Source organism: Chroicocephalus ridibundus, chromosome 2 (genome assembly GCF_963924245.1).
Source record: "Chroicocephalus ridibundus chromosome 2, bChrRid1.1, whole genome shotgun sequence".
NCBI lineage: Eukaryota > Metazoa > Chordata > Aves > Charadriiformes > Laridae > Chroicocephalus > Chroicocephalus ridibundus.
In genome coordinates, this window is record NC_086285.1 from 165,160,592 (window position 1) to 165,304,770 (window position 144,179).

At 46.0% G+C, this 144,179-nt stretch overlaps 1 protein-coding gene across 3 annotated transcripts; it reads right to left on the reverse strand.

Annotated features, from left to right (window-relative positions):
- Window positions 1-4,980: 4,980 nt before the first annotated feature.
- SLC45A4 (solute carrier family 45 member 4) lies at window positions 4,981-92,112 on the reverse strand. Of its 3 annotated transcripts, none has more exons than XM_063327615.1 (8): window positions 91,509-92,112; window positions 41,767-42,396; window positions 16,010-16,198; window positions 12,787-12,966; window positions 11,590-12,665; window positions 11,393-11,492; window positions 10,207-10,418; window positions 4,981-8,743 (listed from the first exon to the last, which is right to left on the reverse strand). In XM_063327615.1, exons 2-8 carry the CDS (start codon window positions 42,008-42,010, stop codon window positions 8,381-8,383), a joined length of 2,364 nt encoding a protein of 787 aa, XP_063183685.1. In that variant the 5' UTR covers window positions 42,011-42,396; window positions 91,509-92,112; the 3' UTR covers window positions 4,981-8,380. The 3 variants fall into 3 exon arrangements, with proteins under 3 accessions (XP_063183685.1, XP_063183687.1, XP_063183686.1); XM_063327617.1 differs by lacking the exon at window positions 91,509-92,112 and adding an exon at window positions 90,924-91,485; XM_063327616.1 differs by lacking the exon at window positions 91,509-92,112 and adding an exon at window positions 69,193-69,349.
- Window positions 92,113-144,179: the final 52,067 nt, after the last annotated feature.

Consider the following 144,179-nt stretch of genomic DNA (forward strand, 5'->3'; position numbering starts at 1 on the left):
GGACCATGGTAGGTAGGAGACAGCCCCTTCCTCTGCCTCCCCGCCTGCGTTCGTGGGCTGCTGCGGGTCTGTTCGTAGGGCTCGACCCCTTTCTCCATCAGTACCCACTGAATCCTGCCTTTCGCTGTCAGCTTTTTAGAGTGAATGAAGCAAAAAAGCCACCCTCGCCCCACTGCCATGAATTACTTACCTCTTTCTGTACCCATTTCGGCTGCCCCACTCCCAGCCCTCTCCCCGGGACTGCCCAGGGACCCAGCACACCCCGTGGGTGGCACTGAGGTGGGTCCCGGCTGCCATGGGGTCAGCTGCTCTTTGGGGGCCCAGGTAGGATGGGAGCTGCAGAATTCCTCCCCCCTTGCCCGCGGCGTCTGGCTTCCCCTCCATCGTGTTTTACCCCACTCCTTGGCACGGGTCCCCTGCTCGCGGCAGCGGGTGCGTGGCCTTTGCGCCACCCCAGGTGTCAGGACACAGAGGGATCTCCACTGGCGCCAGTGCAGCTCTCCAGGCCCGGAAAGGGAGGCAAACGCTGCCCGTTTGGGGCTGGGAGCTGGAGCGGCAGCTGCCCACAACCCCCAGCACTAGGATTTGAGGCCCCCTCTACTCTGCCCTGGTGAGGCCACAGCTGGAGTAACTGGGTCCAGTTCTGGGCTCCACAGTTCAAGAGGGACAGGGAACTGCTGGAGAGGGGACAGTGGAGGGCTAGAGATGACCAAGGGACTGGAGCACCTCCCTGATGAGGAAAGGCTGAGAGACCTGGGGCTGTTCAGCCTGGAGAAGAGGAGACAGAGGGGATCTCATCAATGCTGAGCAATATCTAAAGGGCGGGTGTCAAGAGGATGGGGCCAGACTCTTCTCAGTGGTGCCCAGTGACAGGACAAGGGGCAACGGGCACAAACTGGAACACAGGAAATTCCATCTCAACACGAGGAGGAACTTCTTTCCTTTGAGGGTGGCAGAGCCCTGGCACAGGCTGCCCAGAGAGGTGGTGGAGTCTCCTTCTCTGGAGACATTCCAAACCCACCCGGACGCGTTCCTGTGCAACCTGCTCTGGGTGACCCTGCTCCGGCAGGGGGCTGGACTGGGTGATCTCCAGAGGTCCCTTCCAACCCCGACCATTCTGGGATTCTGTGATCACAGCAGCTGGTTCCTTTGCAGGTGTCTCCCCCCTGCCCAGCGCATGGGCCTCAGCTGGGAGATGGTGACACCCCCCGGGCCCATCCCAGGTCCCCTGTGAGCTCCGTGCTCACGAGTGTGTCACGCTGCGAGGCCGGGGCTGCTGGGGAGGGGGCGGCGGTGGGGGCCTGGGCGTGCGGGAGGTCTCAGCTCTGCCTCGGTGCCCGCGTGGGGGCAGCCCCACAGGGCGCACGGTGGGGCTTGATCCTGCCGGGCCCAGAAGAGCCCGCGTCCAGCAGCAGCAGTGGCGACACGCAGCCCTCGGGCTTCCTCTGTCAGTACCACGCGACAGCCCGTGGCAGCAGGCGGCATCACCTCCCCTTCCAGCGCTGAGGGCTGGCCACGGACACGGGGACCGCAGTGCCACCAGGATGGGAGAGGAGCCACCCCGGCTGCTGCAACGCCGGAGGGATGATGGGACCGACCCCACTGGGGCAGACGGGGGCTGGGGGGGCAGATACTGGTTTGCCGGTTGTTCCATCCTCGGTCCAGGCTGGGAAGCGGGGGTGGCGCTGGGACAGGCTCCTCTCCGGGCTGTTCCCAGCCACTCCAAGGCCACCGCGAGCTATTTCCTAAGGGCTGCGTCTAACGGGAACAACAGCCTCACCCCTTCCTCGGCACGCTCCAGCCAGCCCCGATCCCACCCCGCTGCTCCCGGCCGGGGATGGCAGCGTCCCGCTCCCGGGGGATGAGTCGCGTCTCCCGTATCCCGAGCCCAGCGAAGCACCTTCTCCCTGGGGATCAGGATCCCCAGCACCAGGGAGGTTTCTGCCTCCCAAGGCTCTCCCAAATCCGTATCCTGCCGCAGCACCGGGACGCATGAAGGGCTGCTCCATCCTCCTCCTCTCCTGGAAGGGGATTAGGGCTGATGGATGGATCCCGCAAGTGTCCCACAGAAATGACTTCGTGTCTCTCAACTCTTACTGAAATGTTTATTAAGATCGAACTTCAGAACAACGGATCAGAACACAATGTCTCGTGGAGTAGAATATTTCTAAATTGATTTTTCTTTCCATTTCTATGCATAAATGAAAAACAAATCAAGATTATACAAAAAGAACAGAAAGTGCAGAACACAATAAAACAGTTCTCATGCAACAAATCTTTTGTTTTGTTTTGTTTTTTTTTGTTTAACCTTAAAACAGAAAATAAGCTCAACAGTGTAGAAATAAAAAACCATACATACATTTTGCCGTCTACGCACTCAAACATTCATCTGTGACATTACTTTTCTTTATCCCTTTTTCCTCATAAAACTTAACATTATGTGTTTAACACATGCTTATAAACATTGCTAAACTCAGCAAGAGCTATTATAGTGCCCCAACTTAATAAGTTGATAAAAAAGTAGTTGTCATACGGCCAGTTCACAAAGGAACTAAATATTCTCTTTTTTTTTTTCTTTTTTTCCTTTTTTTTTTTTTCCACTATGAGATGCCTATATGCAGCTTTCTATTAATACGAGGCGTTGTAAAATAAGCTGGTCATTTGGCTACCAAAAGGGCTTAGTGTTCATGTTACATCAGAAAAAATGTCAGGAACTGCCAATTTGGTGAGAGAAAAGTCTTTCTGTTGTGGTTTTTTGGTTTTTTTTTTTTTGGGGGGGGCTATTTACTGCAATTCGGCTGCCGCCGAGGACTGAGCCGGTGCAGACTACGGGAGGTGACGCCTCGTTTGGCGAAACGCTCCTCCAGCTTCACCCCCGACTTCACAATTTAAGGAAGAAAACATGCCAGAGCCCGTCAAATTGAACCATGTCCCGGGTTTTCCCTAAAACTTTATTCATCAGGTCACAAGGGCGTCGAAAGCCTTTTAATTCCACCAGGTGCTCTGTCTTTTCTGGGCGGGGGGGGGGGGGGGGGGGAAGGTATTTATCCCCCCTGGGCACCCCTGGGGCGAGGGGAGGCGAGGCGGAAAGGCAGGTGAGCCGCGCTCCCGTGGGTCAAGGAACCACACGAAATCGGTTTTCCAGGAGCCGATCTTAATTTAAATGCCAGGAAAAACTGGAGGGTCGTAAGGAGCGCAGCTCGCTGCCCCGGCACACGCCAGCGCGGCGTTGGGAAAAGGCGATCGAGCCTTTTTGTTATTATCTAAGTCAATTTTTTGAACTGTCTGGGACTGCTCGGCCTCGAAAACCAGCCTGCTATTCGAGCTTCGGCAGCTCGCCTCTGCCCACGGCGCGTTCCGGATGCAACATGAGAAACAGAAAACTTTGGGTAGCTCCAACTTTTTCAAAAAATGACCATTTTTCGATGCACTTTACAAACGTTCAGCTTTGTCGTTTAAGGAAGGATTAACAGCTAGAGGACTCTCTGTAACCATAAAGTTTCCGCAAAGAAAAATAAAATTTGGTATTTCTTCTACACAGTCACCAATAACGTTTCTGTGCAACATTTGGTGTTCGTTACATTTATTTGGCCTACGGAAAGGAAAACGAGGACAAAACAGCTGCAAATAAAACCAACTTCTCTTTCACAATAGATACTTCAGATGCCGAAGCTGCTACATGTGCTTGGAATATCATGCAGGAGTTTACTTATCCATTTAAATAAGATACATATTTATAGCTGAGCTCGTCTCGCAGCGGACTCGCCTGAGGGAAACGCGGAAGAACTCAGTTGAAGTATTGTTGAGTACAGTGACGACGAGCACACAACCACCGGAGATATTTTGGCCCGAGCAGCGTGTATATAAACGTCTATTATATACACACAGCCACACACACGCGCACCCCAAAAATACCCCCAGCTCGCAGCGGCCGACCTACAGTTGGTCGCAGGGACCGACCGACGGAGCGTGGCACAACCCGGCGAGGTGGCTACGCAAAATTATTGAAGAGCGACCACCGAAAACGAACGCTGACCCTGCCATATGCCTCTGGGAAGGGAGATCCCACCCCAAAACTCCCCTTCCGCCCAGACATGGAGGGAGATCTCCCAGGAAAAAACTGTGACTTTATTCGTAAATGTCGCCTCGACGCACACGGCCACGAGACCTCACTGGTAGCCATGAACATCCTGCCGTTAACGGTGGACATTGGAGGAAGGCCATCTCACCGCAGACCAAGGGCAGGCGGACGCGTTTTAACGATGGAACTGAGGTTTTTTAATGAGGTACTCGTTACTGTCGCTGTCATTCCAAGTGCTGGGGGCGGGGGGGAGACGGACGGGACATGGGATGGGATTCAGACCAGACGGGAGAGGAACGAGAAAGGCTCAGCCCTCGCTTCCACGCCTCCGTGGAAAACCTCACGCAAGGCTGTTTCATCGCGGGCGAGAAAAGCGGGAGGCTCCGTGCGCAGCTGCCGCGCCGGGAATATTTCATAGTGTAGAAAAAGGCTCCAAGTGAAAGGGGAAAAGGACATTGTGTGTTTCAAGGAGCACTAACCTCCGCTGGATTTACTGGCTTCCTCTCTTCTGATGATGAACAGCCCTCATCTTTCCATAACTGCTCACTGCCAGCGCTAGCAAACGACCAGATTTGTGTTATTAAAAGGCTATTTAGGTAATAAATCTCTATGAAAGTCATCTAACCAGCAGGAAGAAAAACATTCCTAAGAAATTATTGCTTCTGGAGTCTGAAATTGCCATTCAAGAACCGCGCAGATCCGACCGGACACTTGCAATAACCCAAGGGTGCCAAATCCACGCTACGCCTTTCCGAGCGGGTAAAGCTGGAGCTTCTCTGCTCTGATGTGAAATATTTCTAGACGTGCAGCTTCCCGACTGCAGCACTCGAGAGTCCGAGCACTAACGGGGGGTCTCGTGTCTGAGGTTTACACGGCACCAGAACTGCAGCGCAAGATGGTAAAATTGATTACAGTCTAGAGCAACCAGAACGAAACCACTCGACCTCAGGCCAACTGCAGGGAAGGTCCAAAGGGATGGAGAACGCGGGATGAATTTGACCATACAGCGATACCGACCGACAAAAAATGATGCTTATTGTCTCCGGGAATAAAATAAAGCCCCTTCAAACTCTCTCTTCCCACAACTTCTGCAACAAACACATCAAATCTTACTGCTTTTACCTTTCAATCGTGACCAAAAAAAAAAAAACCAAACCCATTTCTGCATCAAAAAATAAGGTAAGGGACACGTGCAGAAATAAATCAGTGCCCACTCCACCCTGAGAAGTGCTAGGGCCAGAAATAAAACTCTCTCAAATTCAAGAACAAGCTCTCGGGAGCCCTCACGGCGAGCGGAGTGGATGCCAGCGGTGGTTTCCCGGGCTGGCCGAGGTACAGGAGGAGACACGTTGGCAGGGGCTCCCCCAAGTTAATTCTTCTGGCAATACTACAAACACTTCGGCGCGTTTACAATGGATAATTATTTCCTTCGGCTTTACAGGGGAGTGAAATAGAGCTTCCTGCTACAAGGCAGCGCGCATATTCGTGCGTTACGAACGGTAAGGAAACAGCTCCACAAACAAATTCCAAATAGGGATTTTAACATCCAATTCTTAGAAATGAGGCTATGCCGAATGCTGGCTGGGACAAAATCGGACCTGCCCTGCTTTTGATTGAAACCCTCCGGGTTCCAAACATCCTGCCTCCCTTCCTCACCCTTCCCCTGACTGAGAAAGCTGAATAAACGTGCGGGAGCTCACCCCGAAACGGCTTCGCGTTCCCGCCGCTGGGTGTGGAGCGAGAGGGAGCTTCAGCTTCTCTTTGCGGCCTGACCTCGCTCAGCTCGCTGCTGCTGCTGCGAAAGAAACCTCGGCTTTCGAAGGTGCCACGGGGAGTAACGGCGATTCGAAACCACCCGCATCCAGGAAGCTCGCGGGGAAAAGGCACCGGCCAGAAGATGGAGTTTTTTAAACTTGCAGAAGAACCTTTCCAGAAATAGAGATTAAAATAAGGAGTTACTCGACAGCGTCCGTTTAACCAACAGCGGGGTCTTCAAGGAGCTTTACAAATAAAATATTAAAGCCACTTTAAAATGTCTAACTCAGTGTGTGTTTTATACGAATGCCAGTTATCAGGTGAAATACAACACTCATCTCTGTTATACACGAACATCACCAGAATATATTAAATGTAACTGAGATGATAAGATTCACGGCAGAAGTTCAGTTAAAGTATTTCTGACAACTGATTTCTTCCATAAGGTCTCATATTCTTCAGTAGTATTATTCCCCTGCCTGAACACAGTTCACAGTATGTGTCCTAAATAAAAAAAAAAAAAGAAGATTCACTTTAAAGAAAGAAAGAAAAAGGCTTTCTTGAGACACTTGGAAAAAAAACAAACCAACAAACCCAACTAAGTCCTGTGCGATTACACGTACTTTAGTGCGTGGCGATTTCAGCAGCCTGAAAAAACAACATTGTCACCCGCGACGGCCCAGGACGTGGGCACCCACCGAAAGCCGGCAGCTCAAACCCGCGTGCGCCGCCAGGACTTCGTCGATGACGCTGGCCGAGACTCACGCGTTAGCTTCAGACATACCCACACACACGTTCCTTAAATACATCGACAATTCAAGTAATTTGTTAAGAACTGCTTTTCACTTTGAAATATATACTCTTCTTTTGAATGACTGTATTGCAGCATGGTTTTCCGCATGCGTTTTTAAAGTACTGTAGTACGAGAAGTTGGAGGCAGCAGAAATCTGACAACGAGCTGTGATTTGTCTGGTTTAGCGCACGGATGGACCGCAGCCCGGAGGTCCACGCGAAAAGAGCAAAAAGCATCACAAAGACTTCTTAGGAGACGACAAACGGAAGCTGTGTTTCCAAAGTTTCTTTAAACGGCTGCTGGATCTCTGAGCTTTGGCTGCCCGCGGACTGGGGCGCACCCCTAGCCATCCAAAACAGGATTTTAAATCGGGTTAACGCGACTCTTCCAAGCTCTTCACGGAAAAACGTCTTAGCGCTGCAGCTATGTCCTGAATCGAGGCAGGGGGCACGGAGGTTGCGCCGATGACATTGGGACAGCAGCTCGGAAGAGCTCCAGCCTGCGATTCCTCCAACGTGGGGACCGGAACAGCAACACACGCTAGTGGATTGCATTTTAAGGCCTAAAAACTGTTTCTGACACAGATTTTTATACACCCAGACTATGCCATAAAGTGACGGAGGTAGGCCTTCGGTTTACCTTGTTGTACTGACACCCTGCCTTTACCTTGGCTGCTGCGTTGCCAGCCAGGAGGTTAAAGGATCATTAAAAGTGCAATTAATCAACGACTTCCTTTCCCTAACGAAAGAGAATCCGCATGCCCACCCCCCTCCCCCCCCACGAAGCTGACCCCAGAGACGCCTTTTCTCCACGGCAGCTTCATCCAGAGATGATCAGGTTTAAATGCCAAGAAACCACCCCCCCACCCCGAAGTTCACCAGCACACAAAACTCCCAGCTAAAAATTGTCACAGCGTATTCCAACGACATTCATAAAAATTCAGCACTTGTGATAAAAAAAAAAACCCCAACCTGTCAGTGCTGGTCACCTCTCCCAGTTGCTGCTCCTTCCACCTACAGTTCCCATCAGGCACCCGGCGTCACCCTCTCCCGACACGCAGCAGACTTGGGAGGAGCTGTTGAACAGTATGACTCTCAAAGGATTCACGCCAGTTTCTCAGAAACCGCGGTAATTGCTTTTGCTTTTGGTTTTTTTTTTTTTTCTCCTCGAAAGTAATTGCAAATAAAACTATTCCCTAGTAATTGCACTAGCAAAATCATAAAGTCTAAAATTAACGTTAAAGAACTGTAGCTGTCAGACCAAGAATGTCATGCCGCTGAAAAAAAAAAAGTTGATCAAGATGTCTACGGATTTGATTACACCAGTGGAATCTGAAATGTTCAGACAAAAAATAGCAAGAGACTGTAAGTCGAGATAGCTTCCATTTTCAGTTAGTTTAAAAACAGCCGAAAACTTAATTTTTCTAACTGCTAATTGTATACACGGTGAGTCTCATGCAGATTAATAAAACTTATTCGAAACCTAAATGTATTCTTAATAAAAAAGTGTTCAGAAATGACATTTCTAAGTTGTAGAGAAAGCAATTAGCATCGTAGCTACCTGTTCAAGCCTATATTAAGGACTACAGAATTTCATTTACACTTTTGCAGGAAACTTTTCTTCTGTAATTTTAGCTACAAGTAGTGAAGATCCTAATTTTTTTTTTCCCTGGGGGCGGGGGGGGGGGAGAAAAAAGTCCTTGATCCTGCACCTGCCCTCCCTGGAATGTGGGTGAACAAGCAGCGACGGCCTCACACGGCTGACTCGCTCTCCGGCTCCGCCGCGGCAGCTCCTTTACGCGTGAGCTTCAGCACCGTCGGCTTCTCGGCGCTCGTGCCGTTGCCCTCGGTTGTTTCCGGAGGACCTAGTCCTTTCTGTTCTTCCTTTGGCTCTTCATTGACTTCGGGGTAAATCACCAAGAAGGTAGCTGTCAAAAAACCCAGGAAGGATCCCACTGAAGCCACCATGGGAATGACTCTGACTGTGCCAACCGCATCCACCACACCACCGAGCGCAGAGGCCACCAGGATCTGGGAGATGTAAACCTGACATGACAGAATAGCGCAGTCTATGCCAAATCCTCGCTTTGAATTCCCAGGGCTATGGTGAATGTACTGGAAAAAGACAAGAAACATGCGTTAGGAGGTGAAACAACAGATGAAATCAAATATTCAAACACTAGTATCTTCCTCTGGTTTCTCAGCCATGTGGTCAACTTCACGCCATCCTTGTGCATCATGAAGACTATACAAGTCCAGAGCAACAGCCTCCTTATCACAGAATCCCAGAATGGCAGGGGTTGGAAGGGACCCTCAGAGATTGAGTCCAACCCCCTGCCAGAGCAGGGTCACCCAGAGAAGGCTGCACAGGAACGCGTCCAGGTGGGTTTGGAAGATCTCCAGAGAAGGAGACTCCCCCACCTCTCTGGGCAGCCTGTGCCAGGGCTCTGCCACCCTCAAAGGAAAGAAGATTCTCCTCATGCTGAGATGGAATTTCCTCTGTTCCAGTTTGTGCCCATTGCCCCTTGTCCTGTCACTGGGCACCACTGAGAAGAGTCTGGCCCCATCCTCTGGACACCCGCCCTTTAGATATTGCTCAGCATTGATGAGATCCCCTCTGTCTTCTCTTCTCCAGGCTGAACAGCCCCAGGTCTCTCAGCCTTTCCTCATCAGGGAGGTGCTCCAGTCCCTTGGTCATCTCTGTAGCCCTCCACTGGACTCTCTCCAGTAGTTCCCTGTCCCTCTTGAACTGGGGAGCCCAGAACTGGACCCAGTACTCCAGACAACTACTTATCTACTTATCAAGTGCCTCCTCGTCTTACACCAAGAGGCAGATGTTTACTGGGGCACTCTCAAACACGAACTGGCTCCAAGATTAGGTTTTGTAAAACAAATTTACATGAAACAGTTGGTGGAAATTATTTTTATGATTATAAAAAGGAATCTCCCTCCCAATCCCAATGCAGAAACATGCTAAAATAAATGATCCTCCTCTAATCTGTAATCCAAATGGAACAGTGCTAAAAAGGGGAGAGTAAATCTGTCCTTGTTTCCAGCAGAATCAGTTTGCCTTTCGTCTCCCCGAATTTATAGCCGCATTTCCAGACTCACCTCAACATCTAAGACTGTGAAGAACCTGAGTAATGCTAACATAACATGTCACAAACAGTAGCAATAACTATAAATACTCCAATAATTATTTCATCTCTCTCCATCTACCATATGCACCCAAATCCTTTCACACCTCAGCACAGGGTAAAGCAGCCGTGACCCCACTGAGCCAACTCGATGCTAATACCATCTGACTTAAGCGGCAGCTCTTGCTATTTACTATCAAGGACGAACCTGTGCTTTGGCACACATCCCAGCAAAGCAAGTATCTCAATTAATGGGATTTAATAAATACATTTTGCCACTGTGATCTTCAGAGAAATCACAGGATCGTAGAACCGTTTGGGTTGGAAGGGACCTTAAACACCATCTTGTTCCAATGCCATGGGCAGGGACACCTCCCGCTAGACCAGGTGACAAATGTGAATGCTCTCCCTTGATTAAAATATTCAAAACATTCCACGTACCTGTTTAATATCATGGTATTGTCCCAAAAGCGCGTAGGGGCAGTAGGAGATACTCATAGAGACTATTCCCATAGTGCTGATCATTATCATGGTGACGTAGACGTTGGGGAACATAGCCATCACTGCAGTGCCAAGGGAAAAACCCAGCGTGCCCAGGATGTAGATCACTTTTATACTAAGGTCATAGTTGTCCAAATATTTCTGCAACAAGGCTGCAGAGATGAAGAACAAAACATAAATATCAGTTTACTTGGTGAAGTTTTGGAGGTGGCCATGACGGCTTGATACACTATTGAGGGCGTTCACTGCACATTTGGCTTGTCTTAGCGGCGCAGCTCATTGGGAAAAAGATGTATTTCTACTGCAGAAACCGGGGAACAAATGAGCTCAGAGACTTGCCTAAACCATGCTCCAGGCTTGAGGCAGAACTTTGAGCTTTGAGACTCAAACGCATCATGGTCCACTCATTCCATTCATTAATTTTATCTGTTTATTAACTTTATCAATGCAGGTACACTCTGAGCAGAGAGGAGATTCTGTTTCTAACGCGAGCCCATTTGCTAAACAAAGTGATCAGATAATTGATGTTTATGGCCACATTGCAGTTTGTGTTCAGAAACAAGCTGCCCACCTGAACTTCAACTGGACGTGTCTCAGCAAAGAGGCAGTTCCCACCACACTGATGGGTGCAGACGTGCCTGCACACGCGCTGCAAAAGGCAGAATTTAAGCTTGGCAAAAGCTCTCAATTTCAGAGCCTATATTCCAAACCTAAAATGTCTGCAGTCGGTTTATTTTTTATTAGAAAGCACGCAAGAGACTTTCAGAAATACGTATTTATAATTTTGATTTTAAAAATAGTCTTTGCAAAAGCCCTCTTACATATGCTTGAAACTTCTAACAAGCTTAATTTAATTTCCTGATGACTAGCTAAATGCTGTTCAATATCCTTTGGTATCATTTTGTGCTTTATGCCACTTAACCGATCTGTTCATATTTCCGCCTCTACGTTTGGAGGAATTTTTTAATATTTATTCTTAAAGAAGCCTCTCTCCTTACGACCACGTGAAATGCTTTTCCAAAATATCCTTCGCCCCAAACAAGGCGGTGGATGCTCACAGAAGCAAAACTATTTTTTTCCCTTGCAAATACGTATACGAGGTGTCTGGTTGTGCAGAGTCTCTTACCCGAACAAACGGCAGCAGTAGCAGCATAAATTACCAGTCCCCAGCATCCCATCTGAACTCCAGCATTATAGGCATGTAACTCAGTCGAGTTAGAAGGGGCCTGCAACAAACACAAACGCAAAGCCGTTTTCTTGTAACGAGCACATCTCAGAAACGAGTAACTGGATGCAGGTCTGGCAATGAAACCGTTCTCTCACCTTTGGATCGCCCTGAAAGATGACCTGTCCCATGAAATCCGTGTAGAACACAGCTTCAGCAATGATCGAAAACCAAGTTAAGAGGTGACAGACGCACAGTCTCAGCAGCTCCTTTGGCATCTTTAGCATCGACAACCACAAGAGTCTGACAGTGGTTTCAGTTTCCCCCTCTTCGCTCTCTGTGTCTCCGCTTGAATTTGTCGTCCCACTCTGATTCCTGTGTCTGTACCTCTGTCGCTGCCGCTTCTGCATGTCGTAGATATCGTTCATGCTGCGTGAGGACTTTATCAAGACGATGGCATTGGCCCGGCGAAAGCGATAGCGGTGAGAGCCTATTTTGCCATAGTACGAGAAGGTGTAAGATGGCTGACGGTAGAACATGTGCCTCCGCCTTCGCATGGAGTTTGAAGTACTAGATTGCTTCATGCCTATTCTAGCGTGTCCATTGAGGAACTCTTTTGGTAGAGAGCCATTCACGTTTGGGACTTTATCTTCATTTAAGCGATTATCGAGCAACATTTCTTCCTCTTTCTCATTGTCCCTGAGGAAAGCAGACAGGTGGTTGAGTTTGGACTTCATGATCTCTTGGCTTGTGTTGTGGGGAGTGTTTGGATACGAAGCATCCTGAAAAATGGAGGGTTCGATGTCATGCAGAAAAAGCAGCTCCGATTCAATTTCCAACGTAGCATCGGGCATGTGCAGAACCGAGTCACTCTTGCTTCTTACAATGTTCACCTCAAGGAACTCCATATTGAGATCATGCTCTGACTGAACCTCGTCGTGGAACATAGAGGCTCCATACGGCTCTTCCTCACTAATTACATTCAGTCGATTCAGAGGGGGGAGACTACCGCTTAATTTGACACTGGAAAGTGTGTCTCCTTCGTCATCAATCCTGTCCTGCTGAGGGTTATATTGCTCTTCTTCAATGCTAAAAAGGTGGAGAGCAACGGAGACAGAGAAAATAATGGCTGCAAAGAAGAAAAGGACTTGCTCTTGAGATTTAAAAATACTACCCAAGAAGGTCTGTGTCCAGTCCAGCCCTCCTAACATATAACCGATTGCTCCTCCTAGACCTGCGAAAGAGAAAGACCAAGAGAAAAAACGAGAAGTGAGTTCAGGAAAAATCAATTCAGTCACAACTTGGTCATCAGGAAGACTTGACAGCTGTCAAAAACATAACAACTAACTCCGTACCAGCTGAAAACGCATGGATGTTAAGGGCCATGTCTTGTTCTTCACTGTCCACCACATCCAACAAGTAGGCCCGAATCGGCCCTTCTGTTGCATCAGCGCAAAAGTCCAACACCACAACACCAAGCACCGTGAGAACTATACCAATGGGCTGCTTGTTTGGGACATCGCCAATAGCCAGACCTGAGGAATAAGGGAAGAGGAATCTGAGCATGTCATTCAAAAAGGGAGAACTACTAAGAGCACGCTTAACTCCTTAAGAGAAAGGTGGGCAATGCGCTCACTGGAAACATTCCTTTACAGAGTAAAATGGCAATTTTAACTCATTCACACAGATTCATGGAAGGTCTGGGATGAAAAGTACGTTTTTACATTTGTAAGACTGAAATTTATTTTTCAAAATGTTATTTTTTAAAGTATCTCTTAAACCTTTGAGAGCATTGGGTATTATCTCGTGTTCCTCGCATGCATTTTCCTTCAAATGCTGAAGGCTGTTTTTATAAGACAGCCATGGTGAGAGAGGAGAGCATCCAAAACCGAACTGCCGTACCTCATCTATCAGTCACAAACACAGGTAAGTGCACTGCTGACAGCATTCCTGAACATGTAATGCCTAACACACAATGGTCGCAGCACAACAGGATAACGTGAAATTTAACCCTCTCACCTCTCTCTCTGCTTTTTTCTTAAACATTGATATTTTCTGGATCGCTTTTATAAGCAGAACTTTTAAGGATGAAGCAACATGAAGGTATTTTGCACTGCAAAAACCATCAGTCAGCTCCTGGTGGTAGCATGGCATGAAATGCTTTTTGCCTACAGAGCTGAAAGGCAGCGTTAGTATATAGCTGAGAATTTGTCATGAAATGAACCATTGATAAAAGCATGAATTACTTGAATCAGAGAGATTTTAACATTACACATGCAAGAGACTCATAAAACCATTAGCGTCACTGATGAAAATGAACTGGGGAAAGAGACGAACTGCCTAAGCCAGCAAAATCATCTAAATCTCAAGGTCTATGATTCTTGCACATTCAATCCTCATTTATACCAAGTCCTCTGAATGCTGAAGACGTTTATGTGTGTTCTACGCTCGGCTGAACCTTACAGTGTAAAACACCAACAGTGTCAGCGCTTTCGATTTGTTGGAAACCTGAAGAGTGCATACAGTGGAGAGAACAAGGGAACAAGATCCCCCGGGACACGGCTGTACGACTGTTAAGATTAAAACCCCTCGTTTTTAGTATGCTCTGTGCTCCTTGTTCCCCTCCCGATGACTCCTATTACCAGAGGCCAGGTTATGAAAAAGGCTATGATACAATGACCACCTCAGGTTTTTTGCAGTATCTCCCGTAGCCCCAAATTGAAATTAGGATTGCAAGTAACTGGAGACTAAGGATAGGAAAGCGTGAACAGAAAACGGGAAGAAGACAGACCATGAGAGCATACAGGGTCCATCTAGAAGGAAATCTGGTTACAAACGAGGCCTTTTCCTGCAAACTGCTAGACACCTCCTTTTGCGAGAGACTGGTAAGCAATACCTTTTCTCCATTTCTCCAAGCCGTTGGAGAAGTTTCAAAAAAGTTCAATTAACGAGAGACTAATATTGCTTTATCATATTGTGCATCTCCTCTAAATAGATCAAGTGCTGTCTGATGCTGATGTAAATTGAATGTTAGTGGCAAATCTCTATCTTCTAATATGGAATGGATCTACAGAAGACCACGGAATGGCTCTCACTTCAGTTGAGTTTGCTCCAGGCTCCCTTGGAAGAGGCACAGACGTGTTTATAGCCCTTTTCAAAAGAGGGTATTCATTCAAAATCTACCACATCCCCGTCCCAGGAACGGATGCATAACGAATACAGCTCACTTTCACAGTACATTGCAGTAACTTCTGTGTTTTAAAGAAGTTGCATTGCACTGGAATATCTGGAAAGTAGCACTGGGGTATCTGGAAAGCGCAGGTTTTCTAGAAAGCTACGCAACAGACTGTATTGCCGTGTAACAAAGAATTAGAGAAAAATCAAAGATAATATTTTCTGCCGATTTATTAGAAGGTGAGATACTTCAAAATAAACCTATACACCGCGTATGAGCTTTGCTTGCCAGTATCAATGGCTACTGACCTAAACCACCGTGTGGAAGTAAGAGCTTCCTATCAATTAAAATCTTGTAATAGGGCTGCAGTCTAACATCCTGCGTGCATCTGGACAAGAAGAAGTAAGTCTTGGAGACGCAACTACAAAATACAATTGATACCATACGATAGCAATTCAAATAATTAATATTTACTGCTTTAAATTAAAAAAAACCCAAACAAACCCTAAGTTAACCATCATTCATCTGAACAGTTTATCCACTGCAGCTTCAAGAAAATTGAAAACCATCATATGGCACCCCGATCAGGCTTTAAAAAGCTCACATGCCGAGCCAAGGTAATGTTCCGCTCGTTTCCCTCAATTAGTAAAACTTTTTCACAATAGAGCTGCATCTAACCCCCCAAAAAAAAAGAGAGCCAAGAGGATATTATTAGGTGCTAAGTTCCTTTCATTTGCATCAGTCCAACCATGATGTAAACATTTCCCCAAATGTACTTGCTGTCACCTCTCCTACACTAAATTTACAAAGAGATTGGAGATTGTAGATTAAGTTCGGTAGTAAACTATGTTCAAGGGAGACTATTTTTACCAGCTTTGATGGGGGCTCAGGAAAAATTATTTTCCCACATAGCTTTTGATAAACAAATATTAACTGTGTTCTGGACTTTTTCAATACCAGGTCTAAGAAAAGCACCAGAAAAAGTGAAAAGATAATTTTTGAAATAATGCTGGAAACAGGATGTGTTGCCAGATATGCATTAAAGGGAAAATGGATCACAACAGGAAACATTTCCCTGTGAACAGGTTGCTACAATTTTCCCATGTCAAGGATCGACCAAATTGGTCTCAGCGACTGCAAACATTATGCTGGCAACCACTGTATTAATAAGACTGTATTACCAGTTACAGCTATGATTGCACAACACAGCACAGTGCCGTAACTTTCAAATAAAAACATGCAAGATGGATAGCTCAAATGCAGCGTTGCAGACATTTCTACTGATTTTTAACACTAAACATAAGGTAAAGCAACTGCATATCATTATCTTTACTTCCTAGATAAAAGCCTTACAGCAGTTATGTTAGCAGGAGATACGCGCGGGTGATTTCCCCTTTATTTACCTATAACAGAGCCATTAAGGAAAAGTGCAACTCCAAAGAGGGCACCGATGCAGAGAGCAAGAATAAAAGGCCGCCGGCGGCCCCAGCTGAGCGTGCAGCGGTCACTAGCCGAACCTATAAGCGGAGTGAAGATCAAGCCCAGGATAGGGCTAAGGAACCAAGTGAGGCTGTAGTACTGTTCAGGAAGACCTAAAACAAAGACAAAAAAGATTGAAAGGTTATGCGGTACACACATACAATTTCGCTTTATACATGAAATTTTGTTATACCTTTGAAAACTGTAAACCGATCAGTAATTTACCTACAGCAAATTCCCTACCAAATGGAACATTTCAGTTAAGATTTCTTATCAATGGTTAAAAAAACAGCCAAGGAAAGCACAGATCGTTTAAGTTTCAAATACCTGGCTAATAACAAGCTAACAATAGGTATATTTAAGCTACCGAAATAAAAATAATAAAAAAATAAAAATTATCTAACAGTGGAATCACTAGTCTAGATGAGTTACTACTGTCGAAAAAAATCACACTTTTGCTGAATTTTGCGGAGTCTGCCGAATTTTTTTTTGATGGGGTCTGTTGGTGGGGACGACCCCTGTGAAGAAGTAGCAGCCAAGGTCTGCTGTGTAGAAGCCTGATATCTTTGTTGCATCCTCTATCCATCTGTGGACTATACATCCAAAGACCTTTGGGACGCTTGGAAAGCTGCCTGGTTGTCGGATACACATATCCCCTTCCCAGCAAAACTTTTAACATTCAACAGGAGTTGAACATTACAGCAGTACTGTTCTTCTAATACCACCACCGGATCTAAAGATTTAATGGACAGGGAACGATGGACACAATTTGACTGTCATATGAAACGTCCCATTTCTAAGCACAAAAATGTTTACTTCTAAAATTGAACAACCGACAACAAAAGAAAAAGCAATTATTCATTAAGCTTCAGCGAGCAGCTAAAAAGGCTTGGTTATCTCTAAGCATCTTTGCTTTTTTTTCAGAACTGAGGTGACTATTCACAGGATCAAATGAAAGAAAAATCGGATTTATTATGTACGATTTAACTAGGAGAAAAAACTTGTTACAAAGGATGATTTCTGGAGAAGGAAAGCAAGCCCCAAAGCCCTGCTCTCCACCTCTCCAGCACGGAGAGCAATGGCCTGCAGATGGCAGACTGGCCCAGAAGAGCAGCTCCGCTGGAGCCCTTTGAGGTCCGTCTCCCTCCCAGTTTATCAGCACAGGTCAGGTAACCACTTTTGACACGTTTCTTAGCAAAGCATTAAAAACAAAACAATCAATTTCTTGCAGTCCAACTGATGCCAAGACTGCAAAACTCAATGCCTTCACCCTAGGAAGGAAAACCATTTATTATTCAAAATCCCATTCTGTGAGTGTGAGTAGTATGTGACCTTTGCTGCTGAGATCAACCTGTACCTTGTGCTCCCAGGGCAGCCCGCTGAGGCATCCATTTTGAAGCAGGATTATACCAATCCCTGCCCAAAATAGCCTACGCTGCAAATTTGGAAGTCTAATCTCCTGTTTGAAGTGCCATCAAATCTTAGCTAACGATGCTGACTTCTTCCACGAGATAAACCACATTTTCCCGAGACTGGTGCCCTCCGCAGTGATGCAGAAATATTCTAGGAAAAGAAGACATTTTTTGCCCACAACTCACTATAAATAACCAAATTCACCATTAGGATTCCAAATCCAGGTCTGAAGCAGATCTATGTGATTTGACTCAACTTCGGCTAATGAACAAGTTAACGGTGACAAGTTAACAGTGACAATGGCCTTGACGAGTACAGAGTTATTGGAAGAGGCTTGCCTCTTCTGAGACTGCCCAACCTGTGTTTTGGGACCACACATGCCCATGAGCACCCTGCCCACAAGGGAAAGCATCGTGTTTTAGCCATCCTTCCTTGCTACGAACCTGTACCTGAGGCCAACACTCCGCATGGGCACTTACCCTACAACTACTGACTCCTTTCGCGGCAGGTTTTAGATGTCTAGGAAAGGGTTGCGTTTGTACGGATCACGGTTCAAACCCCTACCTCTTACGTAGCTTTTCCAACTGTTTGGCGATGTCTTGGCTGACACTAAAGTTTTAGCCGGGGAGCACATTAAGTTTAAAGCTCTTGTTCAAGAAGCTGTGGTTGTTAGCACCATTCCTCCACACCTCAACATTCATTTGCACCACTCAGCTTCTCTTAATGAGTGCTACCCTAAGCAAAGGTGCAAGTCAGCAAGCCAGTAATCCAAATAAAAGTGCTGAGAAAACCTCCACCTCCCTGTGGTTTAACCATCCTTTTTAACTTTACCGAGTTCAACAGCCTTCCCAAGCGAGGAGGTTCAGGCACCTGTGTTTAACTGGCACCTCACCCGCTCCAGGATGGTTACGCGTATCACTGCCGGAGCTGGCATACAGATGGGGGGGGGTCTGCTTCAAAAGAAATTAATGACGGGAAAGAGGAAAACATTTAGTTCAGGGCAAGCAAATCTAAATGGTAGGCAGGTTGTGATTCATTTAGGGTGAACGATTTTTCTGCAGGACACGGAAGAAACAGCGATGTGTAAAACAGTCATGCCATTTTGCCTCCGCAGAGCCATCCCGTTGAGCCGCAGAGGTTGCTATTGTGTGATGCCAACTCACTGCAGTGAGACTGGTTTACACAAAGTTAGAAGCTGTAGCTTAACTAGCGCCACTGATCTTTGTTGTAGCGATCACCAACAGCTGATATAATTTGATGTCATACCGCTGCAAGAGGGCCGTATGTTGAGAACAGACGTTTGTTTTCTGAATTATGTTGTGACTTGTGAATGATGAGCTGGGACATCTCCATCGAGCTCCTCCATCAGTCAACACTTGAGACATGGGGAAGGTTTTGCAATAAATCATACAGTTGCTTTAAATAAACACAGGGGATGAAGGCTAGCAAGAGCTTCATTACTAGCGTTACAAGAATCATCCTATCTCATATGAATAAACAACCTTAAATAGATAGATATAAGTAAACTGGATACAATTAAGAGACTCTCTTTTAATATTCCAACATCCATTGAGACAACCAACTCATTTTAATGGAGACCAAGAGCAGAAAACAAGGAAAGGCTAACACAGCAGGGATAAGCAATGGGAGTGTATATCCAGGGACACCGGGGGCTTGCACAGCTCACCGTCCCTCTGTCCTTGTGGCCACCACTTTGTCTCTAATCTACAACGGCACTTCTCAGTGGCGTATAAAAATTTTAACAAAAAAAGTTCTGGAAGCACTTAATCCATTCAAAATGATGACTTCTGCAGAGAATTAAAACCTGTTTACAAATATTTTTCCTTCAACTGTAAAAACTGCACATTTCTAAATCGGAAAGATAGGTATTTTTTTATGCTTTATAGCCACACTTAACCAACTGTCATAAAAATATCCTAAGGTTATTAAAAAACAAAGTGATTTTTACTGCCAGCACGACTTTGACTTCAGTACACTCAAGGTCAACTCTGGATGTAATAACTCGCAATCAGATTAAGGTCTGCATTCTGGTTTGATTTTACAAGCCAGTAAAAGGAAGGATAAAAAGGGTTTTTTACCCAACCTCTGTTACATGCCTACAATCAGGGAGCCTTATCTTTCCATGTCTGAGTCAGAGGAGAGAGACTCAAATGCTTTCTTGAGAAGGCTTTATATTCACGGATTGAAAAGGGTGATCTTCCTAACATCGAAGTATTATAAATAAAAGCCTAAATCCAAATATTTACATTGAAAATGGCTTACTTTGAAAAAGACACGAATCTCAATGGTTTCAGAGCGGAGCTCGGGATGGAGCTTTTATGGAAGGGTAAAAAGGACACTTGAAAACCCATGAACATTATGTTTGGAGATCCTGCTTTAGACAAACCACTTTGACTTTTTTTTATTGAACTACTCTTTAGAGGTCAAAATATCTATCTTTAGAAAAAGAGGCCACGATAAAAATCTATACAAGAATTAATAGCCCCATGCCAAGAAAAATGGAAGAATTTCTAAAAAGCTTTCAGTGCTCCTCCAAGTAAACAGGAAAGGGATAACTTTCAAGCGAAACACGAGCAATTCCCACAGATTGTATAATGGTAGGAACCATCAACACCAGCACAACCTGCTGCTTCTCTTGCTGGAGAAGTCATGCTATAGGACTACTTCCGTAACCTAAGTGCCAGGGCTCTTATAAATTGCATTCCCAGTGTAAGCTAGCAGTTTATAAAATCATCATACGTGTTTTATATACAGTTACGCAGAATTCAAAATAGTTATAATTTATTAAGTGAAGTGTATGACTTTTCTTTATCATAAGTATGTAAACAGTGATATCGTCACATTAGAATTTAGTTGGTTACTCAAGTGGAAAACTACTGAGTGGGGTTAGAGAGGATTCCCGGTGGGAAGCTGGTACACGTGCAAGTCAAAATAAAACAGCACAGGAAAAATTCGTTTGCTGGTGGGAGAATTCCCTCCTGAACCTGTCTGACAGACAGCAGACTCCTCACCTGAACAGTGTATGGGCAGGCAAACTGAGCAATTGTTTCAGCAATGGGTAGTAAAGTTAGTTACCCAAAGCCTCCTTTTGCATTTGCTTGCTATATCTTAAAGTTGAGATGTGTTATTGATAAGCCGTAGTCTACCAAGTGAACCAAAACGCTGCGAGACAACAGCTCTGGTGCCTAGAAGAGCCTTCTCTCCCTGTAGAGATTCAGTTGTCACCTCTGATGACTGCGCTGTTGGTGTAAAGTCAGGCTTTGGTAAAGCTCACAGCCATGGTCTACCATGGGTCTTCCAGGAGAGAGCTTTCCAAGGCACTGAGCACTACCTCCACTGTCCCAGGAAGCAAGACTTCAGAACATGTTCTTCACAAAATTCATGCCTCATATTGCAGAATCTACAGGTGCTTTATCATTGCAACAGTAGGTTTGCTTTAGCGCTAGACATATTGATATAAATGATAAAGTTTCAGACAGACAAGGACAACTCCAACCCCAAAATACTTTTTTCCCTTAAAAGAGGCTATTCTGGTTTTAGTATCTTGAATGTCTGCATACGTGATATGCATATTTAGGTTGGCGTGCAGGATTTGGCAGTAGAAGCAAAATAAATAGAAGACTGAAAATGGAAATAGTGTGTATATGTGTGTGTATATATATATAAAAAACTTCCAAAAGTTTGATGCCTCGCAACAAGAATGAGCTCCAATAATAAAACTTCATAGAAATTATGTCTGCGAAGGGCACCATGCAGTCAGGGAAGATAATTACATAGCCTAATGGCTCCTTTCTCCGTATATATATGCTGCTATACCTACACAACTTGACCATGTTTTAAAATGGGAAGACAGTTAAGAAGGCATCCCAGCCAGGACAGGATGAAAATGAGCAGAAACGATGAGATAAAGGGAGTATTTTGACACCAAGAAGTTCCTTTTGATACCCCCATCTAGTGGCAAGGACTCAGACACAGCACGTATTTTAAATCATCTTGGCTACGGCGATGTGCCCGGCCAGCAGCCCTGCAGCATCCAGTCTCTGATGTGCAGAACAGACGTACGGATGCCGGCTTTGACTAGATTTCAAGGCAGTACCGCACAGCAAGCTTGTCATCCACATGACTGCCTCGCCACAACCTCTTACTGCCAAACGTAAAATGTCCCAACCACCGAGAGCTGCCATACCCACCTGGAACAGGCTACAACTAGGCTGGGACCGATTTCGTATGGCCAAGAGAAGTATTGCGCAGCAAACGCTTTACCAGAAGCTGCTCGGACTCGCATGCGGACTTGAAGGCCAAAGCAGCTGCGTCCTATTACCAGTTTAATTCTGTTCTTTTATTTTGTCTGTAATTTTCCACCGCCGTGCTTGCCTTGCCAGGTAGCAGCTCTAACAGCGAACCGCCATCCGCCAACTTGGAGAAGTAACCTGGTGGCCTCTTGGGGGAGGAATAATAACTGGAGGATTATTATTTAGCCTTTTACTGACAGCTAATCTGAGGAAACACCGAGGAGGGAAAAAACATATCGGATAAACAAGGTTAGTATTTGTGCCGTGAACTGAATGTGGAGCAGGTCACAAGGCAGACTCAGAAGTCTCATACAAATCAGTGAGAAAAAGAGCAAAACACAACAACAGCTTCTGTTAGCGGCGACGACTGCCACTGAGACCCTTGTAATATGGCATTTCCCAGCCAGCTACAAACAAACAGGACACTGGCTTCTAGTAAATAAGGGTTTGTTTTTTCCCAGACAAAAAAAGTGCCCAACAATAGTGGGACCAGCGCTGCTCACGGTTCACAGGAAATGCTCACTGTGTCACCATCAGCCGAAGGGCTGCGTGAGGTCACGAGTTACATGGAAGAAAGATTAAGCCACATGCAGCAGTTTCTATTCAAAACCTCTTTTTGATAAGTTCTATTGGGGGAAAAATAGTTCTTTATAAGCTTAACAATAAGATCTGATATGGGAATAGGATGCTAAGCTCCTATTTTCGTTTGTCAGAAATCATCACCTAGAGACTTGTTTATACTCTTAAAGTAAACACCATACAAATTTCTGAACTAACAGAAGAAGCTGTCATGCCCTGCAAATACTTTGTATGCTGCAATTTCATCCCTGTATAAAACACTGCGTGCTGCTAAAAATGTTTTGCATCGATCTGTTTAAAATGCACTGCTTATACAAGCTGCTTTGTTTAGACTATGCTTTTAAAGACTGTAGCAAGCAAAACCAATGCTTGTCAAAAAGCCGTGAAAAAGTTAGGACCCCGGTATCTGCTCTTCATCTTGGTACAACAGAATCACAGAAACCACCGCAAACTCAAGCATTTTCGCTTTGCTGTGTCTATATGAGGAATCGGGATTTCAGAATGCAGCTGCACGCGTTTCATAAATGCACCCCGATATCCACTCCCTTATATTTAAAATAAAAATACAGAGTTGCCCCACATTTGGGTCCCCAAGAGAAACTGCAAACAAGGCTGCTTGCCTATTTTGACAGCTGTATCACCATGAAACTTCAACCACAAATCCTTTTGCTTCTTGCTATCTCCCCTCAGATTTTAGGACTTCCAACGGCTTAGAGCTCCTGCGGGACTCCCAGCTGCCAAAAAACCCAAACCTGAGCCAATATATGTTGAACCAATGCGCTGGAATAGACTTGACTGGTGATCTGAGTACTCTTGGAGTACAGTCAGCACTTGTACATTGAGTTTATTCCACCCGTGAGAAACCACCTTCCTAACTTCTGGATTGAAATAGGAACTCTGACTAAGAGGGAAGGGATATGAAAAAGCACAGGAATTTCTCCTGGTGCCCATTACCATGATTTGAGTAGCTTCCAAATGTGGGAGCGCGAGCTTTTAAGAAGGAAATCATTTTAAGTACTACTTGACATCAGGGTGTGATACCATCTGAGACGAGAGAGCCTCTAATTTGCATCCCTAATGCTACAGTATCTTACGGCTGCTGGTGCGAGAAGAAATGCCGCCCTATACTGCACTTCATTTTTATGTGAAAATTTGGCTCTTCATTAAATTAAGCCTTCCCAGGCTGTATGATAAGACAACACTTGCTCAAGCCGTGTGCTTGTTCAGAAGCCGCTCTTAACAAGCTGCAAACTGCACAACAATACTGGAGGAAAATTATACTGACCAGTTTATACTGACCAGTATGTGCGATCATGTTGATTGCAGGCACGCAGGTGGAAGAGCTCAGAAGAAAATCGGTACCATGAGGTTTTTAATTGCTGCTAGGCTTTCTACATAAAAATGATCGCCTATCAAGTTGTCAGGCATCTTTATTCCCTCAGTGTCTCAGGAATGACCTATTGCAATAAACACCACATAAAATAGGAGCGATATCAAAACTGCGGCTTAAATCTTCCCAGTGGTAAAATTCACATCCTGAAATTCTTCTTGTGCCTGTCAAATAAGAGCTCTTCTGCTTAGCCTGCAACATTCACAAGCTGTCAGCACGTTATATACATCTCATAGGCAGGAGGACGTGCACTCTGCAATGTGAACATACTTTTCTGGAATACAAACTATTACCCAGTTGCAAAAGGTCTATCCTTTTCTTCCCCCCCCCCATTTAGCTCTCGTCAGCAGTGATGTCTGCACAACGGCTGGGAGCGCTGGACTCTCACTCAGCCATTGCTCTGGATGATACGGAGTGAGGATAAAGCTGTCCCTTCAAATCAGTTGCGGGACACGAGAATGGAAGGAAAAAAGCACGATTCCCCCATTTCGATGGGGTAATTAGCAATGAGGGGAGCGATAATCAGTAGAACAAATAATTAATAGGAATATTACAAGGGCGTAAAAAGCACGGTACTTCAAAGGACTGACATCCAAGGGCAAAATGTAGAAAATTCTTTCCAAAGCTACCTGCAGAAGTCAGCTGCAGCCCACAATGAATGCATCGGGAAAGATCCACAGGAGCAAGGAGACACTTTGCACGGCAGAGGGCTGGAGCGCTGTCTGTCTGCCTCTTCCAGGACGGGGATCCGCTGCCTGCACTGCTGTGACATCCAAAACTTTCACAGCTGATTCCTGCCTTTAAAAGGCACCTACATTTCTGCTCTAGTCACTCCCTGTCTTAAGGACAAGATTACAGATGAAAGCTGGATCTAGATTTGTGATATATGAACAAATAATTAATAGGAATGTTAAAAGGATGAAATTAGGTTAGAGATGCTGCAAAACCTGTCCAACGTTTCCTTAAAACTTGGATTTCAGATTTTAAATTTCCTTAGCAGTTGGCTGCAAACAAGCCACACTTTTACAGCAGAAACACATTCCAAAAATTTGGAAACTATTACAACTACTACAGGCCATGCCTACAACTAGACTAGAGCCACCCATTTTGAAAGAACAACTACTAAAGTGGTAGTAAAACAATGCTCTTGCCCTCCAACAGCTTCAGTACAGAAATATCAGCACAGCGTTTCGTGTACAGAGTGCTGGAGGTGTTTCTAAGCTGCAGCAGAGTAATATCTCTTTCTGGCAAAGCTATTCTGCCTTTTGGTACGGCGATAGCTTTTGAAATTATCCATGCAATAGCATGCCAGCAGCAACCATGTTGGGTTAAAGAACACTTCTGAAAAAGGGAATTAAGGAAATATGCGACAGGCCTCTTAAAGGATTTCATCATCCAGTTTTCCCATTTTCTGTCTCGGCTCAATTATTGCTTCTCAACCTCCTACAACTGTCCTCCCCTTCTCATATTTGGCAACCGTGGGAGTCATCAGTGTTTCATTAAGCTCTGCTGCTATACTGCCATTCTGCCAAAGTTGTAGAAAGGTTTATGTGGCTTCCCTGACAATTTCTAGTTTATAACCCAGTTTTACGGTGCTGTGTCAGGAAAGAGAAGCATATGTTAAGAGAAGTGAGCCAAAGGTACGCGCAGAAGGGGGAGAGGGGAAGCAAAAGCCTTAGAGCAGCTGAGGCATCGGGGGAAGAACACAAGCGCCGATCTACAGGCAGGCAAATATGGTTTTCCTTCTAGCGCGATCACAAATGCTGTCAAGTCAAGCTTTTAAAGCTTTAATTATTTAAAGTTTCTAACCCTCCTACTAACCTACTTCCACAGGAGTAACTTGGAGTAATTCAGGTAGAACATTATTTCTAGTTTACTGCCCTTCTAGCAATTCAGCTTTCTACTTCTGTATCCGATATATCAAGCAATTGCTAATAGACAAATATGTCAATATTGGCCACTCCTGCTGGAATCAAAGGCGACGCATATGACATGCTCTGCTTAAGGAGAGACCAAAGAATCAGTTCCTGTTGCAGATTTTTTTACTATAGTAAAAATGCTTAGCAATTCCTATAGGTTGCACAAAACTGTATCCTCACCCAAACTACAGTATTTATTTTTGCCGGGGTACATTCAGACCAGGGAGAAGCGCCAGGTTTACTTAAGCCAGAAGCCAAACCTTTTACACTCAACACTGAGAGTGCCAAACAAGCTTTCTCCATGCTGCAGCAGGTAATGAAGATCCAGAGAGGGCAAGGAAAGGCAACATTGCCAAGAGCTCCCATCGACTGCTGAAACTGAGTCACTCGAGTTTTCTAGATCATCTGTGCCGTCCTTTTTGGCTCTTGGGACACTTGTTTTCAACTTTTCTTCCTCTCTCACTTATTAAGCAAAATTTAGAAATACATCACTTTGACACTAATAATAAATTTGGATCATGGTGCTTAGCGAGCTGAAATTGAATATAGATTAAATCTGACGCAAATTCCAGTGTGCCGAACCAGCAGTAATAAAAAAAAAAAATCCTTTTAACCTCCACTAAAGAGCAGTTTTAGGGACGTAACAAAGGTGTTTACATCAAATAAAAAGCTGTTCTTTTTATTTGATGTACGTGAACGTTCTTCACGGTCCCAGAAAAACGTAGGTAGTGTTCAGCTAGACATATATATTGGTATAACTACCCGAGGCTAACTTCACAATGTCAGTGTATTTATTCCCAGGCTGTGAACGCTGTCTCCTGTTGCTGGCCAGTTTAGCAAGCTGCAGATACAGAAAGGCTCAAAGGTCACACGCAGCTACGCTCGCATCCATTTCCCATCACTCACGGGCGTCTAAATGTACGCCAGACACGTATCTGAACGCAGCAATCAATAAATTGTTTTGCCACACTAATCCTTCCCTCGCCTTGACGGGATGTAATTAAAATGCATCAGCTGTACATGATGCCCCACTTCGACTCCCTGCATTACGCAATGCTGCAGCACTTCGCTCCGTCTCCCCGCGAGATTAGACATCAATTACACTGACATGTGTTGCCTGAAGATACGCAGCATCCCAGTTTATCCAAAGCTCAATAGGGTTTTTCGTCACCACTTCCAGAATATTGGCAAATTTATAAACAAAGGCAGTTTGGCTCAAATGCACTTTAAAATTCCCAAACTCAAGAGGCTCTCACATATACAATAGAAAGTCTTTCAGCACCAACTCGCAAGCCTGTTCTGTTAATCAACAGTGGAGCTTTTGTTGCAGCGATTAACACATTAATACTCCGGAATATGGCCATCTACTTACACAGCTGAAGCAAATCCTAACCAAAACCTGGCGTTAACACCTATTTTTTCCTCCAAGTAGAGCTAAACCTGAACTGTCAACTCTGAACTCCATGTTCAACCCTGACTGAACTGACCCCCTCCCACCCCCTAAAAAAATCTGGGAAGCGAACAACTTTCCTGTTCTGCTTAAGAATAAGTTTTCAATTAAAATCATACTTGCTTAATGGGGACCTATTCAATATGGGGGTGCACAGCAGCATCACGAGGCAGCAGTAGGTGCAGCCTGAGCCCTTGCTTGGGTGCTCTGGTCCTGTGCTGCTCTGCGGGACGAGGATTTTGTGCCTAAGGGAAGCTTTGACAACCCTTCTGCACTGCTCTAACTGGACCTCAAGGGGAGGCAGAAGCATGATTAACATAATTAAGCAAAGGCAAGATGAAGAGCATGGCCAACACATCCCAAGTTTAATGAGACTCACTCAAGGTTAAGACTTAAAATACCATCGTAGCCAACACTGGGCTAGAAGGCATCACCCAGGTATTAAATTCCCATTCACTGCAGCAAAAGTTTACTCCCGATGTGCCTGTTCTACCCCACCAAGCCCTAGGAAACCATAAAGGATGTGGTTGATGCTGCCAAACAAATGACTGGCAGATAACTTAGCCCAGCATGGCATCTGGTCAGCGTACCCAGGAACAGAACTTGAAAAAGGAAAGCAAACAGACTCGAAGGTAGCCAAAAAATATCTGTTGTCGAGCAGGCAGCCAGGCAGAGTATGGTCAGCATAACATTTCCGCCCTTGAATTGCAAGCAGCAAAAAACCCAGTTCATTTCCAGCCTCAAATTGTGTGTATTAGCAAGTGCACAGCTCAGTACAACGCAAGGAGCTTGTCTTTGCACATTGATAAAACTCATCCTCCTCTTCCTCAATTTTTAGTCTTGACTACACGCTTGGAAGCCACGTGAAAACAGTGACTCGAGAAGGTGTTTTTTGGTCTATTGCCCCTGCAGATACCGTCTGAGAACCTTCATCTTCCCAGGGATTACTGACCAGACAGTTGGTCTTGACAGCCGGGCTCACATTTGCATAGTCTTTTATAGGGTTAGTAACTGGTGCAGGCAGCTCCTTCTGTAATTACCCTAGCTGACCTAAAGTAAAATAAATATAATAACTAATAAACATTATAGGTACCTCATATAAACTTCATATTCCAAAAGCCATTCTCCCAGCTAGAAATGCCCAAACTATTCGGGGAGGTGGGGGAAGAGCTGAATCGATCCTACCAATGCTCCTTAGGCCATTCATGTCATGCACTCTCAAAGTGCTTTACTCCCCTTCTTTTCCATAGGGAAAGCCTCCCAAAAAGCCAGCATTCCCACAACAGGCTTACAAAAAGTGTATTGTTAATTGTTACTACACTGCAAAAGCAATTCTGGCCTTCCTAAACTTGTTAGGACTATAGGTTTGTTTATGATAGGAATAAACAACTCGGCCTGTGATCATTTCTGTCACAACTGTGCCATTAGGAAGCCACACCAGCTAAAAGTCAGCAAAGAACAGTAACACCGCATTCACTTTTAAATTATTTGCTATTTTAAAAGTGTTGCTGAATTACACATAAATAAACGCGCCGATTCTTCTAACTTATTATTCATTGTCTACTTAAAAAAAAACCACCGAGGAATTTTGAAAATAACTCATACTAAGCTCCTCAAGAGAAGCTGCATTCCTCTACGCAGTTGCCTTTATTAAGGTTAATTCCTCATGTGGCTATATCAAGTGAAACATAAATCCTATTAGTGCTTTTCCTATTCGCTTCGACAAATGAAGTGCGGGTTGTAGTTTGCAGGCATGGTTTTCCACGTAGACCATTGCTCCAGGAAAAACACTGCAGTTCTCCGGTTGTTTTAACAATCTCTAGATGCACAAGTATCAGTGACGGGACTATCAAACAGAGAATTTTAATCCTCCCCCTCCCCCCAAAAAAGTGGTTTTCCTCTATAGCTATTCATGCCACCACCTGCCTGCCTTGTGGGTAAAGCATTACAGAAAACCATCCTCCCGGATGAAATCATGGGGGCTGATTAAAAAGACGGTGTTGGTGTTTATGTAGCCTGCCTCAAACTTTCCAACTTTCCTCCACGCCGTCTTCTATAAACTTGTGTGTTTTGGCTTCAACTTTAACTTACATGAAACACGTTCTACACGTGTACCAGAGAGATTTAAAAGCAGAGCTGCTTTCATATTGCAGCCTTCTAAACTCCAGCTATATTAAAAACTGGTTCTTAAGTATTTTCGGCTTGCAGGGTTTTAAGACAAAGTTGCACACACAGGAAATTTTGGTAACTAGAGGAGAACTTAACCCCCGAGTCTCAGCCACGCTCCAGCTAACTTACTGCGTCCCGGAGGAGTGGCATATAAATAAAACTTATACTACTTGCATTTCTGCATGAAGGATAAGGAGATCCATGGAGTCGCTTTGCACCAAATAACCAGAGTTGATAGTTTGGAATGAAATGAAATCACACAAGATGAAAAAGACTTCTTACCCCAGACTCTTTTAGATGCAATCCTTACTTGCACGTGTTACGTTTCACAATCAGTGAGGCTGTGCGTGGAAGGATAAATTTACCAATAAAATCTAAAGTTAAACAAGTGGAGCACACCAGCAACTAAATCAGTAAACACTTCCTTCCCAAATGTGCAAATTGTGAGAATTAGGCCCTAATGGGGACAAAGTAGAACAGAACTCTCTTCCAAACAACCAGACAAATGTTTTTATCATATTGTGAAAAGCAGTTTTACTTTACATCACTCTGCTTGTACCCTTTTTCTTGCCATTTGAACTTATAATGGAATGGAACGAGTTACATATATATATATATATATATATGAGTTACAAGTGTAGTCAGCAATGCAGCATTATTCAGTCATCCAACAAAGGAAACCTAAAGAATTTTTAAGATTGAAACCTAAATAATTTTCAAGGTGGAATTTGGCAATCCTTTCATATCTGACAGACAGAAAGTTGTACCAAACCTGCCTCCTGAAGGTTACAGCTTCAAACCATTTGAAAACTTATTTTAAACACGTTTGCCATGTCAACAGGGTAGGAATCCTTAGCGCAGAAAAATAACCTTCCCTGTCATTTATCTCCGTAACCTCTCGCACCCGCTGACTGCTATCCAAACCGACGGAGCCCCTGGCACAAGACTGATGAGCCATGACTTTGACCACCTCAGAGGAGGAGGGAGCACTTGTTAAGATTACTCCCTAATTAAATTACAGAGAAAGAGTCCCCCTCAGCTTTTTAACTGGTTACGTCATCTTATTTTCCCACTCCGTCCTCGAATATCCTGAAAGCTTCCCCCCCACTGTTTTACTGCGTGTCGGAATCTGGGGGGACCCAGCAAATCGCTAGGGAAGGGGCGTCAATGCTGCTGCTCACCACAGGTCGCTAGCGGTGACCTCTGGGATGCTGGCCTGTTTGGGTTTGTAAACTCTGTTTCTTGCATACTTCTATTTGTTGAACGAAAAATGTGACAAGAAAATGTTAATTTTAATTTCAGACAAAGATTCCTTCTGCTCTCGTTTAAAGTCACTATAAAGTAACTTACGTTGCAAAGGCACTAATATTTAGTGAAAAAAACAAACCCTTCGAATAAACAGTTTTTCTAAAGAGGCAGATATAGTGCAGAACCACTACTGAGGTGACAAACTGACACCAAAGCCAAGCAACCAGAAACCTATTTTTGTAAAGTTTTACGGAATAACAACTCGAGGGGAAAAAGAAGGAGCAGAGCACAGTGTATGTGGTCTTTATTTCTGTTGTAGCTTGCAACAGAACGCCAGACCAGACGTTTCCGAGGCTGCAGCAGCATCCCATCGCTACATAAATTGTCTAATTCGCACCCGAGTATGATAAACAATCATTCTGAAGTCACCTGATGTGGTGCGTGTCAGACAGCAGGTATGCCTGAAATGACTCTTCCTTGCCAGAAAATGCCTGGCTTGGTAAGACACTGCTCGACTTTCCAAATCAGGCAAGGAAAACACAGCGAATGCTGCAACAGTATCCGCTACAACTAACCTACCCCGGTAAACAATCCTTTCTCTCAGTACGCAAGGCATTTCGTTGGGTTTAGATCCGTGAAGATTTCTCCTAGAGTGTCAAAGTTGAACGCTAATTTTAGCATATGTAATTTAATACGAATTTTCCTGCCACCTACGTGAACTCTGAAGTCTGTGAACTTGATCTCCAGCTTCCAAAGAAATGCTTTAATTTCCAGAAGTGTCCAGATATGACATTTGTAAGAGGTATTAAACATCTACAGACCAAGAGCTCATTTAAAGCCAGAAGGATATTTTTGGAATTTGCAAATTATCCTGGGAGGCCTCAATTCTGATAGACTGAATTATTGAGAGACCATTGTTTACAGAGCAGCACAACTGATAAAAGGAGGAAATTCTTGTTTTTAAACAGTCTATACACGAGAACACATAGAAAACGATACAGTTCAGTTTACCTCTCGAGCCAGAGAACATAAATTGTGATCCAGAGGATAGAAATTCAAGGTTAGGATGATCTGAACAGCAGCTATACAAAATTTATCGGTGTATTAAAAGAGACTGCACCGCCTCGTGGCGGGACGCTTGCCAAAGACAAAACTGACATTGAGGACAGAATCAGGCCAATGTAGGGACTGATCCTTTCTCCTCACCGTTCTCTGTGTCAGCATTTCTGCTCTGGAAGTGCATTAAGGCTTCTTGAGCCGAGTGTGGAAGCTGTTTCTGAAGACTTACCGCTCTCTACAGCTACCTGAAAGGAGGGTGTTGAGAGGTGGGGGGCAGTCTCTTCTCCCAAGTGATGGTTTTTGTCAGAGTTAGGCTGATGGTTGGACTCGATGATCTGAAAGGTCCCTTCCAACCTAGGCAACTCTAAGATACTATGACTGCCTGTTACAGGAACGTCTGTGTCTTGACATTACATGTCCCCAGTTCCAGCTTCCAGGTAATTCATTTATTTGCAGAAAGTTTGCTTCACTAAAATTTTACGTACTGAAGTAATCAGGAGGCAGACGATGAGCTTGTGATTTTGGCATTCAACTGCCAATCTCCAGCTCTGCCTCTGAAGTTTAACCTCATCTGACTTCCTCCGAAGTCTCCCCCCAGCTCCTGTGTAAGACGCTGGTGGGGTGACATGCAGGAGTGTCCGAGTGCCTGCCCAGGACCTGTGTTGTGTCTATGCAAAACACCATCTCTGTCCTCACATGGAGCACTCCTCACAGCCTGGTAAGATGCCATCTAACTTTGCTGTAGAGCAGCGTAATGCAGCAGTCACCGTTCCCTACATACAATAGAAACTCAGACTCAAATCCTTCTGCTTACCCGATCCCAGGAAGGTGTCTGCACCCAAGTCTTTACTTTTCAGAATGCCACATGGACATGGGGAAATTTCAAGGCTGAAACAACTTCATAAAGCACCCACTTTACACGGGGACTCAACGTAAATAGGAACAGCTGAGAGATGCTACAGTGACAGCCCAGTTATTTAGAAGACCCGCTTTCATGAACTTTAATGCTATTTTATACACAGCGCAACAGCTTCCAAAGACTGCGACTGGGAGGGGGAGACCTCGTTTGCTAGACGTCATCCCCAGCAGTGGGAATATGTATTACACACTTTTCTCCAAATCAGGAACAACACGAAATCAAGGACTTGAATCTCTTCCGAGTTTCAAAGCACAAGTAGAACCGCCTACCAGGTCTAGCACTGCTTGCTAAATATTTCAGTGCTCTTGCCAGCCACTGCCTGTCCATCGCTGCCCCCAGCTAAATGTCTCCCTCCTCTTTGCTACCTACTCATCCTGTTCTTCTTTGCAGAGTTTAAGGCTTTCAAGTCATTCTGATTGTGGGCAAGTTATGCTTGCTTGTCCGATGAAACCCTTTAAATCCAATTTATTTCTGTAGACAAACAGGTCATACCCAGTTTATGTGCTCTGCATCTACTACACTGCAAAAAATCCATCACGAGGCTCCAACTGAAGATCACCAAATGTTAATACAAGTATATTAGTGGGTTTATCTATTTATGGAAAAATCTGCATCTGTGCTGCTTTGTACCCACTCTTACTCAAGACTTCAGAGAGAGGAATATGTTTATGGAGCGACATGAGCTATTGGGGATTTATCCAAACCAACGTAAATAAAATCTATGACCTGGTTTTTCCCTGTTTAGTTAAATGGGCTTGTATTAAATTTTATCATTGAACTGAACCAGCAGCTCAAAACTTTTCCAATAATTTCTTGCAAAATAGCCTGCAGGAAGCATATCTGAAACCTTCTCAACTGTTGTTTGGTTGAAAGAGGATGATTAAAATGGAGTCCCAGAGGGTGCATCACAGCAGAAATACTGTTGCAACAAGCACACAGGAGACTCGGAGGAGAATAGAGCTTAAGGGGCTGCAGCTTTGACAATCCTCTTGAAGCAAGCTTTATTAAAGCATTATGTGATTTGGCAACAGCCTGTTGACATTCTTTTAATTTCAAAAGTGGCCTTAATTTTTGATTTCCTTGAAAAGTAAGACTCCTGTTCAGCAAGGAGTTCTCAGCCGTTCCCTTTTCGTAACCTGCTCCACAATCCACGTTCAATAGAAAAGCACTGATTTGAGCCTCGGTGTTGCCAGTTTCAAAAGCTGGGTGCCCGAATCTCGGTTCTGCATCTGCAAGTCTCTGCCACCAGAACCCCATCCAAAGAGCTGAAAGGTTTCTTTTTACAGTAAAGAACAGGCAATTGCCTGCTGGAAAATTTCCCTGGTGGCAATTACTTCGTAATAAAGAGCATGGAAGCGCTATCCCATTTCATCTATTATCGCTGTGGCAAAATTACCTCTCGGTCAGAGGTGAGGGTCAAACTCAAATTCTGAACAGAAAACCGAAACTCAGACAGCAATTGTGCATTCACAGGTTCACCTGATGACTTGCTCTCCTAAAGGGCGTTTAGACAGAAGTATAAAAAGATGTAGGCTTTGTAAATTTGGCTGAGAGCGTACATGGGTGGAAAGCAGATTAAGAGGAAGGGTTTAGGCTAGGAAAGAGGTTGCGTAAAGGTGCGTGTTTAAAACCACTCAATTTTAGCACCCTTTCAGGAGGCCAATGCCTGCCCCTTCTTCTCCCATCCCTTCCCCACTACCCACAGGAAATATTAGTGAGGGAGCACTAAAAATACAGGGATCCTGCAGTTCCTTGAGTCCTATACTTGTCCCTTTACTCCAGAACTGCCCTTGAAGAAAACCTATAGCTCGTCTCAGCTATAGCAACAAGCCGGGTCCAATATGTGTGGAAGAACTGCAAGACAATTCAGTCACTCAACATAAAAGAGAAGTAAAAAGCACATTTACAATAGACTGAAAGAATTTTTTAAAGCCATTGGCTGATATGCAAATTAAAAACAACATAAAAAAAATCTGCTTATAATTTAGTACAGTCCCATAACCAGTTCAGCACCATTGGCCTGTAGCAGCGTTATTAACTGGTCCTTATTTCTGCTGCTTTACTAGATCTCCTTGGAGCGGGAGAGAACAAGAGATTCAGGAAAGAAGGGGGACAGGGATGTCAAAGTACTCCTAAGTCATTCCAAAAAGCTCATTCTCTCTTAAACCTTGGCTACTCAAGATAAAAAGGAGGCAGTATGCTGGACAGGAAAGATTTACTGGTAAAAAGAAGCACCCACCAAAAGGGCAGAGATGTCCATTTCCTTCTTAGGGAGTGATTATTTTTGGAGGCCTCAAGCTTTTTCCACAAATCACAGACAAAAATGTCTATCATTGCAGATTAAAAAAAAAAAAAAGAAAAAAAGATTTGAAGAGCAGAGATGATGACGAAATTAAAAATTGCTTTTAAACTTCCATCCTTATAAAAATGCAGACTGTCAGCTCTTATATACAGTTTGCTTTGTCTTGCAGCATGTTTTTTTTCTATCGGTCCACAGTTCTCAGGCTTGTTGGTGTTTCTTGCATGTCATATATGGTCACTCACACTAACCTCAGATCACACAAGCTCTCAAAAGGAAAACTTGCAAAGATTCAAAGAAGTGTTTTCACATGGAATTTTACTGCCAACACTCTTTATGCTAGGGGAAAAAAAAAAAAAAAAAAGTACTAACATTCCCACAGTACACAATTAAAATATCAAGGACTTCTGCTAAAGATTTGGAATTGGAGAAAACAGCACCAGAGCAAGTATGAGACTTATTTCAGAAGCAGCTTCTTCGGCAGACCTTATTCAGCTAAAAAAAAAAAAAAAAATAAAAGGGAACAAAAAGTTACCTACTGCTAAATAATAGGAAACATGTTTCACGTCTATTGGAGAAGCCTCTGAATTCCTTCGCACTCAACTTCCCTTCCCTAGTAAGGCTATTCATCCGAAGTCACATATTCTGTACAGTCCTAAAGCCAGCGCGAATCCTCATGTTACCCCAGCTGAAAATCTGCCACGCGTTATCAGTTGCGCCTCTGAAGGCCACATTCAGTGTTACTTAAAGAAAAACAGAACATTGATATAAAAAAAGCTCTCTAAGTAACAGTTATTGCACAACTGCCAGACCGCGTGGCATTTGCCTTGATATGAAAATAAAGCATGTGCCCCCACTGCCCCCAGGATTAAAAATCTTAATAGTTGCATAGCATCTTTCTCTTAAAGGTGCCTTAAACGTATCCGTAACTAAACCTCCCACTAAGCACTACATGTGTTCAAAAACTGTGCTGCTCAATTAATATTTGAGCTCAAAAGATACTTTACGTAAGAGAAGGGTGATACATGATACGAAAGCCTTACTGACTTGCTTGTTGGTTAAAAAAAAAGTACAGTAAAAATTAGTCTTATACAACCCCTTAGTGGGCATAAAATTAGTCAATAAGTAAAAAATGATGGGTGGGGAGGTTTTATAGGGCAATTAACATGTGCCTCAGGCACCATATTTGCAGTTTTATACATTCCACCACTTGAGCTCTGAATACAAACTCTACATGATCTTAGAGACTAACTTCAAAGCTAACAAGGCTGAAAATGTATTTAATTAAGTGTTTATTATTCTAGGTTTTCTGGATCCATTGCAAATTCAGTTCTTGTCCTTAGATTAGCTGTGTTACGGTCCCCTCTTGGGACAGGTCAGCTCTCAAGCCGTTAATTCTTCCAAGGAGGAATTCAGATCCTGCAATTCACTCTCAGCATCAAATGGAGCTGTGCCTGGGAGCCCAGATGCAGCTGCATTGTACAAGAATTTAACTTTGAGAGTCAAAGAGCAGGTTACAGCAACTCAAACAGTTTCTCCCTGGTAAGACAAGGTCAGGTAAGGCATACGTCAAGAGGTAAGATGCAGCTTTGCAGAAAGACAGTTATAAATACATAAAACCTTAACATAAATGCAACCTTTGGCAGAGATGAGGAATAAACCCGATTACTCGAGCTGAGCTGAAATAGTCAGTGCTGCTTTATGTTGAAGAGTTTCCTCCATCTGTGAGAGTTTTTCCAGCTAGTCAGCCTTTTTTTTTTTTTTTCCACTTGAATTATAGGCAGCCTCTAAAAGCTCATCCAATCCCTTTGTTCCCTTCTCCCCCACCAGATCTTTAAGGTTTTTAGACTTCCTTTGATCTCGGGTTTAGCCTTAGGAAGACCATCCCCTTCCACACTGAACTGAGTCAGCAATTTTGATACCTTAATTCCTTTGAAGAAACGTACCTAAAAGCTAACTTATCTGTAACATTTCACGCTTGGTTTCCAAATACATCTCCATAATCTCCTCTTTACCTACGTGCATTCTTCTCAGGCAGGTATCAACACTAAATTTCAATGGGGAGATTCACTACCACTTCATACTGAAAGTTCACTCTGTAATATTAAATCGCTTCAGCATAATGACTTCTCAGCTACCATTCTGAGATTTCTCAGAATCAGCACTTTGAGTTATTGCTTAACACACTTTTTCCATACTGGCAATTTCACATGAACTAGATTTCAAGACCCTTTAAGCACGGTCTGCTAAGCTTCAGGCTGGAAGAATTTTGAATGGTAGATAATTTTTTTTTTTTTTCTGAAATATTATGTCTAAATGCTTTAACTGAGCCCAGACCCCCGAAGAGCTTTTCTACATGTATGAGACACGAAGGAAACACGTCTCATGTCTCATACGAGACATAAGCGACTACAGTATTTTGCTGATTCAAAAGCATATAATGAGTGAAATAATTTCTTTTCCAAACAAAAATAACCTATGGTATTCTGCTCTGCTTAGCTCAGCCTTTCTCTTTATTAAAATCTATTAATTAGCACTGAAATATGCAGTTTCCAGAAATGCTATTCCTTTGTGTTATTGCCTAAAAAGAACACCATGTTCAGGGTTAAGCTTAATACAACCGGCTTCAATATTTAATGTCAGACTAGCTGATGTTTACTACAGGAGCCCATTAACTCTCACAGCAAAACAAAGTGATGCCATCACAGATAGGCACTCAGATATGAAACTCATAACAATCAAGGCTATTCCTGTACCGTACCAGAGAAACATCCCTAAATTTAAGTGACATTATAAAGGCAAGCAGCACATGTAAACTGTTCATGTTTTTCCTTACATAAATGTGCATCATTTCTTTTTAAAAGCACTAGTGTAATATATTTAATTTATGCAGGGGAATGAGGAGCAGTTTGGTGCTGACAGTCGCTTCTGTGCCTATTAACTATTCATAAAACACTCAATAGCATGGGAAAGATCCTTTGAAGCAACAGTAAAGGCTTGGCAAAGCTTTTATCATATTAAATATAAACCGTGAAACTTCATGTTTACAGCTACCACTACTCATTAGTCAGACAGCAAGTTTTTCATGCTGAAAGCAGCAGCCACCCCAAGTCATACAATACAGATTTATTTTTTTTTTCTTCCGCAGTCCTAATGAAGCAGGCACGTGGACCCTACTTTTCAGAAGAAACGGCTTTACTGCTTGCATTACCACCCAAATTGTGCTTGAATTACAACTGAAATAATCTGAAATTACCAAATCATGTTATTTATTACTGGTTTTAAGCATTGTTAACAGAAGCCATGCATTGTGATTTTACTGAACAAGTTTCTTAAAAAAGCTGACAGTTTCTTTAAGTTTTCACCATACCAGTCGTTAGTTTCTCCCCACTTTTATTCACTTAAAATCCCTTGCAAAAAAAATTTTTTTAAATGTATCCAAATCTTCCACGAAATGTTATGAACTGGAAGTAGTTTGAGAGATTTAATCCTCTAGAAGCCAAGTTTAATGATGGAAGAAAATACACTGTCATTTATGAACAATAGCAGGGATTTTAATTCCCTCTCACAGATAAGCAGCATTAAGTACCAGATGTTTCAGAAGACAAAGGCCTCATCCTGCTCCTGTGGAGTTTATAATACATGGCTGAAATGCGAGAGGGGAAGCAAACACTAGTGTCAATGCACAGAACAGACTCAGGAGTAATATGAAATCAGGTTGTCAAAAACCTTGGACCGATGAACAAGTAAACCCAGAGCTCTGGCAGTTTATTTTCTAGTAAAGTTTTAATGCTGGCTGGGAGGAACTGCCAGTTGAACGGGTCTCAAAAAAAGGTTAATGAAGATTTCTAGCGATAAAAACTTGCGAAAGCGACAACTAATATAATTTCATCTGCAGTCAGCCTGCCACTTTTCATATTTGGCATATTTTTATATCCTCCAAATCCTTCTAAACACGTTAGCTGCTTCACTTTGAATTCTTAAGCTGCAGATAGCAAGAAATCAAAGAGCAAGTTAGAATTAAAAAAAAAAAAGGTGTAACATATTTGTCTTGTTCTTGTTGCTAAGCTACTAAAGCCCAGTTATGACTACATGGCTATTACAAATTTGTAGCTGCATTTCTGACAAGGCAATGTAACATCAATCTAAGCATAGCAATAAAGACAAAGATTAAAGTCGCAACTCAGAATTTCTTTCCGTAGGGGTACAGCAACTCGGGCACTTCCAGACCTTTCCAGTTCACAGGATCCATCGATCCAAGGAGCTCTCACTGCTGCCTTCGGTTCTTTTGTTAAGAATTCAAAACTGTAGGCAATTTAAACACATCGAGAGTTTTAACCACTGTTGGATTGGAGAAGGACTATCCAAAGTTACTCCCTTCAGTTACTGCAATCCGGTGGCTTACAGAACAAGTAGGACAGGTCGTTGATCTGCCAAATCAGAACTACACCTCTGAGCCAGGGCACACGAACAGCCAGGAAAGTCAAATACCTGCGAGCAGAAAGTATGTAACACCATACTAACTTGCCTAAGGTTTTAATGGTGGTATCAGATAAGAATCTCAGATTATTGCAGCGACCAAAGTTTTCTCTGAGAACACAAGCACACACCGTAAAGCTTAATTGTTAATACTCAGCATATAACTGTAAGGAAGAGTCTTTTTCGCATACCCAAAAGGCTTCTGGTTCTTCAGTTTGTTATTAGCAAAGTTAGTTGGTTGAGTCACCACACTTCCCCAGGTGTTGCTTCTCGAAAAGAGTTTCTCCAGCCAATTTAATCTCACAGAAAAAAAATAATGAATGTTGCTTTTACCAAAACAAGAAGCAAAGGCAATATTACAGCAGTTCGACAGCTACACACAACCCCCTCCAGTGAGGAATAAATATAGTTCATGTTGAGGCAGACAGATGCTGAGGTTGATAAAGGTAAACAGAACCATGTAAGAGGTAATTACCAACCAGGCCAGATAAGTCACCCGTGAATAACTTAACTCTTCAGTGAATCCAACACTGGTTATTCCTCTGCTGAGGGAACATGAGCCAGAGCAGGAAAGATTACAATTAGTTCCCAGAGTGCTAACATTTGGAACCAGCTCCCTCCATTTCTTATCTCTGTGGCATGGAACATCATCACCCCCAGCCTTTGGCATCGCTTTGTCGATTTGCTAGCTTTTCTGCAAGTGAGAGCTCTTTTGTTCCCTTCCCCCAAATCCCAATGTTATTTTGATCACTGGGGTTAGGGAAGGAAGGGAAGAGATATTTCTCAATTATCTGGAGGAAACAGATCTGCTAGAAGAGCTCACAAAAGAAATGTAAGCTAGTAGACTGGTCAGTAATTAAGAGGATGGTTTATTTATACTGTCTGACCTTACTCTACGGCAAGGTAAAGTCAGCTTAGCCAGCTCTACATTTTAAACATCCAAGTGCTAGCACGAAACAAGAACACGAACAAAAAAGTATAGGGACAGTTACAAAACTGGGGGTCTTCCCTGTGCAAAGCAGGCCGCAAGTTTTTGCGTTCGTGGCAGGCAGTAATTGAACCAAAGCTGCTAGTACAAATTAATTAAGTCTCTAAAACTCAACTTACCCAAAAGACAACATCTCAAAACAAGTTATGGACATTATAAACATTCCCAGATGAAGTTGTACCTGTTTTATTCAGCTAGGCAGGTTGATCAGAAAGCTCCTATTTGAGGAACAAATAATCTATTTTAACTATGACAGCAACAGATCCAAAAAGGACGTCTGATGAGCTCTGAAAATTAATATTTTCAGGAAAACTTAGAGGCATAACCCATCAGCATCTCTTATGGCACTAACTGCACTGATTATTGACCCCTCTGTTGATTTAAAATAAACTGACTCTTAATTTCATACGAAAACACATTTTTAACTGCAAGAAGACTGCATGAAAGAATATCTGAATTGCATGCTCACAAGTTCACATCAAATAGAAAAATGCAGATGTTTCATTTGAGATGTTAACCTTGAAATTTTTAAACAGTGTTGTAAACAGTATTCAATGAACATTATTTTAGAGAGTTGTCCGAGAGCTTCTGTTTGGCCGCAGCTGAGCATGCTGTAAGGTACAACTGCATGTATAAGCCAAAGCAAACATTAGCAAACATATAATATGCATATATTATATATACACTTATGCTGTGCACACACATCGTTGATTTATTCACTCGTGGAAGCACGCTCAGTCTGGTACTTCTATTCGGTTTCATGTAATATTTTCTGATATCTGACAGAGAACACGATTTTCTGGATTTGATAAAGGTAATACCAGATGCTGTTAACATTGTAAGCAGTTTATTTGAGACCTAATTACAGTACTCACCACAAAATTTAACACTGTCTACTCCTATTCTAAACCCCATTATCCCTCCATTATTATCTAAAGCTATTGGTATTACGCTTTATTCATAGGTATTCATGTGTTACAAACTAGACGGATTAATCACATAAGACTCACTAGTGGTTTGAAGTAAATGCAATATTTCACTAGTAGTTGGAAAAGCCAATTCATCTAACTGTTTATTCTAAATTCTCCATAAATGAAAAAAAAAAAAGCTTCACTGCAATCCTTTATAGTCTAATGTTGTTTCTAGTTTCTCGGACATTTACCTTTTAGTAAAGAATTTTAGACTTAAATCAGGTTAAAATTTTTCCAGAGGGAAGCAATATTAGACAGAAGATGAATGCATATAGAAGTCCTTCCCACTTAAACACGGTCACACAGAAGCTGTGGCACAGCCAACAGCGCAAAAAAAAAAAAAAAAGAAAAAAAAGAGAACAAACCCTAATCCATTTTACCTTGCACATTTTCAGTTGGCAGACCCCACTTCCCTCTTCCTCTGACTTCAATCAATGCAAAAGGATATATAAAGTTTCAATTAACAGGAATGAGAATTTACTTACCAATTTGTAACAATACGGGTGTTACCAAAGCTGTTTCCATGGCATAACAAAATTCCCTGCCAAACATTACTGCACCATGCATCACCCACAGGCGTATTGGTATCCGGTCTATGGATCCTTCACTAATGGTCTCCTCCCTACTTTCATTCTCCTTGTTTTCTGGTTTCTGAAGCTGTGCTACAGGTAGATCTTGAACTTGCATAGATTCCGAGTCAGCATTCTGGGGAGCCATTTTCATTACCATAAAAATATATATATATATATATATTTGTTATATATCTATATAAATAATACTACCATAACTCCACAAACAAGTTAGGGTGTCTTCTCTTTCAGCTTCTGTTCCTCTGGCAAGTAATGCTTATATTCCTCTTGTACAAACAGATATCTTGAAACTTCTTGTATAGATATGAGACATTAAGAACAAAAAGCTATTTGGTAGGAATTTCAACATATGGCTTGCTGATTTACTGTGAGTTAGAGTTAAAAATCCATAATTGCCATTCAGTTAATACCAGTTTCATAATTATTATTGAAGAAGTGCTGAAGTTGTTATTCTTGCTACAGAGAGGTGGAAAGGCGACACAAAGAGGTGCTCCACTGTTAATCCCCATCGAGTGGCTGATTAATCTGCAACAAAAAGCAAGCATTTAAAAATTTCAATAGCATTTTTCAGGATATTGTGCCCCCCCGCCCCCTTAACCATATACCCTATTTCCTGCTTAATGCTTTCCATTGTCCTTGCCTAGTGTAGGATCTTTTATTCCACGGTCCCTCCTACCCCTGGACTTTCCACTGAAATGCAGTTACTCCTCATATTTAAATGATGCTTAACTGTACACTCCTAAGATCCTCCAGTTTGTGGTCTTACATGAAGCCACAGAAGAATATATCAATGTATTTGTCCGAGATCCTCAGAACATCAGCACAAGACTAACAAATTCTGGGAAACTTAATGCAGGTTCCATTTCAGAAACAGTGTGGGATATTCCAGTACTATGCCAGGAAGATGATTCATCGGTTGCCATTTACTCACTGGCCACACAGACGTCTCCATTTAGGCTTTTGGAAGTTGCCAGTTACTTTGCAGTAATCATCACACCATCTTATAACAAAGATATTCCTCAAGCAAACGTGAGCAAAAATAAGCCATTAGGAATATAACTTTGAGGATTGGTGTTTAAATATTTAAGCTTCTAATAAGGATATAGACAGCACATGCATCCATCTTCACTTTCTGCACACAAGATCAGAGCACCTTACTCCCAACATCCTTTTGAAGTCCGTGAAGGTAGAATGGCACAATATCTTCCACCATAGATTAAAATTATTACGATATATTCCAACCAGGTAAGACAAGCTTCTCCTGTATTTCCCTGTCCTTTATGCCACAAAGTCTAAGCAGATGTACATACCGTACCATGTCAATCAAAATGTGTTTAGGCACTTAGGAGAAAAAAGAAAGCATTTTATAAAAAGTCAGATTGCGTCATGTTTGCACCACAAGGGTGCACGGTAACTTCTATGCACACAGTGTGACCGAACTCGGATCCCAGTACAAAACCCCTCGGGGGTATGGTTCCATGATTTGCTGGCTTTGGCAGCAAAGCTGGCCTAAGAAGTCCCCACGCTGCAGTTCACTGCCCCTTCAGTTGTGGCAACAAAAACTCTTTGTGGGCTAGAGCATAAACCAGATCATTAAGCGGTGAACCTAAAAATGAGCCTTAAGAAAAAGATGACATGTTTGGGGTTTAAAGCACATCACAACAGCGAGTCTGTTTCAGTGTGACCCGACACACTGTTCTACTAAAAGTGCAGCACGGGAACATCATCTTGAGCGCTCCCTCCTGCTGATACCCTCCTTCGAGCTGTACCCCCAGTGGGTTTATTGCATGATTTTGTTCTTCTAGTCAAAAGCAACTTTTTTTGCTCTGGGCTTTTTCTCTTCCCAGGCTCCCCAAGATTCCTGGAGTTCTCAGATCTGATCACCTCAGTAACAACTTAATACTAGAATTTGCTTTAGAGGTAGTCAAACCTTTAAATCACATGAGAGAAGTTAAAATAACTTACTGCATACGAGTGCTATAAGGAGAGTTTGAAGTTCCCAGTTTTAATCTACAAGCATTAAATAGCTCAGAACAAAAAGGACTCAAGACAACATTTCTCCACCCACTCAATTAACAGGAGGAGTTGAGATGCAGTGCCTAATGTTACTGAATTATGTTACAGACAGGTACTTATTATTCAAGTTCTTCATAAGCACCTTGTTTCTGTAACGCTTTTTCTTTCCACTAATTGGGGTTTGGATTCATTTCCCTCCTTCCCGTAGTTAACGCAGTGTTGGAACTTGCATCAGAAGGGAAATGGATGATTCTCTTCCCTTACTTACTTGTCCGAGGTTTCAGCTCAATCCTTGAAGGGCTATTAGTTTATCATAAATATGAAGTTAAGTACCGTGTGTTTTAAAAAGACACACATTCACATTTCATAACACAAGTTCTGGGTGAGTAAAACCTACAAAATACGGGTTCCAGAGTAGGAGCAATTATTTTAATTACAGACTAGTAACAAAATGTTTAATTGCTGGCAGACTCGGGCAAAACTGCATTCAGTAGAATCTAAAAGTTTACATATCAGATCTTACTATTCAAAATCATTCTGAACACGTGTTGTATTACAGACTAAGGGTCACGGCTAACCCCCCTGTACAAGATGGCTTTAAAGTCTCTAGTGTTTTCTTATGCTGAATTTCCCCTCCTGTCACTGTCTCTGAAGGATTTAACTCAATTTCCCTAAACACCTCGCTCGATACACAGTTACGGGGTAGGAGAATGAGGCACGGAGAGGAAGGCAGTTCATCACACCAGAATGTTTTATGCTGCACAGGGGCAGCCTGCATGCGCAAGCAGGGTGACACCAGCCAGGGAGCATTTGTCACTGGAAAGGATAAAGAGGCAGGACAAAAGAGGGTATCTGAGATTTAGCCCATTTGAGCGAGACTCTTAAGGGATGACTAAAAAAGTTATTCTTGAAGTGGGAGATGATGGGGAGTGATCAGATAATTTAAGAGACAGGAATAATGGATGATAGATGGAAGTAGACTTTGAAGTTGTAATTGACACAGATAAGAACAGTATATTTTAACCATGCCAGAAAAAGCAGTTACAGTATTCAAGTGCAATAGCAAGAGGCACAATGGACAGGTTTTATCTAAAGGAACAGAGAATTACTGTTCCATTATGCCAATTTTGTGGTAAGCATAACGCTAGTCTTCCTGCTGCACTTTCATCTGACTCCAAATGCATGTCTAATACAAGAGCCAGAGAACAACAAGTGCCTCTCAGAAAGGTCTTCCAGTTCTTTCGTAATTCCTGCTAGGTTGTGTTCCTACCCATTTTAGTCCGGTCCAGATTCTGCTGCTGCTTTTTCCAAGTTCATTTTGAATTTGGCAAGTTTGAATAGTGGCTTTCTTCCTTATCGAAAAGGGAGACAAATTCATTTACCTGCTGGAAGTAAATACTACAGAAGCTTTTATGCAGCAAAGAACTCCAAAGTAAATGGTGTCTAAAGAGGAGGTGGGTTAAAATATCAAAGTGGGCATGCTCCCATGTCTGCATCTCTAAAACCGAACCTTAATTGCCAATAATTTCTTAAAATTGTAGTACTGAATATCCACGGTGATTTCCAATACAGTCCTTTTACTCATGCAGTTCAAAAGCTTTACTGCGTGGAGTCCACCTAAGAAACAGGCCAGCATTATTATTGCAATTTTTTAACAAGTGATGAATTAAGCTTACATTTTACTTGTCATTCAAGCAGACTAGGTATTAAGAGGGACTCTTTATCAAGGAGTGTAATGACGGGACGAGGGGTAATGGTTTCAAACTGGAAGAGGGTAAATTCAGATTGGATATTAGGAGGAAATTCTTTACTCTGATGGTGGAACTGGAACAGGTTGCCCAGGGATGTTGTAGATGCCCCATCCCTGGAGGTGTTCAAGGCCAGACTGGATGGGGCTTGGAGCAGCCTGGTCTGGTGGGAGGTGTCCCTGCCCATGGCAGGGGGTTGAAACTAGATGATCTTTAAGGTCCCTTCCAACCTGAACCAGTCTGTGATTCTATGATTCTAAGAGAGCAGGCATCCCTTCCTCAAACAGATGTCGAGAGGCACAGTGGCAAAAGATTTCAGAAAGATATCTGTACCTTTCCATGTAGCAGCTAAACAAAATAGTTTTAAAAAGTAAACTGGCACACAAGACAGCATTTATCTCAGGAAGGTGCCTCCATTCTGCCGTGCACCGTCACTATACCATCCATAAAGTTTTAAAAGGTATTTTCATGCTTAACAAAGAATGAGGAAGTAGAATGAAGAATTTCAGTCACGGAAAAAGGGTTCATGTTGGGTACAGAGAGAAGTTTAGATACAAAAATATTCCTGATCTTGCAAAGTGTATGTGGGAGGAGGGGAGTGATTACACTTGCTCTTCTTCAACCTAATTGCACACATTTTACTTCGACCTTTGGCCACATCGTGACAAGGACAAAACCTATAAAGTGGCAGTAATATAGCCACTTTAGGCAGTAATATATTCTGACAAGTAACCTGTAAGCAAAATTTTATAAAAGCTGCTCAAATTGCTAGTAATTTTATATGTTATACTTCTACTATCTATCTTCTATCTAGGCATAAGTCTTAACATGACTATGTGGAGCACAAAACACGTTCCAGGCTCGACAAGGCTATATCACAATGATCCTATACCTCAAACGGGTAGCGTTCACAGACGAAAGCACATGAATCATCGAAGAACCAGAGGAAAATTACTTTCTCTAGGGTTTTCCAAAGAAGAGGAAGAGTTAGATAGGTCATATTTGTGGCCCACAAAATTCAGTGGTTTTCTTTTCCCTAGTGAGCACTGAGATGCTAGAGGTGCACAAAAAGCTCACGCTAGACAATTATGCAAGAGAATGCCTTGGGCAAATGACTTTTATCACACTTCTCAAGAGTGTTTTGTAAGTTTACGACTTAGAGGTTGGCAAGCAGTGTTTTTGCATTTGTGATACCATCATCTGGAGGTCAGAAGATTGGTAGTACACCCATTAACCCCAAAATAAACGGGATCAACAGTGATCCTGCCCAAATCTTTTAAGACTGAGCTATTTTTAATGCGTGTTTCCACATATCCCTTGCTAACAAGGAATAGGAATGTACTGTTTGACAAGCAACTAGATTTCCTGAACCAGTGCCAAAGCACATGACTTTAAGCTCTGGACTATTCAGCAAATTTCAGGTAATCACACACATACTTTATTAAGCAGTAATAAAGCCTGGCAAGTAGATAGTTAAACAGACCCAACTGGATACCATGAGAAAATCTCATCTCTTGAGGAGGGCTTTCTTCCTCTGAAACCATTAAGCAATCCTTAAGACATTTATTGGTGTAAGAAACAATCCATTTCAACAGGGTAGGTGTGCACTAGTTACAAAATCCTAAGTCCCCAAGGGAAAAATAAGCATGGCCTAAGAAAAACTGTAATGAACAAACCGAAAAGGATGCAAACAGTTCTGTCCAAACACTATTGAATATCTAAGGGAACAAGGGGGCGATTGAGCAGAGGCAAACTACCCCCCTTCTCTCATCCTGCTCTAATTTGAAGTTTATTGCATTAACTTAGAGTCACTTAATTGAGCCATCTCTTGTCTTCAAGATCTGCCTCCTCCAATATCATTACTTTTTTTTTTGTTTTACATGCAAGGGCACAGATTGATCGAAGTCTCCCCAAATCATAGCGAAGAGCTGCATTCAGTTTTTCTCTACAGGAATTGTTTTCTAGCAATGGAGGAAATACTGTAGCTCAAACAAAGATTCCACAGTTTAAAAGAACTCTTCATCCTTCCTTTCAGCGTCAAGAAGGTAGAGACACCTTGAGCCATCATGGCACGTGAACGTCTTCTCACTGTTTACCACTAACTTCATACGGGAAAATAGCTAAGAATCAATTCTTACAGAATTTAATTAGGCTTTAATGAGTCTGATCACAGTTATTTTAAGAGTCCAGAAGCTGCCAGTCTAACAGGACATGACTTTGTTCCTCCCAAAGTCTTAGACCTCACCCTCCTTCAGTTCTTCAATGAGTACACCTCAGACATACACACTAGTAACGACATTATTTCACCTGTGAATCATGTTAGGCTGGCAAGCCTATAATGGCCCAGTCATTCCATTTATTTGTCAAATACTTAACTTTTCTGCCAAGTTGGTTTATATTAAGGTTTTCAAGAGATCACCAGATTACTTGAAAAGTTACCTAGACTGATTTAAATACAGCTTTAATATTAGCATTGGATAGAAAGGTATTCTGAGCTTGCCTGTCTTTTCCTTAGACTAAATAAGTGTTTGGCTGGACACTTGTACCTCTATGTTGCTGGCAAACATTGTTTATTATTCCTTCTATGATTAAATGCAAAATGGACACTGGGTTCTGTTTCAGCATCTGACCGACCGGCTTGCAAAACGGTATGTCGTTGGGACTCAGGCCTTTTCAAGAGTAAGATGGCATTTGTCCAAGCATAATTACTAATGTTTTGAGTTCAAATCCTCTGGTGCTTCACCATGCCAATAGAGCAACGTTGCTGTGAGCAGCTCTTAAAGGCAAGGCTGTCCTTCATCCCTCTGCCAGCGTGGCTACAGCACCTCACCAAAAGGTCAATTCTCAAAATATGTTAAAAATGATTCCCTAAGATGGTGATCCAACCGATTTTGTACAGATGACTCCCCGAGGATTAATTTTGTTCGACAGATCTGCCATAGGGGCGGTACCTTCTACTACAGAGGTAGCAACAGATGAAACCAGCTAAAACTCCCTGCAGCACAAAGCTGATCGCAGCTTCAAATTATAACAGCAAATTATACTTTTGCTAGGACAGCCTGTTTTGCGAGCAAGGCCAGTTTTGTTTTACAGTCAGCTGCTTGCATCGGAATATCGCGTAAAATATGTTACTACCTTATTGTACTGCTTACACTATAGCTTTCTCAATCACTTTAAGCTGGCATAAACAAGTACTTCCTCTAAACGCAGCAGTCTGTTCTTCCTTTTCTTTGCCTTGGGTTCCTTACTCCCACCCCTTCCTGCACAGCCACATAAGCGTCTATGTCACGAGCCAGACAGTGTAACTGATCTAGGTGGAAAACTAAACTGACAAAAAACCACAAAAAAAATCCTTTATAAAGTCAGGTTGGTTTTAGCTGCTTGCGTGGCTGCGTGGATCCGTAACCAACAGAATGGGGCAGCTCTTAGGGGTAGCAATACACAAAGGCAACGTGAAGTTGCAGCTCATATGAAAGAAGTTGTTGGTGGATCCCTGTGGCTACAAGGTGAAAAAGCAGCCTCACCTGCCCAGCTCAAGACACCTCCTCGTCAGAAAGTAGAAGGAGGATCTTCAGTCATGCTGTGAGAGCTATCATGTATTCTGCCTCCTAGGACTTGCCAGATGCAAGGCAGAATACCACTCGCTTAGCCAACAGGCAGCTATTTTCTCCCCGGTTGTTTTGCGGCTCTGTTAGTAATTATTAGCAGCTGTTTATAGTAACAGAACTGGCCAGAGGGGAAGTTTCTTTGGCCCATGTCAAGACTCAAATGTTCAGTCACTGCAGTAGGAAGAAAAGCATCTAGAAAACATACCTGGAGGTTCTGGCCCAGCTGGACAAATGCATGCAACTACTTTACTTGAAGTTCAGCAAAGGGGCTGTATCCTTCCATGATCTGATCAAGTTGTTCCTTCATAAAAGTTTAGACTCAAAAAAATCCTGTGACTTTCTAGAAGCACCATCTTATAAGCAAGTCATGAGGCCTTTGGTTCAAAAAGGCAGCAATTATAGGCAGGTGGTTGTTTAAATTCCCATTAAGACTTTTCACAGAGTTAAATGCAAACACAGATTTTTAGCTACTGCTTTCTAAAAACAGAACTGTATTAACCCTACCAGAGGGGGAAGACGACACTTGTTCAGTAATACTTTATTTTAAAAAAATGCAATTATGCCACATATTACTTAACAACAATCCCATATGTGAGCAATGTTACTCCAGATCCTGAAAGTTAACCTCTAATTTTAAAATGGTCTTACGTTAAACTGGACTAACCTGTTTTGAATCACTAAAAGCCTGCCAAAGGAAAAACGTTAAGGCTAACTGGGTGCAATAAAGAACCACATTTGACATGTCCTAACATTTAATTCATCATTCAGGTAATCAAAGGCATTGAAACACAACAGCATAAACCACCTTGTTCTACAAGGATGCAACGCCTAAGCAACCCTACAACTGACACCGAATGAAGGCTTAGATGAGATTTTTAACAGGTTCATTTTGAAATCTGAGATTTAAAAACATTTAAAAAAAAAGAAAAAGAAAAAGCCACTGGAACAAGCACAGCGCTTTTGCATCATGACCTACTTTTGAGGCTACCACACAATTTAGGCCACTGAAGCAAGGTCTGGGAGGGGGGAAATCATTCTGCAGCACGTTGTGAATGAAGACGATGTGGAGCAATCCACCTCACGTGGAGAAGCGGCATTTTTTTCCACTTCTTGCAAGGCAAACTTTTGCCTGCCCTCAGGACTCTTCACACACTGTAATCCAGTTGATGTCTTTTACAACCTCTGCCTTGCTGTTGTTTAAGCTGAGACATAACTTTTCAAAAATATACTCATCTAAGAGAAGAAAGTGATTCTGGCAGCTCTCTGAACTACTAAGGCTGAACATCTGAGATGCTCGACTCCCCCAACAATTCCATAAAAATATGCAAACAATCATCTCCCACAAAATGTAAGAGCAAGGGTGTGCGCTGCTTCATTTTGAAAGGGTTAATGAGGAGTTGTTGCACCCTTTCCTTGGTATGTATACAAAATTCCAGAAATTATTAAAACCTGACATAAACAGGCTTCCAACTCCAGCCTTGCTAGCATTAAATCTTCCATTGGGTGTCCTGCCTACTTCTTTCTGTAACGCGTGGCCTTGACTAGAAGCCCCCTTGCTTTCTTCGGACCCTCTTTCCACCCTCTTCCAGCTTACTCGGAAAATGACCAAGGTAAGATTTTGACTCACGCTTGAAGACGTGGAGATGCAGTGACAGATGGCAATCTGTGCATGACAAACTCCCCTGGTGGGCTTTTTCCTGCCCCGACATGCAAGGAGGAATAGAAAGCTTAAGACAAAAGGTGGAGAGGATGAAGGTCCTCATGACATCAGGGAGAACACCTTTGTAAGACAGCACTCTTTCCTCATTCTTTATATTTGGGGGGGGGCAATGTAATTTCTCCAGCCTGATTATATTACTGGGAAAAAGACGTAGGAAACCATGGGTCTTTATGAAATTACAGAAACAATTCTGGGAAGCCATCTTTTTAAAAGGGATTCATAATTTAACGCGAGACAGACTTTATTCAGTGGATTGGATATTATACTGCTCCCTAAAGGCACAGGCTGTTACTAATATTAGATCAGATTACATTGTTAAATCACTGCTGCTCCTGTTTTTAGTAGGAAATACTTAATTTACTTAAACTGGAGAGGTAGCATTATCTGATTAAACTTATTTTTTGTTTTACTGATAGGTAAAAAACATCATATATGTTCCTGTTACCCTCATGGTTATTAATACAGATACATTAAACAAGTAAACAGCTAGGGTGGTATGGGTATAAATAGCCATAGAGAAGCCTTCCCAGCTAGCAGAAAACATTACAGCCGGGACCGGCGATGCTGGTAAGACAGGCCCTAACAAGCAGTTCCTCACTACAGCACAGACACAGACATGCCTTATTCATGACAGCTGGATGTCCAAGTAGCAGGTTCTACTCCCAAAATTAAACAAACGTTAAGGGCAAGACAGCTAAAAGCTAAGCACTTTCAAAAACAAAAAATTACATCCTAGTCACCACATAAGCACAAAGAACTCAAAACCTCATGGGGATAGAGATCACTCAGGCCAGTGTGCAAATACGCTGTTATGGTCTGACACTGCTGCAAATAACGACTTGTCACTAAGAAAATGCACTAATTTGGGCAGATAAGCACAGTCAAACTTCAGTCTGGCACAAGCTAAGTCTGGCCCAGCTTAGGCATGCCCTACTAAAAGATCCTCAAGTTTTTAAACCATGTTGAACATGAGAGTTATCTCCCATCAGAATTAAATTGATTCATTCCCTCTGTCTCAGTGAAGTAGGACAACAGAGGAAAACAAAATTAAGGCTATCATCAGGGAACATCTTAATACATTACCAAGTGGATTAACTGGAACAATCTTACCTTCCTGCAGAAGGAAGGACAATGTTTAACCCAGTGGTGGTGCAAGAATAATCCTATCGGTGCATCGTTGCCACTAGCATTTTTTTTTGCAAGTTCTTTTACCAAGGCTGTCCTCCCAGTTGCAGTGTGGGAAATGAAGTATACCAGTGCAACCTTTTGCAAATTACTCTTCAGAATGAGCAATGCTTTCTCCAATAGGTTGAGACTCGTGTGTGTCTTGCATGAATATTCATCCATAAAAAATAGTCAAGCCAGGACCGATTACTTAGTCTGTATATGCAAAGTTAGATATTCCTTGCAGATGTTACTGTACCTACGATGAAGAGCGCAATACTTTACTGAAGTAATTATATTTGAACTAATTATATTCACTGCTCTGAAAATTTGCAGGCTGGTTTCTTCAGGCTGTAAATGCTTAAGAAACCCAAATACTGCCAGAATATGTATTAGACAATTACAGAAGCTATTCAATAGATCAAGACAAAAAAGAGCACAGCATAGATCTTCATAAGCTGCCTTCCTCTAGCATATCATTAACGTCTGCAAAGTCTAATTCATTGGCATTATCTCCAATTACCAGTCCCTAAACGCATTACCATCGTTCTATCTCAGAAAACTCTGTTAAAGTAAGCTTTTGAAAGCATCCACAGAATTTTGTTCACCCTCCAACAAAGATGAAAAAGTTAGGTTTTGGCCGGATTTTACTAACTCTGAGGAAATAATTACTCCCTCAGAGAAAAAGCAAAACAAGGCAGAAGAGGGTTTCTCACATTTCAGATTCTCCGAAGGGTTTGTAAACAACTATATATAACTGATTATATCATCTTGCACAAAATATTCTCATTTTGCCTTCTCTGAGTGGACTCGCAGATCAACTGGCCCATCATCACTGTGATAGCCTGGCAATAAGCAGCCGTTTCCAGCCTAACCTGCAGTTTGAGCCTGCACTGATTCAGCACGATTGCGGGAAACTGTCTCTTGTCGGCGTAAAGGAGAGAGATCCCTTCTCTTCTGCCTCTTCCCCACCCCAGCTTCGCGTAGCTTCCCTCCATCTGGGCCAAGAAAAATATTTTAACATCCCCCGATAAGGCGTTAAATGGAGCTGACTACTATTGTATTGAGGGAAAAAAAAGAAGAAGAATAGAAGCATTTAGAGATAAATTTGTATTTCTTACTTACTTCCTCCCTGGCATCCAAGGAGGCCTGCCTGTTTCTCTAATGCAACTGTGCTGCAAAGGGTGCGGTAAAATAGCTGCTTTTCAGCCCCTTGACCTCAAGCCTTCCCTGTGTTAGGTGGTGCTAATGGAGGAAACAGCTATAGGTTAAAATAGCAGCTTTATGGTGCAGCACCTTTGGTAAACATTTTCAGTCCCGCCCTTGTGAAGCCCAAGCGATTACAAACAGGCGTTGAGTAAGCACACTTCATAAAAAGTACAGCTAGAGCACTTGACCAGATCCCTGCTGTCCCAAATATCAGCATGACCGACATGTTTATGTTCATTGCCATGAAGTATAGCTACTTGATTTAGTTTCTGAATTATTTAAATAAACATTTGAAGAGGTCTAACAGTGATGCATAGCCCATACATTAAGTAAGGTGCAAGATAAAAAACCAAAATGAAGAATCCCCTTGTAACACAAATCACTAATAAAGTTTATAAATTTCAAGAATACCAGAGGAATACTGTTCAGCAAACAATACGGATGAATCAGTGCTTAGAAGGGTTGCATCACCACACTGATTTCAGACCTTATCTACAACGTTTACGAAAACTATACAGTAAGAACCTCCACAAAAAGCACTTTAAGCAAAGTAGGCGAAACCTAACGTTTAAGAGTTACACCTTCTAGGAGAAAGAAATACAGGTAATGAACAGACAGCACTTTGGCAAATACAATGTATTTACAAACAATCCGTTTTAGAAATTTTTAGTGCAAGTAATATGATTGAGGCAGCTGGTTTAAGAGCAGCCCTGTAGAAAGCCAGTGGCCACATTTAAGACCAGCTTGATCAGGGCATATTTTGATTTTGGACTATGAACGAATGCTATTTTAGTAATGCATTTTGCCAAGCTGTAACCCTGTTAGAACTGGCAGGGTAAGATATTTACTGACACACACACTAAAATAATAAGAGGTGGTTGGACTCGATACATAAAGACCTGCTAGCAGGGAAATATTTAGAGGACACAGACCTCTTCCATTTGTGACTTTGTAGAACTATGAAACAGCTTGGCAAAGTCTTGTCAGATTTTGGCGTTTTTACCTAATTTGGGAATGACTGTCAGCCACTCTCCTCTTACAGGATGCACAAGCTCCAGCATCCATGCCATTTTAACAGCATACATCTGGATCGCTATGGGATAAGACCCATAGCAGTTCTGTACCAAAGCTGAAGTGGTTTAATAGTCTGCTGTTGTATCTGCAATCACTACAGCAGTTCTTACAGCTGTCTGGTGAAAATCAGACATCTCACAGCCTAGCTTTAGTCCTGCCACATTCAGTCAATTTGAACATGCTCTGTCAGTCCCTCAGCTTTTTCCTGTATGTTTGCTGCAAAATATACCACTGCCATCCTTCCAGGGAAGTTTTACATGCGACCTAAGGAATCCTTTAGGCACAAAGCTGCACTAGGGTATGGGGACAGATCTCATCCACGCAACTGTAAGCATTATCGTATGATCGTATCGTATGGATCTTGTGCCCCTCTAAATCCCCACAGAGACATTTTCCAGGGGTGGGGTGGTTCAGAGGAATCACCACAAGGATTTCATCAGCTGTACTATAACTATTTGTTATAAGCCAACCAGGGCTACCACTGTAGGCCACACAGGCAGTAGGGACACTAATCTATATTTAATGAGCTTGAATGTTAGTTGGCCTTATGAACTATTATTTCCCCCCTCCCAAAGACCAGCAAATGCTTTTTGAAGAGTGTCTAGTATCTCACAAGCATTTTCTGTTGCAGGTTATTGTCAGATATGCAGCCTTAAATTACCTAAAACACCCTCAGTGAATCAATGCTAAAGGACCTTTTCTTGAATGTTCATAAGGAAAAAATATTGTAGCAATAGTTTCCACTGGACTAGACTGGCATCTTCCAATATGAGGAGAGTTTATTTGCTTAAAAAGGGTATTTAAAGTGAACATTTATTTAGCTGAATGATTCAAAGTGATTGCACTTAAGTCATTTCTAGGTGCAGGGCTGCTGGCATAGAGAACATGGTAGTGGAAGTTCAGCCTATGCAAGCATGATTGATTGTTTAGAAAACAAAGCTAATCTAGTGGTTGTTTCTTTATGCACAGCTAATTGCATACCAGCTAGAGTACCTTTCCAGATCATTCTCAGAGGCAGAATGAATTTGTGGTCAGATAGTATCACAGGTATTTCTGTAGGTAGGTAGAGCTGCATTAATACTTACAGGCACTAAAAGCAGAGAGGAGAAGAGCAGGACAATGAGGGAAACGCCAGAATTCCAGTACACAGACTAGCACAATACTGAAGTGCAACAGCTGAGATGGCAGGTTATCCTACTAGGCATCTAGTATCCTCAGAAAGGCATCATCAGATCCTCTACTCAGAAATGCATTCACTGGAGTCAGAGAAGAAGCAATATTTTTTTCTTCATTCTATTAACCTAGATAGATCCTGAAGTCTGAAGCCAAGTGGGAAATTCAGTTGGGAGACAGCGACAGAAGTAGCAACGTGAACACCTGACAAAATAGGTTTGGTTTTGTGCCTTTATTGTTTAAAGAGACACCAAAATACACATGCAGTTGGTGTAAGCCATCTTCAGAGCGTATATAAGAGTATACTTTAAATATAAGAGTAAACTTTCAATGTAAGTCACAGCTACAACTTAAAATTCAGGACCCCAGCACTGGTCAAGTGAATATAGATGAAGACATTGAGCATCACCTTTACATTTTTTTAAAATGCACACCAACTATAGGTTGAAGATTAGCAAGTGAAATATGTTGTGTTGATCCAAACAATAAACAGGAACAGCAACGTCTGCTTGGGATTGTCTTTATGATTAGTCTAACATGCGCCCAACGTTATTAAGGGACCTCCTATCTCAGAGGCTGTATGGCTATTCACAGAACATATCAGAGTAAGAACTGACCAAGTTGAGAGCTGATCTATGAATATTTGAACAGTTTGACAGAAGCCTTCTCTAAACTATTAGACCATTCTCGAATAATAACACAGAGGAATAGTGTGGGCTTCATGAAGATAGTTAAATAGCTCTCCATTTATCTTCTGTCATCCACACACCTTTATTATGCTCCATAAAGATTGCAGTTGCACCACTGGCTTTTCCTCACATTGCTCCACTCACATTCAGTCTGGCTTCACCTCTGCTGCTCTCTTGTATGGTAGAAGACATATTGGTACAAGATCTTTAGCCTCTACTCTTTGGCACTCAGCTCTTTGCTTTAAGCTTTCATTGCTTTCTGTGCTCTGATCCTAAAAGTATAACGGATACAGAGTCTTCACGCTGCTCCTCTGGAAAGCTGAGCCTGACCTTACAGTATTCAAGATGTTACCTTTCCAGCTCCCCGATCTGTCACTCCTGATCAACTCTCAGTGGCTTCTGCTTGCTATAATATACTAATTTCTCCGTTTTCAAAACTGACTTGATGTTTGTCTTCCAAGAGATGATGACAACTGCCCACAGCAGCAAGCCAAGCAATAAGCATCACTCATCACATGCAGAGGTCAGATGAAGTACGATGTGAGCACACATGCACCTAGTTGAAACTGCTAGGTGTTTTTGACTGGATAACTTTCTGAAGAGATGCTTTACATTTGTAGTACGGAGGAAATCATGGGCTCACATTTGTGGGGGGGAACAGGAGGACAGCCATAATACCCAAAACAAAAAGGGATGAGTTGAAGTTGCAAAACCAAAATCAAGTACTTGAATGAATACTGCATAATATTACCTTATCTTTTCAAAGGAGTTTCAGGTCTTCAGCCTATTTCTTTAAAGAACTGCTCTACTTCTAACCAAATACTTTCTCTTATCAGTTTATTCTGGTACAAGATAACGGCTTGGCTTGCAACCCAGTTCCCATGAAGATTGTTAATACTTAGAGGTTTCCTTTCCCTAACATCAGAGCTAGCTAAATCCATTTATCACACATGGAGTTGATAAGGGATGGCATATTTGCCCCGAATTATTTTGCTGCTTTGGGCTGGTTCCCTTACTGTTTGCAAGGTGTTTACAGGCAACACTTTATCAGAATTAACAAACTTGTCATTCAGGTTAAGGAAGAACTTTACCATGTACTTGGCTAAATCCTCAAAGAGCAGACAAAAAAATTACCTTGATATACTGATGTACATATTAGTCCGAAGTATTTGAAGTGCTATACCTGTTTAAAGTCTATGGCTGTAAAGAGCAGGCAAACCAAAAATGTTAAGTGAATGAGGCTTTGAGCAACTGGCAGAGTAATCCAGGTCAGACTGGCGAACAGAGGTTTGCAAAGACTGCAAAGGACAGTGAAATAAAAAAAATATAATAATAAACTGGAAATACTTATTCAAACACTGTTCCTGCTAGCATGGTTAACTGGAGAAGGGATTACACATTTTTCAGGAAAAAACTATGGATTACAGCAGAGAAGGAAAACCCAAGTCAGCATCCTGTTGAAAGTAAATATTCTTACTTTTGTCCTAGTGTTATAGTAGAGGTGAGGATCACCTCACATGACTAATGATTCCTCATCAAGCACAACAACATTCAACTTGAACGTTTCAGTGAGCAAAGCATGCTGTACGTGAACAGACTGAGCCAACTAGAAAAAGCTGGGAGAGGAAATAGAAAGGACAAGAGCCAGAAAGCATGACTAAAAGTCTGAAGGGCATGAGATTATTCTACTTATTTAAACAAAGTAAGGCTTGTCAGTAGGTTTCAAACATGATCTCTCCATCAGAGAAGTAATGTTTGGGCCAAGCTGTAACCAGGAGGATTACAGCATATTCTCTATGTGTCCTCAGTAACAGAATTATTATTACCCATGGTGAGACAGACAACAAGCAGGTTTCACTTCTTCCTTGCGATATTCATTGATGACTTTCTCATGGCTCTAGAAGCTTGAGGTTGCTCAATTATTGCATCTTCAATTCTGAGCTCATGCACAGTTGCCTTGCTGCAGAGTTGCACAAGGGCACAGACATTTACATGTGCCGCACGTGTAGTTTTGCGCCTGCAGTGATAACACAGGAAGCTGAGGAAGAAAACTATTCGGTTCTCATAGCATGTGAACAAGAAAGTACATTTACTATTTGACTAACAAAGATCTTGAAGTGGATGCAAGTTACTGATCAACGCATGGAGGTATTTGACATTTTACATTAGAGCGAGGAAGCCCTTAGGGTGAAGAATTTCATGGTTGTTGAAGCCTATTTTAATGAAAAGTGTAGCTTGTCCTTCTGGGCTGTATTTCATTTTGGCAGCTTTACTGAGAATGCTGTGCTTAGTCATTTTACTTTTCCAATTACAGTACCAGCTTATGCAATAAACTAATGTGTTTACTGTTTGAACAATCCCCTGCCAGATCCAGATTTTTGGGAGGAATAAGATTTGATTAAAGCAATGAGCAGTTAAGCATAACATACTTAAATGTTTTAGGTTTTAAGAGCCTAAATAGACTTGAAATACCTTAATGTTGCTTTGTGTAGCAGTCAAGGTTTAATAGACAAAACGGGGGCAACACATCCCTGTTATCTCATTTAAGTGAAATGCATTTATTATCCTGTAAGAGCTTTAAGTTTTTGTTCTTCCAGTAGCAAGTTTTTAAGTGTGACGTATTTATTCTATAATTATATTTCCGCAAAATAAATAGGCAGGGTTTTGATCCAAGAACTTCTGTGGAGAAGTACAGATCACCATATAGTAAACCAGCCATAGTTCAAAAGGTCACTTCCATTTTGTTTTAAGCCTTTATTTTTAAGCCAAAAGATACTTAAACTTTTAAGTTGCAATTCCACATTAAAAAAGCCATGATGTGACACACTCCTATCCATAGCTTCCATTCTGGTTTTCAGTCAAGGTGCAGTGAGCTTCAGTTTACTTAACTGGGATAGACAGTTAGGGGACAACAAAGTATTGATGTACTGGGAAAAAAATCCTGCAGGAAGAGAATTCACATGGTGTCTATAAAGTTCTTCCTATTTACACACCCTGCAGTTTGCACCGACTGCAGATAACCCAAAAAGGTTTTGGCTAGGAAAACCTTCTCAGCTCACCTCCGAGGACTTAGTATGCCCTTGTCACCGCTCATCGTACATGAAGTCTGGAGAAACAGGATGAATATAAAATGTGCAACTATATCCTGTATTTTCCCCAATGGAAGATCACTCGTCCTCTAACAATAAGCTTCAACCAGGCTTAAATCTCCACTGGAACAGAGTGCAAACCTCTGTAAATAAAGTGTGATCAGCCTTCAAAACATGGAACTGAAATTAGCATAGACACAAGTTGCCCACATTCAGTATGAAATGTTAATTCCCCCAGAAGAAAATAGTGCAATCAAACCAGACTCCTTTACTTTAGGACACACATGGCGTGACGTACCCACATCTGGGTAGGATCTTGAGTGGCCTGATCCCAAATTTCTTTGCTGGACAGCAAATAAACTGAACACATGTACGTGCCTTCTTACATGCTTTCTATTAAAGACTTCCTACCACGAGGAGCAGGCGTGACTACCATTTGCTGTGATTAAGCTGGTTTCAGGAGCATTGGCAGTTATACACTAAAGCCATACTCCAAATCCCACTAGATCACAAACAAACAGTGACGCTTGGCTGTCACTTCGGATACATCCCCCCCACACATGCCATGCAAAGTGAAACTCCGCACTTAACTAATGAGAAAAGCTACCCAGGCTTTCAGGGTTTTTTTTTTTTTGTTTAAGTCTATGCCCAACCTTCCACTTAGAAGTCTGGGGAATGCAGATCTAACACTAGGCTACAAGCCCAGATATAAATAATTTGAGATGTATTCAACAGTCATGTAAGCCTTCTATACTTTCACTCTTTCCTGCAAGGTTGGAAGGGTGGCAGCATTATTACAAGCCTAAACCCTTTCAGAGGCAAAAAGACAGACTTGTGTAGCTTTTAGTCTTAGCTGCTCACACCAAACAACTTACAGGGCTACAGTTTTTCCTGAGAGACTAACAAATTAATGAAGGAAAATTGTGGGCTTTTGCCTGCTTTATCAGATACGATGGAGCCGGGAAGTTTCCATCCTTGGCTTCCTCCTTTGCTCTCAGCCTAGTCCAACATTTAAAAAATTTCTTCAGTGAATGCCAAGAATTGGCCAGTATTATTTTTATTTGAAAAGATATCACTATTACCCAGACAATTAAAAAGGAAGTTATTTAATCCCTACATCAACAGGGACCAAGAAAATGAAGCATTATTAATGGCACTAGCATAACCACACAAGGTAAGAACTAGACAGGATGGTGGACAGTCACTGAAGTAAAAAAATAAAGGACCTATTTTTATTTAATATTTGTCACTGGCAGGCTTCCACTCGTTTTCCAAGTTACAGGTAGATGCAATATTAATGAACTGAATGCTGCTACTGGAGATAAACAAAGTGTTGCTTTCATTTGCACCGTACTTGCACCCTGACCATGCTAATTTAGATGCAAGATGGACACTATATTGCATGGTGGAGATGCTATAAATACAGAGCTGAAGTATTTAAACACATTAACACTAGACTCCGCCCTTACTAGACCATATACCCTTAGTATTAAAGCTTGGGGAACTACTACCAACACCTCTCCTAGAACACCTCTAGCTCAGACTTCTTTTTCCAAATACAAACCAATTTTACCAAGAACACTTGAAGCACAGAACTGCAGCAGCCTTCTTATCCCATTTTCTAGAGGCAAGAACTCCAAATGATTTGGACTGCAGTAATTTCTGCATATAATGCTGAAGCCTTATTCCCTGCTCACTTAAAGAACTTGTCTTTTGTAAGCTATGGTGTATATATTCAGTCTTAATACAGTAATTGCTATTTAGGGAATTAAAGCTTGCTCTAGTAGAGATGTTTGACCACCAGCCACTTACCAGCCTATGGCTTTTTCAGTGAGAAAGGCCCTAAAACTTCAAAGATCAGTGAAAGCCATCACGGACACATCAATTAGTAAATTCCCCGTAGGCAGAATGAGGTTGTGATCCACAATCAAGGCAACTTGTTGTCAAGTTCACTGAAGGATCCTGAAAGTGACATATTTAGAAATATCTACACAGACTCCTTACAAAGCCACACAGACAGTGAGTCTGTTGACCAAAAGCTTCTGAAAGAGGCTGAAGTTAAGGGAACAGCGTAGCTTTTATTGTACCAATGATAAATTTAGGCATTCTTTACAACCAGTTATTCAGTAACCAGCCCTAACGTAGAACTGGAACTGATCTCTCGGAAAAAGTGTTAATTTGGGAGCATAGTTAGTGAGGAAGAGAGAGCTAAGTGCAGCTCAGGGAAATACTGTGCAGTGTTGGGCTGCTGGAACAAGCTGAAAGTTTGTAGTCTGATGAACGTGTATGTTTAGTAGCTTGCAGTTATTGAGCACTGGGGTTTGGTGTTGCAGTTTGTTGGTTTTGGGTTTTGTTCCCCCCCCCCCCCAGTGTAAGTGTAGCTTTCCATGAAGTGACTTGTGCAGAGGCAGGAAGATGCAAAGAAATCTGTTCAAGGAGTACAGAGTCAAGTTTATACTGAACATCACCGAAAGCCTGATGTTTCAGGGGACAAAGTGATATTAATTAAATCTAGCCACGAACAGGCTAAGAACACCCTGAGACAGAGTAGTAAGGCTCTATCTTAAGTCATCACACCAAAGACTATTACTTGCCCACAATATCTTCCATCTTCCCAACTAGTAAAAGAATTACTAACAATTTAATATCAAGCCCACTAGATGAACAGGCATCTATGGAAGATTCTAATACAAGCCTCACTGGATGGGAACCCAAACACTTTCATATACAGCTTAACTGGGGACTACTACACACTTGAGAGGCCATGGTAGATATACTTCTATCTAGCACTCCAGTCCAGCTCATATGCATACAGAGAAGATTAGAGATCCCACTAGTAATATAGGGTCAAAAGGCTTATTTTCAAATGGCATCCTGAATTGTCGCACAAACGATCCCAGAGTCACCATCTGGAAGAGGACACATGTTATCTGGTTCAATGCCATTTCTCCAGTAGACTCCAGCTGCTGTGCAGCTGCATAGTGAGTTTTGAACAGGCCATACCTGAGAGATGACGAATTGGAGAGGTGATTTGAAAGCAAAGCAGCAGGAAAAAAGCTCCAACTGTAAGACCAGCAATAATTGTAGGAGCACAAAGGGTAAAAGTAAGTGTCAGATCACTCCCCTTTTCATCCCATTGAAGGAGCTAAGTGTTTAGACTTTAAGGATGTGACAACAAATATGAATGGCTGACAGAGCCACAGAAGCACTATGGTGTTGGAAACAATCAGGATAACTCCTCCTCTGAAAAGCGTAAGCCTTCTCCCTCTCTACACCCAAGTTAGAAGCAGAACAAGAGCCAAGAAAAGAACAAGCCTACATCATGAGCCGATTCCCCCAGATACATTTCAGACAGCAAACAGGACATGTGCACTAGATGTGTTAGTGTTAAAGCAAGTTGTTCATTTGCTTTGGGTTATTTTTTTTGAACTCTTGGGAGTTAGCTGGCCAGCCACACTACTCTAAGGAGCAATAGTTCAGACTGTCAAATCACTCCTCTGGGAGTACCCAGAGCCAGACTGCACAGGCCAGTGTACTTGCTCAGATATTCCCCTTGTAAAAGGGGAGGAGCATTTTTTACCCTGCAGGCATGCCTTCTCCCTCCCCACCAAAAAAAAACCAAAGCCACCAAAAACCCACCAAACACAACCCCAAACCTCTTTTTACCTGGAAGCAAGAGATCCAGCATTGGGACTATTTTAAACAGTTGATTCCTGTTCCTCCTATTTGTACTCCCATATGATTGATAAGCAAGCTGTAGGTTAAACAGCACTCAGACTAAGTGTATTCTGGAAGACCACTTGCTGTGTATAAGTGATGATAGGAAATTAAGTGGCATAAAAATCTGACTGTTCTGTAGTCATCGCTTGTTGGGTTAAGCCACTGGTTTCTGGATGTGGTCCAGGAAGACTGATCATATATTCAAGGACAGAATGAAGTTGATAAACGTGACATGCAGTTGTGTTTTCATAAAAACAGTGCTTTGGGTTCAGCCCCCAGTTAGATCATTTATTTGTCTGGCACCAAAGGGTGATAATGGCTTGTTTTCAAGTCTCCAAAATAAATGAACTATACTGCATGCAGAAGTACTCCAGGCGAGCCAGCAGAGGATAGAAAATATGCAGGGTCAGCATAACACTGGTTTAAATTTCAGTTACAAAAACATTAGAGCTCTCATTTAAAATGAGATGAGGAAACTAGGTTCTCTCTCCACTCTGCTAAGAGCACCAGTCTTGATCTCCCAAGAACACTGATAAAATCCACCTCATATAATTTAGCAAAACAGTTCAGAGGTAATGCTTTCCTGCTGCTGTTTAAACACTGCTAAGATTTTTTAAAAGCATCTTCAGCCTATTCCTGAGGGCTAAGTTTTACCTTCTACCCTTTTATGCCTTGCTACATGAAGAGCAGCTATTGACTGACAATTTCAGTCTTGCAAGGAATGTAGGTCTCTGTCCACTTCCACTTCCTCAAGCCCCCAGATTAGCCTGTCTTCACATAACACTACAAGAGAGACTTGCAAGTCTAAAGTGTCAAGCCAGCCAGGTGTCCTAAAGCTAAAGAAACTATAGTTTAATAGCCTATACCCTTCACAGATGAGAGTCCTAGAAAGGAAGTCTTCCTCAGCTCTAACTGGGTATTAAGAGTTTTATTAGTTGTCCATATTGTGGAGACTAACTTCTCATCACCTATATATTGAGATTCATGTTCAAACCGACTAAGAGCCAAGCCAAGGTCAGAAGCAGCTCCTAAGCTAAACCAAACTATTACCTAGGGAAAGCCTTGTGTCCTGATGCTTGCCAGAGCCACTGGCCAAGAGCAAGTTTGATGAGAAAACCTGGCTGCTTCTCCCAAGTTGTTACAATGCAGTATGCCAGTTGCAGTCTAAATGACTTTACAGCACTTGTTGGAAATACCAGTGCTAAGGGGCTTTAGTTAAGCTACTGTGTGCCAGTTTCCCTAAGATGGCAGTTCACAGCACACAAACCACTCAGTGACTCAGACGCTGCAGTGCTCCGAATCCATTGCTGAGATGCCTCAAGTTCAGCTTTTAACTTGAGGCAAATTCAGTCTCCAGCAACTCTATTGGAGGTCTAGATTTAATAGCATGAACTCAGCTCTTTTTCATGCAGAGTATCTCATTCCACTCTGAGCGGAGTGAACTATCATACAGAAGCATAACAGAATAACCAGTTTATTAAAGATAGCAATAACTACTCAGCGCTAGGATTCAAGAAACCCTCACAGTCCCAGCTGGGGGACATAATATCCTTTACCAGTGGAAGTTTTTGGGTGGTTACTCGGAGTAGGGCTGTGACTCAAATGTAAGATGTGTGGGTAACTGATAAGCTGCTGACCACAAAAACAGTCACCTGACCAGCAGCAGCTTACCAAAAGCACATAGAGTCTTTAGTTCACAGCACAGAGCTCCACAGCTTAACACTGTCTGCTTCTAGGCTTGGTTTCTGGGGTGTCCAGGATCTACTGTCTGGAGGGCGACTCGAACTGAAACACCAGTTACTTGTCAAGCCACACACATGGTGTCACTCATCCCAACAGCAGGTATTCTGCTTCAACTTTCTGGCAACTGGATTTGCCAGAATCATTTGTATTTTCTGCTTCTGTATGGCAAGTTAAACTTTCTAGCAGAGCTGTGCATTTATTAGACTCATTAAAGCAGTCATTAGGCAGAAGTAATGTTCTGCTTAGGAAAATTACTGTTTCAAACACTCGTATCAGTTTAACACTGGTATATTAAGCCAAGTGACAACCAGTGCACTCTGTATTCCCTGAGTTAACCACACTGTTGAATAGAAGCTGGTTAATAAGGCTGACAATGTGCTGCAAGTTGAAGGACAGAATAGTTACCGAGTCAGTTAAGCCTTCTCTAACTGAAACAACTGCACACAAGGCATTGTCAACATAGTTTTAGTGAATCTTATGCCTATAGCTAGAATAGGTTACAGCCTGGGATCTTGCAAGTATTACTGGTAAAGGTTATGGGGATGACCCTTGCAAAACTAAAATGCAGCACAAACAGTTCTTCATGTCACCAGTAACTGTGCAAGCTGCTAAAGCTTCCCCCTCCATCACTCGACAGCCTCAACACTTCCACAGCATCTCTCCTGTCAGATCAGCTGGAAAGCCCCATTTCAACTGGAGTAGCTTTGCCTCTGTTCAGCATGCTTTTACACTAACCATCACTTTATAGTCAGTCTTAAGTGTAAGTGAAGCTTGTTTTTATCTTAAGTGTGACACCACTGCATGTGCACTGTTGCTTACACACTGCTTGATCATTTGATGCAAGTATTTTAGGGTGGCTTTTACTATTAGGAGCAACAGCAGAGGTACAGACTGCTAGTTAAGCTCAAAAAACCCCTGGCAGCTGCAGCTTCTTGTGATGGGCAATATGAAAGGATTTCACTGTTTTTGCCTAACACGACAAGCAGAGATGCCCACATAGTGTGGGCAAAACTGGCTGCCTACTCTAGGAATTGAAGCTTGAAGTCATGAGATGTTCAACTGAGAACAACTGCAGTACATCACAGGCAGAGTTTAGAGATTAAGCTAGACATGATCAAATGCTATGTGTAAATGAACTGTTTATTGCTTAAATTAGTGTCTGGTGAAAATACAGAAGTGTTACATGCAACTGTATTCACAACTGCAGGCATTACCTAGCAGCTAGTAGGTCATTTCAGCCATCAGCTTCCCACCTAGCCTTTTATAGGATGCCTCTCAAAGCTTAAGCATCTTTTGTAAGCTGCTCAGTTGGCAACACATTTTGACTTAAGAAGGTTTTTCAAACATTAGATGCAGTTTCACTGGTGTCATACCCCACAGGTACCACCCAATGTTAGTATTCTCATAGCTTTTAGGAATGATCCATTTAAAACAAGTTTATACAGGGGCAGAGTCCACACATTCCAGCCTTAGCACACAAGCAGAGCAATATTAAATTACCAAGATCTAACTTTCTAACTCTCAGTGAATCCAGGACTGGAGTGAGTTTAAACATAATTAACCTTTGAGGTCACAGCCTTGTGAGATGGGTCCAAATTCAGCCTGTGTTCTCTAAGCTCCTCAGAGCCTGTATTTCCACATGGCAGAATAAAGGCAGTTGCTTTAGAAAGCTCCTCAAATAGGTTACATATTTGCTTCAGCTTGAAAAATTTAGGTCACATGTACTTGGACATACAGGTATGTGTATTGTTTTAGTAGAATTACACCATGCTTCATTGGAAGCCACGTAAATATTCCACTTGTGCTGCCCCACTGAAAAGGCACATGAATGAAGTTGCACTTCACTAATTTTGTTGTAACATGACACAGAAGGAGCAGCAAGTTCACCAGCTAAGTCAGTCTTCTAACCACCTTCTCACCACTAATGAAGGACACCCCCAGCAGAAGACATCCTCCCTCAACAGCTTAAAGCAGCACAATACAAGTGTATTTAAAACAGACTGAACTGCTAAGACATTTCAGCTTTGAGGGAGAGGCTTGCTTTCAATTACAAGCAGTCCTCACAGCATTCAAACAAGATCCCATCAGCAGATATTGCTCATTCCTTTCTCAATGACAAACTCCCAGAGAGCAGCAGGTTCCCGCAGGAGTTTACCCTCTTGCGTAATGCATGTTATCTATAGAACCATACGTTTTCAATTTTACTGAAGATGCCTCTGTCATACATAACTGAGTGTAAGAACTGCAATTATTTCCTTGCTCAGAGAGACATGAGCCAACCCATGTAAACTGGCCTCTGATATTACAAATAGCTAACTAAAATAGAAGTTGTTCCACTGATCCCATCCATTACATCATGTAAATTATTTTGTCATGAAAACTCCCTTAAATACTCAATTTAATCTCAATTAATATAGGAATGAAGGTCTCACTTCCAAGACAGCAGCTGCTACTACCTTTGACAGACAGGGGAACTCAAAGATGTTTTTGGATGCCCCAGAGACTACTGGATGCAGTTTTAGGAGCTTAAGGTAGTGTCAGCTTTTCAAGCTTACAGTAAAAAGTACTTTAGAAGCATCTATAGCCAAAGTGTCAACTAAATACCTGAATCTGTTATCTGAAGCCCTTTTCCTTATTTAGGAAGGGAAAAATTAGGCCTGTTGAACATTTCATCAATCCAGTATAATCATTAAACAAACCAAGCAAGAGAGACCTTATCTTTTGCAATACGGGTGTGGAGGAAGAAGGCATATACAAGCTAGGTCAGTGCAATCACATCAGCAACCACTTCTGCCAGATATTTACAAAAAAAGCCTGACTTCTGGAAGGAAACAAAGTATTCACCAGCTCTTTCTTGCTTTCTTTGGGCTCAAGTGCCTGCTCAAGCCGTATTTCATTAAATATTTTAGTAGCAGTGTCTGATCAAGGCAGTGGAACATGACGCAGATCATAGCGGAGCAGTTTTTACAGAGCAGTAAGGATACATGCTGCAACAGTGCAATTTCTTCTCATAAATCCTCATAATGTTGCAGTTATCTCTCTGTGCTCTGTACTTTGTGCTGTCTACCCCCTGTAGGTCCACTTCTTTTAACGCGTCTCCTTTCCTGAAGGAGAAATCACCTCCTCTGTCCAACACTCAACATCCTGCAATAGCTTTCCTACCCTTTACCATTTGTAATTCACTGTATTAGCCAAGCTCTGGCAACATTGATTCACTGACTACACCCACTGCTGGAGCCTTGGCTACATCTTTTCCTCCCCTCCTTTTTTTCCTCTATACTGGAGGCCAGTCACTACAGAGAACTGCCCCATAGGGACAGTATTTTTCAAGGTCAAACACAGTTTCTGCACCTGCTAAAGGTGATAAATTAGGGCATCCTAGAGCTGCAAATCACCAATAAGATGATCTCAAGGAAAACTGCAGCTTTCATGGGAGATGTGAGAGTTAAGCACTAAGTAATTTCTTCCCCAGTACTCTCCCACCATCAGATCAGACTAGGTGAGGTGAGACTGAACCGTTTTATGGTAAAGCATTGAGATCAGGTTACAGATTAAGTGTGGAATTATTCAAATGGCAGACTAGCAAACTTTAATAGTTTGAAAAGCTATATTAATTCCCATCTTTAGACCTTTTGTCAAGTCCTCTTCCAGCATAGTCACCGCTCAACATAGTCCCAAAGGGACACCTCTTTCTCATCCCATCTTCACTTCATTATGACTCACTATCCCAGACACATCAGTCAAGCCTCTCCAACCCCACTTTACTCACCCTACCATTCATTCCTCATCCCTTCCCAGCCACTGCAGCCCAACATCTCCTTTGGCCCAAGCCCTCACCACAGAGCTCAACACTTCCCAATTTCCACCTCTGTAGCCCCATGTCTCCCTCACCTCACTCTCATCATTTCTCATCCCCTTCTCCCCCTGCAGCCTCACATCTCCCCCCACATCTCCTTCCCATCTTGACAGCCTCACCTTCACGAGCCCCTCCTCTCCCTCAGCCCAAACCCTTCCTCACCTTCACGAGCCCCTCCTCTCCCTCAGCCCAAACCCTTCCTCACCTTCACGAGCCCCTCCTCTCCCTCAGCCCAAACCCTTCCTCACCTTCACGAGCCCCTCCTCTCCCTCAGCCCAAACCCTTCCTCACCTTCACGAGCCCCTCCTCTCCCTCAGCAAAACTCTTCCTCACCTTCACCAGCCCACCTCCCTCAGCAAAACTCTTCCTCACCTTCACCAGCCCACCTCCCTCAGCAAAACTCTTCCTCACCTTCACCAGCCCACATCCCTCACCCCACAACTCCCCAACCGCTTCTTACCGACAACCCCCCCGAGGCCCAACCACCCCCGATCCCTCCCCCTCGCCCTTACCTGCCCCCGGGTCTCCCCCTGCACCCGGGACCTGCTCCGTGCGGCGGGCGGGGGAGGCGGCGGCAGTGCCGGGAGGTGGCCGCGGCGGCCAGGGGAGGGGGGGAGGGAGGGGTGACGTCCCTCAGGGCGGCACGAGAACGGCGGGCGACACCGGGCACCAGCGGCCGCTTTATACCGGGCTCCTCGGAAACCGTCTCCCGCTTCCGCTTCCGCCCCCTCCCCGCGCGCCGGGGGTCATGAATATGCATGAAGAGGGCGTGGTCATGCGGGGGCGGGGGGCGAGGGGCGTTGCTAGGGTGACGGGCGGGCGGGCTACGGGGGCGAACGGGGCATCGCCCCAGGGGTGGGGGGCGCGGGCGGCGGCGCCACCTGAGGAGAGGCGGCCGGCGGCGGGCAGGTGTTGGGGCTGTTCCCGCTGCCCCCGGAGGCGGGGGGGAAGGACGAGCCCGCCGGCACCTCTCCCGGGGCCGAAGGGGGGTTTCTGGCCGCAAAGGCAGCCCGCTGAATCGACCCGAGGGCGGCTGGATGCTGCCACCTGCTCTGCCTCTGCGTTTTCCACAGAAACTCGGCGGCGACATGGCACAGGGCCCCTGTCCCCTGCCTGGAAAAAGTTGTGCCTGGTAGCCTTCCAAACTAACAGGCTTGGAAAGTGCAGGAGCAGACGACCTTCCCTACTTGAGATACTGCAAACACATCGTCCCCTAATTGTCCAAATTTTCCTTCATCATGAGGAAAAATAACACCTTTTCCTCAGGTTTGGCCAAATGCAAGTTCATGTCATCACCTCAGCTGCACTACACCTGTCGGAGGCTCCTCTCCACACGCTCAGTCCGTTGCCCGCTCTGTGCAAGGAGTTGTGCCAAGCACCCCTCCAAACTAACAACTTGGAAAGCGCAGGAGTGGACACCCATCCCTACTTGAGGTACCGGAAATGTGTCGGCCCCAAATTATTCAAATTTTCCTTCGTTGTGATGAAAAACAACACCTTTTCCTCAGGTTCGGTCAGATGTGAGGTTCCATCCTCCCTCCCCACCTCTCCTCCACCATGACCCTCCTCTCCACACACCCAGTCCATCGCCCGCTCTGTGCAAAGGTGCAATTAACTTTCTACATCTCGTTATATCACGTCTACCTTATACAAGGCTCAATATACAACGCGACCCCCAAGGAAATGGAAATGCTTCAGTCCTGATTGCAGTCCTGCCGTGCTGTAAGCACCCCCTGCAAACTTGCCATAAAAGACTGCATTTTTTTTAGCGCGGGCATGTGGTTTTTTTCTTCCCAATTACTGACGTCTCCTACCCTTAATTGTGCTGACTGCATTGGGCAGGGTAGTGTAATATTTAATTTTCTTTACTTACATAAACTGGGGATGCATTAAGTGGCGTGTGAGTGGCATGTAAAAATGCACGTTATGTTGTGTAAGTGTAATTGTTTTCTCTTTCTTGACACGCTCTTAACCATATATTCCAAAACATATTTTTTTTTTTTTAATTGTGAACTTTCTCTGCAGCTCATGAATAAATAAACCACGAAGCATACCAGACTTAAGAAAAAGGAAAACCACAGAGGGCAAAATGGAAGAACTGTACACATCTATGCACTATTAAAAAGCAATATGAATCTTGAACCTAACAAAAATACTGCGACTACAAGCCCTTAAGAAACAAAAAAGGCGACATTAGTCTTTTATACTAGAATGCTGTTATCAGTGTGTACTTATTTTTAGGCTAATTCAGACCAAGGACTGAAAAGCGACTACAATCATGCACAACTCGCTAAATTAACCATCCTCTGGTGAGGATTCCCAAAGTCTACTCAAAGAGTGATGGGTTTTTTGACATATATATTATGTCATATTTTGACATATATACAACATTATAAATATTGTAATGACATGGCTAGCTTTGTGAAAAAATTTGGCAAAACAGTTCTCTTAATTACCCAAATGGTAACGATAAAACTACCATACAGACAACAGCCCAGTGTAACACCTACACGTGACAGTAAACCAACATCCATTATATCACAACTCAATTTATGTAGTATAGCCTAACAAAACATTATATTCCACAGAAGAAACAAAATATACCTATATTTAGAGTAGTAGAAAATTCTAATGACTCGTGATGAGACTTTAGTGGAATTTAAGGACTTTAGGGGAAATTATATGAGACCCCAACACAACTCAAAACACTGAGGAGGAATCTCAAGATGTGAGCGTAGTTACAACTTCTAAAATGTTCTTTGTTACCCAAAGATTTGTGGCAGCCTAGGCTACCTGATGTTTTGATACCTCGCTTTAAAATAACTGAAGAAAACCACTTTTTGGTTCTTTTGTTGCCTCCTGTTGTGGTGAAGCGTGGTCCTTACCTCGCCCTGACATTTTAGAGCTGTTCTGGCAATGTCCGGACATGTCCAGACGTGTCCAGATATTTCTCCATTGTATTTCCTCATGTGATTTTTGCTTGAGAGTTGTTGACTGTCAGCCTTTAGCTAAGCCGAGAGTCAGAAAGGGTAATTTTCCATAAAACAAACATTTTAGTTTTAAAAACACAATTTTCTATAACGAGAGTGAGGGGGTGGGGAAAAAAAAAAATAATCCAAGGAAGCAGACCCACCTTTTCCCTCTGAGGTTCTTACTCAACTCCAAATATTTAACCCATAATAAATAAACGCATCCTCAAGTCTTGGCAGGGGAGAAGTGAGTGTCAGTCGAGAGCCTGATGTGCTGTCCAGACGTGTGCTCCGTTTGCCCGGGAGAGGGGCTGATGTTTGTGGGACTGGGAGAAAAGCTCCTCAGCTGAGGTTGGAGACAGGTTCTCCTTCCCGGCGTTTGTGAGGGTCTACCTTGAGCGGGTCCCTGCTCGGCAGGGTGGTGTTTGGGAGTCCTGTTCCTCGGTGCATCCCTCAGCAATGTGTAGGGAGTTGAGCCACTTCAGCAAGAGCTTTCCCTCAGAAAGCATCCAGAAGTCACCTTAAAATCTCGCTGTGACTCTTATTGTGCATGTTTCCATTTTGTGAGTCATGTAGCTGGAGAAACCCCCAAGGTACTGGTCCCTCACTTACCCTTGCTTCCACTGGTTTGTTTGGCATGCCGTACCAAAGGACTTTAAAAATAAATAAATCTACGGGACCTCTGAACACTGGAGAGCAATATCCTGCTCTAAAAGCCTTGCCCTCTGTCTTGGCATAAAAATTAGAGCCAGGGGTCTCCCATTAAGTAGATGTGTTAGTTAACGAGACGGCAGGATCATCAACAAGCTGCTGTGAGTTCTCTCCGCTCTATTTCACAGGTACTTGGCTTACAAAATTGTTATGAAAATTTGCCATCCAGCCAAGCCAAACAAACAACACCCCCAATATTATTTTACATGCGTGTCAAAAGAAATAACTTGCCGCAGGCAAAGCGGGTGAAGGAATTTTACGAGGCTGCGTCTGATCCTCCCTCTCCCCTCCCTCAGACAGTTAAAGAAATGTTTGTATGATGAAAGGGGTAAGGGAGCAGAGGACAGCTGGTTAGGAATTAATGAAATGTTTGAGCATTATCATGCGATAATGGATTTAGCTGACTGTTTGCCAGTGTTCAGATCTAGCGTGAATTGCTTTATATGAAACGCGGGGATTCCTAGATTATCCAAACCTCCTGAGAACCGCTTGCTGCTCCTAAATCCTTTGAAAGCTGTGACTTGAAGAAAAGGTAATTCTTCAGCTGGATGGACAAAAGGCCTATGGGATTGTTTTGACTTGCTTTCAGACTTAATGATGTTTGACACAGCCAACTCCTAGAGGTGTCTTCTAATTGGGAGTGGCCATGGGTTTGGGAAGCCTGGGGGCTAGGGCTTACAGTGAATCTGAGCGCCCAGGAGCCCAGGTGAGGTCTCCCAGCCAGGACACTTGTAAACAGGACATGAAAAATGAGTCTCAGCTTTTGCATATTTGGCCTGTAACTTATCCCCAGGGTATCTCTCGCAAAGGGTGAGATAATCTGATGGGAAACCCGTGCTCTGGGCTTGAAACTGCTGTTTAATCCTTCTTCCCACCCTCCCCCAACATATGCTGTCATTAAGCTGGAACTTTAATGGCTGTGTAAAATGGCCCGTGTCCCTTGATACATTTTTTTTTTCCCCCTAAAAGCTTCTGTTTTCTGCCTGTTGGAGGAGGGCTGTAGACTTGCAGCAGGCCAACCAAAGAGATTTTGTCTGGATGCAGACAAGTCATGGACAGCAGGACACCGCGTGCCAGTTTGTGACTGGGAGCCAGACAGGCTGGTCAATTCAGGTTGCCTGTGGTAGCCAAATTGACTTTGAATTCCGAGAGCCAAATGGCTTCAGACAAGACCTGCAGGTAAAGAGCGTCACCCAGCTCTTTGCCCTGTCTCGTGCCCAAAGTTTACCTATCTGGAGCCAGCTGGCTCATGTCACCCTACAGCAATGTCAACAGTCCTAAGCAAAGGGGGCGGTGCAGCTGTAGGGTCTCTTTACCTTTCTCCAGCCTGAAACCTGGAGTTAAAAGCCGTAGTAGTACCTTGCCACGCCATCCCCATAGGGGAAATAAAAGGCTCGTGGCGGAGACTTGAACTGGTAGCAGTTACGTTGGCAAGATGCGAATACAGGCTGTGAGATGCTGCTGCCACTTGTGAGGTCTCATCATGAGTTCATGCCTTGAAGAATGAGAGTTCCCTATTATTATCATTTTCCCGGTTTGCACGGCTAAAAAGTGGTATTAATGGCGGCAAAAATTTTCCTGCCTCTTGAATTTACCTGGTCTGTAATTATCTTCACAATAAAACTGCGAGGAATTAAGCTCCAGTGCAGTTTATAGTTGACAAGGGATGACTTGACAGGCCTTCAAGAACTGTGGCTTTCAGTCCTCGTGTAAGTGCCAAGAGCAGTTAAAATGCTGCTAGAGAGCATTTGCGAACTGCAGGGCTTGTTTGGTTCAGTCACTTCTTCCCTTGCAATGGAGAGACCAGAACCCCTTTTTTAACGTTATTTACTCTTTTGCTCTCCGCTTGGGCAATGAGCTGAGATTACTCAGTTTTCCTTCCGAGCTGCCTCACATTAAACCATGACTATGATGTTTATGAGGTTTCCATTGCTGAACAGGGATGTTTGTACTTTGGTCTCTTTTTTTTAACTCAAAGCCAAATTGAAAAACGGATACATTTTCACCGTATTGGATTTGCAGAGAACCAAAACCCTGAACCAAAGGCTGTTTAAGTTTGAGATGATTTTCAAGTGACTTCATTCACGTTAGCCTTACGCTGCTGAAAGCTGGCCAGTATTATTGCCAGTTTACACTGGTGAACACACAGAAAAAAGACAGTTAGTTTTCTGGCTGTACAGGCTCCTGCAGCCTGCCGGAAAGCCAACTTTGCTGAAGTTTCACCTGAAAGATCTTGATTCTCTAACGCTTTCTCATAACAACACAATGTTTCATGGATGAATTTATAGATGATAGCCAGTTGGGCTAGTCCAGTGCAGAATAAAATACGGTATTTTATCTGGTCACAACACAAATGCTTAGTCTATAGCTCTGGACACTAAAACATGACCTCTAGTTAACTGAGCATCTGTCCCTACTCACGCTGCCTTCTTGTTTTGCAGCCTTTTAGCTACAGCTGGATTTAAACTGTGCAGGTGTGATTGGGCACGTCTGTTTTCATCACCCAGGTGGGACCTGAAGCCTCTCCAGTCTTCCACGAGGACTCGCTTTACTCTTTGCTCTGCTAAGGCCTGTTAGAACCACGCGTTGGGATTTATCTCATCTCTTCCCTTGCCTAATCGGTCACATACCTAATTGGTGTTTACAATATTCTGGGTCCCAGCATAGACAGGATTTCAAATTGTTTAGCCCTGTGTCATGAAAACTGCCATCTGCAAAAACCAGCCGCGTTGCCTGTATTTTTGGAAAATCCTAGAAAAAAACTCAGGGAGCTACACCTAAGCTAGTGACTTCTGCAGCTGTGACTCAGTGTTAACAGAGGTCCACGAGCCGTCGCAAAAATAGACGTTGTTGTGCTGACTATATTCAGGGTTTTTTTACATTCCCCTGAAAACATGAGTAACGCTCACCTGGGTGATGGAAAAGCGGGTTGGATTGGCACTGGTTGGCAACGGGATGGAAAATTAGTATGTAAAGAACCTAGTGATTAAGATAATAAAAACAATGTTAAGAATCTTAGGTGAAGCCAAGTTTTATAGCCCTCGAGCTTTTAATTGTGAAATTGTTGGCTCTCATTTTGTTTCTGAAATAGAAATCTATTTAAATGACTTAAGCAACCCAAGTTTCAAGAATAACCCCGAGCAGACTGTTGTTGTAGTTGTGACCGAGCAACTGAAATGAATTGGGTGAATACTTTTTCTTCTAATTGCTCGAATTTCCAAACACAGCCAAACAACTGCAGACCCCAAAGTGTTTCGTACGAAAGTAATTTTAAACTTTGAGGAAAAAAATAAAGTGCATTTAGTGCCCAAAGTTGATTGGTGTGTAAATTAAAATCCCTGGCAAAATACAGAGATTTTTTTAAGGGTTCTTTTAATCACTCAGCCCCCCTAAAAGCTGGGTGAAAACTGACAAAATCACAGTTTTTGGAATTAACTCAAAACAGTTCTGTTCAACAATTTTTCTTTTTTCTTAGAACTGAGTATCGCCCCCGTCGTCCATTTTCAGGCGGTGTTTGATTTGGGGAAGTCCCTTTTCCTGAAGCACAGTGTGGATATTACATGCTGCTGTTCTTGGGGCCTAGTTTCACTTCACAGCTAAAATGATTTAAAAGCTGGTTGGTCCCAAAAGGAGCAACTTTTCCTTGTCTTTTAATCTGCTGATCGTATGTGCTCGGGATGAGTCAGTTCATCTAGCTGATTTGGTGGGAAATCCTACATAAAATATGAATAGTTTTCTGTTGAACAAATGTCGCACATTGATTCATGCGACAGTCCTAAACCTTGTCTCAGCTTGCGGAGGCTGGCAGATAGTGGTCAGGCCTTTTTGCATAATATTGTCTCTCCCGGGGTAAGTCACCCTCCAGTTCTCACTTCTGATCCCTATAAAAACAGCTGCGTTTCCCAATTCCTTCTCAAGCAATTTCATCGTCTTCCTCAAACACTTCTCGGATTTTCCCAGGGCTACGACACAACCTGCTGGAGGGGGTCCCGGAGGTGGCACTGCTCTTCTGTAGATGTGTGTGGGTGAACGCTGTGCTAACAGCAAAGAGACCAGGAAGGTGACAGAGATGTGTTTTCCTGCTGCTTCTCTTCCTTAGGCAATCCTATCAGTTCAGCAGCTTCTTTTCTTACTTTTAAAGGGAGCCTGGTGACTAAGCTCCTAACTTAAGTACCTCAAAGACCCAGGGCTGCTTCGGTAGGACCAAAAGTTTTGTATTCTTGCTTTTTTTCCCTCCTATTATTAGTGAATAAAACCCAGCAGGGAATATTTTCTGAATCTGTCAGAATAGGGATAAAGATCCTTTCTCCTTGAATCCCATTTTTCTGGACTGGCGATGCATTTATGCTGGGTGCAGACGGATGCTCTCCATAAGGATGTCTTAGCACTCACCTGGGCCAGAGCATGGAAGATGACAGATGCTCAGAAGGTGACTATTTCAGTGGAGATTATTTGCAACCTGGAGAGCAGGCTCGAGAGGTTACGGCTCAAGATAAAGAAGTTAATAAAACTGAGAGGAGAGAAAGTTCCTAGCAATGAGGTTATTTGGGAGGTTTAACAAGCTCCCCAGGGAAGCACCGTTGCTGCGGAGATCTTTGAGAAAAGACCAGGAGAAATGTTTTTGAGGGGTTTGGATTTTTCCTGTCAAGTAATCAGTTGTATTTCTGGCAAAAAAAGGCCCTCCCCAGTCCCAATTAAACAAGAACTGGCCTGAATGGATTGCTCCAAAGTTGAACGAAATATTTTTTTTTTCCAACTGGCAGAAGTTTCATGTATTTTCCTCACTCTGTTTTTTTTTCCGGTTAGTGGTTTTGGTCAGACCAGAAGCATATGTTGCAGAATCTGCCAGAAAAAATGTTTTCACAATTGATATTTTCTTAAATGCCTTTCCAAAATTGCCAGTCAGTGCCCTTGGAGGCAGAAATCCTCTCTTCAACAATACAACAGGTACAGAACAGATACCAGCCACCTCTCTTTTTTTCTTAACGTCTATCAAACTGGAGATCTGCTGGTGCTGGCTCTGTAGTTCACTCTGTCCTTCTCCTCCCTTCTGAGATGCCCAGCAAATGCATGACGTTGCCTTTAGAGGTCTATTTTTCAACCCCTGACGAGCAACGCTGCTCCCCACGACCTCTCCGTGTGGTCTGCTGAGGCTGTGGCTGGAGCGTGGCTGGAGAATCTTGGAGGAGTATTCAGGGACTATGGGGCACTGAGCTGAAATTTAGATTTTATCCTGATCGATAGTCCTGAAAATGACCTGTCAGGTGGCCTCGACCTTTCATATTGATCTTCAGTCACCCTGCTGCAGAAACTCTTCCTCTTTTGAGCGGGGTGAGTGTGTTCTCTAGGGGATATCAGCTTTATATCATCCCTTCTGGCTTGTTTTGAACTTCACTTTCCAGAAATGGAGGGATGCTGCTGTCCTGCTTCCCTTTCTCTCCCTTCCTCCCTCCCTGCTCTGCTTACTGTTAACCAAGTATTCCCCCAAAACCATCTCTTCTTCCAGGTCTGTGCCTTGCTGTGGGCTGCAAACCTGTTTTCCTGAGGTTTAAGCAGATACAAGGTCTCTCTACCAAGTGGATTTACTCATATCAAATACCACAAACCCCATATTCCAGGTGAGCCACTTGCAAATCTCCTGCCCTAAGCACTTCCTTTAACAAATTTGCATCATTTCATCCACTCCGTGATTTTGATCTCCCTCTGAAATGCAGCTGAAACCAAGAGGTTTGTAAGTTGTCAGGAAACGGGAGCATACTGTTGGACCAACCTCACGTCCTTAGAAAACAGGCGTAAAATTCAGAGACAGCGTCAAGCCTATAAATTGGAGTCCCCAATATTTCCAAGGGCTTGGATGTGAAGGCTGCATTTGCACACCTGAAGCTGTGTTTTGCCCCAGCCCTCTGAGCTCCATCTGAATTCTGCGCTTGAAGCCAGCCCCTGGAAAACTTACAGCTGTTCAGACCTTTGCTTTCGCTCTGTACGTGACAAAAAATACAGAGCTGGTTGTAGCAGACCTCTGGCAACTGTGCTGTTAATGACAGGAAGAAAGGGAAGCTGTTCAGCTGATCCATAACCATTTCCAATTCAGCCCGCGATATATTATTTGAGCCACAAAAAAACTTCAAAAAGATTTCACCCATTGCAGGGACAGATATTCCACCGCCCGTCTCACTGGCGGTTTGCATGATTTACCTTTTTAGAGATCAGAAATAGTGCGCAGGTGCAGAAATTCCCATTATTTTCAGAGTACAAGATTGTTTCTCTGTGTGTGCACGCGTGTTGCATTCATTGACTTTACTTTCTCTCTAATGACCTATGAGTATCTCTTGTCTCATGGAATTGAGTGTTGTTTGCTTGTTCACAGTTTCCTTTCCTTCCGTTATCCAGCAAAGAAAGTTTGCTTAAGTGGCTTTTGTGAACTCTTTCAAGATCCCCAGAAGGATGATACAGGAAACAGAGAGTTTCCTTTCTATACAAACTTCTAGGGTGTTCCCATAATAGCCTGAAATTTATCTGCACTCAACAGCCTGCAATTGGACAAAAAAATTAATGAACTGTCAAGGGATCAGACAAAACACAATTAACATATCAGAGAGAGGAGAGCCTGCAATGAAAAAGAATCCTCCACTTACATAGCACCTTTTATCCCGTGTTGCCAAACACTTTCCTTTCTATGTTTCCAATTACTTTACAAGTTGGCCAGGCTTTAACCATTCAGCCTGAAATTTTCCATAATTGCTCCCTGCCTCAAGTTGAATACATTTTTCGGAGAGGAACGAAGCGGGGAAAAGTTACACAAAAAAACCCAAACCAAAACAAAACCAAAACCTTTTTTTAAAGTGCAGTCGTATTTCACTGAGATCAAAACTGAAGAATTAAGTTTTATGAATGTTTAAGCTTTCTCCCTCTTTATTTCAAAGAGCGCTTTTGCCCTGCAGGAGGCTGGAAGAAGAATGAGACACTTGGCACAGAAGCAGTGCTGGGGATCAGAGTCCGTCGCCGTCTCCGTGAAAACGCATCTGGATTTGTCCAAATAATAAACCACGGACAACCCACTCTCTGAATGCAGTAGAGGTAGGCTCGCACCTCTTTTTTTTACGCCTTCTGACTGCCGTGCCTGTAGTTTCTGCAGCCCCCTAAAAGCAGCCCCCGTAAGCAGAACATCTGGACAGGGCGCCGAAAAAATGGATTCTCCTCTTTCACGATTTCACCCTGGGTGACCTGGCACAGTGGGTGAGATCTGGGAGGATTGTAGTACTGGGAGGGAGGGCAGGGCCTGTGTTGAAAGCTGACAAAGTAGAAATGTGAGTCATTAAAAGGCAAAGAGCAAACTGTAAAGAAACAATTACTTACATATTTTTTTAAAAAAAAAATAAATCAGATCTGGAAGGCACGTTCACCTGGTGGTTGACACTCCCTACAAAAGCACCGTGCTATTCCAAAAGTCTCCCATGAGATGAATAAACCTTGCCAGGAATAATCACGGATCTGGAATTGTATAATTGCTCAACTAAACGCAGGCAGAGAACAGATAGAGAACCTGTGCTTTTCTTTTCCTGTCCACTTCCTTCGTTTCAGGGCTGTGCAGTGCTCGGGAACGCTGTGGCTTATATTGGCTGGAGCAGTCAGGACACCAGAAAAAAAAAAAAAAAGCAGCTTCTTAGTAACAGCTTTGCAGCATTTGTTGTTTTTAACTCCATTCATAAAAGCAGTTAGCTGTGCTGCAGCGAGGCAGGCCGGTCCGCTTAGCAAACTCACGTCTGCGAGAAGAAAAAAGCTCTTGACTTGCTCTGAGCCCAGCGCCGGCAGGTTTCGTACCCTCCCAGCACTAATCCTGCAATAAAGAAAATGGCTTTAAGCCGCTTCAGGCTCTAGCGCTGCCATTAGTATTCTCCAGTTACGGAGATCAAAGGACTGCAAAGGGCAGCGCAGCGAGGAGGAGATGTAGGCAACAGCTTCGCCTCCCCTCTTAGAGGGATTTGGTCCATTTTCTCAAGCAGCAGAGACCAAGTTTGGGGAGCAGATGCCGCGGCAGCACAGTTTGGATGGTTCAGCAGCACACTGGCACTCCCACATCGCAGGAGTCTGGGCATTGCATCAGGCAGCATTAACGGCAGGGCTGTGATGCCTTTATTTCAGCGATAATTCATGGCTAACCAAAAATCAGATATTTAATCTGCTGCAGCCTGGAATGGCAGAATGACCCATATCTGCACAGCCACAGACAGGAGTGGATGTGAAAATTGTTTGGGTAATAGCAATTAGCACAGCAACAGTTTTTATTAATTTTCTAAAATGGCTTGGGGAAATTAATCTTTTTTTTTTTTTAAATTAAGAAACAATAATTGTCACTTTTAAAATCAAAAGCCTTGTGTTTACTGCGAAAGGGCTGTTTTTAGTGACAGGAGCCTCTATTTTATTCGAGCCAAAAATTTCCTGTGAAAACAGTACTTTTTAAAATAGTCTCTGAGAAAAAGTAAAGAGGTTCTGCTATAAAATGTCATGATGCAGAGAAAGAAACTGAGGAGGACTGTTGATCTGGGACTTCACGTACTTGGAAGGTTTGGAAACAAGTGCGTGGGGCAGCTCTGGTTTGTTTGCTTTGCAGGGGGGAAGGTTAAAAGGGATTTGATGGGTCCCCAGAAATACCCGCGGCAGAAGAAGGTGCCAGGTTCGAGCAGGCTGCCTAATCTATTAGGCAAGGCGCTACAAGAGCTATTTGCTGGAGACAGAAAGAAGAGGTGTTCCCACTGGAAATAAGGATCAGAGGTTAATTAACTGCGGGAACGTCCTACTGAGGAAGCCATCCTGTGAATTCCTATATGGCAGCTCGGGGGCATTGCCATCAGATGTTTTAGGTGTCCGATGAAGCTGCTCACCACGTTGTCGTGGAGATAACCTGCTTTTCTGCTGATTACAGAGGGATGCCAGGGCTCCTGCCTCGGGTACCCAAACCTCGGGGCTGTGAATACCTCCCGAGTGCCTGCTGCAAGACCGTGCCCTAATTTTGTGTTTCTCAGGGAAAGAGCCACCTCAAGTCTCTGGAAAAAAGCAAAACAAGGACAAATTTGTGCACTACTCTGTTTTCATTTGCAGATGAGTTCTGCCAAACTTTGAGTGTCTATTTAAACCTTTGATTTCCTCCCCACTGGCCTGTTTCCGTGCTGGGGTTCATGTTCCTTTTTTTCTTTTTTTTTTTTTTTTTCTTTCCCCTCCGCTTTTTCTTTTGGGGTTGTTTCACAGTCCGTGTGATGATATATACTCATCACTCTGGACACAAGAGGACTCTGAGCTGAGCACAGCCTACGTGCAAACACCGTGACCTGAGGTTTTGGAGCCTGCCTTGTGTCCAGGGGAGAAGGAAGAAGACTGCAACAGACTGATGGCTCTGGAAAATTAATTGACGGGCCCTGTTTCCAAGGAATGGCTGGCAAGGTCACGGTTTTGAGGCTGCAAGGGCACAGCCTTTTCCTGCTTGCATCCAGTATGCATGCCAGCTTTGCTCGTCCCCTCTTTGGATGTCACCAGATCGCTGTCACATGAGTGCGCCGTGGGTGGGGGAATGCCCTGGCTGCTCTGAGCACGGTGCTCAGCCTGTTCTCCTGCCTGGTTAATCTATGAATACAGCCTGACGATTGCTCGAGGTGTAACTTAAACCTACTGAGGGCTCCTTCTGGGGGACACAGCTCCTGGCCAAACTCTCCTTCTCCCTTGCAAAGGGGATTGTTTAAAGCAGCCTTGAAGGCAGCGTTGCCCCGTGTAGGTGGGTGGTGCACGATGCCGTGTCTCTGCTGAGGGTATCGGTTTCTTTAGCTGCCCTTCTGCATCTGCTTGGTGGTCAGCCCAGCTGCGTGGAGACAATTTGGATGCAAAGAAATGAATTTTTCCCAGGCAGAGAAGCTAGAGCTGATTCTTTTTGGACGTGGATGGCCTGAGCTTGGCGTACATTGAGTCCTGTCCCTGGGCAGTTTATTCTCACCAGCCAGAAACCTGTATGGATTTAGACTTCCATATGCAACTGTTTGATAATCATGTTGCCATGGCTACATTTGAATCTTGCAATAAATGTGTAATTTCACACATTTACATCAAAAGGAACTCCAGGACATAAAACTGCGTAACAAAGCAAGCTGATCTCTCTCCATAAGCACTTTCCATTTTTAACACCATATTATTATACTCATTGGTGGTTTTTTTTTGGGGTGGGGTGGGGGCTATGGGGTAGGTATGACAGCCTGGAGGTTCAGGTTCTTGAGGTCTTGTCTACACTTAGGCTTCCCCAATGCTGGCACCAGGACAGTTGCCCTGCTGGGGTTTAAGCAGCCATTTCCAGAGCAACGCTGGTTCAGTTGCTACTCCTGCTGCCAGTCTCCTTGGGACCTGCAGTGTATTGAGATCTTGTGCAATTAAAAAAAGGAGAAAGTTGAACACAAGACCCTGGTGTGCCCAAAATGCAAGAAGAAGGACAGAGAAAGGCGAGTGGAGCATGAGGGGTCTGATGCCCACCTCTCTTCACAGCATGGTCCCTTCATCCCCTTTTCAGCCCGGTCCTCTCATATGTTCCTCCTTGGGTCTTTTTTCCTCTGTTCCACCCTCTTCCATCAGGACTCCTTAGCTCGCCAGCTACCTTATCCCAGTCTCTTTGCCCCACTTGCCCTCAGGCTACTTGCCCTTCTGCCTCTCAGGTGCCGTCTCCCAAGTGCTCTCCTCTTCCTGATGGCTCCTTGTCCCACAAACGCCCTCTCCTAATCCCATGGCAACTCTCATCTTGGTTCATGCCACCTTCTCTGCCTCTGGCAAGAGGCGATGGGTAGGTGAGGGTTATTTGGAGAGGGGCAGGTAGCAGAGAAGAGGCTGTACGCAGGGTGCAGCTTCAGCCAGCAGCAGCTGAATGCAGTGGCGGATGGCAGAGATGCGTCCACCGAGCATCAGATCTGGAGAGAAATTTGCATCCAGTCTCTACCCTGCTGATTTAAACAGATTTTTCAGGAGCTCAAAACTTGGACAGTTCTACCTTATTTTTTTTTATTTTTCCTGTAGCAACAGCAGCTGGAACAGTGTCAGCACCAAGGCAGGGCTGCAGCTGGGCTCTTCCTTGCTCAGAAGCAAAGAGGTGCTGAAGAATCCACTAACAGAATATGGGCAAAGCAAATGTTTCACCTCACTCTATGAATTTACTGTTGCGTAGAGAGGAAATTTGACGAAGACAAATGCCCAATACTGACAATTTCTGTGTGAGAAATTGGAAAAGTGAAAAAATATTGGAAAAGCTTAAGATCTTTTTTTTTTTTAAGTTGTTTATACAGTTGGAAAAGTTAAGTAAGCCTAATTATTGAGGTTATTGGTTTTAATGAGTCACCACCTTGCTATTATTATTCCTGGTTTCTGTTGCCATAGGACGAGAAGCTGCAGCTGGGCTAAGCTGTGCTGCACAACAAACCCTCACGTTTGCTATTCCAAGATTGAGACATAGGAAAATGGGTGGGCTCAGCCAAGCAGGGGAACACGGGGAAGGAAAGCAATGTTTGCCAGTATGTTGCGTGGCAACCTCAGCATTGTACTGGGGGCAAAGATGGGTTTCCATCAGGGCCTGGGGGGACTGTTGTGGGTTGATTTGTGGATGTTTCTGAAGAGCCCTTCCAAAGACGTGGTAGAAGGTACGAGGAGGTTGGCCACAGAGGTTGCCATCGTGTGCTTGTTGTTGTTGGGAATCACCATGGTCAGAGAAGTCACAGGGCTTTGAGAGTGAAGATCTGAGTTTGATGTTATGGGAAGGGAGGAGACTGTGGAGGGATATAGGCTGGCAAGCAAGACAAAAAGAGAGGTTAGGAGAAAAATCTCCATGGTGGTATCCTGAATGGGTGAGAGTGAAGCATGATCAAGGCCCATGGAAGGTACTTTAGTAACAGGGCAAGGAAGAGGTATGCAAGAGATTTACGTGCAGGGCTGGAGAAGTGGGGCTTGAAAAAATCCACAGGGCTTAACTGCAGCCTAAATTAATGGACCTTGAAAGAGAGGTGTGAGGTGGCACTCAGGAGCCGTGTCTGCGTGGCAGATAACACATTGTGTTGCTTGCTGTGTTGTAAGAAGATTTAGGGAGAAGGCTTGGGAGGAAAGGGATGTCAAAAACTCTGTTTTATCCAGGCTGAGCTTTAGTTAATAATTAGACATCCATGAGACATCACGTCACCTGGGTGATTGCTTTGAACTGGCCTTTCCTTACTGAGAGCCAAAACAAGCTAATCCATTGGGATCTCAATGGAGGAGAGTGAGCTTGCGTGTGTGTTAGCATGTGTGGTAACTCCGACCTGCTGTTCAGATCAGGCAGCACCACGAGCCCGCGGGGTGGAGTCAGGAACATGCTAACCCACAGTGTTTCATTGATTGGTTTCAATTGATCAGTTGTGTAGAAACAAAGCAAACAAATTTTCTGGTCTCTCGGATGTTGCAGAGGGTGTCAGGTTTGCTCGCAGCAAGTTTATCTCTTTCAGCTGATCCTGCACTTTCAGTTCTCTCTCTGGGATGGCAGAGAAAAGTCTTTTTTGAGGTGGACAGCTGGCCTCAGAAACAACAGGGAAGATCTGCCAGAAGAATGGACTATCAGACCGTTTTTCTTTCCCTCTCATTGCATACAAGGGCATCTTCTAAAAATGCCACAGGAGCAAGCACAGGAGGGGTATACCCCAAAGCGAGCTACCCCGTGAGCATGAAAGTCATCCTCGAGCCATTGTGTTTTCTGCAGTGTGGTCCCTCCCTGTTAGCCCAACAAGAAGTGTGGCACAGTCCTTCATCTTCAGTCTGCCAGCCCCTGTACCTTAGTGTCCAACGCCTGGGAGCAGAGGGGAACCCTCACCTTTCTCTCTATGGCATGGGTAAAGTGTGCCTCCCTTTTTCACAGCTACCAAAATCTGGCCTTTCCTGCTCAATTATCCACTTCCCAATACTTCCCAGAGCTTGAATGCCGGACTCCACTAAGGCTCCAGAGAGAGATTAGTGTGGACTTGCCTTGGCTGTGGATGACCTTCATTCTCTTTTGCATTTATTCCTCCTAGAGGTTCACGGAGGAGAAGGAAGGGGAGGGTGAGCTACAGCTAAATCCTATTCTTGGATCTCCCTTGAGTCAGTGAAGAGTAAGCGCTGTACCTAAATGAACCCAAAAGGCACTGTGGCGTCATCCAAGCGGGACGTGGTGGCCTCTTCCCAAGTGCCTGAGCTGCCACACGCTTCGGCCATGCTCCAGCAGGCAACGTAGCCCAGGGACCCTGGGGACAGAGGCTGGGCTGCTGCCAAAGCACCGAGCTCCCCTCCGGGCAACTGGAAGATGGCAAAAACGCAGGTCGTGAATGCTGTCTGGAGCGAGTGACCTGGATGTGTCTGCCCAGACTTCATACAAAGAGGAAACGTGGTCCCGGCTCCGTTGCTCACAGGGCTTTGTGCCGGAGGCCGAAGCGGATACCGCACAATGTGTGGAGAGCCACAGCTCTTGCCCAGTCGCAGAAGAGGCCACTGTTTTCCTCGGGACCCAGCGCGGCTCTGCGAACCCGTCTGCACAATAGACTTGTCAAAATGGATGCCAAGAGCATCCAGCCTCTCCGCCGTTAATGCCAAAGCTTCCTGATAGCAGGCTGCTCTGCAGCCTAATGCAGCTCACTAAGGGGGAAATTCAGATGCTCAGGATGTTCAGACAAGAACTGCAGAATATATTGGTGGCTGTCAATGTTTTTTCACTCCTGTGGCCACTTAATCTTTGGACTTAAGTGTGCAAATCCCCCCTTGTGCAGCACTGCTGCTCTGGTTTTCATGGGTCACTACAGCAAAGTTAAGCCGTGTTTTTCTTGGTGTGTTTATCATTGTTTTCTCTATTGGCTTGTGCGTGTGAGAATTGTTATCTGAAACTCCCTCTCCTCCCTGCCAAAGCACAGTGAATCCTCTGGCAGGGATGAGTGGCCTGTGGACTGCAAATGGAGAAGAACCCGGCTCATCCTTTCTCTCTCCTCAGTGTTCATGTATATAGCTCGATGTTCACGTATTTGCTCGATGTTCATGAAGACAGCGGTCATGAAGAGTCCCAGCTAATGACACAGTCATGATCCCAGCCAGAAGCTGGTCCCGTGCCTGACAATTAGCTAAGAATTATGTCAAATATCCTGGAATAGGTCTGACAGGACAAGTACAGGAGACCCAGCAGGTTACTCAGTCTGCCTCCAGCATTGCAAAGGGACAAGGCTCAATCCACCTTTACATGACTATAGGATTTGCTGCTTCTCTCCCTTGTAAAACTGTGTGATGAAAGAGTGTTCCCTCGGTATTTGCCAATTCTGAACATTATTTAGTGTGTTGCATTGCAAATAAAGGAAAATACTCAATTTCTACTAATTTTTTATTTGGGGCTGAAGTTTTATATCCCCTGGCCCCTTTTTTTTGGCGCGTTAAAATTAATGGACTTTCCAGGGTGATCAAATTTGCTCAAGGAAGAACTTGAATATCAGTTTTTCTACTGACTGAGACAATGTGGGAAATTTTTGTTAGATTGTCTGGAACAAATACAATTTTTCCACTGCTTTTCAGGTCAGGCCAATGTACAGGTTACTAAGGGGCAGACTAGCGGGAGAGGCAGTGCTGCCTTCGCTTCCTCTTCCCTCCTGCATGCAGAAATAAGGGACCTGCTGAGATTGCAAGCTGGGGTCAAAGAGGGGTCTCTGACAAGGAGCAGAGCTCCGGCTCTCCCATGTGGGAAGGGAAGAACTCCGGCCATTTCATTCTCTTAATTAGGAAGAAATAGCACACGTCCCTCACACAGCACTAACCAAGAAGTGCAATTAATGTATCTGGTGATAGATCTTGGCTGCCCTGAGGTACTCTTGTGAGGTAGAAGTTTATAAATTGGGCCAAATAGGGGCTTAAAAACTCCCTGTTTTCACAGTAGCTCAAACTCCAGGTCAGAGTGGGCACAGGCTACGTTGGGCCAGAAATGTCAGCTATGCCCGTGACTTTACACACACTATCCGTTTTCTATCCACATCCCTTTTTACCACCAAGAATTTAGCTAATTTAGCAAAATATCATGGACACCAATAGCTAGTGCCAGTGTTGAAGGATCAATGCCACTTCTGCAGTGCAACTGCAGTCAGTTTGCCCTTCCTGGGAAGGCCGTTGCGGTGATGAGAAGAGGAAGGACACGTTATTAGACCAGTAGATATGCTCCAAGTTGGAGGCCTCAGATTTCTGCGAAAAGGTGGGATCTTGTCTGACTTTGGCAGAACTGGTCACATGAAATGGTTTAGTGCTGGATTTTGTGTCCGTGAGCATACGCCGCTCAGACTCCGTGCTTGCCAGCACAGAGACGCCAAGTGATACGTGAGAGCCCTCCCACCGTTTGAAAGTAGGAAAAAAAAAAGCTGGCAAGAGATGGTAAATGCTGCCGTGCGGTGTTCAAGGAAAACCTGTTTGCGTGGGATGTACTGGAAAAATTGCTCAAGAATGGTGCATTCTCATAAAAAATGATCTGGCTGCCGTTCAGGTCAGTGTTTTTGTATTGGAGCTGTGGGCTACGTGGTTACATCTGCGTATGTGTGCAGCCGCTAATAAGGTGTTTGCTTTGCATGAGACCTAATCCCCCTTGCTCTGGGATGCTGGAGATCATGGGCTGCATCAAAAGCAGCGTGGCCAGCAGGGCAAGGGAGGGGATTCTGCCCCTCTGCTCTGCTCTCTTGAGACCCCACCTGGAGTACTGCGTCCAGCTCTGGAGTCCCCAGCACAAGGAGGACATGGACCTGTTGGAGTGTATCCAGAGGAGACCACGAAGATGCTCAGAGGGCTGGAGCCCCTCTACTGTGAGGACAGGCTGAGACAGTTGGGGCTGTTCAGCCTGAAGAAGAGAAGGCTCCGGGGAGACCTTATAGCAACCGTCCAGTATCTGAAGGCCCCTTACAAGAAAGCTGGAGAGGGACTTTTTACAAGGGCATGTAGTGATAGGACGAGGGGTAATGGCTTCAAGCTGGAAGAGGGGAGATTTAGATTAAATATTAGGAAGAAATTCTTTACTGTGAGGGCAGTGAGACACTGGAACAGTTGCCCAGAGAAGCTGTGGCTGCCCCATCCCTGGAGGTGTTCAAGGCCAGGCTGGATGGGGCTTGGAGCAGCCTGGTCTGGTGGGAGGTGTCCCTGCCCAGGGCAGGGGGGTTGGAACTGGGTGATCTTTAAGGTCCTTTCCAACCCAAACCATTCTATGATTCTCTGATCTTTGCCCTCATCTAGTTTTGGGTCTTGATCCATCTCAGAGCTGCTTGTGTTCATACATGGCTTCATGGCAGAGAGAGGCACCCTGTGGATGTCAGTCCAGGAGAGGAGCTCAGCCAAGATCAGCTTACTGATGGTGCTTAGTCCCTTCACGGTGGGAAGGTGGGAGGGCTAAAATGCTACATCCGCTCAATAGCAGATTATAGCAAGATTTCTGATCCCTGCAAGGCAAAGCAGTGACCATGCTTCAGAGATGGGTGAAGGGGTTCCTGGAGATCCAAGTTACGAATCAGCATTAGGTGCTGGAGGGAAAAAATGACGTGAACGCTCAGTTGTTCGCTGGAGCCTCCTTCCAACCCCTGCTTGACAAACCAGCAGTGAGCCGTGGAGGGACAGCCCTCACTCTGTCTCCTCTCTCTCATTCTTAGGTGAAGGCACCTGGATGGTCTTCTGCAAGCATTCTTGCTCTCCTACCACCAGACCTCCAGCCTTTCCGACAATAGTGACCTTGTTCTACGCTCGGTTCCTGCAATCTTCAAGACTAGAAACATCAGCACAACCGCCACCAAAGCCTGCAGCAGCCAGCCCCTCTGCTTTCACAGGGTGAGGTTTAATGGGCATGTTTTAAAATGATTGCTCGGTACAGAGGGCCCTTTGTCCTCAACAGCATTAAATGAAATAATACAGACCATAAATTTCGTGCAAAAACTGTAGCGAAAGAAAATGAAGTGGCAATTCTCAGCAGACTGCTATTTCTGCAGAGGAATTGCCCTTATGCTGCTGAATGGTTTGGTTACAATCAGTCCTGCAGCAGGCACTGGGAATTAGAACAGAGTAAAGTTACGCAGGAGGAAGGTTGTGCTTTAGGTCCCTTGTGCCACTGCTTTTAAAAAAAATCAGCCTTCACAAGCGACTGCTCTTTTCCCTCTGGACGAAGAGCCGAAGCAGAGTTTGCAATGAGAAGTTTAATAGAGAAGTAGGGAATGCGCAAAAGTCCCCTTTCTTGCAAGCACACCAGATCTCTCATGTGTGGCTTTGTACGCTCACTGATGAGCACAGACACCGATGATGTAGGGTGAGGAGAGGTCCCTGCCATCACATGTGTGTTGTACTTACACACCCTTTGGCCCCTCCACACCCAAAGAACTGTCCCAGCAGGCACGAATGCCATCTCTCCTTCTCCGAGAGGATTCGCTGCTTTTTGCACTCCTTTCTGACCTCCTGTCCGTCCAAATCAACACTGCCAACTTGTCCTCCTTGGCATTTTTGCTCCGTCACCCCAGCTGAGACCTCCCATCCTTGCCGCATCCATGCAGGAGGTTGCCTGGTAGCACCGGGCATTTGACACCAGCTTTTGAGAAACAGGCGCCAGTTTTAGCTAAAAGATGCTCAACACTGTGAGCACTGAAAGCACCGGGAACGATCGTCTGTGACTACCCTGTTAAAAGCACAGCCCTGTGTCATACCCATCGTCACAGCTACAGTAACACAGCCACAGAGTCAGACCCCGGGTACAACGAGCAGTTCATGCCTCCTCCCCCCCCCAAACACACACACAAAAAATGAGATGCACCCACGCACAAAACCAGGGCGTGAAAAAACTCCCTGGCGACTGAGCTGTTTTGCTTGCACAAAACAGGGTTCCTGGAAAGGCCTGGCATTCAGACGGCAGGACAGACGGCTGGTTTCGGCACTGCCCATCATTGTGGTGTCTGGGCTTTGCAAAACAAGCTCTGTCTTTGAAAATCTTTTTTTTTTTTTTTCTTAATTAAGACAAGAGGAACCGTCTAAGCTAAGGTCTCTCCCCTCCTGACTACCTCAGAAGGTAAAACATACCGAACCATGTTCCCCTGCCTTGAGATTATTATAGCATTTCCAAACGCTAGCCTGCTCTGGTAATTCTGCGTTTTAACCAGTCTCCCAGGCTGCCTCCTTTAGCTGCCAGCAAACACCCTCTTCCCAAATTAACCCGACCAAAATGAGCTGCAGCAGAATCTACCTAATTGCTCTCCTCGCTCCAAACAGCATGATTTACAAAGGGGACTTTTCCTGCAGTCGCCAGACTTGCAACATTCATTATTCTTAAGCTAGGAGTTGCTGCGGTATCTTTATTCTCAGATACCACCTTTAATCTCACGCGCTGCTGTTCGCGGCACCCGCCGGCTGCAGCAATCCCGCACCATGCCCTCTTTCCATCCTCTCCCGGGCAAGCAAGGCAAGGGACAGCCGGCCGAGCAAGGGGTGGTTGTCGGCAGTCACCCGGCGAGAGCTGCATCCCCCCTCGGAGACAGGCATGCAACTTCCACCGCCGGAGCACTCACGTTGGCGGCAGCGCGGATCCCTTTGAACAGCTTAGCTCCCGTTCATTTTTAACCGGCGGATCTAAATGGAGGTGCCTGCGTGACACCAAGCCATCATCCAGACGCCGGCTTGATGGTTGTTGACATGTCAAAGCAACGTCTTAGTTAGCAAATAGATCAACAAACTGAGCGAGAGAGCGAGCAGCCCGGCACATCAGTGCGAACCGCTGCGGCGTGGGGCATCCCTGCTATACGGGCAGGCAGCTCATGCCGCTGCCGCTGCTCTTGGCTTTACGCAGCCCCGTCGAATTCAGCGTTGCTAGCTAGCGTTTTCTGCCGGCGTTTAAAATAGCATCGGGAACATTCCCATGCTGATTTCCCCGGCAGCGCTTGCTGAGCCGTGTCGGTTGAGTACCACAGCTCCTGCAACCGTGCAGCACGTTAAAAACATTTGCTTGCTTTCTCCCTCCAGGGGAGGTGGGGGGGAGGAAAAAGCCCTGCAGACGTTTCTCGCCAAGCTACCAGCAAATCCCGACCTGAGCTAATTCTGCCATGGCTGAAAGCAAGAGGATGTTTGCAGTGCATGAAGCTGATTTGCTGACTTACCCTTCATCTCTCTCAAGAATGCCAGGTGAAGAAGGCGGCCTCTCGCTCAAGAAATAAGCCACAAGAAAGCCGGCGGCAGCCACTGCAGATCTTGCTCAGAAGTTCGCTCCCTCTGTCACAGCGTATGCAGCTTGCCAGGTATAGCCTGGATGAGAACACCCTGTGCTTTTCCCAAGATGAATGAGATCAGCATATATTCAGGCAAGGAAAAAAAAATATAATGAAAATTCCCTCCTAATATATGTGATGGTTTGCGACCCAGAGGTAAAGTGTTCGTCTACAAGTTCCTCTGCTTTACAACTCAGGATTTTCTGGGGTGAATTTCACAGGGAGAGGAAGTTTCTCTTCTAGCTTTGGTGTTGTTAATGTGTTGACGTGTTGTTTGTGTGTTAAAAAGCAAGCAAATGGTATCTCCACGGGGTAGGCAGGAACCCCGTCCTCAGCAGCATGAGATGGAGGGCACGTGAAGGGTACCATTACGAGCCCCAGAGATGCCTTTATAACGTGGATGCTGATGCTTTTTGACTCAAGCCGCTACCTTGCTGTTATAGAGACCACCTGGTTTGAGCAGATCCTGACTCCGCTGCTCCTGGCATTTCTCAGCAAGGTTGTTCAGATCAAGCTCTCTTCTGGCTGGCTGCTTCACAGCTCCCCAGCTCGGCAGAGTGCCTTTCTGCTGCCAGGTCCTTCCCATCAACCATTTCTCAAGCCTTATCACCTGCCTGTCAGGGAGGGTGGGGGCGTCACTGTGCTGAAGCCCTGGGGTGACGGGGAGGCAAGAGAAAGGGCATGAGCTGCTCGGAAGACTCGGATGGGCCAAAACCTTTTGGTGTCAGAGAGTCAAACAGCGTCATGTACCTCTGGATTCTCTGTCCTTGTGCTGGGGGGATCCGGTACTGTTTAGTGCAAGAGGACCATGGCACGTCCAGGAGTTTTAATCACAGAATCATAGAATGGTTTAGGTTGGAAGGAACCTTAAAGATCACCCAGTTCCAACCCCCCTGCCATGGGCAGGGACACCTCCCACTAGACCAGGTTGCTCAAAGGCCCGTCCAGCCTGGCCTTGAACACCTCCAGGGATGGGGCAGCCACAGCTTCTCTGGGCAATTAATATCTGCCTTGGCCTTAGCTAACGGTTGGGAACCTGCGTGGCACAAGGACGTGGTATTTTTCTGTAGTCTTGGCTAAGTGAAAAGTGGCTGTGTTGGAGAAAAAAGTAAAAAATTAGATGATTTGCTCAGGATCGGTCCCCAAGGCTCGTGTGGCTGGAAGCCCATCTCACCTCTCCAAGTCTCTACCCATAGCTATGGCAAACCTCCTGCCTTTCCCTTTCCTGAATCCCAGGGCTGGGAGTCACCTGGGTATTGAGTGCTGCCACGGGCTCTCTGTGTAACCCTGGGTGCGTCCCCAGTCCACCCATCTGGGCAAAGCTCCAGTGCGGCTCAATCATGCGGGGAGCGGGTTCCCTGCCTCCCACGCCTGGCCTCGTTCCCCGCTGACAGCCGAGACAGGGACGTGGGTTTTGATGTGGCTGGGACAGCTTGTGTGAATAGGCTTCATACGGCGGGCTGTGGGGAAAGCCTGGCTCCCTCTGGATGGCACTTGCAGCAGGAGGCAGCAGGGCAGCGTGCTGTGCTCTCCTGCCACCATCCTGAAGGCCAGGTTTGCTCTCCTGTGTTGGCAGGGCTTGGGGCTGGCTGCCAGCGGGACCCCAGGGGAAGGTTCTCCCCACCTGCTCTCAAGGTCTGGCAGAGCCTCAAGCAGCTCCTTGCTTGTCCGAGCAAGTTGGCTCCAGCTGTTATATGTGGAGGGTGCCCCAATGGTGGTGGGAGCGGGGGACACCAGGGAACAAAGCAACCATGCCGGGTCTGAGAAGATGCAGGAGAAAAGCCCATTCAAGGGCAAGCTTTGCAAAAGTCTTGGGCTAGGGACATAGTCCCCTCAGCTCAGTGACCTCTGAAGCTCCAACGGGTTGTACAATGCAGAGGGGCAGTGCTGCATGAGTCTCATGGACGTGTGGGCCATGGGGATGGTGGACCTCCTATCACCTCCGCAGACCTGCCTCTGCCTTTGACCCATGGCGAGGCAGCCATGGGCATGTTTGGAAGCTACACGCAAGACTGAACTAACCTACCTCAGATAGGTGCTTGGATTAATTAGTCAATACATGTTAAGTGCTGCAAAGATTTAAGGCTCTGCTTAATTGTTAAATAACTCAATCATCAGCGGCTGCGTGGGTTGCCTGAGGCAGATAGTGGATGAATCAGCTGGTCTCTGGCAAGTGCAAGGTAGGGAGGGAGAAAAACTTTCCAAGGCTGGGTGACAGGATGATGGGCTGGTTAGAGGACAGCAGCTGGGCTGCTGGGACCGGGAACATTTAGAAACACCTAAAAGAGAGAGGTCAGATCCTGCTGTGAGGGGAGCAGGGCTGTCTTAGGCTATGGAGGTAAGGGGAGAAGGGGAAAGCAATGAATTTACAGCACAAAGAGCTAAAAAGGCCGTGGGGAACTTCTTTGAGCTCTTCAAGCTTGTTATGGCCAAGGCACTGTGAAAGAGGTGGGTTTGGGGCTGAACTGAAATGCTTTAGGGGATGCAAGACTGATTTGGGTAAAATGGGGAGCACTTACATGTCATGGACTCACCTGTCCTCCTTGCAGGGACTGGCCCCACGTTATAGGCTTGGGTGGCCATCAAGCCACTGAGGAGGGACCAGCTTGCGTCCTGCAGGTCAGTTCTCCACGCAGCGATACAAACCAAGAGCCAAGGGCTCCCAGCAGCAACACTGGTGCAGTACGGTCCATCCACCAGCCTGAGACATCTCTTCTCCTGCCACCACACAGCGTGTCCCATCGCTCAGGGGTGGGTTTCAGACCCAGACCCATGTCCTCATTTCTGTGCTAGTAAATTCCATCTTTCACAGTCCCTCTGTTTGCCTCTACCCTTCCTGCCGAGCTCTGCCCTCTGTGTCTCCCCATGTGGGAACTCCCCCCGTATGCCATTGACTCTGCTCCCAGAGACCTCTGTGCAGGGGAGGAATGTCCCTCTCAGAGTCAGCTAAGGCTTTCTCCACCTTCCTCTGAATAAGTGCTCCCGTTGAAGGTGAAACTCACTGATATTGAGGCTTTAAACCCAGGGTTAACCCTTGTGTGGAGGTGACTTCCAGCCATCTATGACCATGGCTCCTCCAGCCAGGTAAGGTGGGGGACTCCTTGGCACCGTGCCTCATCCACAGATATGTTCCCAGGGCTTTCCGTGAGGCTGGATCTGGGAGCGACCTACCTGCCTGTCATTTCTCTGGCTGGAGAAAGCCTCTGAGCTCTGCCCTGCTGAAATGTTCAGATTTTGGGAAGCGGGGAGCAGGCTGGAACGGCCTGCAATGTTGTGACAGAGCTGCTTGCCCAAGCCCCTCACTGCCAGGGCTGGGACAGTTGCATGTGGCTCATGCAGGATAAAGGTGTGAGCTCTGGAAGGAGACATGGGAAAACACAAGCCCTGGGAAGGGTCAGTGGAACAACACGGAGACCTCAGAGGAATACCACAACCATTGCTTGCTTGTTTGCTTACCAGCAGCATAAGCGTTTCCCTGAGGGCTCCTCTACCCCAATCCCATCCTTGCCCTGGAGCTCTCCTTTCAGACCAGCGCTACAAGAGACTGGATAAGTCTCCTGGGTCTCAGATTAGACCTGTCTTAGTCTCGGAGAAGCTGGCGTCACCAGCAGACAGCCCACTGTCCCAGTACCAGCTGCGGGGCTTGGCGTAGGTTTACAAGGCACCCCCTGACCTCAGCCGTCGCCCACGTCCTTACAGCCTGCTTTAATCCTTTTTTAATTAAATGTGGAGGGGTGTGATGGTATCAGGAGGGTGGGAGCGGGGTGGCCTGGGGTGTTTTGGGCTCGGTGTGTGTGCCAGCCAGCTGGGTTTGTTTTGAGCCTGTCAGATCTTACACGCTAGCTTTCCCTCTCTTGTTCCTCTCGAGATCCGGCTGCAGCTCAGGCATTACGTGGATCATCCCCGCGGCTCTTCCATTGCTCAGGGATCCTGCGGCGTCCCACCTGGCAGGGGCTGGCATATTGTAGACTTCCAAGAGATGAAAGGTGTGGTGGCTTCTCTGATGGCGCTGAACACTGGGGAGGAGGTTTGGCTGAAATCAGAAAACGGCATTCGAGAGAGAACCAGAGCAGAGATGAAATGGCCACGGAGATGTGCAAGATGGAAACTGGAGGTAAGGTCTCCAGCTGGTAGGTCACTAAGGTCATGCAAAAGGCTGTTAGTGCATTTTGGGTTTATTGGAGCTTGGGGGAGGTTATCACAGAGATTTAGTGACCCACTTGCCTGGGGTGTGGACTTGAGGACAAGGCAGGCCCAGCCTCCTTCGGCACAAGGAGTTGCAGGTGCCTAGAGTGTTCCCGGGGATCTGATGCTCCTGCAGAGAACAAGCTGCATGCTGGACCTGAATGCAATGAAAATGTCTGTCTCCAGGCTTAAAGCAGTCTCTTGCTGGGAAGATGAGATGCTCTAGGGACAGGTTACCCTCTATCCATGGGGCAGCAAGAAGGCAGGACGGCTGGAACTGAGGTCCCAGGCTGCTGGTGCTACCAGCATCACCGAATATGTGTGTGCTAGGGGTCACTGGAGGCTCTGACAGAATGTGATGTTGAGTTTTAATAGAAATACACCCAATATTAGCATCCACAGGACCTGTGTGTCCGTCCTGCACCCCCGCTATGATTTCTTTTAGAGAAACCTGCCCAGCAGAGGCAGGATGTTGGTTTGGCCTTTCCCAGCCCTGGGGTGGCTCTTCTGTTGTTTGAACATCTGAGAAGATCTTGTGTAACATACGGCCTTGAGGCAAATCAAGGGGAACAGAGCACAGCTCTTCTTAGCCACTGGGGATGACCAGACAAGCTGTGCCCAAAGCAGTGGTGAAGTGCAGAAGCGAAGGAGCTGACCTGGATGAGGTCAATACGAAGAGATTCTTAGGGCTGAACAAAACTCCAGCCACACTGAGAAACCGAACTGCATCCAGTGATCTGGAGCAGAGGCCAGATAGGTTCAGACTCAGACAGATGCCTTCCTGTTTTTAACCGGTGGAGGCTGCGAACCACTGTGACCAGCCGCCTGGAGTAGCTGGAAGACAGTAAGTTCTCCATGGCTGGAAATCTCTAAATCAAGACAGCAAAATTATTGCTCAGAGGGAAATTGTGGGCTTGGCAGAGGCAGTCAGTACTGGGTTTTGCAAGAGGACACATTGCTTCGCACTGTACACCCCATCAGCCTTAAACCCTGTGACTCTGTGAAACAGCAGTTGGTCACGGATCACTCTCAATTGGAGTCACTTGAGAAGCCATGTGGGTCCATTATACGGAGAGGGAAGTGCTCTGCAGCATTGCTTACGGAATCATAGAATGGTTCAGGTTGGAAGGGACCTTAAAGATCAAGGGGGTTCCAGCCTTGAACACTTCCAGGGAAGGGGCATCCACATTTTCTCTGGGCAACCTGTTCCAGGGCCGCACCACCCTCACAGGAAAGAATTTCTTCCTAATATCTAACCTAAATCGAACCTAAACTCTTTCAGTTTAAACCCATTACCCTTCATCCTATCACTACACTCCCTGATAAAGAGTCCCTCCCCAGCTTTCCTGTAGGCCCCCTTTAGGTACTGGAAGGGACTCTAAGGTCTCCCCAGAGCCTTCTCTTCTCCAGGCTGAACAACCCCAACTCTCTCAGCCTGTCCTCACAGCAGAGGGGCTCCAGCCCTCGGATCATCCATGAGGCCTCCTCTGGACCCGCTCCAACAGGTCCATGTCCTTCTTATGTTGGGGGCCCAGAGCTGGAGGCAGCACTGCAGGGGGGTCCCACCAGAGCGGAGCAGAGGGGCAGAATCCCCTCCCTCGCCCTGCTGGCCACGCTGCTTTTGATGCAGACCAGGATGCAAGTGGCTTTCTGGGCTGCAAGTGCACATTGCTGGCTCACGTTGAGCTTCTCATCCACCAAGACCCCCAAGTCCTTCTCCTCAGGGCTGCTCTCAATCCATTCTCTGCCCAGCCTGTATTTGTGCTTGGGATTGCCCCAACCCAGGTGCAGGACCTTGCACTTGGCCTTGATGAACTTCATGAGGTTCTTACGGGCACACCTCTCAGGCCTGTTCAGGTCCCTGTGTACAGCATCCCATCCCTCCAGCGTGTCAACTGCTCCACTCAGCTTGGTGTTGTCAGCAAATTTGCTGAGGGTGCACTCAATCCCACTGTCCATGTCACCAACAAAGATGTTAAACAGCATCGGTCCCAGTACCAACCTCTGAGGAACGCCACTCATCTCTGGTCGCCACTTGGACATCGAGCTGTTTACTGGAACTCTTTGAGTGTGGCCATCCAGCCAATTCCTTATCCATCCATCCAATCCATGTTTCTCCAATTTAGAGACAAGGACGTCGTGCGGGACAGTGTCAAATGCTTTGCACAAATCCAGGTAGAACGTCTGTGCTTCCCATGCAAATGAATGCGAGTAGAACTTGATACTGAGATGAGGGGGCCATCCTTATGCCTTGGCTTTGAGCTGGCCACAAGCTGCTGAGCAAGAGGTGCTTGAAAGGAGGGAGACCTGTAGATGCGCAATGTCTCCGTCTGCAACACAAAGCTTGCAGGGGTCCTGTGTTTAGCGCGTCCTGTGTTTCCTGGACCCCTTTTCTGAGCTGCTCCCTTGGCACTCGGATGTGCACATGCAGAGCAGTGCGGGGCCCAGCAGAAATGCCTAGAAATGCCCAAGAGGTGCTTGGTGAGGGGATCCAGGTCTTCAGGAAGCCGATGCTTAATCCTAATCACCTCAGAAATTTTCCTACTTTGCAGTGCCATGGCAACTGCTCCCATGCTATTCAGCAAGCCGTGGCCAGGCACCACCGTGCGTTGCAGAAACTCTTTCTTTTACTTTTAAAAGCAGGAGCCCAATTTACTGCTCAACTCGGCAGCATGAGCAGGCTGCAGTGCTTTGCCTGATGGACAAGCTTGGTCCGTGATGCTCTCCGTTCATGAGAGGTGGATGCATTCTGCATAAATTCTTGATGCCTCATACTGCCGTCCTCCGTCAAAGCTGGAAAGCTTGGCAAGAGCAGGAGCCTTGCCTCAGCAGAAGCTCCAGGATGGAGAGAGGCTGTTCACAGCTGGGTCAGCCTAGCACCTACCTCGTGTGAAAGGTTTCAGGACTGTTTGGAAGCTTGGCTGGATGAAGGTTCTCTCAGATGCTGAGATTCCTGTGTCCTGGCTGCTCTCTTTTTGGTTATGTTAAAGGATAAGGTTTAAAAAAATCCTGTTGGTCAGGGACTTGACAACTGAGACTATGGGAATGCTTCACTTCGGGCTTTTGTTGTTGGGTTGCTTTTTTTTTTTTCAACACCATCTGCCTGTTCTGAGGTTGGCAGCAAGTCAAACACTGTTCACTGAAGTCAGCTTTTAGCTGGAAGCGAGTGCATTTGTTCGTCCCCTTCTCCCTGTTGCAGCCAGATGCGTGTTGCTCTCCTGAAGTGACGCTGCTGTTTTTGTATCCCTGATCCCCACACTGCTTTTGGGGTGCCCCTGTCCCAGAGCTGCTCTGGTTTGTGACCCAGAAGAGCCTCAGAGATGGGCTCCACACTCAGCATCAGCTGGTTCAGCTGGTAGCAATGTGGATTTTTGCAGGCACCGGGCTTTGTGAGAGAGAGGAGGTAGTTCAGAGCCAACCTGTCTCGCCTTCCTGGGGACGAATCCATCACAATGCCTCCACTCCAGGCAGTGAAGATGGAGTGGAGCAGGGCAAATGCAGGGTCACATAAAATGGGATTCAAATACGGATGCCCCATCCCTGGAGGTGTTCAAGGCCAGGCTGGATGGGGCTTTGAGCAACCTGGTCTAGTGGGAGGCGTCCCTGCCCAGGGGAGGGGGGTTGGAACTGGGTGCTCTTTAAGGTCCCTTCCAACTCAAACCATTCTGTGATTCTATAAATAGTAGTTCAGCTGTGCAGACCTGCGATGCTGCTTGGCTGCTGCTTTTCTGCATTCACGGTGGCTTTTGCCCATGGGACTCATTAAAACTGCAGTGTTTGCCACTGTGATGGTGTTGGCTTGGAAAAAGGGCTGCAGCTCTCTTGAGGAGGCAGTGTGGAGCAGAGCAGCATGTGCTCTCTTTAGGCTGTGTCTGGAGAAAGGGTTAGAGCAAAGAGAAAGGTGAAAGGGTGTCAACTGGGGAGAAGATCAGGACATGGTGGGAAGAAGTGAAGGTCCACCTAGCGTAAGACATGGCCACAAATGCAGAGCTCCTGACATACCCAGCTTCATGGGGCTGCAGGATTGACCAGCTTGACCACACTTGGTCTGTCTGGTGCTTCCTACAAGCTGTGCGTGTGTCGTACCCTGATCTGTGCCCAGACAGCAGAAAGGACACAGCAGCCCAGCTGCAGATTGTTTGGCAGCTCGGACTGGACTGTGAGGCATCAGAAGATGCTCAATGAATACAGGCAATCCCCAGCATGGAGAATGAAAAGCCCAGTGGGACCATAGCTGAAACGAATGGGATGTCCCTCCCAGAGGCAGGTCCTGGCTTGGCTTCCTGCTTTTGAACTAGTGTAGATCTTGGCTGGCCACCCGTAGAAGAAAGGCTGCTGCATTGCAGAGTGTGCACAGAGTGACTGGCAGCCAGGCTGATTGGCACATTGTTGCGGTGTCACTGCCATGTGCGTCACCTCTGTGGTGGTATGTCACCGATTTCAATTCCCCCCCGCCATCGCAGACAAAGGGACATTGTGCTGCTTGCTTTGTAGAATCATAGAATGGTTTGGGTTGGAAGGGACCTTAAAGAACACCCAGTTCCAACCCCCTGCCATGGGCAGGGACACCTACAACTGGACCAGGTTGCTCAAAGCCCCGTCCAGCCTGGCCTTGAACACCTCCAGGGATGCGGCAGCCACAGCTTCCCTAGGCAACCTGTTCCAGTGCCTCAACACCCTCAGAGTGAAAAATTGCTTCCTGATACCTAATCTAAATCTACCCTTATCCAGTTTGAAGCCAAGTGCAGTCTTTAGCTCAAGTCCAGTCTGAGGAAGGCAGCGAGAGCTATGGGGGACACTTGTCATGCTCCAGGGCTGATGGCCAAGTCAGCTTCGGAGATAAGACATTTTCCAGCTTGTCCGGAGTGGAGCTGAGAGGCATGAAAGCAAGGTGTGAGAAAGAAGGGCTTTTTCAGAGCCTTTTAAAGAGCCTTAAGAGATTTTTCCCATGAGAAGGTTCCTGCTGTGCTGGGTGGAGAGGCTGTGCTCTGGGACCTTGGTCTGCAAGGGCCACCAGAAGGGAGGAGGCAAAGGCGAGCACAGGGATCCTGGCAGGGCTTGAAAACATCGTGAGAGAGAATTACATTTGCTCAGTGAGAAGGAAGAGCTGGCAGGGGACCTTTCCCCTCTCTTCGCATCTGTCCAGCGCTGAGCAAACATCAACTAATCTTCCTGACACTTCCATAAGACAAGGAAGCATTACAGTGCCATAATGGTAAGTGCAGTGGAAACCACAGCGGCAGTGACGCATGCTGCATAAAACCACCGCTCAGGCAGGCTCGGCCTCGACATCTGCAAACGTCGCCCATCAGGAGCAGGGCTGAGCTGTGTTTCCCACAGCAGGTCAGGGCCAGGCTTCTGAAGGGAACCCAGACATCCTGTCTTGCAGCCTTCTGCTCTCACTTCTGGACCATGACGAGCTCCATCAGCCAGGGAAATAACTTGCCAATGGAGGCTGCAGGGGTGAGGAAATAATTAAAAGCTCATCCGGGCTTCTGCTTTGGAACAAGAAAAAAACCCACCATATTTTCTTAATGATTTAAAAGCACCCTTTCATCTCCAAAATGGTAGGAACCTTCTATTGTTCATTTTTCTCCTAATCAGTTTTTGCTCAGCAGACGTGAAGATGAGGGAGCCAATTTAACAGGCAAAGCGGAGTAGACACATAAAGTGGAGTGGGAAACGTTAGTTCACATCAGCAAATACGTAAAGATTTGCTGCCAAAGGTGCAAGAGCTTGTTCTTGCTGCTCATGCAGCCAGATATTTGGCAAGCAAGAAGAGGCTATCTGTTGAATCATTCTCACATGAGATTTCTGAAGACATGGTGCAGGGAGGGAAAGCAGGACTATCAGGCTCTTCTGAGATTACTTTGATTCTTCTGTAGCTGAATGTAGTGGGAGCTGGTGTCCTCCTGCAGATGCCTTGCAGGTTCCTTCTGTGGCCAGCAGGTTGAGTGCTCTGTTTGGAGCACTGTGTTCAATTTTGGGTCCCCTGGTACAAGGGAGAGGCCAACAAACTGGACCAGGACCAGTGGAGAGCACAAGACATATGAGAAAAGGCTGAGCGAGCTGGGTTTGACCAGCCTGGGAAAGAAGATGCTTAGGGGAATGCAACTGCTGTCTTCTGCTGCTTAAGGGGAGGCTATAGAGAAGACTCAGTCTCTTCTCCGAGGTGCACTGTGAAGGGATGAGGCAACAAACACAAGTTGCAGCTATAGGAAATGACGTTGTGACAATGTAGTAATGCACAATGTGAGACCTTGCAGGGGGGAAGGCGGTTTAATTTTTAAACAGAACTGAAACAAAAAATTGTTGTCACTCATTGCACTCAGACTTTCATACCCACAAGCACCAAGAAGCATGTACCCACCAGTTCAGCACCAAACCACTTGCGTCCAAGTTGTCTGCCCAGGATTCCCTGCAATGCCATGGAGGACACGCGATGCCATCTGTTGAATCTCGCCATCCTGTCCCATGTCTGTGAGTCACAGGGATTTACTCACTGTCCTTTGTCTCCCAGCCTGGATGTCCTGAAATGGTGCACGGAGATGTGGTGACATCTTGATGACTTGTTCTGCTAGGTGCCATCAGCATGTGCCATTTGTGTAGCTCTTCTGCTGCCATTTGTTCCTTCTGGTGCGTCCACACCAAACATCCCCGTTCACACCAGTCTGAACATTTCTGTTATGGTGCCCAGCACAGCAAGGGAAACATTTTTCACTATGAGAGTGGTTAAGCACTGGGACAGGTGCACAGGGAGGCTGTGCTATCTCCACCCCTGGAGATACTCGTAAGTCACCTGGGTAAGATCAGGCTTTGAAGATAACACTTCTTAGAGCAGATTGGAGATGCCCAGAGGTCCCATGAAAGGCCTAGATGCCTTTCTGACCTAAACTATTCATAGAATCATAGAATAGTTAGAGTTGGAAGGGATCTTAAAGATCATCTAGTTCCAACCCATCTAGTTCCATCAAAGATCATCTAGTTCCAATCTAGTTCCACTTGTCACTGGTCTCCACTTGGACATCAAGCTGTTGACCGCAACTCCTTGAGTGTGGCCATCCAACTAATTCCTTCTCTGTGGTTCACAGTGCAGGAAGGAGAAGATTCTTGTTTTGACAAGCAGAGGAAAGGACAGAGAAGGGGGAAGTGATGGCTTTGGTGTCCTTCGTTAAACTTACTGATATACTTGGAGTCATCAGCAGCTTATTTACACGGCACTGCTAACAGCTGGCTGCAGGAGAAACTTTGCCTTTTCAAGGGTCACAAGGAAAGGCTCGTGACAGCTAATGCACATACCCTGCCTCCTTCGGAGCATTTCAGAGCCCAGCGTGGAGACAGATCTGTATCCTAGTTTTTCCCAGAACTGGAGGCAGAAGAGAACGGGCAGCTTGCCCAGCTCTGCAGAAGCCAGACTCCTGTCTCCCAGCCCTCTTTGTCTTCAGTCAGGCTATCTCCTCTGATAGTCCTCTGCCAGACCACAGGCCTGGTGCTCTCCAGGTCCATCCTCTGCCCACAGCCTCAGTGTGTTCACCAGGGTCTCAGAGCAGGTCCAGCCCTGGCTGCAGGCGGGCAGAGATGGTCCCCACCAGATGGGAATGCTTTCCATCTCCTGTCCATCTCCACAACCTGGTGTGTGTTTGAGGGTGGGCATCCTCCACCTTTTCTACAGACTGGTCCTCTCCACTGGTTTTATGGAGGGGACAGAAGGCTCAAACCCTTTGATCCCAAAGATCTTGCTCTCCTCGCCCACCCATTTTCACAGCATGCGTAGGAAAAACCTTTCTTTGGATTTCTGAGAGCCCTGGGCTGGTGGGGATGGAGTAAAAGCTGTTGGACGGGGGGAGAGTTACAGACATACACAGGGATTGCATAAGGGGATTTCTTAGCCACTTAAGAAACTTAAGAAACCTGGCTGAAAAACAAACCCAAGCGAAAAAAAAACTTCTTGAAATAAAGCTTCCTCAAAATGCTCAGGGATGTGGTAGCTGGGCAGGATGGACCCTGCCCCTGCCCCAGCTCAGCCACCCAGATTTCCTCAGACGCCCTCCCAGCCTGCCCCACAGCCCCAGCTGAGGCTTCGGTTTGCGGCAGTGATTTATCCCCCACCTGCCTCAGAAAGTTTTAGTCATCACCCAGCTGCTGAATAACCCTCTTGTCTGAATTCCCCCCAGGGCCCAAAAAGACTCTCTGCTTATCTAACGCTCATTTGACCGGATAATTTGAAGGCAGTTTGCAGGCTCTGTGGAAGTGACTTGCTCTAAGTCAGTTCAGCTTTTCAATCCCCTTCGCTGCAACATCAGCAGTTTTCCTTGTCTTTTTTTCTTCTGCCTGCTGCGGGCTCTGACATTTCCGCTGTCCCAGCATCACGTTTACCCTGTTGAGACTCGGAGGATGGAGAGGTGCCCCCGGTTCCCACCACAACCTGTGTGTTACCTTCCCTGCACCCGTGGAAACTCCATCACAGGGGATCATTTGCAAAGACTAATTGATCTTAAAAGCCTTTTCTTGTCTCATCCTAGAGTATTTGAAAGCGGCTTCCTAAAGCAAGCCTGTCCTCTGAGAACAGTATTAACAGCTTGTTCCTCCACTTTCTCTTCTTTGAGCGCTATTGATTAATCCCGTTGCTGTTTTCTGGTTTGCTGGCAGGCTTGGGTTTCTTTCTGGCTGCTGGGGAGATAAGCTGCAGCCTTCCCATGGGCAAAGCGCAACAGGTATTTAGTTCCAGTGCTAATGCTTTCCAACAAAAACTTTGTTTTCTGCAACCAATCTCGTGCCTGGCTTTGAAACACTCTTTCAATGAGTCTGTTCACCGCACAACCGCCTGCATGAACGTATGTCAAAAATTAGTCAGGCAATCGCCTTGTGTTTACTCTCCTCCTCCGCGTGTGCCCAGCTTTTCCTGAAAATAATAACTGAAAGTGGCAAAATCATCTTGAACCTCTGAAATGACCGAGCCATCTTTTCAGAGCTTTTCAAGGCCAGATCCTGCAATAGCTAATGAATATTGCAGTCAATTGCTAAGGATGTTGATTTCTGATATACTAGACATAAAAAGCTAATACTGCCTTGCTTTCTCGTGATGTGCTTTTCCCCCTTCACTCTCCCATACCTTTGAATCCTTCATGCATTTCAGCCAAGTCTGGTGAAGTGCCAAAGATTGTAGATATCGAAATTCCTACCACTTCTGCAAATATTGGTTGCTGGATAGAGAAAAAGTCTCTTTCAGTGCCCTCCACTAATGGAAATGCAATTCTATGAGTACACGTATTACACCATAGCAGATGTCTCTAAAAATCTCCAAAATCTCTCTCTAAAACCCCCTCCAATCTCTAAAAAAACAGGTTTCATTGTCCCACTTCCCCAAGGACATCTTGTCCACTGCAGTAAATGTTTTGCAAGGGTTTTCTAGGCCTTCAAGTTTTCTAGGTCTGGTCCTCTCCCATACCTTCTTGGGCTTGTAGTTCCCCACTCTGTAAGTCCTGGATTGGAGGAGCTGATAAAGCACCGATATTGTGCCATTGCAGGAGGATGGCTTTGTGGCCTGGGTCATACTGGTCATAGGAGGGAGGACCACAGCAGTATCCTCCAGCCTTGGTACGTCTCTCTGTGCTGCTTATCTCAACTCCTTTTGCCAGTCATGAGAACCAGCTGCAGCTTCAGGGGCAGGAATTTATTTGCTGGAGAAAAGTATTGAAGTTGGATGGGTCGTGGTGGGGGGACATTGCATTGTTACAGCCTTGAAACCGAGGGGGCCTGAATGGAAGCCAGAGAAATGGCGGTGAAATATAACATGGGACTTTTAGATCACAAGGGGATCAGCCTGAATATAAGGTGGGATCTTTTCAGAAATAAAGATTTGAACAAAATCCACCTGGTTTGGCATTTTTGCTCTGTAGGGGAGGTGGTCTCTTTAGGAAGCCAGGTCAGAGCTGTGTTGTAGGTCAGGATGCTTCCAGTTCTGCCCCTGGTGGGAACTCTCTGGGGATGCCCACCTCCTGCCCCTCCTTCCCTGTCCCATTTCTTCCTTGCTCCATCTCTTCCTCCTCGTGCTCGCTTCCCTTCCCTTTCCAGCTCACGACTCTGCCCCTGGCAGGCTCTGACCTCCTCCCTAGCGACCTTGCTGTCGTGGTCTCCTTCTCTTTGCTTCCCATTTGCCTTCATCCAATTATCACGTTACCTTCTGCTCTCTTAGAGGAACTCTGCCAAAAAATCCCCCCTCTGTGCTGTTTTGCTTGCCAGGTCTGAGCAGGAAAATACTGTTTCCTGCGTTTTCATTAGCAGTCAGGAAGGTCTCTCCTGCTGAGGGAAGGCACTTCAGTGAATTACATCCCTCGCTCAGCTGCCTTAGAGGCGATCGTGTGTGTTAAATCTGGTCCTTTTTGTCCCTTATTTTCCCCTTGCAGATGCAGCATGAGAGGCAATAAGAAGAAAGGAGATGTGAGGCCCATTGCAAACACAGATGGGTATCCTCAGGGCCCCTACACAATTTGGCCTCATCTCCCTTGAGGACAATATATGTGTCCTAATCTGAGCCACCAACTCAAGGGAAAGCCCCAGTGAGGACAAGAGGTCCCACGGCTTTCCTGAGAGGCAGCAAACTGTGTCAGAGCCCAGGCTGCCCCAGGGGCTCGTGTTAGCAACACAGCAGAGATCTTTTCTAACAGGTTCGTTAACATAGTTGATGGTTTTATAACTGGACACGGTCCTTCGGGATATGTCTGTGGCTCTTGATGTCATTTTTCCTGAGACAGCTGCTCTCTGTAGCTCTCTACTGATCAGGAGGTGGTGCCAATGGTGCCCATGGCTGTATCTGTTCGCAGAACTGATGCAGAGAAGTTGCTGGGGTGTTGCAGAGTATGGCAGATTCACCCTTCACAGTCAGTTGAGAGAAACAGGTATGACTAGGACATCTCATCCTAGGCGATGTCTCCCCATGGGTGCTACAGAATCTAGATGACAAGCTCACGTGCAGACACCCGCTCCTATCTGCAGTGACCTTAAGATTCAGGCAGTGATTGCCATAATTTGCAGATCTCATTGGGTCTTAGGATGAATTAGGAACTAAGGGACGCTCTGGCAGGGGGAGAAGCAGAACTATTCATCCCTGTGGGAGCCTGGATGAGCACAACGGTGTCTATAGTTCTTTAAAGTTTTGGCAAGCATTAGGTGAGGTTTCTTTGACAGTTCTGCACCTGCAGCTTTTTCAGCCACTAAGTCTTGCTCCAACTTCTTCTCCTTTGCAGGTGCAATCCTTGTCTTTTACAAAGGCAATCCCAGGCACAAGTACAGGCTGGGCAGAGAATGGATTGAGAGCAGCCCTGAGGAGAAGGACTTGGTGGTGCTGGTGGATGAAAAGCTCAACATGAGCCGGCCAACTGCATCCTGGGCTGCAGCAAAAGCAGCATGGCCTCTGCCCCTCTGCTCCGCTCTGGGGAGACCCCACCTGGAGTATTGTGTATATAGTGATATGGGGGATGTAGTGATAGGACAAGGGGTAATGGCTTCAAACTGGAAGAGGGGAGATTTAGATGAGATATTAGGAAGAAATTCTTGACTGTGAGGGTGGTGAGACACTGGAACAGGTTGCCCAGGGAAGCTGTGGCTGCCCCATCCCTGGAGGTGTTCAAGGCCAGGCTGGATGGGGCTTGGAGCAGCCTGGTCTGGTGGGAGGTGTCCCTGCCCAGGGCAGGGGGTGGGAACTAGATGATCTTTAATGTCCCTTCCAACCTGAACCGTTCTGTGATTCTATGTGTGACTGTGTAACCACAGTGCCTCGCGTGTTGGGGACCATGAGTCAAAGAGTCTCAGTGCACTCCTTCAAACATGCTCTTAGAACTGGAGCTAGAAATGAACAAAAGACAATAGCAAGCAGGGATGAGTCATTAAATGGTTAAAAATGCTCTTTCCCGGTCTATCAGGAGACGCAATACAGCTACCTTCCCTTCCTTCCCATTTGATGTGCACTTGTGTGCTTACACCAGAGCATCTTGTTTAACGAAAAGGATTGCTTTTGATAGATGAGGGCTTCTGATTATGTAATTGCCCTTGTAGTGCAGCACAGAGGAGAATTTTAGCAATATTGCTGGCTCTTATGCAAGACTGTTGCCGGTGTTTACTCTGCAGAGATGTGAATCTCCTCTGTCATTTGGGCAGAAAATGATGCCTTAATCTTTTAAGACATTTATGAAACATTGGATTATGCCAGGATCAGTGTGCTATCATCTGTGAGAAATTTACTGGCTGATTGAATTGCACAGAACTTTTCAAGGCAGGTTTTATATTTAAACTTTGCATTTCCATGCCGGAAGAACAGCAGATATCAAGCTCTTCGGAGCCTTGGATAAATCACGAGGCCCTAGTTTTCAGCAATTACTATCAACGGAAAGTTGAGCTTGTGGATCTGTCAAGAATAGAAGCTGTATTGCCGATTGCTGGTCTACTAGATACATTTTCATCTTATTTCTCAGCTAACGGGAATTAAATAGACCTAAATTGCACAGCAGTGCCGAGCAGCCATCCTGAATCTTAACTGTTCCCCGGAGGGCTGTGAGATGATTTAATGACACAGGTTTAGTGTTCTAAGTAATGATTGGAGAAGCTACTTAAGAGCTAAATTAGGAAAATAATAAGGTGTAGGACACCGAACCAACTTCAGCTAAGTTTGCTCTCGTCTTCTGGCAGGTAGCAAAACTATTGCCCAAATTTGTGAAAAAATCCTACTCGTCTTTGCTCTTTTCCCCTGCTCCTTTGGCAACTCACTGGAGGTTTCTGGGATGTATGTCTGAATGCTTGTTACAGCGCAGGAGAGCATCTGGACTTAAAAGCCTGGTTTTCGGCCTTGCTTTTTTTGTGGCTCCCCACGTTTTCCAGTGGAGGTGCAGCCCATCGGACAGTGATTTCAGCCAGCTGAAATAGGCTGGTGCCTTTGAATGAGCCCCAGCACCCAAAGGACTCTATGAACCACAGCCCGTGTTGTAGCCTTCACCACCTCCTGTCTCCACACAGGTTCTCTTCTTGCTTTTAGTTGCATCTAACATAGTTGTTGAGGCACTGGCTCAAGCTGACAGGTTCTGCTGGAGAGATGGTGTCCATTTCCGTGTGTCTCACGTAGTTGGGTAGGAAATGGTACCTGTGGGAAGCAGGGTCATTGCTTGCTTGCATAGGGATAAGCCGTAATGTTTAATACGGGGCACTGGAGAATCACACCGAGAACCTGTAGGTCCTGGGCAGATCCTGCAATGTCTCTCTGCAGTGCGCAGGAAGGGCTGGTAGACATCTGTGAGGCTCTCTGAGGTGTCTGCTGTACACAGAGCCTGTCTGAGGCCTGCCTTGGTGCAATATTAACATTCAAGCCCAAACTGGTGGCATGATTTTGCACAGGATTGAGAATTACTGACTCAGGCAAAGTGTTGATTTGGTCTTGACCAGACACCTGGACCCACATTAACCAGCTTTGGGGGCTCAGGAAGTCTTCCAAAGCAGTAGAGTTCAAAGCTTGAGGTATCACAATTAGTGCCATAAAAATGCTGCTCTTTTTAAACCAGCTTTTTGAATGTACTTGCAATTACGTGCTCACACAAGCATCACATATGCAATATTGGACACAAATAGTAATCTTCTTGCCACTCTCCTTACTGGAGTAGGATGCTGGCCCAATCTGTGAAACATTTTTTAGGAGGTCCAGCCCTGTGATTCCCACACTTTTCCATGTGCAATAGAATAAAAAAGCAGAGCTTGCTGCAAACTACAGTTCAAAGGAGATACCTGGTATCCTTTGGAAGTCTGGTCACAGTTCCTGCACTGGGAACTCCTCTGCAAGGCACATGCCCATCTTATGCTCAGAGGAGCACAAGAAGAACCAAGCATGCACGCGTGTGCACACGTGGACCATCTTGCGTAAGACACCGACAGCACTTTGTAGCTCTGTCAAACTCACATCAGGAGGTGTAAACACCCATACGTACACAATACTCCATGCTTATTTCTTGCTTTTCACCAGATGGTTGCAAATCATCAACCATCAGCCAAAGGTTCCCCTCCCCTCTTCCTTCCTCTCCAATAACCCAGCAATGGATCCCCTTGTTCTCATCATTCCTCCTTTTACAGGTAGGGAAACTGAGGCAGGGACTTGGCAGAGCTGGGAGCAACAAATGTTGTGGACCTGGATGTTCCAAGGGCAGGTTAAACCCAGAGCTCTCAGGACTGGTTCAGGCATGCTTGATCTTGCCTTGGGGCAAAGGGAAGGATGAGGTCACCTCTTCCTGTCCTTCCCAATCCTGCTCTCAGTGGTTTGAAGGTCCACCCAGTTACTTTGGAAACAAGGCCCTCCCATTGGTGACACACAAATTTCTCTTAGTCTTCCCGTTTATGTCTTACTGATGCTCTTGTTCCCACAGTGTTTACAGTGCTCGGGGCTCTGGGGCTGTGAGCGGACGATTCAGCGAATGACACGCACAGAGCTCCTTGACCTGCGTCAAGAGCACCACAGCACGTGTTGCACAGAGATCCCTAGATGAAGCCCCACTGCTGGTCCTTGCTTCTGCACAAAATACTGATGGGTTAATGTTGTATCACCTCTCTGCCACATCAGGCGTTTCCTCTGCATGAACTGACGCAGGTACTATCTCTCCTCCTGCAAAGCTCTCCTAAGAGCACAAGGTTCACCCACCAGAAATGTGAACACCCCCAATACACAGCACTGGGGAGTGCAGAGGTGCTCCTAACCCCACGGGAGGGACTGGGATGCCCACCTGGGGCTCAGAGAGAGTGTCAGCATCGTGGCACAGAGATTGTGTTTGTTTTCAGGTCACCAGGTAATGGCGGAGGCTCCTTGGGTGTGACTGGGACTCTGGCCATGGGTGGGAAGGAGTTAATTTCTCCTTGGGTGGGGAGGGCAAGGAACTGGGTGTGGGTGAAGTAGGCACAGTAGTAGCGTGAAGCACAGGAACGGCATTACCTGGGAGATCTGTGGCTGGATGTGGACTTTAACAGAAGTTCGAAACCCCCTCCAAATAACCCAGCCTTTCAGGAGGACCTGCACCAGGGCGCGAGTCCCCAGGTCAGCCCAGCACAGGGCTACAGAGGCAGGATGGGCAAGCTGGGCGTCCCGGCAATGTGACACCTCCCCAGGCACCCAGGTCCTGGGAACACGGTGTCTGTCCCACCTTGAGTTTGCCCTGGTGTAAATGATTAAACAGGGTGCTGAATAGCAAAGAATCCTTCCTGTGGCCCTGGGACAAGAGGAGAAAATCACGGACTCCATCTAACAAGCATCACCAACATTAACAGGGAGGGGCTTTGTTTTTTATACCTCTCCTGCATCACTCGTGGTCCTGTGGAAAGACGTGTCTGTCCGTGGCCAGACCCAGCAGACCAGCCGGGCAGAGCGAGGTTGTCTTACGAGACACAGTGAATGGAGGACCTGGGTGCAGAAAAAGTCAAAGCATCTTCCCCGGACATGATGAAGGCCAGGCTGGATGGGGCTTTGAGCAGCCTGGTCTAGTAGGAGGTGTCCCTGCCCATGGCAGGGGGTTGGCACTGGGTGATCTTTAAGGTTCTTTCCAACCCAAACCATTCTATGATTCTGTCTTGGGATGGTTGCGTAGCCACAGCCCAGGGCTCAAAGTCGTCATCCTGGTGAAGCACGTAAGGAAAGGTGAGTGTAATAGCAGCGGGTTAACTGCTTTTATCTGCCTGGCTCACAAATAAATACTGATCATGTGTTCTGTTGGCAAAAGCCCTGTTCAGAAGCGGGAAGGTCAGTCACCTGCTGGAGAGGGGCCAAAGATAACTGGGCCCTGCTGTGCTGTTGCCCAGAGTTGGACTGAGGTGGTGGTGTGCCCCAGCTGCCCTGCCTTGGCAGGCTTTCCATGGCCGGGTCTGCCCAGGCCAACCTGGGCTTTGCTGTCAGGGCAGAGACCTACAAAGCCTCCTGGCATGGAGGAGATGTGAGCAAAGGACAAATGGCACAAACGCTGTTAGTGTGGGATCAACAAAAATCTGCCCCTTAAAGTGTCCTTCCTGACATGAGGCCACACCAGTGGGGGCATCCATGCTTTGTTGCAGGAGCCTATAATTCGAGGACAATTCAGGTTGGAGTGGACCCTGGGAGGTCTCCAGTAGAACCTGCTGCGTACCTGGGGGGAGGACAAGGAGTCCCTTTTCTCATGTGTCACTCCTGGAGAGCAGAGGGTGGCCTGCAGGACGAACATTGATATCTGCGAAGTTCCCGACTGGTAGGTGGTGGATTACTGTTAGAGATCTGGTCAGCACATGGATCTGAACCACCTTCTCATCCACAGATGTCGTAGGCTTCCAGGATGGGTTGAACTGTACAAATATATGCAAAACATGTATGTAGTGTAAAGCTCACCTTGAGATCTTACATCCAGACATGAGATTCATATAGGACCCCGGTGCTGTGACTTAAATCAGGTGCTAAGCGTCGTGGCTTTACCACAAAACACAACTCTGATGTCATTAGTGATATAATTGTTGTCTATCAGTCAAGCGCAGAGCTCTGGACTCCTCTCATCAGGGAGGATGGCATGTCAAAACACACGGTTGTAGAGGAGTGAGCTGTAACATCTCTGTTTAACCAATGGGGAGCTGCACCATGAAGAGATTCAGTGGGTTTCGGTCAGAGGTATGTCTGAGCATCTCAAATAATGTGGGGTGCTTATGTTTAGGCTTATGTTTAGTGGGTTAGCTCTACGTTCAGTCAGTTAAATTGCTTATTAGCCTCCACTGACAGTGCTGATTAGCTCCTTGGTGGCTGTAAAGTGAGATCAGGCACCTAACGCCCATGGAGACACCTACAATTAAGCACTGTCATCTGCGGCTGCCTCCTGTCCCCAGTGGCTTTCCAAATGCCTGCTTGGACGTCATGTGGGAAGGTTGTGGTGGAAATGGGAAACGCCTCTGGATCTTGTGACTCCCCAACCTGCTAGCACACATTCGCTCGTGCCAGGGTGCTGACACCGACATCTCGTGTCCCCACCTCCTTCACCTCCATTTCAGCATCTCCCCAAGCTCCCTCTTGGCTTGTGCGTTGAGGCTTGGGCTACCATGGCTGGTTTGGCTCATAGAAAGCCTAGAACAGGGTTGTCCTCACCCATGATCAGCACTCTGAGGTGCTTCAGGGTTACAGGTCAATGACAACAGCATATAATAACAGCAATAACATTATTACTTTTCTAATTGTCAGAGAAATAACAATTACTACTATTAATATTAATAACAATGGCAGTAAAAAAAGGTGTTATTATCTACTGGTAATTACTGTTACTCCTCCATCATATTAATTATCATCTCTGCTATTAGTCCTCCTGAAATTGGAGGGCAGTGATTCAGCATTGTGAGACACGTTACTTTCAAAACGCCACAAAGAAAAGGCTCAGCCTGGACCAGGCCATTGAAAAAGAGGTAGGAGTGACCTGCTGCACATCTGTCTGCGAAGGAGCTCATGGATATTCCTGAGAGGAGAGAAAACCACACGGAATGGGCAAATTCCAGAAGAGATGCACAAATGTGTAATTTCCAGGGTTGGGAATTGCAGCAGGAATATAAGGAGTGCAGAGGAGCTGGTGGTGGTCAAGAGTTGGCTTGTGGCAGTACATCAGAGATGGCTCAAAACTGCAAGGGTGGCACTCGTTGTGTTCACCCTGAAGGTTTCCCACCTGAACGTCCAGTCCTGTGTTTGGACCACAGCTTCGTGTGCATCGCTGCCTGTAGATCATCCTGATCACGCAGCGATAGATGGACAAGTAGGAGGATGTTCCCTTGGGAGGTCAATGCGCTGCATAGTGGGGGGTTCCTGGAGCTGGGGGGATTTCACCCACTTTCTAATGATAGCGAAAAGCTGAGTTTTAGGATTTCTGAAAGATATTTTTTGAATCTGTGTTTTGAGAAGACTGTTTCCAACTTGTGAAATGATGGAGTTTTAACACAAAGTTAGAACATCAAAACTGAACCCCAATTAGAAAATAAGAAATTCCTCTTCCATTCTCCTCTCTATCACCTGTCACGTAATTTTCTTCTGTGGAAAAAAAACCAAAAACTTTTGGAATATTGTTGTGATGTGTAACAAAGGCAGATTCTGAAAACTAAAACCTGGGAGCAAGAGCAGCTCCTGTCCACGTGGTTTTCTGCGATGGCAGGCACAGCCTGGCCCAGGTCTCTGTGTTTCCGTGGTATGCGGTATGGATGACGTTGCTCGTTTTGCAGAGGCAGACACAGCGGTGGAGAGCTATCAGGGACGTGGGAACAGGGACAACTTTACCTACAGTGGAGGACAAGGGCTCTCTAGGTCTTCATTAGCAGGTGGGTCCTGCAGGTGCAGGGGTGTCACTACTGCGGCCATATACCACCCTGCTTGATGTTCTGTCACCAGTAATTAATATCCTGGGTGCTTCAGAAACAGGGCACTTAAGATCCATTTTTAATTGTTTGGGGATTATGCCAGCTCTGGGATTGTATCAGAAATTTGGCAACATTGCAGTTTGCAAGCTGCTCTACCGACATCTGCCGCTTGCTGCTTTATTTCCTGAACGGGCTTTGGCTAGCACTGTGGGAAGGACTAGACGTGAAGGGCAACAGTCTCAATTCTGATTACCCTGATGGTGCTTGAGCACTTGTTATTGCCAGGTTGGTTGCTCGCTATGGCTAATTCATCACTTACAGCCGCAGGATGCTCTTACCATGCCCCTGCTGCACATGCTGATCTTGGCAGGTTGCGCCAGCGGTGCCACGTGCTGTGAAACTGGTGGACGTGCTGTCTCCTCCGAGGTGGCATGCAGGAGGCCAACATCTATCTCTGGTGATGAAACATGGAAAGAAACTTGTTTCCAAAGGGAACATGGGCTAGTTGGGCTTTTGAGGAGTGGAAGAGATAGTACCCTGCCATGTGGCTGCAGGGCTGACATGAGGAGACAGCATGTTACAGACCTCCTAAGGACTGGGGGGGAGAGAGCCTGTGCTCTGCTGAATGGTGCTGGAAGGGAGGAAGGGAGGGTTGCTGTTGTCTTAGCCCTCCCTGGGATAAATCCACACCAATGCACTACCAGCAAAGACAAATGATCCCCTAGGGACAGCTTGGTGTGCACACATAACTCTGGCTCAGGGTATGTCGCTTGACTGATTACACCGTAGTGGCTAAAACTTCGCAGCTGTTCATAGCGAAGGGATTTGAAGAGCAAGAGCCTGAATTTGCTGATCCTGCAATATTTCCCACGGGAGCTCAGGTCTGTGTTTGAAATGTCTCAGATGTACTTTGCTACTGAGCGTATATGGACATGCCTTCCTAAGCTACCATCAAGCAGTCAGCAATTCTTCGCCTGTCCGGATAGCTGAATAGCCCTGCTCCCGGGCAATGTCATTCTCCTGTGTTTTCCCACATTTTAGTTGGTTGGTGGGAGGCACGAGAGTGTGTGTTGGTCCCAGATTTGCTCTTTGTGGGCCTGAAGAGACAGCAAACAAGGTTCAGACCAGGTTGGTTCAGCTGTGGCCTGTGTGTGCAGATAACATTCTTTACTGTGAGGGTGGTCACCCAGAGAAGCTGTGGCTGCCCCATCCCTGGAGGTGTTCAAGGCCAGGCTGGATGGGGCTTGGAGCAGCCTGGTCTGGTGGGAGGTGTCCCTGCCCATGGCAGGGGGGTTGGAACTGCGTGACCTTTAAGGTCCCTTCCAACCCAAACCATTCTATGATTCTATGATTCCTGTGAAGGAATTGTGAAGTTATCCATTGTGAAGTTACGCTGTCAATGGGAGAAGGGATTTTGTGTGTGTTAGGGAGTTATAATGGAAATGTTGAGACTGGCAAGAATGGAGATTGGCTGAAGATTGGTGTAGAAGCACCAGAAGGGGCAAACAGCAGAAAGGCTGCACAAATGGGAGGTGTAAATGGCCCCTAGATGAGCAACTCGGCAAGATCCCAGCACGTCTACGTGCACTGTCTCGGGACATCCAGGCTGGGAGATAAGAGCCCGTGAGTAAATCCTGGTGACACACAAAGGCAGGACAGAATGGAGAGACCCATCACTAGCAGCTCCTCCAGGGGAAAAAAGGGTACATCCAAACGAGCAGACTGTCACCAATCTTGGGAGAAACCCAAGAAATGTGATGAGGACTTGATAGTCATTGTCCCTTGTGCCTGGAGCAGAGAAAAGCTGAAGGGCAATGGGCTACCCAGGGCTCAAGATGCGACATTCAACAAGATCCCAAGAGGGTGCTGGGGCAGGAATAAGCCTCATTCGTTCATATTTCTGTAACTAGTGAAAAGCTGTCCTTGGATGTAAAATTGGATGTGAAATTGCCTTTGCCTCTGAGTCATTCCTGAAATCTCTCCCATTGCTATTTGTCAGACGCAATCACTCCACAAATAGCAAGTAGTGGCAGAAGCAGCAGCTGTGGCCCAGGGAATACACTGTAGACTTCAGGAAAGTGGTGTCTGTAATGTGCCCAACTGATGCAGAATTAATCAGGTTTGAAAAAAGAACACGGCTCTCGCACCCTGGGGGACTGTAGCTAAAAATTCCTGCCTATGTGATCTTCCCGTCGTGCTCCTTGACATAACTTCTAAGAGAAATAAATGAGTTTATCTCCCACATTGCCCGCAGACCTTTCACATGGAAATAGTGGGATTAAGGAGATTAAGATTTAGCTTCAACTCGGATAAAGAACAACAAAGAAGAATGATTAACACTTGAAATGGTTCCCAGTCATTAGATCTGAAGTCCAGTCTCTGCATATTGCCTCTAGTAAGAGCTTTTCTGTTGTGTTCATTGCTGTCACATCTGATCCCATAAGAGAGCAGGAGTAAACCAAATGGTTCCCTACACTGGGATGGGCTGCCTCTAAAACACCCATAGTTTGGGCCATGGACGATGTAGAAGGCATGGAAGAGAAAAAGGAGCTGATAGGTTTATGGGGTGGATGTAGGGAAGGCTCCTCTTGAGGAGGACAGGGAATCAGGGAGAACAGGGCCGAGGAGGTGGAAAGCAGAGGCTAAGGGCTGAAGTCTTGATTTGAGGTGAACAGGAAGGAGAAGGTGGCAGTAGGCCATAGGCTTGGAGAAGATTTAGCCTGGGAGGACCCAGGAGGAGTTTCAAGTCAGCTGCATCTCGGTATTGGTGGGCAACACATGGGGGTGAGAAGTGTCCATAGACCATGTACCCTGTTATAGGTCTGGGGGGTTGGGGTAAAGGAAGGGAAGGGTGTGAGTCTGTAGTGATGCAGGTGAGAGGGTGTGTGTTGGGAGACACAAGGTCTAAGAAGGCTGCGTGAGACTTTGAGCAGCAGTTGTGTGACAGGGAGGGAAGAAGGGAGGGAAGGAGAGAGGGAAGGACATTTCTCCATGACCCCTGTTTTTTGTTCAAACTCTTTTACCTTGGTCTTGATGGGGAGCATTTGAACCCTCAAAATTTGATTTAAAGAATAACTCTTCTAAACTGTTTCCCTCCTCTATGGATCCGAAATTGAACTAGAGTGTTCATGGTGATATCTGAGATATTTGGGTCATCTTCCCACTTTAAGGATATTCTTTCAATACATGTAGCCAGGTGTTCGGACATGCTAGGCTGAAGACTCCAGAGCAAGGTTTTCTGCAGCAGCAGCTGGGAGTCAAGGCTGAAATGCTTTGTTGTGTTTTTGTAAGTCCTTATGTTCTCCAGGGCCACGAGTCTCAATTTCAAACCCAACCCACCCTCCAGCAGTCTGGGGAGCTTTCTGCTTTTCTCACTTGGAGCACCCCACATGAACTAGGCCTTGCTAATGCTGGAGAAGTGAATATCACGCAGTTTGCTGGAAAGACGTTCCTTTCCCCCTCAGTGTGCATCCAGCTGCCTGAGGGAGACCCTTGGCTATGTTCTGCTTGTGCGTATCCATGTTGACCTGCAAGTGAAGGACACCAGCTGCCACGTGACACTCATGTGAGAAAGCAGAAATGTCCAGCCCCACACAGACTCCAATACTGCAACCAGAAAGTGGTTTCCCCTTTAGTCCAGGGTGTCTTTTCCCAGCAGAAGTAGTTGAGACAGCTTCCCAGGTCATTTTGAAGGCTGAGGCAATTCACTGCCACCAAGATCCTTCTGCTGCCGGTGTGGAGGCACCTTTTGAAGTGGGAGTTTCTGCTCCTGCATTATCCTTCCCTCAAGGCCTGGATCATGAGGCCAAGCCACCAAGAAATCACGTCCTTTGGGATGGCAGTTCTCATTTCATCCACAGTGTTGTGGCTCTGGCTGACTCAAAAAGCAGGTAGAGCCTCTGCCAAGCAGGGTATTAGACCTCTTGGAAAGGCAGGGGGCAGGCAGGCAATGAGCAGAGGCAGCAAGTACAACTGTGGACTATTTTAGCAAGTTCAACACCGGCCTTTTAGCATTGTGTATGGTTTGATGTCTCTAGAGCTTTTCCCCATGTCCACAGAGAGGTGTCAGCCTTCCTTGGTCCTGGAGGTGTTACAGGCTCAGATCCAGAGGATGTGTAGGCCCCATGTTCAACAGAGTGGGGCTGATGGGATGAATTGAGGTGGGGGGGTGCTCAGTGGGACCCCCAGATCAAGTCTTTGCCTGGATGGACAGGACCGGGCAGGGCTGTGCGGTCTCTGTCCTTTGAGGTTTTCAAGACCAAGCTGAGTAAAGCCCTGAAGAACCTGGTCTGACTCCCACAGCAGACTCTGCTAGGGTTGGGTTGGGCTAGACACGACCTCGGAGGTAACATGCTGGTGACAATGCAGCAGGATACTTCTGGGCTTAGTTTTCCCAACAGATGCCAGTGGCTTTTCGAGGACAGGCCTTCCCAGTGTGACCCATGGTGTCACTTAGCTCGAAGGACATGGATCTCAGTGGGCTACGGTAACTGTGCCTGCTCATCCTGCTTTCTCCATCTGAGAGAGCAAACGCACCACTCCGCACACATCCAACATGTGTTGCTATTTCTACTGGTAGGTTAGAAATAGAAGACATTGTTCCTGGCAGAATTAGGTGTGTAGAGCTTCCTGGGCTCCTTGCAGGCTTGGTACAGTGATGGGAATTTTACCTTTCAGAGGAGAACCTACTCCTGCCCTGCAGGATTCAATCCTTCCTACCGAATCCAGGCTTGCTTCCCAAGCAGCCGGCTGCTCACAAGTTGTGGTGCTCGGTATCTCTAACTTGGATGCAGCATATGAGGTCAGAAAAGGGCATGTGATCCCCGTTCCAGGTCTTGCATATCCTTGTACATTTTAATAGTACTCTAGAGACGGCAGAGCGGTGCAAACCAGCTTGGAGCCTTCCTCTTCTTGGCCTGATAGGCAGGTCATTGTTGGTTTCTTTACAGAATGACTCGGTCCCTTTTTGTGCTGCACCATATGTTAGATGAGACACAGATGTTTGCTCTGACAATGAGTCATTACCACAGTTGTAGCTGTCAAGAAAGCTGGTGGTGTCTGCAGCTGGATCAGGGAAAGTCAAAGCCTTTAGCATACTTAAAAACACAGAAGTTCACATGCTTTTTTGGGAGTCTGGGGTCAGCCAGGCCGATTAGTCCCAGCAAAGGAATCCCTCTCTGTGTCCAGTGCCAGATTATAAATTTATAGCTAAGGGGCTTTGAATCCCTTCTTCCTCTGCCCAACAGGGGAACACTTTGCCGTCCCTGCTGTGCCCTCTCTGCCCTGCTTGTTTATCCTACTTGGGGTCGGGGACTTACCGTGTGTCTCCATATGACAGCACAATGGGGCCTTGCTGGCTTCTGAGGTCTCCAGGTGTCACTGCAATAGCAGTTCTAGGTTCACCCTTGGTGCGTGTGAGTTGTGTTTTCAAATACATGGGGGTGACGTGGTTTAACCCCAGACAGCAGCTAGGACCACACAGGTGCTTGCTCACTCCCCTGGTTGGGATGGGGAAGAGAATCAGAAGAGTAAAAGTGAGAAAAAACTTGTGGGTTGAGATAAAGACAGTTTAATAGGAAGACCAAAAGCCATGCATGCAAGCAAAGCAGAACAAGGAATTCATTCACTGCTTCCCATCGGCAGGAAAGTGGGGCTCCATCACGTGTAACAGTTACTTGGGAAGACAAATGCCATCACTCCAAATGTGCCTCTCTTCCTTCTTCTTCACCCAGCTTTATATACTGAGCATGATGTCATAGGGCATGGAATATTCCTTTGGTCAGCTGGGGTCAGCTGTCCCGGCTGTGTCCCCTCCCAACTTCTTTTGCCCCCCCAGCCTGCTCGCTGGTGGGGAGGTGTGAGGAGCAGAAAAGGCCTTGACTGCTTAGCAACAACCAAACCCACCAGTGTGCTATTGAGACTATTTCCCATCCCAAATCCAAACCACAGCACTACACCAGATGCTAGTAAGAAAGTTAACTCTATTCCAACTGGAACCATGACATTCTCCACCCCTTATTCCATACCATTTACGTCATGCTCAGGGAAAAGGACTGGGATTCTCACTAGGAAAACAATTTGTGCTAATGGATTTCATGATATGGTGGCTTAACTGCAGGACCTGACCTTCACAAAGGTCCCTGGATACACTTCTTGCTCAGTCTCAACCTGGCTGGATTCTCATATCCCATTCCTATCTTCTCTGACACTCACTGCCATTCTGGAGTTTACAACTGTATGTCAAAACCAAATAGGGTTTACAGACAGATAATTCATGAGCTGTTAAGCGGAGCAGACCCTGCCAATGCAGAGAGACACTCTCTGCATTCGCCACTCAGAACCAGAGCCAGGCGAAGGCAGTGACGGACAGCATGGGAAGAAATGGGAATAGTGGTAGGAAGAAGCAAAAAAATCTGGATTGCTTGAGCAGAAGTAATTCTCCTGGTCCATTGCTGTCGTGCTGTCTCGCAGTTGCCGAGGTGGTTACTCTTAGGGAAGAAATGGAGGTCCTGGACCACTGTCTCCTCTTGTCCTAAAAACGAGTAGGAAAGAGCCTCTGGGACTTTCAGGGTCTGAGTGTATTTTATTTAGAGGAACAACAGAGGACACAAGCAATGTTACTGCTCTCTGCTAAGGGCACGCACTGAGAGCTCACACTCCCATACAAGTATTAGGAGCCCTCTAGTAAGAAGATAAGGCTGCGGATGTTGAAAAAAAGAAAGAAAGGGAGAAATATTGAGTTAGAGCCATGCATGCATAAGTAGGAGTCAGAGAAAGTCAGGGAGAGGGATTTTCTGCCCTTGTAAGGAGGGCATGGAGATCTCCAGGGTGAGAGCACTTCTGCAGAGCGCAGAGGGAAAACGGCACGTGCCCCCAAGGGATATTTGTGTTCAGCTCTCCTGGAGAAATAGCCACCATAAACCTAAAGAAGGGAAGTTATCCATAACCCAGAAAATACATGGAAATATTTTCCACGCCGCTCTGGGAGACCAGGAAGTTATTTTTGGTTTCTGTAGCACAGCGAGTGTCATCAGGAACATGTGCAACAACAGAGTTTTCAGCAGCTCCCATTGTATTTGCTGCTATTGACCTTATCGCTAATAAGTGCAGGATGTGAATTATAACGGCAAAGATGTAATCGGAGAGGCCTGGAGACAGCTCGTCTGCTTCAGACGAGCAGTTGCCATGACAGAGGCTCTCGCGTTGCTCCTTCTCAAGTGGAACGTCAGGTAAAACAAGGACTCTGCCACTTCTGTTGACTTCAGGATAATTTAGGGGATAAGTGACTTCACTGTTTCCCTGGGTGTGGGGTGTGAGGACATTTTTATTATTGTGAAGGACAGAGAAAGTCATGTTATTGCACTCCTGGTGAAACACTTTGATATTCTGCACAGCACTCAGGCTGGGGCATTAAATGTTATTCTTAGCTATTGCTTATTAAGTCACAATGCATGCAGGGATGCACCAGAGGCAGACGATCCAGATCCTTCCTGGTTTACAGCAGCTTAAACAGCTCTGGTGGTGCTATACCCATTTATACCAGCTCAGAATCTGGCCCAGAGCTTCCAAGAGTTGTAGCACCAGGGGTTTAAACCCTACAGATACTATTTCAGCTGATAGGATCAGGGGTAAAACAAGCAGCCCATATGAGTAGTGACACAAAACCTACGTTTTCCCTGTGCTGGGTGAGCGAGGACTGTGTGACACTGACCTCCTTTCTTATAAACATGCCAAGGGAAAAAGATGTGGGGCTCGGCAATGTGTGCTTTATGTCTGTTAGAGAAGCAGTGCATCAATGCAGCCCCTCGTGGCCCAAGGTGTGACAGGAGAGCTCGGGCAGGCGGAGGTGTTGCAGAGGGCTTCTGAAGGGCTTGGAGACACAGATGTCTTCCAGATGTCTCTACTTGACTCTTATGCCGGTTGTAAGTGCTGTGGTCTGGGAAGGTTAGAGAAAGGAGTCTCTGGAAGTTTCTATGAGTGTGTCCTTTTCTTCCATCCTCCTGTTTTGTTTCTGCTGTGAAATCATCTTTGAAACAACAGGGACCGTCCCTGGCTTGGGGCCGTACAGCAGGCTGAGGGAACTGCTGGTGGCACTCTCCGGTCTCCAGAGACAGCTGAGGAAGATGGTCTGAAATTTAGCAGCAGCGATGGATGTAGAAATTGTTCCAGGTGATAATGGTTTGAAAGGAAAAAAGAGGCAGAAACCGTACCTTGCCATGATAATGTGTGGGTAACTAACTGTCTGCGAGAGGATTTATCAGAAGATGGGAAAGCAGCATTACATCTGCAAGTGTATGTGTGTCCAGAAGGACAGTGGGAAAGGGGACAGATGGAAGGGGGATGGGACCAGCAGGCAGTAATATTGCTATCGTCAAAGGTGTCAATGCCAATGATTCTTGTTTTAAAAGCAAGGGACCCATTGTCATTTAACGGGACAGATTGTTATTCCCTGACGGTACCTGATTCATAGCACCGCACCTGGATCCAGGAGTGAAGACTTTCAGATGGAAATGAGAACCAGCGCAGAGGAGCATTTTTCCAAAGTGCTAAAGAAACAGAAACGATGAAGGGAACTGGGGATTTCAGGACTTGTGCACTTGGAAAAAAAAACCCTAGTCTCTCCTTTTGACCTGAGAAATGCAGTTCAACTACCAGATGATGGGACCAGGTAAGCAAATCCCAGGAATCTCACTGTGTCTTTGCCAAGACCTCACAGCATTCTGCAAACATCGCAACATCTTGAGGTGGATCTGACTGCTGCTCTGTAGGGGAAGGAACAAAAGAGGATTTTGTCTGGATGGTGTCTGAGCAGACATCTGCTACAGCTCAGCCTGTGCTCTCCTCCAAGCCAGATTTCTGCCACCTCCTCCAGCCATCCTTCAGTTTGTATGACTTTTATGGCCTACTCAAATTTGCACAGTGGGTGTTATCCCCAAAAGAGGAGAATGAAGGCTAGTATCTCTCAGCGGAACTTCTCCGTGTAAACGACCTTCCACTTTTGGCCCGTGTCTGAGTTCCTCTAGCCAGATCCCAAGGAGCCTTGCCACTTTTTGAAGTTTTGTAGCGCATCACTAGTGACAGCAAGGCTATCACTTTCTGCAGAGCTTCGTGGGGGGAAGCACAGTGTGTTGTGTAGAACAGCAAAGAAAAGTCCTGGAGATATGGGAAGGTACGGAGCCCGTGTCCATCTCTGGCTGCATTATGGCTCTGTGATTTTCTGTGCGTGTTTTCTTACATGTGCACCTCTCAGTGAAATATTGCTGCCAGTTTTAGGGCACTATGGAAAGAGATTTAACCATGATACACCCATAGCTATATTTTGCAAGAATAAGGAGTTGTTGACATTGCTATTTACACAAAAAAACCCTGAACGTTAACCATTAATTCGGTTCTTAGCATGATCTGCCCTCCCCAATGCACCCAGTGCCAGAAACACCATCAGGCCAGTGTTTGTGTTGCTGGATCAAGCTGTTTTATGGCTCTTGATAACAGGATGGATAACAGGTGGAATATGAAAGGCCTCATCATGGTCAACTGATGAATACAAGGACGGATGACCTGCTAGATGGGTCCTCACTCCGTTCCCCATTTCCCCTGAGAAGGGCTGTTCCTAACGTACACTGGTAACAACCACAGTGACAAAGGAAAAGATTTAAGTCGTGGTCTTTAGCACTGGAGGAGCGCTTAAGGAGACCTTTTTTTTTTGCTTTAATGCAGGCAGAGTCCACAGAGCAAACTCCAGTGATCCAGTGATCTTCAGCAGACCTCCATCCTTTGCAGCATAGAGCAAGAATTATTGTGCTTTGGCTAGTCTTAGCTGTCTCTGTGGACCTGCTGCTGGGTCAAGCTGTGCAACTTAGAGTGGGGTTTCCACCTGCTAATACAGTGTCTGTGGTCCTCATAGAGCCTAACTCACTCTCAAGCACCAAAAAATACCTTAAAATGGCTTGTGTTGATCTGCATAAAACTCAAGGTCTTTGAAAACTTCAGTGTTTGAGATCTGATATAGCAGTCCACATGGGTCACCAAGCTGTCCTCAACATCATGGTGCAACATGGGACAATCCCAGGAGCAAAGTTTGTATAAACACACTGCGTCGCCAGCTCCCGTCCCCCACCCGGTTGCAATGAGCCAAACTCCCAGGTTCTCCAGAGCACCACCGATTTTTTGATCTGTCTGTTTCTCCCAGTGGGGAAGACAATGGGACTCAGTAGCTGAAGCTAGATCCAGGAATGCAGCCCCAGCGACCTCTGTGCTTCAAATGCTGGGTCTGGTGACGGTGAAGGGGATCATTTGCAAGTATTGTAACTCTTCACCTATAGTGACCACGCGTCACATGTGAATACAATCTCCATCCACAGATAAGACCTTGTGCCATGCGTGGAGGGGCTTGCAAACAGCGTGATTTAATGTAGACTGAATTTGAGCTTTGCAGCAAAGTAGCAGACTCTTATTTTATTCCTATAGCCATAGAAGTCCATAAATACCACATCTATATATTTTGACCATTTGTGCTTTAAAAGGCCGTCAGGAACAGTCCTCAGCAAGTTGTTGTGGAAATAGGAAGAAGGAAGGGACGCTGATCGTAAATGCTCATATATGCCTGTTGTTTGGATAAATTTTATGTGCAGTATGAGCTAAAACTCAAATACAAATTCATGGTGCTTGATCCAGTGCCAAGGGAAAGCTCGAGTTCAATTACTTCAAGGCGCGTCTGTGTAGACATAGGCAATTTGAGGTTAACTGAGATGAAGCCACTGCTAATTTCACTTATTGGTTATAACCTTGGGCAGACTTGAACCTTCTCCCAGGACCAGAATGTCAGCCGAAACACAGTGGCTGCCTGTACTGCAGCAGAAGGGTGAACTCTGCAAGCAAATTGCCCCAGCCGGGGGGGATTTTGGAGAAGTTAGTGACTTGAGTGCACAAAGGCTTCCTTCAAATGATGAAGCGCTTGCTTGGTTTAATGAAGACTAGGCTTTTATGAAGATACAGATCAGATTAGATGTTCCTGAGAAAGCAAAGTTTCCAATCCATGGGAAATCTGATCTATCGGTACAAGCAGAGGCATCATTTACACTTAAAAAAATACTGTAGCTCCTTTCATCTTACTGGAGCTTCCCTTCACATGCTTGATAGTCCTCCTGAAGACGTCCATCATGTTCTCTGTTTTGGTGGTGATCTACATGCAACACAGCCAAGCTTTGCTGTCTGCTGTACTGTCAGCAAGCAAGATTATTTGGGATGCAGCTGGGTCTCTTTGCAAAAGCCACTAGGGCCTTTTCCTCTTCCTTGTCTTTGGCTGGGGTCATCCTCGGCTGATGAGGTTGACTTGGGTGGATGTTGCCTCCTCTGAGAGTACAGGACTGTTTCTGTGTGTACAAATGATGGGATAAGAGTTCCAAATGGAGTCTGAGCTAGGATGTCCTATGCTATTGCTGCCTGAGCTGTTAGCACTCCTTCTCTTTTCAACTGTCTTTCAACTGGCCTGAGACTTGCCAGCAAGCCTGTAGTCTTAGGGGGACACCCTGTCTACCTAACACTCCCGTCCCCTTCATTCTGCTCCTGCCAGCTTGTGCCAGCTCCTCTCCCTGGATGGGTGTAGCTGTATTTGCCCTGCTCCGCTTGTCTCTCTGCTCTCCCGTGCTATGGCTTGGTATCAACTCAGATCTAAAGGGTGAGGATCCACTCACCAGATGGGCGTGACTGGGAAGAGAGAGGATTAGGTAGAGCTGATGTTAGCAAATGCAGGGGAGAGTAGATGTAGTCAACGCTTATGTTGAAATCATCTCCAGCTAGGATGTGGATAGCACCCTACAAATATGAGCCAGGTTAATCTTTCCTGCTGGGGTTTTCAGAGCTTCCACTTCCAAAACCAGACTAAAGTGCAGAGAAGCCTGTGATGTGTAACAAAGAAGTAGCACGGAACAGTTATGGGGGAGCTTGTCTCTGCAGAGACATCTTTGCAAGTTAAAGTGGACTACCCAAAGGGGTGAATTTAAAGTGTGCTCATTAAACCAGGTAAAAGTGAATGAAGGTACACAGAAATAAAGTTACTTTAATTCTCACCGTGTCAACACAGGTTTAACGTGGTTTAAGCAAGAATGTAGAGTTGAATCACAGAATTGCCTAGGTTGGAAGGGACCTTTCAGATTATTGAGTCCAACCATCAACCTAACACTGACAAAAACCATCACCCAACCATATCGCTAAGCACTACACCTACACGTCTTTTAAATACCTACAGGGATGACGATTCCACCACTTCCCTGGGCAGCCTGTTCCAATCGTTGATAACCCTTTCAGTGTAAAAATTTTTCTTAATATCTAATCTAAACCTCTCCTGGCACAATTTGAGGCCATTTCCTCTTGTCCTAATGTGTCAGTATGCTGAGAAAACCATAAGATCTGTAAGAGCAGGGCAATGTTTTAGGGTAGAGGGTATAAGGGACCCCGGGACCCTGATGGCCAACAGTGCCAAGGTGGTATTGTTTCTCCATATGGTTGTTTAGCCAGATGTAGCCACTCAATTGCGCTTCCTCCATGGAGTCTACATCTCATCTGCAAGCCTGGGGTGTCCCCTGCCTCTGAAACAGCAACAGCCCCCGGGATACAACACTGCTTTGCTGAAAGGGAAAAGGGGGAAGAGGGCAGTTTCTGGAATCTCCTGGCTGCCGCGCACAACTGTTTCTGGCTGTGATGCATTACTACATTTTTCTGCATTGACTTATAACGCAGAAACAGATCAAATCGCCAGCCAGGTGACCTCTCTGCCCCCGTAGGTTGGGTTGTAAAAGAGGCTGTTTATGTCAGAGCCTTGCTCTCCTTTGGGCCTGTGCAAATTGCTGTGTCACCTTTTCATCGTGGCTCGGTGTTTTGAAACAGGCTCTGCAGCTGCTGCTCCTTCTCCTGTTTTATTTGGAGTGAAGCAGTGGAGAGTCATCGTGGGCCATTTTGAATGTTCTTCCTTTGTGGCAGTTTGCCTGAGAACAAGATGAGTCACGGGCAGGTTACATGCCCTGTCCACGTGAGTGTGAATTAGAGGGAAGGCTCCAGGATTAGGGGTGATTGTCTTCCCAGAGCGGCCCACTGAATTGCGCGTTTCACCAGGGCTGGAGGCTGCGATGGCTTCCTAGTCCTTTGGGTCCTGCTTAAAGGGGGATGAGCTATTCCGTTCTGCTTCACCAGCTGCTAGCAAAACCTGTTAGGTCTGCCTGACCTGTCAAATTGTTAGGGTTCAAATGGATTAGGAAAGGAACGTCAAAAAATGTTCCCAGAATACGGGTGCCTCATGGCCTTGCAGCAGGCTATGTGTCATGGAGAGAGGTATGTGCAATCAGGGGTAGAAAGGAGATAATAGAAATATTGGCTCCGTTGCCGCATTTTGAGTCATTAAAGTTTCTGTGTCTAAGTAAAACCAAGGAGGAATTAAGCATTGTGGATTACAAGCCAGTCCCCAGAGTGCTGCACACAGTCTCTGGGAGTTCAGACTGTCCTTTGGACAATCATGGAAAGGGGGGATTATTTTGTGAGAAGATCATATGGATCACTTAGTCAACCAAGGCTGAAAGATGCTCTTTGTAAGCAAAGCAAAAGAAGTTTAGAGGCAGAAGAAGTATTTATGTTAAATATGTTGGGGCAAAAGAGGTATTTATGTTAAAAGATAATACTAACGGAGGATCCAACGGGAATAAATTGGACGTGGACATCTTTGGCTCGGGAAGGAGAATAATGTTTCTAAGCCGCAGAGACATTTTAGGAAACCTTTCCAAAGAAGGGTATCAAACAAGTTTCAGTGTGCAACAGACAGAGGAAAGGACTGCACAGGAGAGGTGCCATCCTGTAGGCAGAGGTGGTGAGCGCCTGGATGAGGGTGTGGGACCTCTTGATGTCTTCAAGAGGCCATTGGAAGGGGACGATCATTGCTGTTCTCAGTTTGTTACAAGCCACTCTGACTGTGTTGAGTTGTTCTCATGTTTCAGGGTTTCTGCCAGGAGGAAGGAAACCTTTCCTCCTTGACGCAGAACTTGGCTTTGGGTTTGATTTGTTCTGGGGGCTTTTTTCTCTCCCTTCCCTGTTAGCACTGGACTGGCCCAAGTAAAAAGCGGCTTGGGACAGGGTGGGGCAAGCACTCCACTTGTGCTTTTAGAAGGAGAAAGAAATGTTTCAAGTCCCCATCTCATCCACACACCCAAAATTTATCCCAGAGTCAGACCTAACGTCAGAGAGGAACTGGGCTGGGTCCTTCCTTCTCTGTAATGCAGAGGGTTGGTGACATCATTTGACATGGACCCATGACCTTGGCAACACACCTGCTGTCTCCTGCCTTTTTGCAATGGCACATTGTCCTTGAAGGCTTTGTATTTGAAGTCTCTCCTTGACTGTGAACTGCTTGGGATGCACATGGAGGGCGGTGGTCAAGCAAGGCTCTAAACAGGGCTTTTTGGGGGCTCTTTAAGACATGCAGCTAATGCTTGGGGAAAACGTGTAAGGTGACCACGGTGGTGTGGTCTGGAGCTCTGCACTCCAAAGTGGTTCACAGGACTGATGTGTGGTGACTTATTTCCATCAGGACCTCTTCCTTCCGCAGTGACTTGGTAACCCAAAGGAAATTCCCGATGCAGGCATTGCCTGACCAGGAACACTTTGTGTTTGAGAATAGAAGGGATAAGTCATAGCTTTTTTTTTTCCCCTCTGATTTACTAGCAGTTGAGAAGATGACAAATAAAACGCAGTTTCAGACAGGAAACTGTTGGAGTCTAGTGCAGCGTGTAACTGTGCAGGTCTGTTCTGTACTGGAGCTGAAACATTCCATGCTCTCTGTGAGGTGACTGACCCAGAGCATTTCCAAGTCCTGGACCCAGCAGTGCACCCAGGCCAGATACTAATCTGTTCATTTAGAGCCCTGGGCTTGGATCAGTTGTCCCTGGGGTGGATGAGCTGCAGACCATTCCAGCAGCTCTAGCCAGGTGTCTCTAGGACACTGAATACAGCCTGGCAAACAAGTCAAGGCACAGACAGTGACCTGCCCCATGTCTCTACAGGATGAAAGCGGGCATTTAGGCCGAACCATGGCTACATCGTAGAGAGGAAGGACTTGTAGAAGGAAAGGTTATCCCAGCATCATGTATGAATCCGTATGCCAAGCCAGGAACAGGGGAACCCTGGTGAAGATGCCAACACCGCCCAAAGACAAGCAGGGTCTGTGGCAGGCTGACATCCCTTCCAGGTGCTTAGCTAGAGGAGCTGCTCCTGCACAGTGTCATCCAAAGACAATTTCCATCCTGACCTTGTCCCATGCCTGCCTGCTGCTGGCTTTGGGAGCATTTGGGCAGTTCAATGCCCAGAGCGGCTGAGCGAATGGAGCCAAACCTCAGCTACGTTACATGCTGGGATGGGCGAAAGAGAGGACCATGTCCCCGTTCCTTGTCTCACGGACTGAGGGAAGCAGGGGGTGCCTGGAGCTATCTTTGGACTCTCTCCATTGCTGAGCCCAGGTCCCCCAACATCAGAAGGACGTGGACCTGTTGGAGTGGGTCCAGAGGAGGCCATGAAGACGATCAGAGGGCTGGAGCCCCTCTGCTGTGAGGACAGGCTGAGAGAGTTGGGGTTGTTCAGCCTGGAGAAGAGAAGGCTCAGGGGAGACATTTTAGCTCCTTCCAGTACCCAAAGGGGCTACAGGAAAGATGGGGAGGGACTCTTTATCAGGGAGTGTAGCGATAGGATGAAGGGTAATGGTTTTAAACTAAAAGAGGGGAGATTTAGATTAGATATCAGGAAGAAATTCTTGACTGTGAGGGTGGTGAGACACTGGCCCAGGCTGCCCAGAGAAGCTGTGGCTGCCCCATCCCTGGAGGTGTTCAAGGCCAGGCTGGATGGGGCTTTGAGCAGCCTGGTCTGGTGGGAGATGTCCCTGCCCATGGCAGCGGGGTTGGAACTAGATGATCTTTAAGGTCCCTTCCAACACAAACCATTCTAGGATTCTTTGCTACGACCATGGTCCCAGAGGTCTTGCCCTTGCCCACGGCAGTCAATACCTCGCCTGAGCCCCACTCCCAGCCGCAGGAGCAGTTCCCGAAAAGCTCCAACACCCCGGGCCCTATCGCGGAGGGCTGGAAGCGGGGGTCCAGCCTCTGGGGGGACGAGGTCTGAGCCCCGCCACCGAGGGCCCGGGGGTCCTGCCACTGAGGGACGCTGAGCTCCCCGGCCCCGCCGCCATGGCGGCGCTCGGCCTTTCCCGGAGCGCCATCTAGCGGCGCCCGCGGGGCGGCCATGGCGGCGGCGGCGCTCCTGTCCTCTCCTCTCACCAATCTTCCCTCTCCTCTCTCCCGTCTTCCCTTTCCTCTTTTCCCTCTCCCCTCTCCCTTCTCCCCTCAGCCTCCCCTGGGCAGCCGCCCGCGTTGCCCCTTCCACCCCCTGAGGCCCAGAAACCAGACCTGAGCTCACAGCTCGGGCAATGGCTGAGGAGAATGAGGAGAGAGAACGGGCCGGCCTGTGTTTGGGGCAGGCCCCAGGGGAGGACGTGCAGCTCTCTGCCACCACCCGCCTCCTAGATGAGGTTGAACATCGATTCCCCCCCCCGAGGTTCTCCTAAGGACACTTTACTGTTGAGCTCTGGCACAATTTCTTGCTTGTCCGCAGCTAAAAGCAGCACCAGCCACAACCTGGTCATAAAAACCTGATGAAGTTCAACAAGGCCAAGTGCAAGGTCCTGCACCTGGGTCAGGGCACGTGCACAGATACAGGCGGAGGATGGATTGAGAGCAGCTGAGGAGAGCTCCCTGCGGAGAAGGACTTGGGCTGTTGGTGGATGAGAATCTCAACATGAGCCGGCAATGCGCGCTCAGCACCCAGAAAGCCAGCCATATCCTGGGCTGCATCCCCAGCAGCGTGGCCAGCAGGGCGAGGGGGGGGATTCTGCCCCTCTGCTCCGCTCTGGTGAGACCCCCCTGCAGTGCTGCCTCCAGCTCTGGAGCCCTCAGCACAAGAAGGACATGGACCTGTTGGAGCAGGTCCAGAGGAGGGCATAAAGATGCTCAGTGGGCTGGAGCCCCTCTGCTGTGAGGACAGGCTGAGAGAGCTGGGGTTGTTCAGCCTGGAGAAGAGAAGGCTCTGGGGAGGCCTTACAGCCCCTTCCGGTACATAAAGGGGGCCTAAATGGGGAGGGACAATTTATGAGGGAGTGTAGCGATAGGATGAGAGATGACGGTTTTAAACTGGAAGAGGGTAGATTTAGATTAGGTATTAGGAAGAAAATTTTCACTATGAAGGTGGTGAGGCACTGACCGAGGTTGCCCAGAGAAGCTGTGGCTGCCCCATCCCTGGAGGTGTTCAAGTTGTGTTCGTCCCTGGAGGTGTCCAACCCAGGCTGGATGGGGCTTTGATCAACCTGGTCTGGTGGGAGATGTCCCTGGCCATGGCAGCGGGGTTGGAACTAGATGACCTTTAAGGTCCCTTTCAACTCTTACCATTCTGTGATTCTATGATCTGCAGCCATTCCGCAGGGAATACGTGAAGTTCCAGGGCCAGAAGGCCTGAAGCAGAGGCTGCTCTACAGACACTGGTGACTGACCCTCAGAGATCTGGGCACAGGTGGACAACAAGTTGGGGAGGGGACAACAAATCCTTAGTGTCCTGGGCCATGCAGAAGCTATGGTGTTCATTGCCAGAAGTGGGCTGGAGCTTAGTGCCAGGAGGCCCCACCAGGGATTTCTCTGGGGTCCAGCACACCAAGGTGTGCATGAGGTGACCCTCAAGGCTCCTCGGTCTCTCCCAATGCGGAAAACTGAGCCCAAACCATGTTATTCAAGAGAGCGATTAATATTCTGAAGTTGAAGAAGTACGTGATTATCTAGCCTGGTCTTCAGCCAAAAGGGGCTAGAGACTTTACCTCTTGCCCATGGCTGGATGTTGCTGTGCCTTTGAGGGGGGCGCCAGGCTTGTTTTCTTGTGATGGAGACTCCGCATGGTCCCTTAGAAATCGGTTTCTGTGGGTAATTCCCTTCAAGCGTAGTACATTCCCCATGCCTTTGCCTATTTGGATGTGCTCCTGTGAAAATTCTCATGAGAAACTGTTCTCTCTTTCTTATACATTTGCCAAAATCCTTAACCAAGGTGGCTGGTGGACCAGCCAGATGTAAATACAAAGTGGGCTTGATGCTTAGCACAAAATAACAGCCTTATGTAGCAATGTGTACTTAAACATACTGTGGAGATGCAACGGTGTAGCAGGGCTGAGCCATGGAAGCCACAAAATACAGGACTTTGGCAGCTCACCTGAAGGAGAGATTCACGAGCTAAGACAGGGAGGAGTTTGAGTTTCCCCCATCCTCCCAGCAAAATGGGAATTCAGCCATAATTTTCTGGACCCTTGGGAGCTCTGTGGGGATTTCGGGCTGTGTTCAGCAGAGGGCAGTGGTTGGTTTGGTCACTACTAGGCTGGCAGCGTCAGACCTCTTAAACCGCTGCTGCGGACTTTGCTGAAATCATTCTGCTGCAGAGTATCCGAAAAAGCTGTTGAAAAGGATGGTGCAAGCAGATCCTCCCTGCCTTGCATCAGTGCGATGCATGCATAAATGGTGGGTCAGCAAAGTCTCTTGGGGAAATTCAGCAAACCTCCCTCTTCCCACCCTGTGCCAGTTTACAGAACTGAAAAAAGAATTTCCAAGGGGAAAAAAAAAAAAAAAAAAGATTCCTTGACCTGGTTTAAATCTGCTGATTTACTGCTGGTTTTCAAGAGGTTTGGCATTTTGTGATCTGCAAGGGTTTAATTGAAATGAAAAAAGCCCTTAAACCTACTGTATGTGTTTATAAAATTTCCCTAAACAGTATATGTGACCAGTGCTGCTCATGGGAGCGAAGAATACCATGCAACGTCTCATCATCCAGGCATCCTGTTCCCGTGGGAAGGGAAGAGACGCAGGAAAATCGAAAAATTCCTGCAACACAAGGATACCAGCCACCTGGACGGAGCAGCGTGTCCTAGGTGGCCTTGGGAAAGTTACTTAAACATGGCAAATTTGGTGTGGAGCTGCTGTGCGACGCTCCAGAAGGCCTTGGAAGGGAACGCTGGGGGACAACTCCTGTGACAGTCCCCCCTGCGGCTGCTGGCATGTCAGATGCTGCTGCGGGAAGGAGGCCAAGGCTGGGGATTCCCATCCAGTTGCTCCATACGGGGGCTGATGACAATGCTGTGACATCAAACTGGTCGGTGCAGAGCAGCTTCAGGGTTGCTGGAGTAGCCCAGCTTTAGGATCCCACCTCTGTGCAGGAAGAGTTGGATTCCAGTTCACTGATACTGGGTGCACTGGTGTGAGTAAGGGTGGATGAGAGGAGCGGGGAGAATGACCCTAACACAAGTATAAAGGCAGAGCAAAGTTTGTGAGGAATTAGACAGACTGGGAGCACCGGGAGTGAAGTTCAAAAATAAAATCTTAGCCATGACCTGCCTGCCCAGCTTGGTCCTGTCATCTCACCGTGTGCCTGCCATGGCCCTGTGCCCTTCCCCACACAGATATATGAGTTTTTTTAGAGTGAAACCTAGATCAAAATCCTACTCCCTGTTCAGCGCTGCCTGCTCTGGCGCCCGGCACAGCCCAACATGGGTACTGTTAGGGTACAGAGGGGATACGTCCTCATAGACTCATAGAATTGTCTAGGTTGCAAGGGACTTTTAAAATCACTGCGTCCAGTCATAAACCTGGTGTCAAGTCCACCACTAAACCATGTACCTAAGTGCCGTGTCTACGTGTCTTTTAAATAGCTCCAGGGGTGGTGACTCGGTGGTACAAGTGACGGTCTCGCTTTGGCTTACAGAAAGTAGCAATTGTTTGAGCAATTCCTTGTTCCCACGCTTCGTCTGGCAGGATTGATCTTTGGGGAGAGGGATCAGGGCTGATGAATGGCTCACAAAAAATTAATCGTGTATGTTAGTTATAATTAATATGTTATATATCATATGTATTCCAGCTGGGAAGAGCTGTGAAAGCCTGGAAGGATGGAAAAGCACAGAGCAAACAGGAGGCCTGTTCTGGTGTGACACCCAGAACAGGTGTAACTGCCTGGTGCTGCCTGTCCTGCCTGGTGCTGAGCGTCCTCTGTTCCTGCTGCAGGCAAAAGGGATGAGCTGCTTCCTAGGATGAGGCCCAAGTCTAAAAAGAACCGGTAGAGTATTTATACCTGTGTCCCAGCAGCTTTATCTTCTCTCCAGTTGCTGGAAAGACCTCAGGCAGGCTGTTTCCTGTGATTTTACGCACCACTAGCTGGGCAAAGAGGCCCCCCTGGAGAGCCATTAAAACATATTTAATCTGTGAAAGATTTTTGCTGATGGTGGGGGGAAAAAAATTGCACCTTGCCATGTATGGGAAAAAAATTTTGTCCTTGAGGGGACTGGAGAGAGAACGGAGGGATCCTCTTCCCCTCGGAGCTTGCATTAAAAGGCGAACCTTCCCCCCAAATTGTCTTGTGTTTTTGATCTGCTCATGTCATCTGGTGGTGCCCACGTTGCCGGCAGGTCTCCCTCCACAAACACGGGAAGGGGAAACTCCACAGACCCCCTTGGAGGTGGTGTAGATAGTCTCCTGACATCTTTCACTAGAGACTGGATGCAGAGATTGTGCCTCAGTTTCCCTCTTGCTTTCCTCCTCCACCTGCTCTCTTCTCCCTATCTCTTCAGGGTTTGTACCCTCATGGTAGGGGTCTGCAGGTCCTCCCCCCAGCCACATGGAAGCCTTCCTTTCTCTCTTCACATGCACCCACGCATGAACACATCATTGCACAGACTCGTCCCTTTTGGATTTATGGTGCACTTGTTTTCACTGTTTCTCAGAGTGTTTGTCTGCTCGTGTGTTCAGCTCTCTCAGACCCCAGGGCCAGGCATCAAGAGTTCCTTTTCTTGCAAAGTTACCAACTGCCCCACACCGCTGGAGCTGCAGGTGAGAAGGACTTCCAGGAATAGCCCCGAACAGACCCAAAATCCTCCACTGAAACCCTCCCAGGCTGCTGGTGGGTGCTGGATTGGGATGATCTCTGATTTGCATCACATAGCAGGAATTTGCTGGTGTATTTAACAACCCGCAGGCTCCTGCTGCCTGTCACGGATGAGAGGACGTCCCCGCCTGCAGCTGTCTCTGCCAGGCTCCTTGACCTGTTTTTCCATCACAGTTATAACTGGAAATGCACACTCTGCATTGCCACCCACACTTGCTCTGTGTGGCTCTGCGCACCTATGCCCCTGTGCAGGTGTCCTACCCTGCTCTGCGCAGCTCTCCCTTCGGACTGTCCCGCTTCCTCTTTCAGCGTTGCTGACAAATGACCCTCCAGGATACTCTTGGCAGAACCAATTGATTTTTCTTGCCCCCCCAGGAGCTTGCAGGACCAACAGCTGCTCTGTTGATCGTGAACGTTAAGTTGCAAATAGCACATCCGCATCCTCTGTCCTGGCAGCTGCTGCTGCTGGTGTTAAACGTGGCAGCTGTAGAGACAACGTGCAGAAAACATCCCCCCATCCTCCTCCAATCCTCGTGGGCTTGGAAGAGCTACACACGTGGCTGCCAAATGCAGAGTATGTGGGCTTCGCTAAGTGGATCTGGCCAGATAGTGTAGGGGCTGAAAGGAAGCTAAAAATGTTAAGGATACACATTGCTGCTGGCAGACCTGGAGCTCTGGGTGATGGGCAGAGAAGCACCATGGTCCTATGGTCCTTGAGAGTCAGCTGTGTCTCTCAGTCCGTCTGTATCACCTCCCATCTGCCCTGGTGTAAATAAGGAGTTTAACCTGCATTAAACCAGTTGATGGACTCACACCCCTCTGTCTCCCATCCCCATCTTTCTCTGATGGCCCTACTTGAAAAAGGCAGCTGAAACATCTGAAGCAGCTCAGCAAATAACCACCAGAAAGTCTGACTCTGGAAACGTGCCTCATAGGAATAGACAGAGTAATTTTTTTCTTTTTCGGAGTGCAGGAATGGAGTGTTGTTTACAAATACCTTTGCTGGGAGAGAAAAAATCTGGCATTGGGGGGTATAGTAATCTGTTAGACAAAGACAGAGTAAATATCTGTGGCTTGGAACGTAACACAGCAAAGACAAAGAAGGTGCTTTATCTTCTCTAAACCTCACAGACACATTAGGGCAAAACTGCAGGCTTTTCCGAAAAAGGGGCTCCAGTTTAAATGGGTTGATGCTGGGATGAGTGGGTGAGGCTTTCTCATGTCTGTTAGGCATGCAGTAACCCTACAAAGAAGGGGCTTTCTAGTCCTTCCAGCCTTGGGAGGCAGCAGCGTCGTTGTGCCTGGTTTGACATTGCACGGTTAATATACCCTACAGCGGCTTGCTGAAACCTCTGCAGGCCAGGTAACGCGTTAACAGTGGCAGAACTGTTAGGATTGTATAGATAAACCATCCGATAGTTTGCTTTAATTATGACAATACCAATCTGTTTGCTTTATGCAGTGTTTGTCATAAGATGAAGCATGGTTACCAAAATTATCGTGTAGACTAGTCTGTATATAATAGCAGGCCAGGAGGTTAGAAGAGGAAGGGTTTCCGGGTTGGGTAGGAGGCACAAAGTAAAGCTACCAGATAAACAAGCCATAACTTCTGTCAAGAACCTATCAACGGATTCCCACTGCGTGCACTGCGAATGGGCAGCTGTGCAGAGAAGTCCGTCTGAACCGGCGTCTTGAGCACCGCCGTGTTTTCCAAGTGATGCTGGCAGGACGGCATTTCCAACTCTAAATAATATCAATCAAGAGAGGCCTGCCCTGGGAAGCCAAGATTTGGGCAGGCTCAGATATCCGAAATGTCAAGCGGTTGGATACTGGACTTTGGTCTCGGCTCCTCTCTAATGAGCTTCACAAGTGAATTTATTGGGGTCCTTCTCTGGCTGGAGAGATGTTGCCTGTGAGATCAAAGGAAGGATGAGCCAGTGGCTGGGCTCTGGCCCAAGGCTTTCATGCTGTGCCCTACTCTCATATGGATTTCCCCTGGGCAAGACTCTTGGGGAAATCTGTTTAACTGACCTGCAACAACCTCCACTTTTCTCTGTCTGTAAAGACAAACAAGCACTTCTAGGCCTGTTTTAGAGGCCTCTTTTGGAGGAGATGGAGGTTAAGCTGCTCTGAGTAAAATCTTGTCTGTTATTTTGATCCTGGATGCTTGAACCAAGTAGAGGGAATTTTGTTTGGTTGCTTTAAGGTCATGTCAGGAAAGTCCACTGAGAGATGAAAGAGAAGCCAGGGGGTCTTCTGCAAGGGAGAGAGGCAAGACCTTCAGGACATCCCCAAGAATACCTCTTCTTGGGCTGGAGCTCAAACTAGTGCTTGCTTTTTGGTTGAGCAAACTCTTCTTTCTCTTACTGAGAAGAGCAAAGGTGACATGGTTGGAGAAGGTGATACGTTTGGATCAGATATCTTGACTGATATTTTGATGAAATAAAAAACCTATTCTGGGAGATCTACATATTTATGGAGCATTGCTCATCTCTGCATGTCTGTCTGAGAGTCAGCTGGTGCTCAAATCTACCTCCCTCCATGACCCACAAGAGAACCAAACTCTGGATCACATCTGCTCAATGAGGCATGGCACTGCAGCCCATTCTCTACCCACATTTGTCTTTCAATGAGCAACTTCAAGTCAGGTCTCCAGAAAGCTCTCACGAAGTGGCATCTTTCCCTCCTTACAAGAGGCCTAGATGCTGTGCCACACCAAGTCCATCACGTCTTGTAGTCAAGAGCAGAGCGCTCAAAGAAAATCAGCATTTCACATCCCATTCAGCCCTTTTACAGCAGCTGCAAGACAGATGCGTTACCTGAGGAAACTGGACAGAGTGGGTGATTGGGCTGGAAGGAGGCAGGTAAAGAGATTTCTTTGTCCAGCTTAAATTGAGTCAAAAGGACATTGAGAGTGATGGGGGACATGCTTGATTTCCTGCTATTAATGGAGCTTAAACTAAACATCTATAGTAAATATTTCCCTTTACTTTTCTGTGGCCCGCTGTTGACAGGTGATGGACAGCAGTCTGCCCTTCCCAATACAAAGACTTGGGTTTATTAAGGCAATTACAAGAAGGGGAATGGAGCTGGGAGAGGGCTACTTACCTTCTCATTGGGATGGCAGAAGCTCCTCTCTGTGAGCTTCCACTGAGATTGCCGTGAGGTGAACAAGGACTTTCTCCTACATGTAAACTCAGCTTTATTTCATCTGACAGGCTCTTTCTTTTTGCATGGGCAGATGGAAAAAAGGGAGCCTCAGTTCTGAGCTGGGCTGTTAGCTCTACATACAGCTGTGAAGGAAAAGCAAAATCACTTGTGTTAGAACTCAAACCCATACCTAAATTAATCAGATCTCTGACGCTATAGTCAAGCATCTTGAAGAAGGATAGTTTCATGAACTAAGACTTTGATATACTGCCAAGTGTTGGCAGATTATAAAAACATTCAGAGAATCTCAGAAGACACTGAGGTGCTGGAGTATGTCCAACAAAGGGCAACGAAGCTAGTGACGGGTCTAGAGAACAAGTGTTACGAGGAGTGGCTGAGGGAACTGGGGTTGTTCAGCCTGGAGAAAAGGAAGCTGAGGGGAGACCTTCTTGCTCTCTACAACTACCTGAAAGGAGGTTGTAGAGGGGTGGGGGTCAGTCTTTTCTCCCAAGTAACAGGTGATAGGACGAGAGGAAATGTCCGCAAGTTGTGCTGGGGGAGGTTTAGATTGGAAATTAGGAAAAATTTCTTCATCAAAAGGTTCATCAAGCATTGGAACAGGCTGCCCAGGGAAGTGGTTGAGATTCCATCCCTGAAGGTATTTAAAAGATGTGTGTATGTAGTGCTAAGGGACATGGTTTAGTGGTGGGCTTGGTAGTGTTAGGTTAATGGTTGGACTTGATGATCTTGAAGGTCTTTTCCAACCTAAATAATTCTATGAGTCTATGATTCTAACCTCACATCTCTGCCAGGAAATTTTGGTGGTTTTTGCAGCATCTTCTGGGTGCACAGGAGGGATGGAACCAGTTCTTTGCCCAGGGTAAAGGGCTGTATTAGTTCAACGTCCTCTTTTCAGATTTGTATGGGACCACTGTGTAGATGATTATATGGACAGCCATCAGTCAGCAGAGGAAAATATCAGCTTGCACATTTCAGAGTGCAGCTGTCTTGTGGCTACGCACCCTGTGATGGTAAAAAACCAGGATGTCAGGACTTGGGCCTTCTCTTCAGTTAAGGCCTGGAGACCTGGGAACCTAAAGGGACAGGGTCTTCCAGCAAAGGGAGCAGGGATGGAGCAGACTGGGGACATAAGGAAAAGGAATTGCATGTGGGAAAGAGGGGATCAGAGAGATGGGAAGTGGGCCAGTATTGCAGTGGATATTCCCCCGTGCATCCCTATTAGGTCCCAATAGCTGAATGGTACCCACCACAAAGCACCGAAATGCTGTGATGAAGTAATCAGTCATTTCTCCTGCTCGGGGATGTGCTGCAAGCTCCCAGTCTGCCTCTGCCTGGGATGCCCTGCAGAGCATGGGACGTGTGCTGTGATGTGACACTTCAGGTGGCATCATCTAGCGTAAGCACCACCCAGCACTTCCCGTGACAATCCTGCTCATCATGTAGCCAACATACAATGGATGCTACTACCAGCCCATGAGGACACACAGCCCACCCGATCCCCTCTTGCACCCCCTGCACCCTCTTTGTCTTTCCCAGCACACAGGAGACCTTCCTGTCTTCTACCGCAAGACCACAAAAGCTCAGACGGATGTGGGGAGATAGCTCTTGTCCCTTTCCTGGGCCTCACCATGGGAAGGGGATAAAGTGCTCTGCTTTTAGGCTTTTTCTTCCTAAAATGGGAGTCTTCCAGCTCTGATCCAAGCACTGGAATCCTCCCCAGAGCTCCTGTTTTTGGGACTAATGATGCCCAGAAGGCAAAAAGCAAGCCAAGCCCTCACTTGTTTTCCTGTGTCATCCTTTGCTGGATATCAAGTCCCTGTGTTCCCTGGCCACTTTCCCATGCATTAGCCTCCTCATCCTTCTTCTCATCAGCCCTCCCCTCCGTGGAGCTCCGCTTGTTTCTTAACCCATAGTTCCCTCTCCTTTCCTTCCCCCGTTATTTGGGGCTCTGGTTCCTCTGCAATGTCTTCCTTATCTTCCCCTGTCCCGGAGTAGCTGTGGGGATCTGACCTGCCTCCGTCTCCTCCCAAATCCTTGCCCAGAGCCACTCCTGCCCTTACACCTGGAAGGAGGCAGCCGAAAGGTACAGAAGAGGCAGGGTGACAGACCCGCGTTTCTTCAGTGCTGATGCAGGTGGCCTGTGCTGATAGCCCTAACATGGGCAATTCCACTTTCTTCAGCCTTTCCACGAGTCAAGCCTACGCCTGCTCGCGGTACTTGTTAATTCTGATTAGGCTGACTAATGAGACTCTTGTGCACACATCCAAGGGGCACCAGACCCCAGAGGGACAAGGAAGGAAGAAATTGCCTTTGCACGTAGCTGTGCTGTTTCCTCTTTGCAGTTCTCAAGACGGTTGTGGAGGGAGGGCAGAGCTTGCTCAGAGCCCAGGAGGAAGCTGGTTTGGCAGATAACCCTGTGCGTGGAGCCAGGGTCTCCTTTTCTGGTGCAGAACTAGAATTTTTCAGCTTTGCTGGCCCCAGCTATGACTGAGGGCTGGTTATTCTGCACCTCTGCCTCACTGCAGGTTTCTGGGCTGTAATAAGAAATGCCTTGCAAAGACAGAAGTGCTTTGAAACGTGGGCTGTGCTGGATGCAACGCAGGTGAGACACAGCAGGGAAAGAAAGAGGCCAAACTTTATTCCCGGATACCCATCCCTCGGCGCACCAAAAGACTACAGACATCTGTATGTTGTGACTCAGGTGGGTGAGCTCATGGTTAGCAGAGCTCTCTTGTCACACAAATGGCTGAGATCCCAAGAAATATATGTGAGATTTTTCATGGTCTTTTTTTGCTACCCTCTGGGCAGCTGGTAGAAGAGGATATTTCTAATTCGCTTTATAGGATTTTAGGTGCACAAGAGAACCACAGCACATCAAAGAGGAATAAATGCTGTAATTCCCCTGAAAGGTCGTGGCTTTTACAGAGCTCTTTGTTGCTGTTAAGCTCTTTAGGAAACGCTGTATTCAGTCTATCGCAGACCTGATGGTGGTAGTATGATGCTCAATGCCCATCCATCCCTATTACTTTTTCAGCCTCTGGGTAATGATCCAGATCCTCAAAGGCTGTTAAGTGCCTGATTTAGTTTGAAACCGTTGGGAATTTGGCATCTAAATCTTTAAATGCTCTGCATTAAAGACTGCCCTGCAAAAGCTGACTTGTATATGCTTTACTTTAATGGTCTCTCTGTGTATTTAATGATGCATGGAGTTACTTACATTGCCCATGGAGGCTTTTCTGTTGTGTCATGTGTGGCTTTGGTTGTGCTGTTCTCATCTGAGAAAGGGCAGGTTGGGGTAGGAGCAGGACTATTGCAATCCCTGTGTCGGTGGTCACTAAGAGGCAACCCAAGGTGCAGGTCAAGGGGCAACAAACTTGGCCCCAGTCTCCAGAAACACAGAATAGAATCATAGAATCATAGGATTGTGTAGGTTGGAAGGGACCTTTGAGAACATCAAGTCCAACCATCAACCCAATGCTGCCAAAACCACCACTAAACCATATCTCTCAGCACCATGTCTACCCACCTTTTAAATACCTCCAGGGATGTTGATTCCACCACTGCCCTGGGCAGCCTGTTCCAATGGTTGATAGCACTTTCAGTGAAGAAATTTTTCCTCATAAAAACTGAGGGAGACTTCAGCAGCAATGACAACTGGCAGGTGAAAGGTGCCCACCAAAACTCTGCTACTGGGAAGAGTATTTCTGACGATAGCTGAGTTTTCCATACTGATTTTCAACATTGTGCCCTGTGCAGAAATGGGTGGTTTTAAATAAGATGGAAGTTTAGCAAGTGGTGCACCCCTAGGAAAAGCAAGATGTGTAAATAATATGGATTAAACAGAGGCTAGAAAAAGTCACTGAAAAAATAGGGTAGTTTGGGAATGATTTAGCCTCTTTCCAATTTTTGGAGACTGTGTCCTTGGTAAGGGACCAGACCCTGCTTTGGACCTGGTATGAAATGAAGAAGGACAACTGAAAGGTCTGGACAAGGCAATAAGCGTTATCAAATAAAGAGAATTATCCAGTCTCAGGTGGCCTCTATGGGGAGCGAATAATACACTGTCAGTAAAGGGAATTCAGACTACTAAAAGTTAAGTTTACAGCAGACAGAGCTTCAACCGAGACCCTGTTTAGGAACTTAAAAATCTAAGCAAATAATCTTAGAGATTTTATACTGATCTCAAATAAGCAATGCACTGAGAAAGATGTTAAGACATTTCTGTATATGGCAAAAATACTGTCAATAGCAAAACAAAGGGAGGTGTGAAGCTGTAGCTTGTTGGAACAAAAAAGCTAACATAAGCTCTGTGCTGATCCTGCACTTTTCCTCCTGTTTCTCTGATGTAGTCTTGGCAAAAGACAGTACTTCTAACAGCTCTGTATACGTGACATGCATTTTCATTACAAACATGGTGTGGAAAGGTCTGAGAGTGCGTTGTGGGTTAGTGGGCATGAGTTTTTGGATTTTCAGGGAAGTGCAGACCTTTGAGGCATAAAATATTTTCTCCAAATGAGGGGCTGGTGGAAAATGGTGGCAGAGATGTGAAGTGGCCAGCCTGGCTGAGAAGTTAAAGCCTAATCCGTGTGTGCTGCGGCGTCACTTAACAGAGACCTGCCAAGAAGGTGGTGTCGGCTGCTAAGTTTTAGATGAACAAGGAAATAGATGAGGCAGAAGGAAAACACAGTACAATTGGGCCCTGGGAAGGCTCACCATGTTCATGGCCATGTCTAGAATGGTGACCAGGACAACAGTCTTTCATCCCTTGGGGTAGTGCCAGTGTTGGAGGCCCTCATTGCAGCCTCTTGGAAGGAAAATCCCCTTCAAAGGAATAGAGCTCCCAGCAAAAGGGGACTGAGTCAGCTGTATTGCTTAGGAAAGCCTCAAAGAGGTCACATACTCAGCAACGGCAATTGCTGTGCCCCGGGACGATCAAGAGCCTGAGTTAATGGACCAACTGCAGCTGACAAAGTCATCCTGATGTTCTGAGTGAGACCTGCTGGTCTCTGCACTAGCCGACTGAATGTCGTCCATGTGTAGATTCCAGATACAGATCATTTCATTTCAGGCACGGGACTCAGCTGCCGAAACAGAAGTGAATGCTATGAGATACCTGAGGGTAGGGACATCAGGACAGAGTAGGACTTGCAGGAGGACCACAGTCTTGTGCAGCAGGAGCTGGAGGGGCGGTGACATTCCATCATGCCTACCATGGCGTTATGCTCTGGCCTATTGGCAAATGAGTCATTCCTTTGGGGGACTTTGATGCTGGATTAAGATGCATGCAGGCAATGTCTGGGGTCCTGTTGTATACCTGGAGACCTAGGCAGTGTGGAGGCCAGGGTCACTCAGCTGGGATGTCTCTGCTTCCATAAGCTGAATCGCTTTCCATGGACTCCACTGCCTGGAAGAGGAACTGGGACACCCAGTGCTCCTAGGGACAACTCTACTCATCTCTGGATAGATCCCTGTATTGCAGTGATGTTGATTTTTCAATTTTTATTACCATTGGATTGGTTAGGGGAAACTCTTGCAAACTCAGTCGCAAGAGGCATTTTGAAGCATCAGTTACGTTGTGTTCCTGTGAAATGGAGATGGCTGTCCCATGGTCAGACCCCAGGGAAGCAGAGTACTCTAGGATGCCCTAGTTTGGACCAGCCATAAGGCCTGCTGTTCTGGATGGTAACACCAGTGAGTGCCAAGAAAAGCTGTTCACTAGACTTGACGAATTCATAATAGTCTTCCGGCTGGAGGGGCAACGGGCACGTGAGTGAGGAGACATGGGGCAGTTACAGTGGTTATTGCTGTTCATGCTGCAGGTTGTGCTGTTTTCCTAGGATAATTGGTACAGTGCGA

Bases quoted from the DNA above. Each gene is read 5' to 3' on its own strand.
- SLC45A4 (XM_063327615.1), bottom strand. From the start codon at position 42,010: ATGGTAATGAAAATGGCTCCCCAGAATGCTGACTCGGAATCTATGCAA. The intron at 16,199-41,766 runs GTAAGTAAATTC...TCTTTGTTTTAG, and splicing joins ACCCGTATTGTTACAAATTG to GTCTTCCTGAACAGTACTAC. The intron at 12,666-12,786 runs GTACGGAGTTAG...TCTCTTTCGCAG, and splicing joins CATCCATGCGTTTTCAGCTG to GTCTAGGAGGAGCAATCGGT.